At 40.5% G+C, this 144,179-nt stretch overlaps 5 protein-coding genes across 6 annotated transcripts in view; 3 read left to right on the top strand and 2 right to left on the bottom strand.

Moving 5' to 3' along the window:
• Nucleotides 1-28,113: 28,113 nt before the first annotated feature.
• Nucleotides 28,114-106,163, bottom strand: dntt (deoxynucleotidyltransferase, terminal). Its single transcript, XM_058064827.2, has 11 exons — nucleotides 105,967-106,163; nucleotides 100,994-101,168; nucleotides 97,268-97,378; nucleotides 89,006-89,176; nucleotides 85,364-85,435; nucleotides 85,037-85,160; nucleotides 82,851-82,983; nucleotides 71,363-71,465; nucleotides 60,316-60,564; nucleotides 59,992-60,075; nucleotides 28,114-28,551 (listed from the first exon to the last, which is right to left on the bottom strand). The coding sequence occupies exons 1-11, from the start codon at nucleotides 106,161-106,163 to the stop codon at nucleotides 28,465-28,467; spliced, it is 1,506 nt and encodes a 501-aa protein (XP_057920810.2). The 3' UTR covers nucleotides 28,114-28,464.
• Nucleotides 106,164-117,610: 11,447 nt separating this feature from the next.
• On the top strand, nucleotides 117,611-128,960 carry blnk (B cell linker). The gene is made up of 21 exons (XM_078794316.1): nucleotides 117,611-117,708; nucleotides 118,588-118,653; nucleotides 120,395-120,441; nucleotides 121,231-121,274; nucleotides 121,354-121,456; nucleotides 121,690-121,802; nucleotides 121,889-121,949; nucleotides 122,037-122,120; nucleotides 123,266-123,291; nucleotides 123,372-123,392; nucleotides 123,556-123,633; nucleotides 123,695-123,746; nucleotides 124,736-124,796; nucleotides 125,115-125,142; nucleotides 125,218-125,248; nucleotides 125,396-125,474; nucleotides 125,540-125,568; nucleotides 126,317-126,360; nucleotides 126,456-126,539; nucleotides 126,602-126,757; nucleotides 128,114-128,960. The coding sequence occupies exons 1-21, from the start codon at nucleotides 117,647-117,649 to the stop codon at nucleotides 128,228-128,230; spliced, it is 1,386 nt and encodes a 461-aa protein (XP_078650442.1). The 5' UTR covers nucleotides 117,611-117,646; the 3' UTR covers nucleotides 128,231-128,960.
• A 76-nt stretch (nucleotides 128,961-129,036) lies between these two features.
• On the bottom strand, nucleotides 129,037-134,357 carry znf518a (zinc finger protein 518A). Of its 2 annotated transcripts, XM_058064149.2 has the most exons (4): nucleotides 134,226-134,332; nucleotides 133,575-133,648; nucleotides 130,470-132,500; nucleotides 129,037-130,078 (listed from the first exon to the last, which is right to left on the bottom strand). In XM_058064149.2, exons 3-4 carry the CDS (start codon nucleotides 132,484-132,486, stop codon nucleotides 129,453-129,455), a joined length of 2,643 nt encoding a protein of 880 aa, XP_057920132.2. In that variant the 5' UTR covers nucleotides 132,487-132,500; nucleotides 133,575-133,648; nucleotides 134,226-134,332; the 3' UTR covers nucleotides 129,037-129,452. The 2 variants fall into 2 exon arrangements, with proteins under 2 accessions (XP_057920132.2, XP_057920133.2); XM_058064150.2 differs by lacking the exon at nucleotides 133,575-133,648 and having other exon boundaries at nucleotides 134,226-134,357.
• A 1,986-nt stretch (nucleotides 134,358-136,343) lies between these two features.
• ccnj (cyclin J) lies at nucleotides 136,344-140,493 on the top strand. The gene is made up of 6 exons (XM_058062636.2): nucleotides 136,344-136,517; nucleotides 136,735-136,827; nucleotides 137,835-138,045; nucleotides 138,178-138,477; nucleotides 139,291-139,450; nucleotides 139,623-140,493. Exons 2-6 carry the CDS (start codon nucleotides 136,759-136,761, stop codon nucleotides 139,930-139,932), a joined length of 1,050 nt encoding a protein of 349 aa, XP_057918619.2. The 5' UTR covers nucleotides 136,344-136,517; nucleotides 136,735-136,758; the 3' UTR covers nucleotides 139,933-140,493.
• A 1,919-nt stretch (nucleotides 140,494-142,412) lies between these two features.
• The window catches only part of btaf1 (BTAF1 RNA polymerase II, B-TFIID transcription factor-associated), a 15,761-nt gene continuing 13,994 nt past the window's right edge, over nucleotides 142,413-144,179 (top strand). The window contains exons 1-2 of the mRNA XM_058064935.2: nucleotides 142,413-142,825; nucleotides 143,612-143,735. Coding sequence (XP_057920918.2) covers nucleotides 142,812-142,825; nucleotides 143,612-143,735 — 138 coding nt within the window. The 5' untranslated portion in view covers nucleotides 142,413-142,811. The remainder of the gene's footprint in view (nucleotides 142,826-143,611; nucleotides 143,736-144,179) is intronic.

The following is a 144,179-nucleotide window of genomic DNA, read 5'->3' as shown; positions in this document are numbered from 1 at the left end:
ACTACTGGGCTGGAAGTACAGGTGTAAAAACAAGATCATTTAATTTCCATCACGTTACAGTCTTCTACACTCTGTGTGTAACAGCCCCGCCTCCGCCCACCAAGACAAAAAGACTGCTCAGTCCATTTATGCCGTTGTGTCAAGAGAGATTGATACTATTATTCTGCAAAACAAATTCTACTACTACTTTCTACTTTCTACTCTACTTTCTACTACTACTGGGCTGGAGGTACAGTTGTAAAAACAAGATCTAACAGTACCCTCAACCTAAATTTTAACCCAGGTCTACCAGGTTAAAAAAGATGTACACACTCTTTGACATCGTCAAATTCTATAAATAAAGCGTAGTGATTATACGCTTTCATTCGTTCCATCCTAATGTGTCCAGTACAGGACAACCTTGCTTAGCGTACGCCCTGGTTAGCATATTTTTTGGTTAACGTCTAAAATATATGCAATCGATGCTCCGGTTATCATACATTTACAATATGCACATCTTTCAACGTGTTCTTGATGTGTTTTTGTCACAGAAGTTCCTTGTTAGCAGTCTGTTTGTCTTTGCTATCAGTGGACTCTGTAGAATTCAAGAAATACCAAAACATGGAGGTGGTTTTCTTGTTGATCTTGTTGCCTGTCTTTGTCAACCATCAAGTATTCAGTGAAGGTAAAAGTAATTTAAATATAAGTAAAAACTAAGATAAATGTTCTATATTCCTTACATTCATTATTTTTCTGTTTTAGTCTGACCTTCTGGCCTGGAACGATGACGATAACTTGGCCTGTATTTGCATTGTGGGTTTGTCGGCTCATTAGTTGACTAGTTGGATTTACAGGTTGCTGCTAACTATTTGCCAAATGTAATCCAGAAGGGGCTAATATTATGAAAGGGATGAGCGATGAAGCATCAGGAGGTACAGATTGGTGCTAGATGCAAGGAATAGAAGAAATGTTATGATTTTGGTATTCCAGTTGATAGTTTAGTTTAGAAATGAAATATTCCCCCTGCAGCCTTGACACTGGTTGTGGTGTTGTGAAATTGGAAGGAGGGAGAAGTTAAAAATGAATTAGCTTCATGTCACCAGAACCTTCTTCTGTAACACGAGTCTGGCGAAGTTTCTTGTCAACATTCTTTAAGTTGCAATTATAAAATAAACCTTTTCCAATTTGGATATTCATTTAATTAATGTTTGCGGCAGACAGAACATTGTTAGGTAAGATAAGGTAATGTTAGGTAAGGTAATGTTATATATTTTTCAACAGTTTGAGGTCAAATACATTTAGTATGTGTCTGTTGTCACCATGTTCCAGGAATGTATGAGGTTCTTCTGAAGATGGTTCCACCAGCAACCTGAGCAGAAAAGAGAAGTGGCCCATATCAGTTGGGTTGCTTGGACATGACATTAATGCTGAATCCCAATTCTACCCCGAAGCCTTTCCCCTTCGTCTTACCCCTTAAAACCAAGAGCCAAGGGGTAGAAACCACAAAGAAATGGGACACCACTTGATTATCATGACATCATCACCCTTCACCGCTTGTTGGCTGTGACAAAGGCAGAAGATGAGATATACTGTAATTAAATTGTTCATAAAGTAAGGTAAAGTACCAGATAATACGATTACAAACACATTTTTTAATTAGCCGAACTCAAAGGTCAGCGTGTTCACTGTTCATGAAATGACACCTCAATTCTACCTTTTGACATTTATGAAGCTTTCAAAACTGTTTTTACGTTTATGTTGGTGAGTAGAGGACAAAAACACTCCAGCTCATTGATTATGTTCACGGGTATAGAATGGTGAGTATACGTATAATGTGTGAGCAGGAATGCATAACAAGGTTTTTTGTTGGAGAGGCTGTTCTTCCATTACTTGCATGCTGATGAAATACTATCAAGAGCTGTGACCTCCCGCTCTACGGCTCATTGACCCGACGCATGACTGAGATTGCAGTATGCTCAATTGATCCAATGAACAAAGTCCAATCATCGAGTCGACTTTTGACATGCGGTACGAGTTTGACTCCTGCTGGATGTTTCTCCGTGTCACACGGGCTTCAGAAAGGCTGTGAGGATGAGGTTTTTCTTCATATGAGTTACATCTGTATCTGGTACTTAAGCAATATCTAAGCAATGATGCAGTCCGTGTCTTTGCATTCAAAATGAGATGATGAGCAACCAAACTTATGTACAGCGGAGGCATACACATTCACGATTCAGTATTTGTGGACACACAAATTCAAAAAACTTTGGTCAGTTTTTACTCCACTTTTTTTTTTTCTTTAAAAATAGGTTGTATTTTCAACAGAAAACATATCGAATTCAGTATAATTTGGTGGTACAGTGACCCCTTGTTTGTTTTGATTACAGACCCGACTGTGATAAGTGAATTTCAGTGAAGTAGGATTCCTTTTTTATAAATGAAATATATATATGTGTATATATATGAAAATTTTCATAGCTAGAACATAAAAAACGACCATCTAAATATGTTTTTTTAACATTATTAGAGCCCTCTAGAGGGGAATCGAACACAGATCTCCTAACTTTGTGGCCTTTGCGTTAACCACTTTATCCCTGTGCAACCATCCTTGTTTTTAGTTTAGTCTAATGCGTCACTTTCTCTCATCTATCTATCTATCTATCTATCTATCTATCTATCTATCTATCTATCTATCTATCTATCTATCTATCTATCTATCTATCTATCTATCTATCTATCTATCTATCTATCTATCTATCTATCTATCTATCTATCTATCTATCTATCTATCTATCTATCTATCTATCTATCTATCTATCTATCTATCTATCTATCTATCTATCTAGCTAGCTAGCTAGCTAGCTAGCTAGCTAGCTAGCTACCTAGCTAGCTAGCTAGCTACTATTATCACTATTACTATTTTAAAAAGAAGAAATCTAAATGTTATGCCTAAAAAAATGGAAGTAGAAGAAATCCAAATATACTGTAAATGTTGCTTGTAAAATACACACAATACATGTAAGTATATCTATCTATCTATCTATCTATCTATCTATCTATCTATCTATCTATCTATCTATCTATCTATCTATCTATCTATCTATCTATCTAGCTAGCTAGCTAGCTAGCTAGCTAGCTAGCTAGCTACCTACCTAACTAGCTAGCTAGCTAGCTTGCTACCTAGCTACCTACCTAGCTAGCTAGCTAGCTAGCTTGCTACCTAGCTAGCTACCTATTATCACTATTACTATTTTAAAAAGAAGAAATCTAAATGTTATGCCTAAAAAAATGGAAGTAGAAGAAATCCAAATATACTGTAAATGTTGCTTGTAAAATACACACAATACATGCAAGTATATCTATCTATCTATCTATCTATCTATCTATCTATCTATCTATCTATCTATCTATCTATCTATCTATCTATCTATCTATCTATCTATCTATCTATCTATCTATCTATCTATCTATCTATCTATCTATCTATCTATCTATCTATCTATCTAGCTAGCTAGCTAGCTAGCTAGCTAGCTACCTAGCTAGCTAGCTAGCTAGCTTGCTACCTAGCTACCTACCTAGCTAGCTAGCTAGCTAGCTTGCTACCTAGCTAGCTACCTATTATCACTATTACTATTTTAAAAAGAAGAAATCTAAATGTTATGCCTAAAAAAATGGAAGTAGAAGAAATCCAAATATACTGTAAATGTTGCTTGTAAAATACACACAATACATGCAAGTATAGTAATGACATTTTAAAACCAGACAGAGTTACAGCGTGTTTCCAAACTGCACGACTGCATGGACTAACTGATTATTTTTTAAGGGTTATTTTTTTTCTCCAGTTTTTTTTTTTTTTTGTCTGTGTCCAGCGCTTTGGCTGCTTCTAATTTGGAGCAGGTGAAGTGACAAACTTATAATTGTGCTTTTGTTCACACATTCACAGCTGACAATGTACCACCTGCTGCAGTGTGACACTAGTGCAGATAATATGCTGCCTGTACTTGCCAGGTGTTTTTCACTGCAAAATTTATTTTGGTCTATTAATGTATCACGCTAATTACTAGATGCTGTGCAAATAGGGTTATTCAGTCATCCAGAATAAAGCGCTCTGATATTTTAATCTTAGCAAATACAGTTTAATACGTGTCAACAGGCTGTCTGGCATGTGAAAATGGAGGTTTCTCCGTCGAGGAGCATCTCACCTTATTGCAATGTGAAATGTGTCCTGGCTGCAGGAGTTCATTATCCCGCTCTCGGCCTGCTGCTGGCTGAGAGAGCAAACTACCGGGCAGGTTTCAGACACCATTCAGGAGCGTAAACGATGGATGGATGGATGGCTGTGCTATCAGATGGCCTCGGTTCAACCACCTATTTCTCACCTGCCGGTTAGAATCCTGCTCACACAAAGAAATATTCATTTTCATTCATGAAACAATTCCAAGATAATGTTTCTTTAAAAGCGGCCACTTTTGAGTTAGGTCGTAGATAATGTAATGGTTCATTCACACAGAGCCTGCTGGCTCATTAAGCAATATCGGAGAGTGTTAAGGGTATCTGGCCTCCATGGGGCGGCAAAAAAATCGTGGGGGGAAAAAAATATCACCTTTTTTTTTTCCACACTACAAGGCGCACATAAAAGCCTTGAATTTTTTCAAAATTCGACAATATGACTTATGTGTTTGTGTTAAGGGTATTTATGTTGTATATCATATTTTTCATTTTTATTCATAATTTTAAGATAAATTTTCAAACTACTATACTCAATACTCGGGGTGTTTCGAGGTATAGAATGGTACACAAGATTTGCTCTATGAGAACGATATGAGATGTGATTTTAAAATTACTTTGAAGAAAAGTATAGTAAAAAAAAATGGTGTATAGCATTCTACTCATTTAATTTCTATCAAGTTACAGTCTTCTGCACTCTGTGTGTATGCTAACAGCCCCGCCTCCGCCCACCAAGACAAAAAGACTGCTCAGTCCATTCATTCCGTTGTTGTATGGAACAAACGAGTGTACTCTCTCCCTGCTGTTTGGAGGCAAACGATGCGAAAAACAGACATATATGAATTATGAACTGAATTTGAAATTATTGTGTGATAATTCATTAATTTATTATCATCCCGGACCTTTTCGTGAGATCTTGTCACACAAGATAATCAATAATTAACAATTGAAATAAAAATAATTACACATAATTCTTCAATAGTTTTGTGCAGAACTTGGAGTACTTTGTCAGTCAAATAAGCTACGTAGCATTCATAATACGTACAGTTCATGTATTATGCCGGGTTAGCATTTGCTATCAAACATTTCAGATGTACTACAAGAAATGAAAATGATTACACAAAAGACAGTACAGTCGAGGTCAAGGCTACATTTTAAAAAGGGCATGTTTTTTAATTAATCATGAAATAATAGTTCATAAGCAAAGAATCAAAAAATGTATTTTCCATGGTGGAGTTCAGGACGCAAAGCAGAGCCATCAATCGACTGTGAACGGGTAACTTATGATCCTGATATAGGAATCCTACAGATGAGTTGGTTCATCCGTAGTCGGAATAATAAAGATGGAAGCATTTCCAGTTGTCGTTTTTCTGTTCACCACTTGCTTTGCCGCGTAGGCACAACAGCAAATCAGGAGGGCAGCTTGAGGTCAGCTGACTGATGCCATGCAACATCTGCAAAGTGACATTTACGACGTGGGTGACACTTGCGATGGACCCACTCTATTTTCCACGACCAACGTAATGGGTACCTTTGCAGCAGATGGACGGATTCAAATAATAATAACAAGGCTGACAGAAGCTTTTCCACTCAAAATGGACCTTTTATGACCAAGAAATGGCCATAAAGTGTTTTTGGAGCATCCTACATAGGAATATACTGAATTTAGAGAGTACAGACAGAGGTAATTAGTGATATGAATATTGATGATCAACGATTAATCCCCCAGGTTTGTTTAGATAATCCACAATCATACATGTAAATATTTGATAACCTGTGTCTTTTTCCGGGCAGGCTATTCATAGGTGCATGTGTTTGCATATTTATTAGCTTTTAAGGCTTAACAAATCCATGCATCCGCGTCTGACAGTGGATTCAGTCCAAGCTGTTATTATGGGAAGTACAGACTTCTGCAAATGGACTGGTACATTTATCAGCCATTTATGCGCCCTCTAGCCTGTAATTTAGTGCGGCAGCACAAAGCCCGTAATGCAACAGCAAACACACAGAGCGGGGGTCTTTGACAGATTTGTTTTATTACATGCCTACAAAAGTCCTAATTATTTTGGCTGCTGAAAGGCCAGGATTGCCAGCCAAAAGTGTTTTTGTAGTGGCGGTCCAGCATTGCCCCGGTAAACCCTTTTCTTTGCTCGTATTGTTCTCACGTTGGAGACATTAACTTTGATTCCCTTTATGCTCCCGTGCCAGCGTTACAGCTTTGTCCTGCGTTCACTTTGAAATAAAGAGAATGAGAAAAGTAGATATAGGCAAGAAACTTTCTTTTGCTTCTGTATTCTTCCTTTGCTCTGACAAATCTTTGAAGCTATTTGTGTCCCGAGGCAAAGCGAACCAGCTTAGTGTATTTTCTCTAAGACTTGATTTTTCTGCCTTTTTTTCTTCATCATTTTTTTTTCAATGCAGTATAGCAGAGCGTATATTACAACCACTGACGACAGACGAGCCTAAGGGAATTACAGCTAGTTTGGGTATCTTCTGGTGGAGGATCAAAATGACACCCCTGAACAGTAGAAAGCAACCGAGGAAGCAAAACAAAACCTTATCTTTTTGTGCGCCTTTTCTGATTTATTTCATACACGGGGCAGAGTTCATTACCATCTGATTTATGAAAAAAAACAAAATATTAAACTGTGCAACAAAATATTATAAAAGCGGCTCTTGTAGTAAAATGCGGCTGACATTTGCATGTAATAAGATGGACAAATGAGGAAAGTTGTTGATACACAGTCGATGATTATGGGTATTTATGGGTTTTTCTTCTAATGACCTGCAGATTTTGCCGATGTATATGCGGAAAAATGTGGCAAAATGCGGCAAAATCGGTTTCAGGAACGAGTAACCTAATTTATAATTACCATTACAATCATGACAAAGTCTTTAATGGAGTGAAATGTGGTGCGTTATTATGCATTTATATCTATATAAAAGATCTGAATATCACTTCAGTCACCATTGTTCATGACTACTACACAGGAAGCTAAATAGCCAGTCAACAAGGGTTATACTGTAGTTGCTCACACTTGGGAAAACAGCGCCCCCTCATGCCTTGGTAGAAAATTGCAAGGCACAAACTGAGCCCTCAATCCTAACCTCGAGAAACATTAAGATTAATCTGAATTAGTATAGATAAATTCAAGGGTTTTGAAAACCGGAACACAATAATTAGTTTCCATGGTAACTAATTACATTTATTACGGAGTAATTCCAACTGAACTGGGAACTTTTGAACTGGGTCGGCGTATTATAGGTAGTAAATGCAGCTATATCACTAGAGGTGTTAACATAAGGGTTTTACGATGCTGATTCCGATATCGGTCATCAATTGGTAATATCGTGACGGATTCAGTATAATGGGGAAATATTAAGAAATAAAAAAAATTATTTCAGTTTTGGGGGATATTTTTTTTTGCATCCTTGCTATTTACTGTATTGATTCATTCATTCATTTTTTTGCCGCTTGTCTTCACAAGGGTTGCAGGCGTGCTGGAGCCTGGAGTGCTGGAGTGAATTCAATTGTTTTGTGGTGTTTGCATGGCCTTCTGAGTGTCCCGCGTACGGGCATGTATGACGACATCGGCGGCCGCTTGGTGCTGCACCGCCAGCCTTGAATACTCACCATACCCAAATGCCATATTAAATTAAAGCTATTTTACATGCTATGCCCAGGAAATATTATTCATGACACGTGTTGAAGGATGCAAATTTGACATCACTCTCTCAAATCACATATGGGATCCAAATGGCAGACATGTTTGTTTTGGTTTGGCGCCATACACCAGCACATCTTTTTTTTGTGATTGGCATTTAAAGGCATTGATTGGAATATGCAAATCACATACTTTTTCACAGAATTCCCCCAACCCCTCCTTGTCCAAGTCCACCAAATAAAACATGGAAAATCTTGGAATGTGGAAAATGTCAGTCGTCACTTTGTCATCACATTTCATTATCAAGGTCTGTATACTTTTTTTTTTTTACAAAACTTGATGGAACTGGGTGAAAAAAATACAACTTGTGTGGATGAAATATTTATACTTGAACTCCTATGGAGCCATTTAGCTTCTCATGAGTTATTCATTCACAGTAATATGACATCTGTAATGGACCTGTCAGGGTCACTGTGTTGTCGCTGTGATTCAAGGCAGATGGTTACTGAAACGTGCGTGGAAAACTGGGACAAAGTTTATTTTTGGTTCGATTCAGTGACACATGGTCACGGGTGGCAGGTGAGACACAAACATAAAATAAATATCAATACTTGGCCATTGACTTGCATTAGAAATGTCATTTAAATGTAATCCTTTTCTTGAATTTGCACATTTACTGATCAAATATAATACAGAAACAAAAATGGCCGCTTCTCCTTCGCATTGAGAAGTGCCACTTGATGCGACTCAGGCATCTCGTGCTGATGCCTCCTGATGTTGGACATGCTGGCGAGGGTACATCTCACAGCAGGCCTTGGGACACCTCAGTGTCCCTACAATGGAACTGGAAGAAGTGGCCAGAGTCTGGAAAGTTGGGGATTCCCTACCAAGACTGCTGCCCCCGTGACGCAAACCCAGATAAGCAAAAGAAATCATGAAATCATGTGATCCAGTATCCCCCTGGAGGTTGTCACGGTCTGCTTCAGAATGTCTCATTCTTCTAATTACCGGAGGTGCAGGATCTCAAAGATCTGTTGAACGCTAATGAACCTGCAGAAGACTCCAAGGTCCACCAACTCATCTTGCTGCTTTGTGTCCGATTTATGATCTTGGAGAAAATTACTCCTAGCCACATCAACAGTTCCCATGGGAACGAGTGGATTTCTGCCGTGGTGGGTCACCCGAGGACTAACTAACACTACAAGCAGTCAATGAGAAAGCTGGGGTCTCATCTGTCACCATTCATTCATTCATTCATTCATTTTCTAGCGCTTATCCTCCAGCTGTCTTTGGGCGAGAGGCGGGTCCACCCTGGACTGGTGGCCAGCCAATCCCAGGGCACATATAGACAAACAACCATTCACACTCACATTCATACCTATGGACAATTTGGAGTGGTCAATGAAGCCTACTTAGTGGAAATTCATTATCGAGTCTGGAACCAATTAACCACAATAAACGAGAGATCCAATGGAAGTGTGAGTACCCTGAAATGATTGCATTTCTTTGCTTTAGCTCAAGCTATACTACCTTATATACTACGTACCTGGATGTACACCAGTGAACATCCAGGAACGGGGCATTGAGATGGTGACATTTTAGAAGTACCTACGCGTTCATCTGAACCATAAACCGGACTGGACGGACAACAGAACAGAACTTTACAAAAAAGATCAGAGCAGACCATATCTGCTCAGGAGGCTGCGGACCTATGGAGTGCAGGGGGCGCTACTGAAGACCCTTTATGACTCTGTGATGGCCTCTGCCATCTTCTATGGTGCGTGTTTGCTGAGGGAGCAGCATCACAGCAGTCCTGGGACGTCGTCTGGAACAGGAGGAGAAGGAGGGAGGCAAGATGAGAATGGCAGCCTACCTTTCCTCAATGACGACAAAGACTCCCGCCCCCGCCAACGCACACTCGCTGCACTTAGACGCTCCATCGGTGACAGGATGTGAAGGTGAGATATCGCAGGTCTTGTCACACTCCGTAATAGAAACGATGTAGCAATTGCTAATATTACTAATATAGCATAAACAACAGCTTGCTCAACACGTACACAGCTGTAATACTGTATATAACTTGATTTGTACTACCTTGATTTTACACTTTCTATGCTCTTGTGTGCTTTTTGTTGTCTGCTTTACTGCGTTTCCCGTGTGGAACTAATAAAGGCATACCTTATCTTATCCTTTTTCATCAAAGTGTTCTTCAGACATGACTAAAAATAGTTAGCATTCATGCCGCTGGGCATAACAATGTTCATGTGAACTTGCATACACAACATCAGGACCACAAAGGATGCGATCATGAAAGTACACCTGCGGGACTGTACCTTACGTTACAATTTACATTTCATGCAAATGTACCTCTTTGGCTTTATGTACTGTACGTGAAATATGTGGCATGAGCAAAGTGTTTATGAAATAAGTACACTATGTTAATCCAAGCAATACTGACTCACATGCAAAACACCCGCCCAGTCCCATTCAAATGAGGGGGTGCCTATCTGTGGAGGTTTCACCTGTGTGGATAAGTTCCAGTTTGTGACACTAACATATGCATGCCCATGTCTATACTGAATCATTCATGGGATGAACAAGGTTAAGCACAGTTCAGATGCACTTTGTTATTCTTTTTCACAGTTGTCAAATCATATTCCATTTGGACTGTATTGGCTACGTGGATGCAGAGTCAGTTATTAACAACAAAACTGTATTCATTTGTGTGACATCCAGATTGCTCAACTGGCATTGGAAAATCCTATTCATCATGTCTGAACACGTATAAACTTGTTTTAGTAACGACATTTCATGTTATTTACTTATTTACATAGATTTTATTACGGTGCCAGATTGTTGTCATTCATTTCAGTTTACAAATGTCCTTTTTTTTTATCTGTGATTTCATTTTGCGTCGTGAATATTCCTATTTCTTCATTCTAGTGTGCCATGACACGGACAGATTGGAACCGTGAAGATGGTAGACTGACACATTAAACCAGAAAACCCCTAAGAGCTAAATGTACATTTTTAACAACTTCATTTCAAATTCACCCGACCTTCCCCAACCGGGACCAAAGTCTAGGCGGCCTCCATTCATATCTTAACTCTGAAGAAAATGGAATTGAGGGTAAATCAATCTTTTTTACAGGTTCTTGTAAAAAAACAAAATAATAAAATAGAGCCCTATGATTTCCACGTTAACAAAATCACGGAATTGGGCAATAAAACCGAATCTACTATCAAAGGTGGAATAACGTGGAAATTGACAAAATGCTTTCACCGTAAGGTGAAGGCTATTTCCAGGGACCACTCATTTGTGGCGCTACCTCTGCACCTTCCGTGGCATTTCCTCACCCACCCTTGAACTAAACAAGTGAAAGCAGACGCTTGAAACACCGACTAAGTCTGTGAAGAAGCTAAGAAACTCAATACTTAGCCAAAATTCAGAGCCGAAAAGTCTCAAAATGATTTTTACGTCTCAGGGGATATGATTTTTTGCACTGATAACATAACAAACACGTGCGATGGTCTTCCTGATCGACGGTTTGTATGGACCAAACCCCTCCTGAAGAAGTGTGAAGTAGATGGAGCAGATGGTTTGAGGCTGTCAAGTATCATGCAGAGCATCTTCACCTGCACCACGAGTTCCCGTTGGCAGAGCAGTCAACTGCTTTGGCAGTCAAAAATGTCCTCAGCCAGTTGGAAACAGACAAGAAGGCACCGGCTCTTTCTCCCAAGCTTCCCTTCATCTCAGAGGCCTACTCTAAACTGATGAAAGGAACAAACTCGCATTCCCACAAAGTGTCTGCATTCAATATCATCGATGATCTTGGCTCTTACTTGGTGACTGGTACAGCAAAAGGATACGGTTTTGGTGAACTACTGAGGCGATGGGGGTTCAACACAAGAGGGAGGTGCTGGACAATCTCTGTGAAGCTTTTCATTTGCTTTTTACAACCTTTTCAAAGCCCTGGGATACACATTCAGCGTGTTCGGAGTGTTTCATCCCAGACATGCACTACAAGTGGAAAAGCAGAATGAAGCCTACTCACTTTGACGCCCATGGGAAACACCTTGCAGAGACCAGAAGCCCAAGGCTATGCATCTTCTAAATAAATAAAATTAAGGTAGCGATATTGAACACTTACCGTGTTTATTTGGATTTTTTCAGTCTTTTATTTGAGGTGGAAAATGTCAGAAATTAGATATGTTTATTTGTAGTGATCACCATTAGCAGTGTTCCTACCCCCCCCCCCCCCCCACGAATATTACTTTACTAGTCCACAACGGGCAAAACTTAACATTTCCAACATTTTATGCTTTTTATTTCCTCGTCTTTGTGACAAACGTTTGCATGACACGTCGCTGAAATTCACATCAGTTGTATTTTCATAAACAACAGATATGAACATGATATGTATTTAGCACTGTTTACAGCAAGCTGGCCAAGCCATTGGAAATTGTAGAAGGTCATTACCAAGAATAAAAGTCTCACTCACTGTGTCATCTTGCAAACATTAATCTCATCACACAGCAACTTAACACTCAAAAGGTACCTAGGAAATATACATTACATGTACCAATACCAGTGCGAAACAACAAATTTTAACAACTACCCATGATGCATTACCACCCGAAGAGCAGTTCATTGGAGGCCAAGCAACATACTGCGATGGATGGCATTGCAATGCTGACTCCTTCCACCAGAGGGATCCAGAGGAGCCTGAAGCACAGGGCTCAGAGGGAGGCTGACGTCATTGCTGCGCCACGATGAATGTGTTACTCAGACGCAATGCATTATGGGAATATAAAAGTAAAAACTAAAATGAGGAAAACCAATTTCTATTCCAAAGATTAGCCTTAAAGGGACCTATCATGCTCATTATTCTGCTCCTATGGAGCAGCTACACACAATAACCAGCATAGAAAGCTTTCTAAACCTTCCAAAATTTGCACCCATTCCAACTGTATTTCTGAGGATTTGGTGTGTGCAGCAATAACGGTCTGTTTTAATATATTCCACCCTCCAGGCATGCTTTGGTGCTGTGCCGCGAGCTGTCGAACCCAACTTTATAGGAGGTGATAATAAACAGAGATTTATCATTTTAAAATGTCTGCTTTTAACATACAGTCATATGTGTTGGATCCTGAATCCAAACAGGAAGTAGAGACTGGATAGTGCCAAGTTTCTCAAGAAAAGGGGTTACTTCTCAATGGTAAGTAGCTTTAGCATTTTAGCATTAGGTTTTCTACAGCATCTCTAATGTGTAACGTCGTTGACAGATTAAAATATTTTTGTTGCTGGTCGGGAATCAGGAACTCCAACCACTTGTGGCTGATGGTTCGGATTGGTGGCGGATCGTTAGGAATTTTAATCCATACATTCATACACCTTCTTCCGCTTAGCTGAAGAGCTGAGTCTTTTAACTCGCCTTCCATCACCTCACAAGGTGATCCAGGAGTCATCCTAACCAGATGCTCGATCTATGCGGATGCGATCTTGTGTTCCATCCTTCCCCCACTTATGAACAAAACCATAAGAAACGTGAACTTCAATGGGGACAGGATCTCATCCTTGATCCAGAGATGGAACTTCACCCTTTTTCCGAGTGACAACAATGGTTTCGGACTTGGACTGGGACCAAAACCACATACAGTGAAAATCAAGGCGTTGTTATTGATGCAGTAAATAAGCAGTTTTTAAAAGACACCCAATTAGCTACAACTCTACAATAGATCATTATCACAGCCAATTTCATCTCCACAGAGCATAAAGTCAGTGAATACAATCAGTGAGGGTGATTTTCTCTGCTCAGATTACTGATGCACGCTTGATTTGGTTGGAACAATGAGGATATTAATTAGGAGACGAGCTCATCCACCTGTTTGGACGCACCGTCAGCCGGAACCATCTGCAGGCTGAAGCAATCTCACAAATAGATCTTTGAGTGTGCCAAATCTTGGGCGTGGAAGTGTTGGAGTCACACCTCATTAAGCCCAATATTTATGCTCCAAATGAACACATAACATCTGGATCCTAGATGTACAGTACACGTAAATGACTGAGAAAGTAAACAACCTTTGGTCTCCATTTATTTTTTGGTATAAATTAGGTTCCTTGTTTCCTTGAGTTAATGAATGCATGAGGTTTTAATGACATTGCTATTGTGCGCTTTTTGTTCCCTGATTGCAAAACACTTTTTTTTTCCATTGGTATGCATCCTAACTCAGCTCAGAAAACGATGAAGCGTTTCTTTCGTTATGCTTTAGTGTGTAATCTGCACAAGAGTCTTGCTGCCGGAGCGCATCCTCAACCTGGTGCGTGTGCACCACTGTGGAAGCCTGCATCCAGCCTTCGCTTATGTTGGGGGTCACTTAGTGATAGTACAACAAAAACACACGATGGACACACTCATTTGTTAACACTCCCTCGTCTGGATTCAGCCCTGTGCATTCCAAGTTACAATACGGACACGGATACGTAATTTAGACGGGTGAACAGGTACAGGTAGTGTACTCATCGCTAATCTATACCTTTAGCCACTTTAAATCACCGCATCCTTGGAGACATCTCACTACACGGAGAACCTCTCAGGTTTACCTTGTTAGTCATGCACTCTCTTTGTCTCTGTGGGGGGGGGCGAGACCGCTAGCATACACTAGAAGAGCCTTATGTAGCCTCGTGAGGAGCAATGCAAGGGAATGAAGTAGAAATGAGAAATGAGTGTCTTGTGGCAGTTGACTGATAATATAAAATGATCAATAAAAAGATCAGAGTCACGGTGTCAAAGGTATCAATAAGTTTTACTTTTGCGTCCTAAAGCAACTCTGTTGTGTTTATGGATCTCCGAACAAAGTCGAAAATTCAGTGCTTGACAAAAATCCTTATCAGCGAAAAAGGAAGACAGTGGTATACCGCACATTTCACCTGTATTTATAAAGTTTATAAGTTTGTATTTATTGTATTGTATTTATATTTATTTATAAGTTTGAAAACCACTGCTATACTGGATCGTTGCGGGAAAGACTCTCCAGGAAAGACGAGGTAAACAAGGGTTGTCCAAAGTGTGGCCATTTGTGGACCATATTTTTATTAGCCTGTGTACTAAAAACGAGTCTGATACGCAGTATACATATGAATAATAATAAATATGGCCACTTCTCAGCAATTTCAGACTTAAAATAATGCACCGCTTTAAGCCACGCCTACTCCCGGATTACCACGCCCACTTCCAGCTCATGCCCCACCCGATTTCGAGACAATTACACCCACTTTTGCTGTACAAAATATCAAAGTGGCCCTGAGATCCTTTCATTTTTAGTATGTGGCCCTCAGTGGAAAAAGTTCGTACACCTTTGCTATTTGAATTTATGCCGCACCTTGAAAATAATTAATAATATATTAAAGGCAAATAGCTGTCTGAAAATATTAGCGAACAATGCAAAATGAATTTCATGCTGGTAAACATCCTTATAGGTGATTGACTTTGGGGGAATTGGTACAAGGGTAATTCAAGCAGCCTAAGTAAATCATGTCACATATTATGTACTAATAATTGTCCTCATCAGTTGATTTAAAAATCTCATTCTGGATAAGTTAGCAGATGATTGTTAACCAAGTGTTCATGTTATCATAATTTGATTTCCACAGCATTTGGGTGAGCCTTTTCCATGGTACATCAGATGGATTATGATGATATTAGCCCCATATCTTACACCGTTGCCCTTGACAAATGCTCCATATTATTTTCAGGAAGAGTTTTCCACTTTTGAAAGGCACTCTTCTTTATGCTTAAAGGTTAAAGCGAGTCATTTATTTTCTCACAATTTTTCAAACTTTAACGAATTCCACCGCGTTATGTGTTTATGCTATGTGTTAATATGTCAAAGTCTATGGTAGATGTTGATACCAAATAAGGATTTTCCTTCACCACAATTACGAATAATGATGAGCTGTAATCGTTTCATGCTCGTACTTGGCAAAAATGCATAATCCAGAATTTATTCAAACTCATTCGTAATAAAAATTATGCTAGGTGGTTTTCTTCCAATGCAAATGAATCGATTTCCGACACACCTGACAAAGCGACCTTTAGCACTCCGTATCTCTTGTCACATTTATCCAGAATTCCACACATTCCTTTCAGCAATGGTTTTGTCAACACGACAATGGTTCTGCTGAGATAGAACCACCCAGTTTCAGCTGGTTAATTGAATCAACCTGAAATAAAATCTTAAACGACTTTGCTCACCATGAAATAGATGAATTAAAGCCTTAAATGAAGGTGATGGAACGAGGGTGTATTCAGTGTGTGGGAAAGTAGTGTGGAATAGTGGCACCTTGTCTTGCATATGAAAAACAATGGATATTTTATCACATAAAATGATGTCATTCACACTTGAAATTGTCTGGTGAGTCAACAAACGCCTTTAGAGAATGTCGCTTGAAAAGATGTAAGGAATAATGGCATGTTTTTATGGTTCTCATAAACCACGCGTCCAGGCTGTTATCTGCTCTTGGACTTCTTATAGCTTTTGCTTGCTAATTATCCTACAATTTGATGACATCTCAGGGTGGCTCCTCCCAGGACTTGGTCCCTGTGGGCCTTTCATTGGTGATATTCGTTTTTTTTTTTTTAATTGCCAACCAGCATTTGCCTGGCGCTTGAGTGTTTCTGTTACCTTGCCTCTGGAAAGTGTCTGCTCTATTTTGGAGAGCTGACTTTGGTGTTTCTGAGTTTACTGAGCATTAAACGACTCTTGACACAAGCGATATATGTCTTCCTGGATATATGTCTTCCTGGTGTGTACCTTATTTTTACCAAACAAATGCAAAATATAAGAACACGAAACAAAGTTGACCTACTTATACTTAGTATAAAATGGTTCTAAAATTCAAACATAAGGCATTCAAACGGTGTCAGTGTAATACTGTACTGTAATGTTTGGTGAGACATTGCAGGCTTTTATTGCAAGTTTGAATGATTTCACAACGTACACAATGATCTGTAACACAAGCTACTGTTGCGGCCGTAATCCTAGCTAAAATTCAACTCCGCCATAACTTCCTGTTCCGCTTGTAATTCATTTTTGCATCAGAGGTAACATGGCTGCTTTTTTTATGACACCCCTCATAATTTGGCTAATGATTTCAAGTCAGTTGGAAAACTTGGATTATTGCCCTGTTTGCGTGAATCCCCAACTTCACACGGATCATTAAATAAATAATTAATAATGAAGTCTTACAGATTACTTACACATATACACAGTACACATAATAATAAATACTACAGCAATCTATGCCAATGTCTTAAAAATAAAAATAATAATAAAATAATGTACCAATGTCATTTCCGGTTTATTCCCAGCTCACCCTGAGTCCAGATGAAGATACAGATAATATAAATGGATAGCGATGTACTCACTCATCCCCAGTTAAAATCTCATCTCGTCTCGTCTCGTGGAACCAATCTTGTGTATCTTCTGGGATGGAAAACATACCGACATAGTTAGATAGATAAATACTTTATTCATCCCCAGGAGACATCCATGAACGTGGATGCTGGCAGTTTCACATAGTGATGCTTTTAGAAACGTTAAAAAGACAACTGCTGCTGGCGACGACAACTTCTAATCGCTCAGATAAACCTGCACACGATACGATACCGTGTCTCCAGAAGAGGACTAAATGGTGCGGAGAGTGACTGACTTAGCGGATCATATTAGAGTCACAAGTGTCAACATCATCTGCGCCACATTAACTGCCTGGAGACAGGCGCAGGTATCGGTGCTTCGGTGTCAATCATAAGAAAAAGAAAACAGAACAGGAAATTGACAACTCTTGTCGGTTGTTTTGTTCCATCAAAACCACCGAGTACTGAAAGTTTCAATGTGGAAATGTACGCTAAAACTATCCACTTCTTATTACAGTAAAGTCTCGTTATATCGATATCGGTTAAAACAAATTACTACTTATTACGATACTATTTTCATTTCCCGGCAAATTTCTAGTCTTTTATGATATAATTAGCTCCATTAGTACGATACCCGGTTATTATGATAATCCGGTTACTACGATGCCCTTTTCATCTCCCGCCAGCCAATTTGGTCTGCTTATATCGATACAAAAGCAGCTTAAATCAATCTTTGCTTAAGGATTTCAATACCAAAAAAGAACACGCGAACGGCTGCTTCCAGTCAACTTTATTTTTCACACTTCCACCACCAGAGTGCAGCACACACAGCCCCTCCGGGTGGCAACACCTTCCCTATCAATAGTTCCGGGGTGAATTATGTTCCGGGGTGAATTATGTCCCGGTAACCGGTAATCACTACAGCGTAAGTTTATTTTTATTTACTGTAGTACAAAATGTATTGTAGTACAAAAGCATGCTAGATACGCAATCCATGAACTCAAGGAGAAAATTACATGCCATATCAAAGATCCGCCCACTTTTAATGCAGTTCGGCGCAGGATCGGATATATGGATAGTCCGGTTATATCGGTATTTTTTCCGACTCCCGAGAATATCGATATAACGAGACTTTACTGTATATTTAAACTACACACCCTTGAGAAACAAGTGTGCTAAATTGGCAGAGAGCACACATCACAAAGCAAGGCCACTTTTCTCAGCAGCATGCTCCCATATAATAAGACTGTTATTCATTTGCTATTGACTGTGCCCTTTCTTCACACGTGATCAATAAAGATGTATTATGTCAGCGCTCCACCTATCTAATAATGAGCTCAGAATGCGGCCAAATTCCCACTTTGTTTGGCATTGAAAGAATAACAAGGTTGTTAGTTACAAAGGTTACATTGATTTATATCCCTTCTCCGCCATCAATAGGTGAGTAATTTCCACTAATGGAACATGCTTCTTGCAGAATCGATCAGGGTTCACGGAAGTGATGAATAACTATCTGGCTGATATCACAGAAATTAATCATGGGACAATCACGGCCGGGGTAACGAACTCCCGAACCTGAGCGACTTGATTTGATGAAAATAACACTAATTGGACTGGAACGCAATAGACGGGCAGTCGGTCTTAGTCAAGCTTAGACCAAACCGAATCTACACTCTCTTAACTTGTTGATCTCCATAAGAACGGCCAATGGTAGTCCACCATTGCTGCTGAGGTTGGACTCAGTAAGACTGACTTTATGTAACAAAAAAAGTCAAGTGATAGACCCCAAAAAAATGTCACCAGCCCTGAGATGCACGATCCGATTAGCTGTCTGTCAAAATGACCTCCACAACCAAACCCCCCCCCCCATATGTTGTGTTTGAATGTTTGAACGGGGGTGAAAAACACACATGGTTATTTTCTGGTTGACGTCCCGAATTCTCCCAGCCTGACAATCTTAGTGACGGAGGCACCAGATGGTGTGTGTTACACTTGCTGTCGCCCGACTTATTTATACGCTGCAGAGGCTGCAACTTCCCACCCCCCCACCCCCCCACAGACAACAGCTTTTTTTCCTGAGAGAAAGCAAGAAGGGAGCGAGGGATGAAAACAAATGTCCCTATTAGATTATCACCTCAGCTTCTGTGGAAGAACCCTCTCGTCTTGAGCGGCGAAGGCATTCGCCCATCGCCGCCAGTGACACAAAATGGCAAACTGATATCGGCGGGTTAAAGGACCATGGATCATTTTAATGACATCTTGTGTACAGGACGCCTCCAGCTACAGATCAATGATACATGTCCTCTATCCAGCCGTGCTCCCGCCCGACAAAAACAGATGTTAAAGTCCTTTTTGGACTCTGGCACTTAGACTACACACACAGACAATAACCTGTGCGGAAAAGCAATATCTGTATTGAAGGCAGTGGAATATGATGAAAGCTTTTGCACCGTCGTTATCATCCCATGAGCCATTAACAGCTAGCAAAGCGGAGCCAAGTGAATTACCTCCAGCTGCCTCGGTGTAGCCTGCAGACCTCAGGACAAGGGCCGTAATGTTCAGAGCAGAATCTAAAGAGAGCTCATCACGCTTTTGCAGAAGAAACATTATTATTGTTAATACGTATACAAACGGGCTGCACGGCCGCCGAGTGGTTAGCGCGCAGGCCTCACAGCTCGGAGACCCGAGTTCCCATTATGCCATTGTATGGTCATATCACCTCGTACTTCGGTACGGGACAAAAAATTATAAAAATTAAAAAAAAATGTAAATGTTAAAAATTTAAAAAGAAAAAAATTAAAATTAAAATTAAAATTAAAATTAAAATTAAAATTAAAATTAAAATTAAAATTAAAATTAAAGTTAAAATTAAAATTAAAATTAAAATTATAAAAAAACTTAAACTATATTAGGAAAGCAGGAAGTGAACAAATGTAACAGTTACTGATTGTAAAAGTACCAGATGGAGGGGTAGGATTTAATAAGCTTTGCTTCTTCCTACTCCTTTTGGACATGTGGAACTGGGAACTGATTATGGGATGCACTAATTTGGAATCTGATGCATGTTCAAATGAAATAAAACCATTACCATTATCATATTACACTTACTAATTATTACATTATTTTCAGACAAAGACTGTGACTATTTGTGTGTGTTGCGATTTACATTTGGTTATTTCCACTATGTAATTGCGTCACTTATTCGTAGCACATCTCAGTTATCTTGTTAGCTTAGGCACTGACAGGTAGTAAACAGTATCTTTAAGTAAAAGACATTCTGTGTAAATACCCTTCAGTGGTGGTGCCACTGCAGCTCTATTTATGCGGCAGGAAGCAGCGTGAACAGGAAACAAGGCCATTAGATGGAGGGAACCACCAGAAGAAAGTGTGGAAAATGTAGCAGAGGACTCCCTCCTCTCGTTGTTTGTTTGCAGCCTTGTCAGCGTGTCTTTTTTGAAATGACAGATAATGTATTGGTCTGTGTTCGGAAACATAGCATGCTATGGGAGAGGCATTTTGTCCAATTCTGCATTAAAATCGAATGCAAGTCCAAGCTCTCATATGTGGCTTTTGATAAATTAAGCATAAATAAAGTAGGGCAGGAACTCATTTTCTTTTTTTGAAAGATGGACAATTAAAGATGTGTTGGAATCAATGAGCGCTCAAAAAAAGATGACAAGACTCAACTAAACTGCGGCATCTTGTCGTCTAATCCTAATAGATTAGCATTCTATTAAAAGGTGTGGCTGGCTTTTTCTGTCTTCTTCTTGTTAAGTCGTGCCTTATGATTTCCATAAAGGCGTCAAACAACATTTTGGACGTGCGTAAGGTTCCATTCAAGCTTTCCCAACTTCCCACAATGAATTAAATTAAAACAATGTGTTGATCCTTCCGAGGTTGAGGCTGTGCTCACACTTGTTTTAGTTCAAACAAACTTAAGGTATTGCTCTGAATGTGTGATCGTTTTTTGCTCAAATGTGAACCCTCATCCAAAACCTGGTGCTCACCAAAGTGTGGACAAAATGCTCCGAAATATAAATGCATAATGGCTGCAATCACCGTAATATCCAGTGTTTAAGCTGCACCCTCTAAATTTCGAGATAAAACCAGATTTGTACCGCCACATATGTCCATAAAATGGACTACGCTGGTCTTTATTTGACAGGAGCCAATCATGAGCTTTGAGAAAGCTCACAACAAGCTCATCAACCCATTGGAAATGGCAGGATGTCATGACTCACAGTGTCATCTTGAAAAAAAAAAGCTAAAATCATCACACAGCGACTTAACACTCAAGAACTAAGTAAGAAATATATAAGCCGAATCACGAATACAAGTAAAAAACAGCTATTTTAACTTCATCCCATGATGTATTTTTGGTGACTGATGCTGGGGCACTGCAATGACGTCAGCCTCCTTCTGGTTCCCTCTAGTGGGCAGAGTCATGAAACTCTAGTCAGTCAAACACGAGTCTTCATTAAGCACCTGTGAGTCAGTGAATAGCCTGAGCAAGTGAAAGGTTAATTTCGATGAGTTAGTGATGCAACTCGGGTAGGAAGTTGAAAGCAGTGCTGATTTGAGGCAAAGAAGCAGATTTTTTCCCACGGAAATGCTAATACATTTAATAATACATGCTAATACATTTATACAAATGCAATATTTTGAGTAACAGTTGCACAATCAATGACATGTTAACTGGTTTCCTTTTTAATTTAGCTCGTGGAAAGTCGGAGGAAGTAAACCAATGAACACAGACTAGTAATTGAGAGTCCTGACTCTCAAAGTTCTCTGCCTCCACAAAAAGGTTTACTTCTTGTTTTCTTTTGGTTTCTATTCAGTGGCGTGGCATGGCCCCTTGACGTGGGTGTTCATTCAGCATGAAATGAGATGAAGTCTAAAAATACACTAGTATTGAGAAAGGTCTGTGGGCAGGGTTAAATGCTGCACTTTTATTTATTTATTTTCGCTGGCACAAAAAGCAGTTCACATACGTTCACACTGCATGTCAATTCGGTTTTTTTTGTTGTTTTTTTTTTGCTCCTATGCGACCTACTGTAAATCGGAATTTTTCAGGACAGTGTGATTTTTTTTCAAGTACGACTATGTAGATATAAATCCAATATAGAATAACCAGAATAAGAGATATAATCAAGAAGTGAAGGCATTTCCTAAGGAGGTTAACACATGCAGATATTAAACCAGACCCGATATGAACTACAAATACTGTATGGAAGAGATATCTTGGGTATCGCTTTGTGTCATGTTCAATTATTTATTATATTCACACAGATGAAGCTGAATTTGTATCAAAATAGGCAAATTCTAACAAAAACAAATCGGCACCCCCATGTAGTCAGAATTGCAGAATTGTCTTGATCACATGATATTTGATTGACACCTCCCAATCAAAATGTTTTCAAACATATGATGATGTTTTCAATATTCCCGACATAATACGAGCATATTTACCATTCACACTGTTGTCTCAGCCCGTGCGCTCGCTGCACTTTAAAAGTTATTGTCCGTGTTATTGCCTCGTGATTATAATTGCTGTCTCCCGATGCTCCAGGGTCTTCTCAAGCCTCCTTAAATGCCCACACAGCTGCTCCAGGCCCCTTCTCATCGAGTCTGGTTCCAGACCGCAAACCCCGTTCTGCTCCCTGCCGTTCCCTGACACACTTTTCTTGACAGATTCAATCTCAAAGCGGATGGCTTCCTTTTTGTTTGGCTCCTCAAAGTCTGAGTGACTTAGCTTTCTTTGTTCAGCATACAAGATCCTTCATTTAGAACATGGCAACTTTATTCATCACGACTGAGTCGCTTACAAAAATTATGACTGTAAAAATCCTTAATATTGGACAAGACATAGCCATCCATTTTCCAATTTAGGGGGGCATTGTGGGTTTGGTCCGATTCCAGCCGACTTGGGCGAATGTTGGACTGATCGTCAATCACAAAGCGACTGACAGAAGACCGACGCAAGAAAAGGTCTGAATGGGGTATTGATTGGCAATGAATCCACTTTGACATCAGCCAAGTCATTTATGTGAACCACTACATTACATCGACACGGACAGATGGAGCAAAGCCAAGGCCCATTTATAAAGGCCTACGACACATTACGACTTCATCGTGTTTCTCACATCCTTTCTCAAAATGCTGGCACTTGCAACTGTCTTTGGCTCCATTTGGGGTTAATTTGTCACTGGGATCAAAAGAAAAGTTCATGAAATTCAAGAAATAACTCACATCTCGACACAGCCAAGTGGCTGATGAAGTGAAAAAGGCTCTCCTCTCATTCTGTGTGGAAGTGGTACATTTTTTACGTCTTACTTTGTCTTTCTTCCACACTGTTTGAAAAACTGTACATTAGAAAGGCTAACTAGTTAGCCCCGTAGCTTGCTATGCTAGCGGTGGCCATGTCTTATGTGAATAGTATGAGTGTTATTTTACGTTATTTATTATTTTATTGCTATTTATAGTTATTTAGTTATATAGTTAGTTATATAGTTATTTTTAGTTATTTTATTTTACGTTTTACGTAGTGTTATTTTATGTCTACAGGGCTCCGATAATGTAAAAAAAAAAACGTACTTAACACATTTTCTATGTTGTAACTATAAAAACAAATATTTATATTTTTATTTTATATTTTTGTAATTCAATTTATTAATTTTGAATTCTACTTTGTGGAAATTCACTTATCGCTGCTGGGTCCAGAACCAGTTCGCGGTGATAAATGAGGGACCGTAGTTCAAATATAAATTTTTCTACTTTTATCTTTTAAAATATTACTTTTACGTAGTGTTATTTTATGTCTACAGAGCTCCGATAATGTTAAAAAAATATATATTAAACACATTTTCTATGTTGTAACTATGAAAACAAATATTTATATTTTTATTTTATATTTTTGTAATTCAATTTATTAATTTTGAATTCTACTTTGTGGAAATTCACTTATCGCTGCTGGGTCCAGAACCAGTTCGCCGTGATAAATGAGGGACCGTAGTTCAAATATACATTTTTCTACTTTTATCTTTTAAAATATTACTTTTACGTAGTGTTATTTTATGTCTACAGAGCTCCGATAATGTTAAAAATATATATATTAAACACATTTTCTATGTTGTAACTATGAAAACAAATATTTATATTTTTGTTTTATATTTTTGTAAAATATTCAACTTATTAATATTGAATTGTACTTTGTGGAAATTCACTTATTGCTGCTGGGTCCGGAACCATTCACCGTGATAAATGAGGGACCGTAGTTCAAATATAAATTTTTCTACTTTTATCTTTTATGAAATTCCTTTTACGTCCATATTTTGATCTATCTTTGTAACATTTAAAATAAAATAAGAAGTTGTTTCTCCAGAGCTAATAGGAGGTCGGCATCATGCCTGAGCTGTCTTCTCATCACTTCTTTGTTCTTTCTTTGCTGTCTCGGTCGGAGCTGGTCACAGCGCATCGCTTTCGCTTCACTCCGACTCAACTGACTTTGTGACGGGCCTTGAGAGGCAAGGATGCGCGGTGTCCTTATTCTGTCACCTTCCCTGTTGGCTTTGCTGGCCCAACATTGGCACTTGAAGCCCCAACAGCAGCAACCAATAAATCACTGTCTTCTCACACACAACAAAAGAAAGTTTGTTTGACGAGCTACAGTGTGTCTTGGCTTTCTGGAATGGATTCATTGGATTGACATTTGGAATTTTGTTATTTATTTTCTGAAATATTTATAAACAGGTACCCGTTATGGATAATGTATTTCTGAAGAGTACAAAATGAGTACAACTGTCAATTATCCATATCCATAAGAGAAATCCTAATTTGTTTGTATATGGTTCTGTATTTGTTAGGAATAAAGTTTCTTGGAAAAAAAACATAATTTGGTAACGTATTCACTTGAGGGTCCCAAGTCGTGACACTTCCAAAAACTTGCCAAAACATATGCAAAATTTGTGGATCCGTACACGGTGAGTGCCGCCACAGTGTGGATTTGGGCGAACACAGACACGATGTCACACTTTTAGTAAAGGATTGATACTGGATGGGTGCAGGAAAGACCCGACAGGAAGTGAATGTGATGTAAGTGCTGTCTTACTCATTTGCCAAAAAGACCTTTTTTTTTTCATTTGTATGCATCGTAACTTCGTTCTGAATTCGTGGTGTACTCGCTCATCCAAAGAGTGGGACACGTTTGAATACCTTTTCCAAGTCCACAAAGCACATTAAACCGGTTGGGCAAACTCCCATGGCTGTGTCTTCCAGCACAAGACAGTACTCGGGTAAAAATGCTGCAAAAGATGCAAACAAGCATCTTGTTGAGTCTTTGTGAGAGTTACGTATCCACTCTTCAGTTTGTGAATGAGAAGAGCGGTTAGCGGATAAATATAGTTTTTCATGTTAGCCGCTACAATAACAATGTAGCGGTAGCTGGGTTAATATACAAGTCAGTTATGTAAATGGAACACTGTTGCCGTTTTTTTGTGAGGTCTTTTGCATCAAAATGTATTTATTATCCCATGACATTCATTGTTAGCTAGCTGATATAACTTGTTTTCTTTGCGTTAGAATGCACAGAAAAGGGAAAGAAATATGTATATGTTCATGTTTCACATAAGGATTGTGAACGATTCCTCGAAAAGTGCAGTACTCCTTTAAATATTGATTTGTATTTCATTTTTGCTACCGTGACATGTTTGATGTGGATTCATATTAGATTTGACCTTTTGTCATATAACTTTATATGGAAAGCAAGACTAGACATCAAATCTTCAGGTTGTCTCTGGAGAGGTTTGGCGTTTGATGCATGTTCCCTCGAGTGTATGTGTCCTTCTCAAAGAGCAGCCCATTAATCTTTGAGCACTTTCCATCAATGCAAACTGTCAACATATCATCCTTGCTCTTGGTCAATCATATAACATCTGCGGTGAAAAATAGACAGAGCTGCGGTACGACCGTATGTCATTTTACACTGCAAAATAACAAAGTGTGCATGGTTATTAAAAGGTCATGAGCGAGAGTGAGGGAAGACTTTCTATCCGAGGTACCGCCAGCTAGCTCCCGTGCCGTCATGGATATGTCCAGCTTCAGGGCACGTTGGCGAGGGGATGTGAGCGAACAATGAAGCTTGAAAGTGATTGGACAAGTAGACATGTAAACCTGATTGGATAGCAAGAATATTCTTTACCTTTCATCTCTGGTCTGACCAGGTTCTCAAGGCTAACGTCCGGTTCTGGTCCTCATCCTTGGAATTGTTGTAATGGTAATGGTTTTTATTTCATTTGAAATAAAAATATAATATGAAATAATATAATAATATCTAATAATATAAATATAATAATATGAAATAGTCACAGTCTTTGTCTGAAAATAATGTAATAATTTATAAGTGTAATATGGTAATGGTAATGGTTTAATTTCTTTTGAACATGCATCAGATTCCAATTGAGTGCATCCCATAATCAGTTCCCAGTTCCACATGTCCAAAAGGAGTAGGAAGAAGCAAAGCTTATTAAATCCTACCCCTGCATCTGGTACTTTTACAATCAGTAACTGTTACATTTGTTCACTTCCTGCTTTCCATAATACAGTTAGTTTTTTTTAAGTTTTTTTTATTAAAATTTTATTTATATTTTTTTAAATTTTTAAATTTTTAAATTTTTAAATTTTTAAATTTTTAAATTTTTAAATTTTTAAATTTTTTAAATTTTTAAATTTTTAAATTTTTAAATTTTTTAATTTTTTGTCCCGTACCGAAGTATGAGGTGATATGACCATACAATGATACAAATGAATGAATTAATAAATGTTTTAATTATGGAGTTAAGATCTTATTTTAGGATGAATAAACTAACTTTATAGTCTCTGTACGTGGCTCATTAGTCCATGAATGTAAGAACGATGTGGATAATTTCTTATCTGTTTGTAATAATTGCTTAAGACATTATTAGTTATATAACCTGTCATAGTGACCATCCCAAGTGTTTGTCCTGTATATATTTTAATTAGTTCCAGAGTGACAACACACTCACTTGAGATTGTTTATCTCAGCTTGGTGTTAAGTCTCTTCGCTGACAAGGGGGGGTATCTCGCAAAAATGACACTACAAAGCCAAGCTTTGTGCTCAAGATGCTAAAAAAAACTAACATCCGCAATCAGACTTAATTGGTCCCCCCGACGGTGATTATCAACTTACTTTGTCAAGTCCGGTTTTCGGCTTTGTTTCGGAGTGTGCGTTCACATGAAGGGGGTTTTTGACCTCATATTATTCTACTTCCGCTCAATGTTTTTTTTTTTTTTTTACAGTAGTTGTCTCACAAGGGATGTTTGGTACCAGGCTAAGTCGAAGTCATTTCATTGGAATCGCATATCAAACCGCTTCAAAAGCCACCTGAGTACAGTCTGAATAGACATCAGGGATGGATTTGAGCGTGCCGTTGTGAATGATGTCTAATGGTTGAACACGGAACACTCCCCGCGCCTCAACTGCTTCAATCACCTCACATTTACATTTTTCATGGATTCACACTGCAGCTGATTGCCTCTAATTTTAGTCTGGAGTAGAAGTTCCATCGAAGACGTAGAGCTGTGAGTCTTTAGATAATCGAATGCCAGTTAAATGATCTGCGGTGGACGCCGACTGAAATGGAGGCTAAATGGCAACACAAAAGGCGCTTTATCTGAAGCTCATTACCCGCCACTCAATTCCCACCAGACCTTCTCGTGCTTCATGCTGAGCACTTTCCTGGCGGGAGAGTGATTGCAACATTTTGCTCGACATGCTCTCACCCCTCTTTTTCATTGTTTCCTGTCTCCTCCCAACCTCACACGCCATTTCTGCCTCCGCTCTCCCCCGGAATTCTTCCAGTCTCCTTTTCTGCGCCTTGCAGGCGTTCAATTGCCATTGTGTCGCATGCGTAACTACAACACTTGGACGGTAAAGAAGAGTGTTTATTCACATTCAAACAACAATGAATGATAGGAGAGGATACTTTATAGATCGCCAAGAGAAATTGACTGAATAAGCACCGTTATGAATCATACACAAGCATGTCATCCAGAAAAACAACAATCCAACAACACAAAAAAGTACGGAAATGAAAAGTGAATCAGAGCGGCAGCAGAAAGCAGTGATGTCGGATGTCGTTTGGCCAAGGAGAAGTGGATGCCTACGCGTTTCTCTGCCAAGGCTCGATGTACTCGAGACCCAGATGAGCAAATATGTCCTCTTCAGTCGTCGCTGCCAGGAACTCTCTCTACCAAGGAGACAAACAAGTACAAAGTCAGGAGCAAAAGCACAAATGTGTGAAATCTGACACACTTCCAGTATGCATGACCATGACTTGCACTCACACATCCACCCATTTTTTATATTGCTCGTCCCCATTGGTGTCATGGGTAAGCTGGAGCCTATCCCAGCTGCTTTTGGTCAAGATGTAGGATGTGGAAAAAAAAATAAATAAATATATATATATATATTTGAAAAATATAAAATATAAAAACAGCAAAAATGAAAGAAGTTCATTCTAATATTGCATCTATAATCACAAAAATGTATGCCATATTTTCTAGAATCAAAATTTTTTAAAAAGTCTTAATATTATGAGACAGAGACACAACAAAATGAAATTTGATTATTTTCAAAAATTAGGTTGGGGAAAAACTTACAATATTAAGGGAATAAAGCCAAACAATATTATGGGAGTAAAGTCAAAATATTATTAGACATTTACAAAGATTATTTAATATTTTAAAAATGAAATAAAAACAGCAAAAATGAAAAAAGGTCATACTACTATTGCATTTATATCACAAAAATATATGCAATTTTTTCTAAAATCTCATTTTTGAAAAAGTCTTCATAAGTATGAGAAAGAGATAAAAACAAAATAAAGTTTGATTTTTTTCAAAAATTAGGATGGGGAACAACTTATTAAATATTATTAATAAAGATTATTTATATTTGAAAAATGAAATAAAAACAGCAAAAATGAAAACAAAAGTGCATACTAATATTGCATCTATATCACTAAAATATATGCCATTTTTTCTTCAAATATGTATAATTTCTTATACAAAATATCCAAGAGAAGAAAAAGAAACAAAAACCAAAAAAAAACGGTCGCCAGCCGGTCGCAGAGCACAAGCGGAGAAGCAATGGGGAGCCATCAAGCGGATGGAGTTGTGGTTTACTTGTAGACCCGACACTACGCACCGAATCCTTAACAAAGAGCCACAAAATCATGGGTGACAAAGTTCAGCTCGTGGCTCATTTGTAATTGGCCTCAGGCGCACTGCAGAAACAAACAAAACTTTTCCAAAAATGGTAAAAATATAGAAAAATGCACAATGACAACTAAAGTGAAATGTTGACCTCAACAAGAAATAATACCAATCTTTCTTTAACAGTCCTTTCCATAAAATATAGACCAAATTATTGGAGAGAGGGGACAGATCTTGTCTTAGTTCATGGCCAACGCCAGTGATCTTGGGCTAAATCAAATTGATTTAGAATCTGCAATGCATATTTTTTTATTTAGTACGCCGAGACAACCGATGGACAAAGAAAACATGCAAACTTCACACAAAGATGCCCAAATAGAGATTTGAATCCTGACGACGAGACCCCCATGTGAACTTACATTTAAACAAATACATTACAGTAGAACCTATAAAGTCGGATGCAAATTACACAATTTTTGAAAAAATTCACACCACCAACATATTTGCGAGACCAATCAGAGCAGCAATCCATTAATTCTTTTGTTGTCTTTCTTTGGTTAGGACATTTTTGCAACCCTTCCTACACACCAGGCTCAACAAGCTGTGATAAAATAATAAAAAAAAGTGAGAAGTATAAGTAAAAAATGCCCCAGGAGTTATATTACGTAAAAAAACGTGCATTCAAAGCAGTAAGATGCAACATTTTTGTCCAGCTTCAGCGTTTGCATTTCAGGTTAGACACAGCATTTTGTTGTTTTTAGCTTCACACAGCACAAACTGTTTTCTTTTTACACAAAAATCATTTTCAAAAGTTCAACATTTGTCCAACACTGTTTGTCACATAGCTAACATGCACGATCGCATTTGAGCATCCAGCTTTCACCCCACCAACACCGCAACCTTGCTGCAAGTGATATCCCCACTCAACAGATGAGTATATTCCCTGACAAATCACCACCAGGCTATTAACTGCTGGCTGTCTACCAACGCCACGTTATGGAGGTTATGTCTCCAAAAGAGTGGTGACGAGGTCTGACTCACCTTGGGGAGTCAGACCGACCGCCTGCAGAGAGAACGAGCCGTGATTTTGACACATCCTGCCTTCAAGTGCTAAACTGGACCTGACATGTTGCAAAAAGATGGGAGGAAAAGCCAAACGAATGCCAGCCAACACTGTCAGCTGAAGGCAGGCTAACAGTAACTGGGAACAACGAGTCTTCAGCCAAGAGAGGAAGGATCACTACCAGGCATAGCAGCTTGTTACATATAATGCAAAGGACAGACTGGCCACCAGGCAGGGAAGTGTGAGTGCATCACCTCCTGTTTGGATTTATTTACAATTTTATTGGTCAAAAGTTGAAGCATCACCACAATGTGTATTTATGGAATTGTTTAAAAAATCATGCATGGATCAGAACATTTCTCTGAAATTTCTAGTTTTGAATGTTTATTATATGGACATCAGTCATGGTCATGGTGTTGGAATAAAATGTAGATAGAATGAATATAATGTTAGTTATCACCCTTATATCCATTTGCTTAGACAGTAGAAAGAGTGTTTGAATGTGTTGAAGAAGTTCCCATGTTCCCGTGACCCTGATCAGAGACCCCCAGCTACCCCCCAGGTCCTGGAGGTGCCTGGATGCGCCAACAGCGACCCTGCAGAAGTTCATGTTAATCCTGCAAGAATGTGTCAAGATAAGAAGTCATAAAACAATAAAAGTAATTACTCTCACATACATACACACACATAGACAACCAAATACAGCTCATGTAACTGACCCCCCCCTTAGAGTTGCACGACCATGTAGTAGGGACAACCAAAAGAGAATAAAAAGCGAGGAACGTGAACTACATCTATATATGTTGTTTCGCTCTCCTCGCTGCGAGTAACTTTGAATATTATTGTCTGTCTCTTTTGTATTTAAGTGTTTTTGCAAGTGTCACAGGAGTTTGAACCTGACACATGGTGTGTAATAAATGTTCCTGTGATGTTATATTATTGGTGACATGCTGACAAGTTGACATTGTGAAATTGACACCAAGCGGCAGGCACTATGATTCAACTGGGTGTGCAGTGTGATTGTAGGCAGGCATGATCCTGGCAGCCTCAGGATCGGGGAATTTTTATAAAAAATCTTAAAAATGATGAAAAATACATTTACAATACAGTTTCATGGACAAATGAATATTGCTTTTGTGTTATCACACACCACATTTTTATCCCAATTGTTTTCTACAGTAGATATATAATAGAAATAACAACAGAAATAGATTGAACATGATGACTTGCATGAAAGAAGTCATACAATCATCGTGTTTTTCATCATGTTACATTTCTGGATATCTTCCATCCCTAATCAACATCATCTTCAAGGAAGATTTTTCCGTTCTTTGGAGATTGTGTTTGATGTCTGTAGGTGTGATAGCATTGATGAAAAATGTATCAACTCATTTCAAAGGGTGAAACTTCTACAGTGATCTGACTTTTGATGATTGCAGCCCTGGCGGACTTGTAGGACACATTTATCTTTGCAGCAGTAAAACTTGGAGCCATAACTATAAAAAAAAGACCTCAGCTGTAATATATTTTCATTATCCTTAAAGGTCCACCTCTTAAAGCGAGTTTACGCTCACACTGTTTATGTTTATGTCATACTCTTTTTGCACAAAATATTCAATCAGTGCAGTTAGGAGAAATATAACATTTTTTGTTGTTTTAAGAAAACTGTGTTGTGGGGTTGAAAATGATATTACAGTTTACGGCCTTTAGCTTTCACCGAGCTCATCACCTTGGCCCCATTTATTGGTCTCGCTACTCAAATGATATCACACACATATCACAGCCGTACCGTATTAAATTCCCAAGTGATAAAAGGTTGAGGCTTTGAGAAGGAGGGGAAGGAAACTTGAAAAAGAAGAGCATGATGGGATTTTTAGTAAATCCACTTCTACTACAAAACACAGAAGTGCCAATTGTCCAGTGGAAACATGGGGCCGTTTGAGGAATAGGCGAACACACAAGATGAGATTTTTAGCATTCCCACTTTAGCCATTGTCATGGATCAGGACTAAAGGCCTTTCTTTGCCGGACTCTTCACTTTTTGCGATTCTTAAATTCCCTACTTACACCCTCAGGGATGTGCTAATTTATTTACTTCGAACAGCACTTTGTGTCCGGGAACCTTATGTGCCTCAGGATTCCTCACCTTGGGCAAACATCGGAACACTGCACTTGAAAATGCATCAAAGTTGTATTTTTTGTATGTGAGGAGAGAGCTTGGGAGGTTGAGGTTAGGCCAGGGGTGGGCAAACTTTTTGACTCACGGGCCGCATTGATATGACAAAATTTACAGGGGGGGGGGCAGACTATATATTTTACACGTAACAGTCCACCTGGTATTATTGTATCTGTAAAATTGTCATTATTTATTATTTTATATTTATATTTAAATATTTAAAAAATAATAAAATATTATAATAATTACAATAAAATTAAAATAATAATTATATTATTATTATGTAAAATATGCAAATATAACAATAATATTATATATAATTAATATAATAATTAGCATTAATATAATAATTATAATAATCATAATAGTTCTAATAATTATTATAATAATCTAATAATCCAATAATAATAATAATAATAATTATTATTATTATTATGTGCTTGTGTCCCTTTTTTCAGGAGCACTTTGTAAACAACAGACCATGTCAAAAAACGAAATTTATAAAACCATCAAAAGGTTGGCTCAGGCCATGATGCCAGGTTGTATGTTGAGTTTAAATGAAATACTTTGGAAAGATTGGGCGGGCCGTATTCAAACACTTGGCGGGCCGGATGTGGCCCCCGGGCTGTAGTTTGCCCACCCCTGGGTTAGGCACTAGCATCTTTCGGAGAGACAGAAGTATTATAACTTTACCTTCACTTACAGGCACAAGTCACAGTCGAGGCCGGTTGTACGGTCCTTGGGCCCACTTCACCACCAAAATCCACATCACCAAGATTTCAATCCCTGATAGCTTAAGAGTTGTGCTGCAAGACCATTTGACAGCCCAGGTTTTTAGATTGACCGCCTGGTGTTCTCGACTCTCTTTGGCTGAACCATATGAGTTACACGTGTACACGCATGCACAGAGCAGCTGTAGAGTAATTGCAATATTATTGCTCCACGTAAGTACTTAATGATGACCAACACTTGTCATAATAAGTACAATACAACAGACGGAACATTTGCTCATCCGTGACTCTGTTAGTGTGCATGACAAAGATGTCGAAATAGGACTGGAAATAGTCGACCAGGTCGGGCAAATTGCCGTAATACAACAGCAAATGGAGCGTAGCTTGAATGTTCAATGTGAGGACAGGAAAGCGAGTGGAATCTCGTCCAAGTCGAGCTAGCATGGTACAGATAGCCTGTAAAGTAATGCTAATTTTCAGAGATGGTTGAGTATTGACCGAGGTATTCAAAACTGAACCGGGCAGTGGTCGTACCAATTCTTGCCCAGGGTGGCGTTCTCAAAGGGGAACCATGGAGGGGAAAGAAAAATACATCGATTTTTTAAGGATCCACATTCAAAGATATCACTGCAACGGGCCAACCATGCTACTGAGGTGTTGGCTAAGTGTCTAAATAAATATCTGTGGGAGTCTGTCAGGTTTTTTTTTAGCACATGTGAAACCTGTGACACCCGACTGCAGTGAATCAAGTACTCGATTGACTCATAAAATCCGAGTTTACCATCAGTAACACACAGCTTTAAACTTGTTTTGGTCCCAAAAAGAGGACACGGTCATCTACTTGAATTTCATGCTGGCTAGTGAGTACTAATCATGTATCAAATACTTTATACATCAAAATTCACCGCCCTTACCTTGTCAATATATTAATAAATGGAGCTAAATACTGCATGTACGTACATGTATGTGTGAAATGAAAGCGTCGTGTGTCAGTGTCCTTGACTTAATAAGCTGTTAATCAGCTACATGTTTCTCTGTCCTCCGCATAATGACGTCCCTGGTGGGTGTGAACACGTTCGAGTCCCTGAAAAACATCTGCCTCCTCTCTGCCACCCGTCATCCTCTGTGTGCCACCCGGCCCAAAGCTTGATGGATGGGGCAGATGGACATGGCGGCTTGCCCGATGCACAACCGACACAACACAGATAGCCCGAAAGAAAGAGATGGAAGGAAAAAAATAGATTTCTGCTCAGCATGTCTATCGGGAAGACTTTGAGTGACAGCGTCATGTAGCAAACTGGCATTCTTTCAAAAAAAATACAGTAAGTTGGGGCTATCTTTGAAAAATATTGATTTTTAATAGTCAAATCTAATTTTTGTTGTTTATTTTTGCGTGACAAATAAACAGATCTCATTTGAAACTTTTTTCACCTCAAAAAAAGGGTCTAAAATTAGGGATGAGCCAGATACTCGTTATAAATAAGTATCCATTACAGATGGATTATTGACAGATACGGGTATGAAATGAGTACATTTCATAAATATAAGAAAATGTATTCACTCGTCACGCTCTGTGATTGGCAAGTCACACACAGCGACCGCCCATACCGAGACGGCGGCAGCCACAGAGGAGCGAAGCGGCGCCTCCTTCACGTACACGGTACAATTGGGAAGTTGAATTGTATTTGGTCTCATTGCATTAAGTCATCATAAAACAATTGTGCTATTTACAATATAAGAATTTTGCTAATTTTCAGTTGGCGGTACACAAGACAATGGTAACGACCGATTGACTGGCCACAACATTAGGTACACATACACGGTAGCTGCATCAAACACTACCTGTAAGGTTATGGTGAAATATTAAGTGTACTAATAAATACCTAATACATACATCCAGGATCCATCACGCCTTTTGTGTAGAAACCCGCACACACACAGGGAGAACAAGCGGAGATTCGAACCCAGGTATTCCCAATCTCCTGACTGTGTAGCCTACATGCTAACCACTAAACCACCGTGCAACCCGATTAAATCCTCATGAAATAAAAAAGTAATATAAACAGAATGTATTTTATTTGCTATTAATTTCTCACCCTGTCTTACAGGAGTCTCCAGTTCGAGTCTTGGAAGGGCTACACCCGCCAAGGACCTTCATGCCGACTCAGAGGAAAGTAAATATTAGCCATGAACGTAATGTGGCGGTAAAACAGGTCACTTGAAATGATGAACATCACCGCCACCATATAGTACCACAATGCAAGTGCTTACTTTGCAGGGATACTTTGAACTACATGCAGCCTAATTAACTTGATTTTTTTAGCAGTAAGGGAGTTTGTCTCAGTCTCGCTGCTCTCAAACAATCAATCATTCATGGGAAAACAGTCTGAGACCAGCAGTCATTTATTTCTCAAGAGACCTACCATGAAAAATTGTTTGGCCCCTTTCTCCTTTTGCATTTTTGTCTCACTTGAATGTTTCATATCATCAAACAAATTAAAATCTTAGTCAATGACAATACAAATGAACATAAAATGCATTATTTTCAATGAAAATGAAACTTTTTGTTAAAGGAGAACAACAACTTCCAAAGAACTACAGGCCTCACTTGCCTCAGTTAAGGTCAGTATTCCAGAAAACATTTTGATAATCATCAAGATCTTTGGGAAAAACACTTTTATCTGCTGAGACCATCATACCAGCAGTAAAATATGGTGGTGGTAGTGTGGCCTGAGGCTTGCTGTGGTAAATGCAGGGTCAGGCAAAATGATCTGACACATTTGTAGGTTAAATAAAAGGCAAATAAAGTAAAGAAACAAAAAAGTATGTTTTGGGAAAATACTTTTGTCTGCCGAGACCATCATACCATCAGTAAAATATGGTGGTGGTAGTGTGGCCTGAGGCTGGTTTGCTGCTTCAGGACCAGGAAGACTTGCTGTGATAAATAAAGAGTCAGGCAAACTGATCTGATACATTTGTAGGTTAAATAAAAGGCAAATAAAGTAAAACAAAAAAGCATTTTTATTTTGGAAAAGTACATATAATGCCATTTTCTCTGTTTCTTTATAATGCCATTGTTTTTGGTTTCTTTTTCAGTTGCTGCCATGAATTGGACTGGTGAGTATCGTGCGTTCATTGTGGAAGCATTTATCAAAACAAAAATCTGTAACTGCAACACAACCAGAGTTCCGTTTGCATTTCCATTTTGGTAGCCATGATCCTGTAGCAGCTCCAAACACCATCTTGTTATGGGTTACCAACTTCAGAGCTACTGGATCTGCACTGAAACCAAAATCAACCGACCGACCTCGTACCGCCAGAACTGATTTAATTTTGAAAAGACAATGAAACAGAACGGCATGATATGTACTTTTTTGTTTCTTTACTTACTTTATTTGCCTTTTATTTAACCTACAAATGTGTCAGATCATTTTGCCTGACCCTGTAGAACCATGAATTCTGCTGTCTACCAAAAAAAGACAATATCCGGCCATCTGTTTGTGACCTTAAACTGAAACCAACTTGGGTTCTGCAGCAGGACAATGATCCAAAACAATGTTATTCAAAATTATCCAAAATTCAATGTTATTCCAAAGCCAAGAAGGAATCTTTATACTCAGACTTCGGTGAAAGAGGATGTTATCGTTGATGTTATTGGGGTCCGCAGTGGCTGGATAGGTCGACCAAGTCATGTGGGTTAGCGATTCCAGCACTGCTTCCTTTTGTTGTGTCCCTGCAGAAGACATTTCACCCACGTTGCCTCCAGTGCTGCCCACACTGGTGTACGACAGTGAATGAATGTTTGATGGTGGTCGGAGAGGCCATGCTGACTCTGCAGTATACCCAAGGGGCAGGTGTGACTACAGACGTAGCTTGCCACAATAACCAGCGTGTGACTATAGAGTGAAAGAAAAATGGGTTTGGGCTACATGGGCCTCAAAAGGCGTCATGTAAATACAATCCATCATTATTTGGAGGACAAAAGCCAGATTGATCAAATAATGTTAGCTATGTTGTTTTGTTTGCTGCCCAACTCTGCTTTTTCTGTCTTGGTTGTTATCGTTCCACAGTGACAACAAAATCCTTCAGATCATCTCGAAATTGTTTCATGTGGACAGCGCCATATATTAAAAGGCTGTCACAGGCAGATAAAGTGCAAAGTCGATTTTTTTGCCCATGCTAGTAGTAGCCGCGCAATCGCCTTTCTCTTGTCTTCAACTCAGCAGGAGCTCGGTTCAAAGGACAGCCACAGCAACCAGAGAGGGCACACACACCTCACTAATCACACCAGCAATTAGTGTAAGCATCATAAAGCACGGCTGCTAATAAAGCAGCTATTGGCTTCCGCGCTATTGTCACTATCCAACCTTCCTTGGCTCGCTAATCAGCCTGTAAAGCAGGCAGGAGGCCAATAAATAATGAATTCTTCATCAGAAACATCTGAATTCCCACTACAAATATGCAAATGTGTCTCTCCGCTCCTGTGGAGGAGCAAACATTTGCAAATGAAAATTGTTTAGTGGATTTGGCTGCCCGAATGTAATAGCCAGCAATAACAATGACTATTAGAGAAACCAAAATGCCTAATGCTTTCAGTCTCCTGAAAATGGGAACAAAACACTGGCAATTGGGGACACGCTATTATCATAATATACTTGCAAAATATCCTGATAATTGTTCATAATCATAGTCATTCTTTACTTAAAGCCTACACTCCCCGTCAGGTGATGAATTAACTGGTGGCTGGTGATCGATTCAAATAATTAATCGTGATTAATTGCATCTGTGATTGGCTGGTGTACCCCGCCTCTCGCCCGGAGACAGCTGGGATAGAAAATGGATGGATTAATTGCATTTTGTCCATAGTTAACTCATATTTAATCACAGTTAATCCCAGATAGAAATAAGTTTTATCTATAAGTAGGGATGTAAATGTCTTGATATGCATCAAGATACACTGGTTGAGATATTAAAAATATTTTATAAAATAAAATAAAATAAAATAAAATAAAATAAAATAAAATAAAATAAAATAAAATAAATTAAATTAAATTAAATTAAATTAAATTAAATTAAATTAAATTAAATTAAATTAAATTAAATTGCTGTGTGGCATTCGTATGTTCTCCCTTTAAAACTGGTAAAACTTTGTTTGGCTTTGTTTGGTTTGAAATAAGCTATGAAAATAAATGTGGTAGCTCTTGGCGATTTTGTAAACATATCTCTCACAAGAAAAAACCTTGGTGGCCCCTAATCTACAGTAACCAGGAGTGCATGTAAACATTTGCAGTGCATGTACGTAAATGATTGGTATTGGTATCGGTATCGTCCGATTACACTCATGGATTAATGATGATCGGAACATCGCTATTATGTATGTTCATATGCATCCAACCATCCAGCAAACACCAATAGAGAAAAAAGTCAGTTTTTCCAATTGATTGTAGCGTATTTATCACTGTTTAATTCTGTGTAGTCGATCCAGGTTGTTTCACGTATTCAGCCAATGTAAACACATCGCTACTAAATCTGAATTGGCCACCGTAGATCTGCAGTGTAAAACATTTTGAAGCATCACGTAAAGGTTGAAGAACCGAGCTTTCAGTTGGATAGGGACTCTCCATCATTTGGACCGGCACAGAACCCCGCTCTAATGATAGCAGCAAATTAACTTTCTCCCTTGCACCAAGCCCCATGAATAATTAACTGGTTTGTTGAGCAGGGAGCAGGAGCTTTCATGACCATTATGGGTATTCACTGTGCCGAGGTTAAGCATTCCGGCTGCACGTTGCATACGAGGAAAATCTAAAGCCAAATGATCACCATTCATCCAGTAAGCACTTAAGTATGTTTGTTCTGCTCTTAGGGCGGACTCGTACTCGGCTGTCTGTACCATGGGTCTCTTTCCTGGCCCCTCCTGGCCGTTTGCCCGTCCCTTCACTTCCATACTGTAATTTCCTTGACTTTGTGGATAGTTACTTGAAGTCGTTGTGATTATGTCTACAGTGGAAGTTCATTACTTGCAACTGCATGAATTGAATGACTGGATGTACTGGTTAAAATGAAGAATTTGTGAGGAGCCAATACAGCCAAATACAGTTGCATGCACACGCGTGACCAATTACGTCATGCCCTAGTCCACCTCATCCAATTGTGCCTCATCCAATTGGGAGTGAATCAGTCCTGTGAAGTCGGCCCAAGCACGACACAAACGGCCTGAGTCATTTGAATGACTGTGCCTGAAGTGATCTGCATACTAGTACCAGATTTTCACAGACTATATGTCTCAGTTTTTTCATAATTTGGCATGTACTGCGACTTCGAGTCAGGGGCAATATTTGCTGTATAACTATATATTCTGCTCCTGTATGAGCCTCCGTCTTTGAGGAGTTGTTGATGGAGAATTCTATGAATTCAGTGATGTGGGATGAGATCGAGAGTTTGGTGAACTTAACTGTCACCGGTAACTTACTTGTTGGACTCAGTGGCTTATGTTAGTTCAGTGATGTGGGATGAGATCGGGAGCTTGGTGAAGTTAACGGTCACCGGTAACTTACTTGTTGGACTCAGTGGCTTATGTTAGTTCAGTGATGTAGAATGAGATCGGGAGCTTGGTGAACTTAACGGTCACCGGTAACTTACTTGTTGGACTTGCTGGCTTATGTTAGTTCAGTGATGTGGGATGAGATCGGGAGCTTGGTGAAGTTAACTGTCACCGGTAACTTACTTGTTGGACTCAGTGGCTTATGTTAGTTCAGTGATGTGGGATGAGATCGGGAGCTTGGTGAACTTAACGGTCACTGGTAACTTACTTGTTGGACTTGCTGGCTTATGTTAGTTCAGTGATGTAGAATGAGATCGGGAGCTTGGTGAAGTTAACGGTCACCGGTATCTTACTTGTTGGACTCGCTGGCTTATGTTAGTTCAGTGATGTAGAATGAGATCGGGAGCTTGGTGAAGTTAACGGTCGCCGGTAACTTACTTGTTGGACTCGCTGGCTTATGTTAGTTCAGTGATGTAGAATGAGATCGGGAGCTTGGTGAAGTTAACGGTCACCGGTATCTTACTTGTTGGACTCGCTGGCTTATGTTAGTTCAGTGATGTAGAATGAGATCGGGAGCTTGGTGAAGTTAACGGTCACCGGTAACTTACTTGTTGGACTCAGTGGCTTATGTTAGTTCAGTGATGTGGGATGAGATCGGGAGCTTGGTGAAGTTAACGGTCACCGGTAACTTACTTGTTGGACTCAGTGGCTTATGTTAGTTCAGTGATGTGGGATGAGATCGGGAGCTTGGTGAACTTAACGGTTGCCGGTAACTTACTTGTTGGACTCGCTGGCTTATGTTAGTTCAGTGATGTAGAATGAGATCGGGAGCTTGGTGAAGTTAACGGTCGCCGGTAACTTACTTGTTGGACTCGCTGGCTTATGTTAGTTCAGTGATGTGGGATGAGATCGGGAGCTTGGTGAACTTAACGGTCACCGGTAACTTACTTGTTGGACTTGCTGGCTTATGTTAGTTCAGTGATGTAGAATGAGATCGGGAGCTTGGTGAAGTTAACGGTCGCCGGTAACTTACTTGTTGGACTCGCTGGCTTATGTTAGTTCAGTGATGTAGAATGAGATCGGGAGCTTGGTGAAGTTAACGGTCACTGGTAACTTACTTGTTGGACTTGCTGGCTTATGTTAGTTCAGTGATGTAGAATGAGATCGGGAGCTTGGTGAAGTTAACGGTCACCGGTATCTTACTTGTTGGACTCGCTGGCTTATGTTAGTTCAGTGATGTGGGATGAGATCGGGAGCTTGGTGAACTTAACGGTCACCGGTAACTTACTTGTTGGACTTGCTGGCTTATGTTAGTTCAGTGATGTAGAATGAGATCGGGAGCTTGGTGAAGTTAACGGTCGCCGGTAACTTACTTGTTGGACTCGCTGGCTTATGTTAGTTCAGTGATGTAGAATGAGATCGGGAGCTTGGTGAAGTTAACGGTCACTGGTAACTTACTTGTTGGACTTGCTGGCTTATGTTAGTTCAGTGATGTAGAATGAGATCGGGAGCTTGGTGAAGTTAACGGTCACCGGTATCTTACTTGTTGGACTCGCTGGCTTATGTTAGTTCAGTGATGTAGAATGAGATCGGGAGCTTGGTGAAGTTAACGGTCGCCGGTAACTTACTTGTTGGACTCGCTGGCTTATGTTAGTTCAGTGATGTAGAATGAGATCGGGAGCTTGGTGAAGTTAACGGTCACCGGTATCTTACTTGTTGGACTCGCTGGCTTATGTTAGTTCAGTGATGTAGAATGAGATCGGGAGCTTGGTGAAGTTAACGGTCACCGGTAACTTACTTGTTGGACTCAGTGGCTTATGTTAGTTCAGTGATGTGGGATGAGATCGGGAGCTTGGTGAAGTTAACGGTCACCGGTAACTTACTTGTTGGACTCAGTGGCTTATGTTAGTTCAGTGATGTGGGATGAGATCGGGAGCTTGGTGAACTTAACGGTTGCCGGTAACTTACTTGTTGGACTCGCTGGCTTATGTTAGTTCAGTGATGTGGGATGAGATCGGGAGCTTGGTGAACTTAACGGTCACCGGTAACTTACTTGTTGGACTTGCTGGCTTATGTTAGTTCAGTGATGTAGAATGAGATCGGGAGCTTGGTGAAGTTAACGGTCGCCGGTAACTTACTTGTTGGACTCAGTGGCTTATGTTAGTTCAGTGATGTAGAATGAGATCGGGAGCTTGGTGAACTTAACGGTCACCGGTAACTTACTTGTTGGACTTGCTGGCTTATGTTAGTTCAGTGATGTAGAATGAGATCGGGAGCTTGGTGAAGTTAACGGTCACCGGTAACTTACTTGTTGGACTCAGTGGCTTATGTTAGTTCAGTGATGTGGGATGAGATCGGGAGCTTGGTGAAGTTAACGGTCACCGGTAACTTACTTGTTGGACTCAGTGGCTTATGTTAGTTCAGTGATGTGGGATGAGATCGGGAGCTTGGTGAACTTAACGGTTGCCGGTAACTTACTTGTTGGACTCGCTGGCTTATGTTAGTTCAGTGATGTAGAATGAGATCGGGAGCTTGGTGAAGTTAACGGTCGCCGGTAACTTACTTGTTGGACTCGCTGGCTTATGTTAGTTCAGTGATGTGGGATGAGATCGGGAGCTTGGTGAACTTAACGGTCACCGGTAACTTACTTGTTGGACTTGCTGGCTTATGTTAGTTCAGTGATGTAGAATGAGATCGGGAGCTTGGTGAAGTTAACGGTCGCCGGTAACTTACTTGTTGGACTCGCTGGCTTATGTTAGTTCAGTGATGTAGAATGAGATCGGGAGCTTGGTGAAGTTAACGGTCACTGGTAACTTACTTGTTGGACTTGCTGGCTTATGTTAGTTCAGTGATGTAGAATGAGATCGGGAGCTTGGTGAAGTTAACGGTCACCGGTATCTTACTTGTTGGACTCGCTGGCTTATGTTAGTTCAGTGATGTAGAATGAGATCGGGAGCTTGGTGAAGTTAACGGTCGCCGGTAACTTACTTGTTGGACTCGCTGGCTTATGTTAGTTCAGTGATGTAGAATGAGATCGGGAGCTTGGTGAAGTTAACGGTCACCGGTATCTTACTTGTTGGACTCGCTGGCTTATGTTAGTTCAGTGATGTAGAATGAGATCGGGAGCTTGGTGAAGTTAACGGTCACCGGTAACTTACTTGTTGGACTCAGTGGCTTATGTTAGTTCAGTGATGTGGGATGAGATCGGGAGCTTGGTGAAGTTAACGGTCACCGGTAACTTACTTGTTGGACTCAGTGGCTTATGTTAGTTCAGTGATGTGGGATGAGATCGGGAGCTTGGTGAACTTAACGGTTGCCGGTAACTTACTTGTTGGACTCGCTGGCTTATGTTAGTTCAGTGATGTGGGATGAGATCGGGAGCTTGGTGAACTTAACGGTCACCGGTAACTTACTTGTTGGACTTGCTGGCTTATGTTAGTTCAGTGATGTAGAATGAGATCGGGAGCTTGGTGAAGTTAACGGTCGCCGGTAACTTACTTGTTGGACTCAGTGGCTTATGTTAGTTCAGTGATGTAGAATGAGATCGGGAGCTTGGTGAACTTAACGGTCACCGGTAACTTACTTGTTGGACTTGCTGGCTTATGTTAGTTCAGTGATGTAGAATGAGATCGGGAGCTTGGTGAAGTTAACGGTCACCGGTAACTTACTTGTTGGACTCAGTGGCTTATGTTAGTTCAGTGATGTGGGATGAGATCGGGAGCTTGGTGAACTTAACGGTCACCGGTATCTTACTTGTTGGACTCGCTGGCGTATGTTAGTTCAATGATGTAGAATGAGATCGGGAGCTTGGTGAAGTTAACGGTCACCGGTAACTTACTTGTTGGACTCGCTGGCTTATGTTAGTTCAGTGATGTAGAATGAGATCAGGAGCTTGGTGAAGTTAACAGTCGCCGGTAACTTACTTGTTGGACTCGCTGGCTTATGTTAATTTTGTCTATTCAGCCTTCCATGTATGCGCTTTATGGTGTTGTGTAAGACTAAATTGTCTTGAATTATGTGAATATCTTCCATGTCTAGCGCGACTTATGTATATGTATGTTTTTTCATCTTCATGAGACATTTTTTGACTTGTGTGACTTATAGTCGGAACGATATGGTATAATACAAGCAGCAAAATAAAAGTGTGCAAGGTCCGTGAATGGCCTTAATGTTCATCGTTAAAATGTTGATACATTAGAAAAAAGTTCTCCTGCACTCCTGAAATGTTTCAACAAAATGTTAAAGCCCCTCTCATCAAAATTTAATTTAGATTATGATTTATTTAAGCATCCCTCAGGAAGCCGCTATTGTGGTAGAGGACAATAGTTAGGAGCAGTCACTTGGAGCAGACTCTTTCAAAAGGAGCAAAGAGAAGTCATCTCATTTGCCATAATCATCCTGATGCGGAGAGCATTTCAGTCGGAGACACTTGACGTTTTTAAACTGATTTATTTAAAGAGGTTAGACTGTGCTAAAACCTTGGATGAGGTATTTAAGACGAGACACGAGCATTTAATATAACAGCTCAAGGGATGACTGGGAGTAATGTTCCGCTAGAAGCTCCCTTGCAGATCTTTACATGGCACTTTGTTTGCTATAAAAGCATGCTACTATTTCTTAGCTATTAGTCATTTCAATGTAAATATCAATGAACTTGTCTCATAAGTACGTAACGTAAATTTACTGTACTTAACGTAAATAGTAGAGATATTTTAGGGTCGTTTCAGACAAAGTTGCCAGCCTAGAAACATTATTCAATAAATAACCACAGCAAAACATGAAGGTATAGTTTCTTCAAACGATCCCATCTTCACTGAAGGGAACCTTAAATGTTAATTCACCTCATCAATTGTCATTTATATTCATTTAGCATGAAAACTATAAACGTAGGGAAGTCCGATAAAAATTTAGATAGAGTTCCCTTCGCTGATCCCGTAGCCTCAGCGTGAGTGTTGCGCAATGTGGATGTAAACAAAGAATAACAGGAGGGTAAAGGTAACTCAGGGGTTGTTCTTTCATGTTTTAAGGGCTCTAATAATGGTTTAAAAAATTAAAACAACTATGAAAATACTCAGTTTATTAATTTTAAAACCTACTTTGCAGAAATTCACTTATTGCAGTTGAGTCTGGAACCATTTTCCCGCGATACCAAGGGACAAATCTAATTATTTGTAATTATTTACTTCTTCTGTCATACAGGGTTTATTATTTTGACCCGACATTGTTTGTGGGAAGATACCAATATTGGAAATGAAGTGCTGGATATTATCAGTATATTGGAAAGAAAGCCAATATGGAGCGTCTCCACTATTAGGTCAAAGGTGAGCACATGAAGTCAGTGATTACAACATAAAGTTTGAAATAATAAAGTGCAGTCTTAGGTCATGATATAAAATCTGAAGTGAGCACTCCACTTAGCAAGACGCACCCCCTCGCTTTCCCAGTAATGTCGAGTAAAATCACACACGGGCTGCACGGTGACCGCAAGATCAGCTTGAACCTGCCCAGTGATTGTTCATGGGAGTGTTCCTCTAAATAAATCATGGGCCACGCTGAAACAGGAGCCCAGAGTGGAAGCGGTCCTGCACCTCCGCCAGCTCGGTGTCAATTAATGCCATACGACAAGGCAAACACAGTCCGGCATCAGACCTTCCTGAAACCGTCTGCCTTTGAGTCCATCAATAATGGATGGCAATTTGCCCTCTTCAGCTGGGAACTTGATTCATGCTGATCCTGTACCTCGTCCTGTACCTCTCTCATTATATTTGCACCCGCTCATTGCATCTGGTGAATTCAAAGTAGCTGCTGGTATAATACGCTGATATTTCATTCGATTTTTAGTGATACAAAACGTGGCCTCAATAGAAATGATGTACAGTATATCTCCTATATTTGTCTAATTCCAAATTATTACAACATCCCACAGACAAAATCTAGTCTGCAGGTTGCATTATTTTCTTGGCGTGGCTAAGATCAAAGTCAAGCAGCTAGCAATGAAGTGGAGATTCAAGCCTTTGGGACCTTCTATGATCATGGGAAATATGATTTCACTATCGAACGAGAACTACGAGCTGGCAACAACGTCAAGACCTTCAAATTAGTGCTTTACTGAATGTTTAAGTGCTCCTGGACTGCCTCAGCAACAGACCCCAGAATGTCAGGATTAAGGACCACATCTCCTCCTGAACACTGGGACTCCACAGGGGTGTGTCCTCAGCCCACTGACACCATTGTCAAGCTGGCGGATGACATCGCCATCAGAGGCCTGATCAGCAATAACGATGGACCAGCCTACAGAGAGGAGGAGCAATCGGGTCACAACAGCAACCTAAACCTTAACACCAAGAAGACCAAGGATATGGTCTTGGACTTCAGGGGAACAAGGCAAACAGAGCACCCCTTCCCTCTACATTGACGTAGAGGAGGTATAGAGGGTGGAGCGCCTCAAGTTCCTTGGGGTCCACATCTCTAACAACAAACCCCTCACAACCTTTTTTTGTTTTTTTATATTTAAAATTGGGCTGCACGGCGGTCGAGTGGTTTGCGCGCAGACCTCACAGCTAGGAGACCCGAGTTCAATCGTACACTCGGCCATCTCTGTGTGGAGTTTGCATGTTCTCCCCGTGCATGCGTGGCTTTTCTCCGGGTACTCCGGTTTCCTCCCACATTCCAAAAACATGCTAGGTTAATTAGCCACTCCAAATTGTCCATAGGTATGAATGTGAGTGTGAATGGTTGTTTGTCTATATGTGCCCTGGGATTGGCTGGCCACCAGTCCAGGGTTGATCCCACCTCTCGCCTGAAGACAGCTGGGATAGGCTCCAGTAGAGGATAAGCGGTAGAAAATGAATAAATGAATATTTGTATTTTCATATTTCTAACAGCATGTTAAATTAAATTTTTATTTATGTTAAGTAATTATGCCGCAATGGAGAAGTGTCCAACAGGGTTTCATTGTACGACGCGACAGTGACAATAAAGTTTCTATCCTATTCTATTGTAATATCGCAAAATATCTAAAAAAAAAACACCCCTGTTCGATGTGAAGTTAGCATGTGTTTGAGTGTTTTTTCATCGAGTTCTCCATTTTCCTCCTCGTTTTGAAAAAAAAATGCATGTTCGGATAGCTGGAGAATCCAAATTGCCCATAGGCGTGAATGTGAGCATAAATGGTTGCTTTCTATATGTGCCCTGCCATTGGCTGTAATTGCAATCAGGATTGTATTGCACAGCAGAAGGTAAAATATCAGTCAGCATTGAAGCCGCCGAGCCTTGCAATTGGTGTCAAAGTATTTCTGCTGTCGTCTGATTAAAAACACTTTTCTCTTGGAGGTGAGCCGTCGCATAGTTGTTTTCTTTTCAGGTGTGGACATGCGGGTTTCATCCCCATATTGCTCTTGCAAGGATGTAAGTAAAAGCTACTTGATAAGCGTGATAAATGCAGACAAGTGAATCATTGCCTCTGATGGATTATATGCAGCGACTGTATGCGCTATAATGGCTGCAGCGGCAATGGGCAATTTCAAGGTTGTGACATCTACATGTGTTATTTTGTTTTCAAAAATTGCCTTTCTATAGTCAAATCTAGCACGGTTGAGTGTCATTGTTTATTACAATATGTTGTCAATCTAGATGCTCCATTCTTTATTCATATGTGCAAATGTATGAGCGACTCTTTTTTATCCTCACGCCCCTCCAAGGAGAAAATGCTTGTTCACGCCAGCCAATGACACTTATGACAGGCAGGGAACAATATGGATATTCATTTCAGGATACAGTGACTGCACGCAACATTGCTCATAGAGGTCACAGAAACAATTAAGGGACTTTAATGAGGATTATTGGACAATGTGAAAGAGGACGGCAGCTGCATTAATGGTGCAAAGTCATTTGCGAGATTGGAGAAAGCTCATTGTCCGACCATCTGATAACCAGTCAAATCATTTGTCATATAATTACTTATAATTACACCATATATACAGTAAGCATAGAACTATAAATGAGTGAAGACTATATAGTATATAAAATGATGCCTCGCTGCTTCGGGCTGCACGGTCAAGCCGATAAATGGCTAAATATACCAAAATATAAATACAGTAAAGTCTCGTTATATCGATATTCTCGGGAGTCGGAAAAAATACCGATATAACCGGACTATCCATATATCCGATCCTGCGCCGAACTGCATTAAAAGTGGGCGGATCTTTGATATGGCATGTAATTTTCTCCTTGAGTTCATGGATTGCGTATCTAGCATGCTTTTGTACTACAATACATTTTGTACTACAGTAAATGAAAATAAACTTACGCTGTAGTGATTACCGGTTACCGGGACATAATTCACCCCGGAACTATCGATAGGGAAGGTGTTGCCACCCGGAGGGGTAGGCGCGAGGGACGGGTGTTTTCCGCTGTGTGTGCTGCACTCTGGTGGTGGAAGTGTGAAAAATAAAGTTGACTGGAAGCAGCCGTTGGCCGTGTTCTTTTTTGGTATTGAAATCCTTAAGCAAAGATTGATTTAAGCTGCTTTTGTATCGATATAAGCAGACCAAATTGGCTGGCGGGAGATGAAAAGGGCATCGTAGTAACCGGATTATCATAATAACCGTGTATCGTACTAACGGAGCTAATTATATCATAAAAGACTAGAAATTTGCCGGGAAATGAAAATAGTATTGTAATAAGTAGTAATTCGTTTTAACCGATATCGATATAACGAGACTTTACTGTATAATGTCATTAATATGAACCCGATTCTTGCACACTGTATTTGCGTTCCATTCCCGAAAAATCGGTTCAAATAAACGATTAAGAGCCCGAGTAATTTAAGCCCATACACCTCTCTCCATGTATGTGCTTCTCCAGTTTCCTCAACATCTGAACCCCCCCTCACACCATCACGTCTGTCATCCTGGTGACTTTCTCACTTCAGTATGCCACAACCAATTAGAACTGCTGCTATATTTTGCTGCTGGCTGAGCTCCATGCGTATATGGCGTTTGTCACCACACATTGTCAGACTTAACGTTTGTCACATTTGAAACGCCCCCCCCCCTCCCCAAATCCTATTTACAAATCCCAATGAATGTTGTAATGTTGAATTTCACATTTTTATCTCCATCCATGAGTGGAGGCTACTCCTGGAATGCAACACAAGGTTTGATATGAGAACTCATGAGGAGGCAGCCTGGATGGATGAGATACGTCTGCATGCTTTAAGTCCGATTGACTGATCGTAGTTTATGAAAACATCTTCATCCAACTCTGTTCTACTCCAAAATATTCACATATGGTATCATTTTCCTTTGCTGTGTAAATCCTTCATTTGCAATGCGAGTCTGTTATAGATTTATACTGCATGTTTGTCACTGGCTGATATGATGACAAACACTAATTTAGCGTCTAATTAGATGATATTTGGATGATTTGCCGTATGGAAAAGTTCAATCACACTTTTTTAGACCTCACTTTTCTTACATTTAACATTTTAGGTAGAAACTAAATAGTGAATTATAATGTCAATTTCAAGGGGACCAATAATGCTCATTTTTCTGCCCTTTGTATTGAGTTGTGGACTCCTGTAGAGCAGCTACACACAATAACCTTGTGCTTATCAAAGCTTTACAGTTCTTCCAGAATCTGCACCTATTCAGCTGAACTTCTTTGTATTCTGTGCTTGCTGCCAAAACGGCTTGTTTTAATGTATTCCACCCCTGGCCCGCCTCCAGGCACACCCACTCTGCAGTGGTGGTCACCCTCTCATGTGCTTAGAAACACTTCCGGTTTGTGCCGCTAACTTCGCTAAACAGAGATTTATATGGCATACATGGCATGTCTGGTGTGACAGAGTGAAAAAAAGTTCTCCTCCGATCCTGTGTGGAAGTGGTAGGTTTTTGGCTTCTTAGGTTTTGAAAAATAGCTTACTTGCTAGCCTGTTAGTGTAAAGGTGATTATAGGTATGTTCATTTGTGTCTCTAGGGCTCTAATTATGTTAAAAAAAAACTATTTAGAAAGTCATAAACATGTTTCCCATGCTTGAACTATGAAAAAAATGAAATCAAAGATTACCTGCAGTGATAAACTAAAATAAAACACATCACATGAGCTCCATCAAATGGGTAATCTAGACTCTGCTGTAGCTGCATGAATTGAATAATAAAACATTAAAACATTATAATGATGTTAACTTTGTGTACCTAATTAAATGCAAACTACTGTTGGCACCCATGAGAGGCAACTACAAAAAAGCTCCCTATTTTCAGTATAATGAGGCCACAGAATAGAATTGGGTGCATGCCTTATTTTAGCATCGTGATTCCTGCGGCCCTTATGATTGACTGCTAGAAATATTAGTAACAAATAAGACAATTAATTTTAAGGTATATTTTAAGGTATATGATAGTCGGAATGAAATACAGATTTATTTTACTGTAATTCTCGGCATGATTTAGGTGGCTTGTTGATGTGCAGGTTAAGTGTTTTGTGTATGAGAGCGACTGCATGGTGTAGTGTTTTTTTTTTTTAAAGCTTTCCGCTTTCACCGACGTCGCTGCTGCAGACACAAATTGATTGAGTCTTGAAAGTCTGCACACACCGAGACCGACTGCTGCAGCAACTTCTGACCTTGAAACGGTACATCATAATGCTCCTCCAACGCACCTATGGCGGGTCTATTCATCTGCTTCTCTTAATTAAATAGTAATTAAAATTCATGTGAACAGACGGGGAGGAAAGAGCTTTGCCGGAGCGAAGCGTAAATGTGCAAGAAGCGCACGTTCATTTGTAAAAGTACGGCAGCTAATTTTCAAACTCCCCTCCCACGCTGCCACCTGGATGTTTAGAGGACACCTTCCACAGTTCACTTGTCTGTCACAACGTACACTCAGGTGTGCGTTTCTTACAATATCTGCGGCCCTGAGGGTCCATGTGCCACCATCCGCTAAATTAAACCTCCCCTCCCCTTTCCCTGCACACCTACGGTCCTCCTCGTGAGCAGCTCCCGGTCTGCAGCCGTATCACATAGCACATAGCATCGGCTTGGACGTGGGGGCGTTCCCAAAAGCCCAGTGCAATTGCCCTGTTATTGTCCAGTCATCCGCTGCTCACAAGGGGGGGTGAGGGGGGATCCAAAGAGCTGTGAGCACTCTACACCTTAGATGTTCTAATTTGACAGCACGCTTCATATTCATTTCTGCTTTCTTCACCTGGGGGGAGGGGGGCAGGGAACCATCTTCACTGACTGATCACTTTTTAAATTAAACATTTTTGTATTTGTCAGGAGGAAATATCTGCAACGTGTGTTGTATTTCAAAGGGCTTTTTACTTTTTTCCAGCATTGGTATATGATTAGATAAACATATTTTAAGTTCCCTCAAGGTCGTCTTTAGAAAAGAGGACAATTCCCGTAGATAAAGCCACTAAGGCTCATACAGCAATACTTGTGTCGCAGTCGCAGTAGCAGGATGTTCTACTGCGTGTATTTATTATTTTCATTTTTATGTTAGCTCTTTAGTATTGCTTTCATTTAAACATGGCTCTTCTTCTTATGAATAACATTGTATTTATATTTATAAAAAAATAGTACAGGTGAACATTAGCATCATCAATTTGTCCGATGTTAACTGAAACATACTCTAATTGAATGAATTTGTCATGTTTTGGTTTGCAGGGGGGCGGCACGGTGATCTAGTGGTTAGCGCACAGACCTCACAGCTTGGAGACCAGGGTTCAATTCCACCCTCGGCCATCTCTGTGCGGAGTTTGCATGTTCTCCCCGTGCATGCGTGGGTTTTCTCCGGGTACAAAAACAGACTCCAAATTGTCCATAGGTATGAATGTGAGTGTGAATGGTTGTTTGTCCATATGTGCCCTGTGATTGGCTGGTGTACCCCGCTTCTCACCCAAAGACAGCTGGGATAGGCTCCATCACCCTCCGCGACTCTCATGAGGAAAAGCGTTAGAAAATGAATGAATGGTTGGCAGGGTGCAAATGCAGCTAAGAGTATATTTTAGCAATAATGGCTGCACTGCAGCGGCATGGATACAGCAGTGAGCAGCAATGACAATGAGGAATGCTCCAACAAACAAAGAGCGCGCACCTGGACTAAAGACTAATGTTACCAGAAAGGTAACTTAAATAAGCAGCAGGAGCGAAAGATACGAGAAAAGCAAAGCAGTGAAACACAAATGGCCAGAAACAGAACTGATTCTAAAAAAAGAAGCATGAAACAAAAAAGACATAAAAGGGAAAGTGAACCAAACTGTCACACAGGTCAAGGAGTGTGGCCTGTATTGAGTTGTGGACTCCTATAGAGCAGCTGCACACAATAACCCATACAGAAGACTTTTTAAATCTTCCAGAATCTTCACCTATGACAGCTGTATTTCCTTGGCTTTCCAGAATGGTCTGTTTTTATTTATTCCACCAATGGCCTGCCTCCGGGCACGCCCACTCCACTGTGATTGGTCACCCCTCCGAGCACTCCTGAGGACTTTCAAACTACTGCCGTACTCCACTTTCTAATTTTGCTGGTATAAGAGTTGCTAATAAATGAATAAATTCTTTCTATGTATTAGCAACAAGGATGTTTTGTGATTAAAGTACATTAAGAACAGTTGCACTCATATCGTGTATTAATAACACGAGAAGACTTGCAACATATTATGTGGTAACCGAAAAATGTACGTAAACCGAAGGAAAGTTGGGCCATACGCTTTGGACATTAACTGAAAAACTTCCACTGTACAAAGACCATAAATCATAATCATAATGTACCGTAGCCTACTGTATAGTATCATATCATATATCACAAATAGAGCCGCGGAGTTCACCTATTCTAATTTTATCCCAAGTAAATCAAAATATTCCTGCAGGAATGACACTTGTTGTCAACAGTTTTTCAGCTTGTCCCCCCAGGACTGCCACAGCAAGTCACTTTTTACAGATTTACTTCGATTTTCCACGGATGGCCTTCCTGACACAACTCTCCCATTTATATAGACTTGGGACCAGCAGCTGTGGACCACTATGACTCGGTCTTGGGCAGGGGCTTCAGATTGGAATATGTTATAATATTCGATATGCCGTGAAGACGATGTACTTTAGGCCCAAGACAAATGTATTTCTCATATCAGTAACTGCTACTGGGCTGAGCCGGGACATCTATACTTGCAGCCTTTGACCAGGACTTCATTAATCACACGCCTACAGATGACATAGAGTAATTACCCTCGAAGAAAGACGGATAGTACGCACTTGAGCACATGTGCAAAGAAAACAATTAGTTACAGTACATATGTGTTTGTTGAACAAGTGTCAAGAAGGTACATCTGTGTAGCGTTCACACACACAACGACATCCAGCGAGAAAATGAGTTTCAAGGCAACATCACGCATACGGTGGTTTAGTGTGTTGGGAGGTGGACGGCAGGTCACGGTTCCCCCCCGTCTGTCATGGCATGATGAAATCCTCCACCTGTCCTCATTCATCAGACCCACTCCACATATTAATTATCACACACCTTCAGACTAACAGCAGAGGACACACGTGTGCTTCCACGGAACCAAGTCACTTGACAAGCAGCAGACACTACTTTCACACCAGACATATTTTGGAAAATCCATCCGTTCCCACTGATGCCGGTTCCAACTGCTTGGGGCACTACAAACTGTTGGCCTAGACATGTCAGTCGCTCAGTTTGAGTCAGGAATCTCGACTCCATTGCTGGTACAGTAAAGTCTCGTTATATCGATATCGGTTATAACAAATTACTGCTTATTACAATACTATTTTCATTTCCCGGCAAATTTCTAGTCTTTTATGATATAATTAGTTCCGTTAGTACGATACCCGGTTATTATGATAATCCGGTTACTACGATGCCCTTTTCATCTCCCGCCAGCCAATTTGGTCTGCTTATATCGATACAAAAGCAGCTTAAATCAATCTTTGCTTAAGGATTTCAATACCAAAAAAGAACACGGCCAACGGCTGCTTCCAGTCAACTTTATTTTTCACACTTCCACCACCAGAGCACAGCACACACACCGATTCCCGCACTTCCTGGTTCACAGGTCATGCTCAACCCGCCCCACGTAGCTGGCCAAACACATGCCTGCAAGAGAAGAACCAACTGACATAGCATACACACCTATTCCAACGAAGACACAAGCGTACAAATACATGTATTTAATTGTGTTGTATTCAGATATCTTTTTATCGCTTGCAATAATCACTGTTTTTCATATGTACATGCTGGCGTTCGTTGGTTCTTCTGTTGCAGGCATGTGTTTGGCCAGCTATGTGGGGCGGGTTGAGCATGACCTGTGAACCAGGAAGTGCGGGAATCGGTGTGTGTGTGCTGTGCTCTGGTGGTGGAAGTGTGAAAAATAAAGTTGACTGGAAGCAGCCGTTCGCCGTGTTCTTTTTTGGTATTGAAATCCTTAAGCAAAGATTGATTTAAGCTGCTCGACATTGTTCTATACTATAGAACAATGTCGAGTGCATTATTGCCCACTTTTAATGCAGTTCGGCGCAGGATCGGATATATCGACAGTCTGGTTATATCGATATTTTTTCCGACTCCTGACAATATACGAGATTTTACTGTATGTGTTTGAAGGGGTATTCCTCGAGAAGGTTGAACTCACTAATGTATTTCACCTGGGTTGGAGCTAGCAGGATACTGGTGGGACCAACTAGGAAAGAGTCTTCTGATTCAATAAAGAACTGTTCTGAACAGGGAGCATTCTCTTTCTAGGCTTTGATCTCTTGTGTTTGCAATTATTTCTATCTTATAGTGACAAACTATGAAATCAATATGTCGGGGTGCCCTGTGAATCTTGTAAAGCAAGCCATCAAAAAGTACGAGGCAAATTCGTCCAGCGCACCACTGTGCGCAGCCAGTTTGGTAATTTGGTAGACTGGGCTGTGCCGACATGGGCACACCAGTGGGCACCACATTTTCGGCTTGACGCAGTGACAATTTTGTGACAATACAGCGTGCCAGTGGTGCCCTACAAGCTCGCCAGCACTGACCTGGTCTATTTTGGGCGCAGGCAAAGCGCAGCCTGCACAGTGATAAATTGTCTGACATGCGCACAGTGCACACACATCACCAAAACCTCACAGGAAGATTTTTCAGCTCATTTCAAAGCAACAACCACAGCAACCATTTTAATGTCACCATCTGAACCCCATCAAATCCCATCAAAGACGGCAGCTGAAAGTATGATGCCAACCGGGGCGGCTCTACACTGGGCCAGGCGTTGTTTTGGGGGTGCAACAGCCCCCTAAATAAATGTCTTGTCCCGCCCAAATCAACACTTTAGAAGTGAAAACTCAGCCAGAAAAACAAGCACAAGACAGCTCATCTCCACGCTTGTGTTTCTTCACACGACAGCTCGCCCCTGAAACTGTCAGGAACAGATGACGTGTCCCCTGAGGTGGCGTACGCGGCGCATGACGTGCATTGCGGCCTCTGATGCGCATTTACAGGCAATGAGAGACTTTCATTTGATTCGTTAAGATTACACTCGGCTGTGTTGAACCCTGTCACGTCTGCTCTCCTCCCTCTTTGGGAGGGACGGAGGCGTGGGTGCGCAAAGTTAGCTCCCCTTTCTGGTCTACAAAATTAGAGCCCGTAGTCTCTTCAACGTGTCCTGGGTTTTCTTCGAGGCCGCCGATCCTAAGCACCTCCCCATGGAGGCGTCGGGGAGGCATCCTGACCAAATACCAAAACCACCTCATCTCAATGCAGAGGATTCTACTGCTGATTCTACTGTGAGAAGGTTCTACTCTCTTCTTTTCGCTTATGTCTACTAGATTGGCTAATACAATCGTACTATAAAGACTATAGTGGTGTTATTTCATATCTAAAATAATGTTACAAAACCTTATTTAGAAGGTTGTAATTATTATTAATATCAAGGTTCTAAATGCAATATATTAAGTTCTATGTGAAGTATTTCTATAATGCCTCATATTAACTCACCAGCAAGATCTCAGTGTATAGACTGGTCACAGTTTCATATTATCTGCATACTGTATTTGTATATAACTCTGGGTAAAACTGTTGATTTGGTTAATACTTGGGTTGTTTATATTGTTTATTTTTCTATATTGTGTATTTTGTACTGCTTAACTGATTCTGTACTCTTGCTGCTGTGCAATGCAAATTTCCCCACTGAGGGACGAATAAAGGCATATCTTATCTTAAAATATTTTTTTTTGTTAGAGCATAGGAAACCTGTTTAAGATAAGATATTTGTAAATTCACTTATCACAGTCTGGTCTGGGAGCAATTAATTGTGATAAATAAGGGATTACTGTATTATGAAATAATTCCCCTTGTTGTTGTGCAAATGGTACAAAGAACAGGTGGAAATTAAGCACTTAGTAAGGAATGGTTTTGCAAATGGTGGTTGCTCACCATTTTCCTTTGTGTTCCTCATTTTTGCATGTTTCTAGTACCATCGCCACTAGTCACAGCATAAGACGGTATCAGCAGCCCACAAAATTGCTGAAGTCGCGCTCATACAGTATGTACGCAACATGACCAGGGCCGCGGTATGCTCCTTTGTGTAAGGAGGAACTCTGACAGACTCCTACAAGAAGTTGCAACTCAGTGAGCACTTCTGACTGATCTGATTCCTGCCGCTGCTGATCTTGCCATTTCCTCCAATGAAAGCAATTTGGTTCCTGCAGCAAGATTTTGGTAACCTGTCAACCTGGGAGGAGTCTCAGAGAAGGAACTGGTAATGGCATAAGATATTTCTTCCCCCACAGAGCATTTCCATCACATAGTTTTGATTTTCAAGACTTTATGGAATTCCTGCATTTACAAAAATTGATGTGCTAAGGGATCACATTTGACAATTTACTCTGTTTCAGCTGCCATGGTGGTAACCTCTAGAAACAAACTGGATCATTCAAGTTTAAGCCGTATTTATGCGAACTCAGAGTTATTGTGCCTCAGCGTGCCAGTCGTCAAGGCTCCTCAAAGATTCCCCCTGAGCGAGCACTTAATTGGGAGGAGATCATTAGTTTCAGTACAGCACTGTTATCTCTTATCTTTTTTAAGCATTTTATAATAAGACAGAGGGCAGCTTGTGTCCACTGAGACCCTCTCTGAAGCCCACTAGATTAAAGTCCTCTAAATGACCGTCTTTGGTCCTTAGCTGAGTGGTCTCCCCTTTAATCAGACAACCATACTCATGGTTCCCATGTTTCTTTGACACCCAACTGCAAGACACTTTGAACTGATGGGAAAAAGTAGAAAGGGTCATTTTAGAACAATGATCTATTGGAGCAAAAAAAAGCCTGACTCCTCCTCTCTTATCCATAGTATAGAACAATATTTAAAAGTGTAAGGTCCGATATGCCAAGTCTTCTTGACTGTGGTGATGAAAGCTGCTTGGTTGTATGAAAGCGAGTGGAGTTCTAACTGAATGCATCTGTTCCGCTTTATGATTAGCTTGAAGTAGGAACTGGTGTGAAATACTGGCACGGCTTCAACATCCATCCATCCGTCCGTCCATCTGTCCATCCATCCATCCATCCGTCCGTCCGTCTGTCCATCCATCCGTCCGTCCGTCCGTCCGTCCATCCGTCTGTCTATCCATCCATCCAACCATCCGTCCATCCATGCATCTGTCCATCCATCCATCCATCCGTCCATGCATCCGTCCATCCATCAGTCCGTCATCCATCCGTCCATCCATCCATCCGTCCGTCCATCATCCGTCCGTTCATCCATCCATCTGTCCGTCAGTCTGTCCGTCCATCCATCCGTCTGTCTGTCCATCCATCCATCCATCCATCCATCCATCCATCCATCCATCCGTCCGTCCGTCCGTCCGTCCATCCGTCCGTCCGTCCATCCGTCTGTCTATCCATCCATCCATGCATCTGTCCATCCATCCATCCATCCGTCCATGCATCCGTCCATCCATCATCCGTCCGTTCATCCATCCATCCATCCATCCATCCATTCATCCATCCATCCGTTCGTCCATCCATCCATGCATCCATCCATCTGTCCGTCCATCCATCCATGCATCCATGCATCCATGCATCCATCCATCCATCCATCCATCCGTCCGTCTGTCCGTCCATCCATCCATCCATCTACCCATCCATCCATCCATCCATCCATCCAAACAGTGCTGTTTCCGACTGAGAACCATGACGAGACTGGCCTCAGATGTGTAGGTGTTGAGTCTCATCCCAGAAGCTTCACACTCAGCTGCAAACCGCCCGAGTAAACACTGAAGATCACAGCCTGATGAGGTCATCAGGACGACATCAGCCGCAAATAGCGGAGATGAGATCTTCAGACCCCTCGACACCTTGGCTCCACCTATTCTGCTCATAATGTCAGCTAGCCTGTCTTACTGGTTTGTTGTAGGAGAACATTTACCAGCATAGCGGATATGGGTAAGAAAGCCGACATGGAGCATGTCTAGAATTAACCAACACAGAGCCTTTCATGCCCTGTCATCCAACATCACTGACTTCTCACCTCCAAAATGTTCTTCCCAAGTATGGAACCTGTTAAAGGGCATCTATTATGCTAATTTCTCTTTGGAAAGCTAATTGAAAAGTGTTTAGGAGCTACTGGCAGCTCATGATCTCCTGGCTGGAGACCCCTGACTTACCGTGTATGAACTCAGAGTGATAATGTCGAAACACTGGAGCGGTGGAGCTCAGGAGAAGCCGGACGTGTGACGTGAGGAGGATCACTCATTGTCGGACACACTTTGTCAGAGTTGGCATGGAGCTTAGAAGCTATATAATATAAATGTCTAACTACATTTATGGGTCAGAAAAGTGGAAAAAGCATAATAGGTCCCCTTTAAAGCTGTAAAAGGGGTAGTGACTACAGATTGTCTTCCATACTTACTTTTGTAGTTCTAAAACTGAATCGTTGTGCTAAATTCGCCTAGTATCTGACCTCCAGCTAAGGAAATGTTTAAATATATGCGTATGTTTATGTGTGACTTCTCCTGTCCATTTCAGTGCACGGATGGCTGCACTGTCAGCAAGCCAAGGTTTGCCCCTGCATTTTAATAAACACCATCTGAGTTGCCGAGTTGTGTATAAAAACTGTCATAAAAGTGCCACACAGTGATCCTGAGGTCCTGACCTCTGTCCCCGGGGGGCCGCCGCAGTGACAGGGTGGCTTCCATGTCAATCTGCACACTGATACGCCTTCGTCGTCTCTCCCCCCTCCCAGCTCAAACAGCCCCATGCATTGGAAATGAGGTGAGATGCAATGAATGGATAAATACAAGCTTTGGAGAGAGCTGTCTCAGAGATTGATGGTCGCCACAATGTTTTGTTTTCTTGTCCTGGTAGTACAGCAATATAAAACTTTCCTGTTTTAATAATCTACACATCTTTTGGAAGAAAGTTTGGAAGTTATTTTTTAAGCTCAGGTTTACACTATCAAGCAGCGTGGACAAAAGAAGGCTAAATGTTGTATTTCAAGTCAAAATTCACCTCAGACTTCATCAACACAACACCGTGTGTAAAGTGTAAAGCCACCTTGGCATTTGCAGGGAATTTGTTCCCTGCAGTGGTATGCAATACTGGGAGTACATTTGTCATAAAGTGTGAAAACGGCAATGCTTTGTGCCACTGCACAAAAAATTAAAAGCAAAAAACATTTGTGCCGAAGTGCTTGAAATGTATCTTTTCACAAAAACATGGTTTTCTCCCTTTTTAGTTGGGAGCTGATATTTTCCTGAAACTTAATAAATGTTCTATTGATGATTACTAAATAAAGGAAAAGATTATAAACAGTTTTTTCTGATAAAAGACGGGAATCTAACCTTTCTTTTGGTAGGTTCCACATGTATATAGCCATAGAACACAATACATGTGCCTTGAAAAGTCCTGAAGGGGTTGTTGTTTGAAAAATGGCTGGGTTTGAAAGTGTTAATTAAAATCGACTGTACCTTAGTTTTGTCGTAAAGAGCATGATTGTCCAAAATCATCCTTTTCTCTAACCGAGCAAATCTCCTCAGATCTCTGTCAAACTGCTGCTGGGAAAGAAAAGAAAAAAAAAATAAATGATGGGCTATAACGTCTTTCTACGGTAACGGTAGCAATTATGGGTGCTCCTTTCTTTTTAATATAACAACTAAGATGTGTTTTTGACGATACATGTACTATCTATACTTAGCAGCATTTACATAAACCAATTTAGTCATAAATATGTCCAAGCTTATATACGGAGAAACCAATATTTTGTCTCATGCATGATTTCACCCCAGCCATACCGTGGAGCCAGTCCATCCCAGGAGAGCAAAGGCATAACGATCCATCGGTGGAGATACCAAGTCCAGACGTACTGCTTTCCAGCCCCTGTTGTCGTCCTCATCACAGCTGAGACCTCCATCCACCTGGCTGGCCTCCAGTCTCAGGATAAGGAAGCACTTAGCGAAGTAGTCCATTGCGTCATATTTCTGGCAAGGGAGCTTGGATATGTGAAAGGTGGAGGGCTGGTAATCACAGTAAAGAACAATTCCCTGGTGAGAGCAGAAAGGAGAAAAGTCTGCAGTGTAGGATATACCGTATATGAGAAAGTCAAAGTCTGGATAAATAATTTATCAGGAAATATATATATATATATATATATATATATTTGTAGAAGTCTTGACAAGTGACTTTAAAAAAGGACAGCCGGTCTATCTCACTCAAGTTGGCACCCAGGGGTCCTGACAGGGGAAAAAAAACGGTCAACCTTCATCTAAAGCCCATGAGTGTATATAACTGCCAAAAGCGACGCTATATGAGGATCCCAGTTTACACGCTGTAAGAAAGTTGGAGACAGACAGCTAGAAGTTGCTCAATATGTCATATTGTCGCACGTCATATACGAACATTTTGAAAAAAAAAATGCGTTCCAGGCGGCTGTTAGACCTCTAATAACATTGTATTTCAAAACATGTTTTTTTTTTTTCTCTCTTACCTATAAAATAAATTGAATTTATCCCAAGGTCAAACCATTGCATTCATAGCAAGATTACTGTGCCTGGTAAGTGAGTTTCCTTGCATTAATCTGCTTTCCCATTACAGCAGAATTATATTCAGATGCACACTGTGTCTCATTTGTAGGTATCTCTCCCCAAATGGAGTTTGACTCCTAACTGCACAACATGAGAATGAATCCACAGCATTAGGAAGGGTGGCTGTAGACTCAGCATCCATGCTTTCTAAGACATAAGTCAGGAACTTGGTTTTTGTTTTTGGAATGTGGGAGGAAACTGGAATACCCGGAGAAAACCCGTAAATCGAAAATCAAACCCAGATCTCTCCTGACTGTGTGGCCTACATGCTAACCACTCATCCACTGTGCGGCCTCTTCAAATGTAAACTCTGGCAATTTTTCAACAGGTCTTCAAATTTAAGTGTTTGAGAATTGTTTTTTTTGCTACCTGACCAAACTGTGACGGTATCCACACTTCCACACACTGGAGGGGTCATTATTGTGTGAGAGTGGGAATTTCCCCCCTTATTTTACAGTAAATTCCACTTATTTGCAAGTATGGATCTGTGACACAATTAGCCCGAATCCCTCTGTGACTCATGGAATTTGTTTAAAGCCAATATTGAGCACTGTGGTTATTGACATGTAAATCTAATAGCCTAAGACAGGGGTGGGCAAACTACGGCCCGGGGCCACATCCGGCCCGCCAAGTGTTTGAATGCGGCCCGCCCAATCTTTCCAAAGTATTTCATTTAAACTCAACATACAACCTGGCATCATGGCCTGAGCCAACCTTTTGATGGTTTTATCAATTTCGTTTTTTGACATGGTCTGTTGTTTAGTTGAGGGTTTTTCGTTTTTTTTTTCTTAATATTTTGACTTTATTCTTGTGATTTTTGTTGTTTTGTTTTGTTATATTTTTAAGATGTGCTGTGAAGCCAATAAAAACCAAACATTTGCAGGCCGTACTTTGGACACCCCTGGTGTAAAGGCTGTAAAACATTATTCATGGAAGTAGCGGGAGCATCTGGCTCTGTGGATCATTCCGTCTTAATATAAATTGTAGATTCTTTTCAGGTCATCCGTTGGCTTGTTTATCTAACGACCTCTCTAATAGGGTTCAGCATGTTAATTTAGACTTCCACTCCTCATACGTTCCCAAGGGTTCAATACTTGCTCCCACTTTCTTCTCCATTTTCCTTCCCTCTGTTGGTAATAATTCCTAAATTCATCTCTATGCAGATAATACTGTATAATCTTCTATGCTTCTGCTGTTTCTCCTTGAGCAGTGATTACATTTAAATGACTTCAGGATAGTTCTTCTTTAATTACGGTATGCTTACGTATGCCCAACTCAAGCGTTATCACTAAATGTTGCAAAGATTAGTGTAAGTGCTTTGGTGATAAAGGCACCATCGGTCTTTCACCTTCACCTTCACCTTCACCAAGTCATATTTTCACTCGATGCAACGCTGTTGTTTTTGCTCCCATCTTCCGTGAGCTGAACTCACAGCTAATCCATCCACCTAACGAGTGTGGCATAAAGTGCTGATTAGACAGCATCATTATTGCACAGGTGTGTCTTGGGCTGGCCACAATAAAAGGCCCTTGTCGTATAAGCGGTAGAAAATGAATGAATGTTTTACCATCTAATCTATGCTAATAACAAAACAATTCTGATGTTCTTTAAGTGTTTTTTTTTCTGCAGAAAAAATATTGAATACTACTTTGCGGAAATTCACTTCTGGAACCAATTAACTGACCTAGCTAGTTAGCTTCCAATTTATTGAATACTACATGTAAGAAAATGTTTGAAACTGAGTGGCTAAGATAAAGAAGCCCAAAACATACCACTTCCACACAGAATGGGGGGAGAACTATGCTTTATCAACTCACCTCCGGTAGATTTTCTTGACTTTTATTTCACACTTCAACTACTCCAATCTCATTGTACATCTTGTATAATGACAATAAAGGCCGTTCCATTCCATACAGGAGCACAGGCTAGGTTGATAACTGCTAGTCTCTCTGGTCCTTTCTTGTTAGAATCCTTTGAATAGTAGTCATCGTACTTTCTGTTGTCTACGTCCGTTACCACTTATGTACTTTGTACAACCTAATGCGTGTCATTGTTATGTCACATGGGTATTAAGTCATCATAATTGCCATCATAATTTGTACCAGGCGTTTAGAAGACACACATTTAGCATCTGGTCACACCAGCTTTTTGTGTGTTTCCAACCTTCAAATTTAAAATTGCCTGGCCTTCTCCTGGGTTGCCCTCGTAGAAGTTTGTTGGCACTGAAGTGGACCCGGTGGACCGGTGGAGAATGTGATTTCATTCTTTCTTCCTTGCCAGTCTGGTATTGTGGAACTTGTGTGGAGTTTGATTCATGCAAGCTTTACATATTCCTCAGTTTCTTTTTCCAAGGATGTTGCATCATGGGAGAACAAAGATTTTGTTAGCTGTTGAAGCTTTGGTGTAGCAGTTCCTCCCAGTCTTGAATGGTTTTGTCAAGTTCCCCTTGACCATTGGGCGAGGTTGGGTGAGTCAACTGAACAATGCAACCAGTTGGTCTGTCTTGAGTGCCCTTACGTTCTTGAAGATCTGGCGGTGGCTTCAGTTCTTCCTCCCCGACTCCCATCTCCTCACACCAATGTTTAAGCAGTTTCAGTTCCTCACTCAGGGACTTGTTGTGCTCCATTAGAATGGTTTGTTTTTCTTGAAGACCCTTTACACATGCCATCAGATCTGCAATCTCTGTTTCAACCTTCAAACTTGGGGTGTGATTTTGTTTGGTCAGACTGGATAGCTCAGAATCTTCTATCTGTTCTTGAAAGAGTTTCTCCTGAGTGTCCAGCTCCAATCCAACCATGGGCTCCCAATGGGCTCCCAAGTGACAGCTTCCTTCTGCAAACTCCTCCGTCTGCTCCAGCTGACTTTCAAGATCATATATTTTTTGTCTTTGGCCATTAATGAAAGCATGAAGCTCCTCTGTGACCTCCTGATGGTAATCCATCTTCCTTCTTTGCTTTTCTATCGCACCGTCTTTACTGCAGAGGAGGAACCGAACTTCCTCACTGGAGAGTTCATGATCTTTCAGAGTTGTCTTTAGGTGTGCAATCTGCTGACTCTGTTGATTCTGGACGGATTTGCTGTTTTCCAACTCCTCCCTAATCATCTCATTCTGCTTCTCCAGGACGACGTTGGCTCCCTCAAGGTCGTGTAGTTTGTTGTTTAAGTAAGTATGCTGGGCCCATCCCTTCTTCATGAGAATTTCAGCTTCATCGATACGCCTCGCTAGAGCATCTTGATCTTGTAGCCTTGATCTGACCGTCTGCAGCTCGGTTCTGAGATGATACATTTCTGTTTGGTTTTTGTCCTCCAGAGATTCAAGGCGATGCAATTCAGCAACTAGGTTCTCTTGGCTTTCCTTGATGATGGTCACATGTCTCCCCAGAACTTTTACCACAGCCAGCAGGTTTTCATTTTGTCTCCCAATCCTCAGAATCTCATTTTGCAAATGAGCCAGCTCACAATTTGCTTTCATCGGATTGTCCTCGTCTTCTTGAAGATACTTGTTATGGTCCCTTGCGTGGTGGAAACCAGCGAACACGGGGAGTAGACGAGTGGCTTTGATCTGGACGGCCTGGACAAAATGATCAGTTTCTGTGAACTTTGTGTTCATTTCTTCAACTTGGTCTTCCAAGTGCTCCTTTACCTCAGTTGTCTTCACCGCAAGGATTTTGGTCTTTTTTGCTTCCCTTACTTCACAACGATTTCCATAGAGTTGAGCAACCTCCCCAAGGAACTCGCTCTCCGTGACCTTAACCGCTCGTTTGGGGATAAGGTTAACTTTCCTGGTGAAGGAGCATTTCGCAGTGGTCCACTGCCACTTGAGCCTCTTTAGTTCTGAAAGTGGATCCTCCATTTTACTGAATCTTGGATCATCCAAAGTTTGGCTTGGAGCATTCGGATCTCTTCTCCATCCACCAACTGCTGCCATGGTTATCAAGTGAAGTTCTTTTGGACTTTACATCAGTTTGCACTTGGAAAGGCAGAGAAGATCTTCCAGGACGCTTTATCAACTCAACTCCAGTCGCTTTTCTCGAGGTTGGGTTGAAAACCAGTGGTCTCTGTGGTCTTCTGGTCTTTGTGTTGTCTAGGCTCTTTACCCATTATCTACTTTGTACAACCACCTAGTATCGTATAACACGCGTCATAGTGATGTCACATGGGTTTTAAGTCATCATATTTGCCATCATAATTTGTAACAGGGGGTTGAAAGACACACCTATTTAACATCCAAAGTGTCATTCCCTTTGATGAATACATGTACTGTCATTTTTAGCCGTGCTCCACTGTGCGATGACGACACACCCATCGAAACCGAGGCGTGCTCGGGCATCTCTGTGTGGACTTTGGCGATAGTGATGTTAAGTAATCATAATTACAAGGCCATATTTACAAGAACAGGTTTTCTATTTCTAAAAATATGTCATTTATAAATAAGGAATCCTACTTTACAAACAATTCACTTATCACTGTGATAAACGAGGGATTACTGTTTATGGAGGTTTTCTTTTCTTCTCTACATTTTCATTAAAAAGTATACAATCTAGGGCTGCATGGTGACTGAGTGGTTAGCGCGCAGGCCACTCAGCTAGGAGACCCGGGTTTGATTCCCCGCTCGGGCATCTCTGTGTGGACTTTGGCGATAGTGATGTTAAGTAATCATATTTACAAGGCCGTGAACAGGTTTTCTATTTCTAAAAATATGTCATTTATAAATAAAGAATCCTACTTTACAAACAATTCACTTATCACTGTGATAAACGAGGGATTACTGTTTATGGAGGTCTTCTTTTCTTCTCTACATTTTCATTAAAAAGTACATAATCTAGGGCTGCACGGTGACTGAGTGGTAAGCGTGCAGGCCACTCAGCTAGGAGACCCGGGTTTGATTCCCCGCTCGGGCATCTCTGTATGGAGTTTGGGGATAGTAATGTTAAGTAATCATAATTACAAGGCCGTGAACAGGTTTTCTATTTCTAAAAATATGTCATTTATAAATAAGGAATCCTACTTTACAAACAATTCACTTATCACTATGATAAACGAGGGATTACTGTTTATGGAGGTTTTCTTTTCTTCTCTACATTTTAATTAAAAAGTATACAATCTAGGGCTGCATGGTGGATGAGTGGTTAGCGCGCAGGCCACTCAGCTAGGAGACCCGGGTTTGATTCCCCGCTCGGGCATTTCTGTGTGGACTTTGGTGATAGTGAAAACCAGTGGTCTCTGTGGTCTTCTGGTCTTTGTGTTGTCTAGGCCCTTTACCCATTATTTACTTTGTACAACCACCTAGTATCGTATAACACGCATCATAGTGATGTCACATGGGTTTTAAGTCATCATATCATAATTTGTAACAGGGGGTTGAAAGACACACCTATTTAACATCCAAAGTGTCATTCCCTTTGATGAATACATGTACTGTCATTTTTAGCCGTGCTCCACTGTGCGATGACGACACACCCATCGAAACCGAGGCGTGCTTGCTCTAGTGCACATGCGTTAAATACGCCAGAAAATGTTATGTAATTAATTAAATAACACAATTTTATGAGCATTTTTCAGACACGGCAACTTCCCAGATGCACTGGATTTTCAAAATAGTGTGAAAATTCAAGATGTTCGAACATTTAGCAAAAACACCGACATGCAAAGTACCGTCATTATTGAACTCGCTCGTTATCCACAGTGAAACCCATCGCTTGCGCTGCCACGGGCCAATTCTTGAAATGTCATCCTTGACTGCACCCGTGGATTGCTTTCACTTTCTTTCTGCAATTCCAGATTCATTCACTGAAACCATTCACCATCCAATAATAGCAAGGTAAACTGATCCTTTAAGTTGACTTCATGCTGAGCAGACTAGCAGAGTAGGGTTGGTGACAGTTGGTTAGATGGTGAGGTTCATAAGGGCAGCATTAAAGCTCATGAAAATGAAAGCTAGTTGTGTGAGAAGAACACTATGGCTTTTTCCACCATGTTTTTCACTCCCTCTGCGGGAACATTGCATTTGGCCTTGAATTAAATTGATGGCTTCAGAGAAAAAAAACTAATGGTTCTGGTGACAGCTGCGTGGACCATTAAGTACCTGAATACATTGAATACATACACTCGGGTTGCAGACCCCTCCAGCGTACATCAAGTGTAGCTTCTCCATGCCTAAGTCTTTCTGTCTGACACACACAGACTCACAAATCTACAATAAATAAAAAAAGAAAACAGGATGTCATGAAGTTCCCGTCTCAGTATCGCGGGGGACTGTTTAGCCCGATGGCGCTCTTTAATCATCTCCCAAGCAGCAGGTAATGTCAGCAAACATCTGAGAGTAAGCTCATTCCGGAGTTTACAGAAGGAATTACAGAGAAGGAGAGCAGGCGGGATGATAATCTTTCCCCAAAAGCTTTTTGCCTTTGAGGACTGAAAAAACACTCCATGATTAGGATCTGTATGTTTTTTTCTGTAATCTACTACTTGTGGCTTGTTTCTTGAGATAGCGATGAGTGGTCGTCATTGCCCAGCAGCCAACATCCAAAGGACAAATAAAGCAAGGAACCGGGATCTCATCTTGTCATTTGCCTGACTTGCGAAGTCACAGAAAGAAAACTTGGAAAAATGTGCTTCCAAGTTGCAGATTAGCGCGTCTCAGCCAGAAGGCTTTGAACGGCGCCTTGACTTTGATTCCGAGTCGGAAATGAAGTAGGTGTGTGTGCCCTAAATGCCAGTCAAAGTGGTTAGATTTGATTTAGATGTAAGGGTGAAATTTAATCTCAGCTGTGTGGGCAGCACCGCCTGAATCACTTATCCAAGCGGCGGGGAAAAAAAAAACACTTGAATCTCTAACTGCATTGACCCGACTCAAATGCAGAACAATAAAACTGAATTGCGTTACGACGGCGAGCGACGCACACCGAGCTCGGCCTTTGGAGAACAACATGATGTGGTATTCAGAGACTCGGATGATAAACGAATAAAAGCAATAAAAGCATAACCCTGAATCCGGTGCTGACCTTGCCTCTGACCTTAAGTGATGCTTTAAAAATCGGCACTAAAACGACAATGGCGTTTGTTTTGCAAGGACATTTCTAACTTCCTACAAGCTGAACAAGATGGGTAGAGGAAGTCGAAAAGAACTGCCCCTAATATTAGCCGAGTGAAGGCTTGTGGGCCCTCTGGGACCTGATTGCCGATGACAAGGTCGCACGGCTTAGAGCCAACCTTTGTTACATCATTTAATCACCGTCTCGTGTCCCGGTCCCTGCTGACTTGTCCCACTCCGCCTCTTCCTCTATCCCGCCTGCTGGATAGAGGAACGCCTCCTTAAAGATTCCCAACACCTGTTCTATCTGCTCAAGTCACCCTCCGCTCACAGTCGGCCGTTCTCACGGCGTGTGAGTACGCTCTAACTTCCATTTTAGATATTTATTACCGCCACATGTCCACACGCTGTTCACACCTTCCGTTCGCCAGCTCGGCCTGCGGTGGACAAGTGGCAGCAAATGGCGAGAGCGCCGTTATAATGTGAAGCAAGTAGGAGGTAATGATTGTCCTGCACCTTTGAAGGACATGAGGGGCGTGTAGGTGTGGACACAAAAAGGGATGGAGGTTAGAACGCTGACAAGAGTTACTCTGAACGACTCAGTCCTGCAGGATGTTGGGCTCTTTATCAACAAATACGTGTTTGCGTGCGTAGATGCGGTAATCCCTCGCCACCTTGTGCTTTCAATTTTATGGTTTTATCATTTTTTTCCAAAATATATGAATTAATTAATTACTGTAATTAATTACAAGCACCGGACTTGATCGCCAGAACAACAGGCTTTAAATGTCCTTTCTTATTATGTTTATAATATTTGTAATATGAGTGTGCAATGTTATCTCCTTTCTAGATGGCGATAGTGATGTTAAGTAATCATATTTACAAGGCCGCGAACAGGTTTCTAAACGTTTCCGAACATTTCTAAAAATATTTCATTTACGAACAACTCACTTATCACTGTGATAAACGAGGGATTACTGTTTATGGAGGTTTTCTTTTCTTTTCTACATTTTCATTAAAAAGTACCTAATCCAGGGCTGCGCGGTGACCTAGTGTTAATCGCGCAGGCCACTCAGCTAGGAGACCCGGGTTTGATTCCCCGCTCGGGCATCTCTGTATGGAGTTTGGGGATAGTGATGTTAAGTAATCATATTTACAAGGCCGTGAACAGGTTTTCTATTTCTAAAAATATGTAATTTATAAATAAGGAATCCTACTTTACAAACAATTCACTTATCACTGTGATAAACGAGGGATTGCTGTTTATGGAGGTCTTCTTTTCTTTTCTACATTTTCATTAAAAAGTACCTAATCCAGGGCTGCACGGTGACCTAGTGTTAATCGCGCAGGCCACTCAGCTAGGAGACCCGGGTTTGATTCCCCGCTCGGGCATCTCTGTATGGAGTTTGGCGATAGTGATGTTAAGTAATCATATTTACAAGGCCGTGAACAGGTTTTCTATTTCTAAAAATATGTCATTTATAAATAAGGAATCCTACTTTATGAAGAATTCACTTATCACTGTGATAAACGAGGGATTACTGTTTATGGAGGTTTTCTTTTCTTTTCTACATTTTCATTAAAAAGTACATAATCTAGGATTGTGTTGATGGATGGAATGGAAGTACATAATCTATTTCCGTCAAACTACAGCTGCAGATCCAGGAAATGTACTTTATTTCCCATGAATATGAACAGCAAAATTGAGTGTTGTATCGGTTGCTTCCACACTTTTTTTCCCCCCTGTACAGTTAAACTGTATATATTGCAGTGGCCTTTTACTGTGGCCAACCTAAGCCACACCCGTGCAATAGTGATTCTGTCTAATCAGCATCTTGATGTGCCACACCTGTGAGGTGGAGGAATCAGTCGTTCTGAATACTCTTGCTTTTCGTGTAAATAAAAAAGAAATTCCGTTGGCTAAATGTGCCTTTTCGCATGAAGTTTGTTAAATGTACAAAAGTGCAAAAGGGCAGAGAAGTTTAAAGTGTGTTATTCCCGACTCTGCCAGTTTCCTCCAATGCATCATTTTGCTACAGGTGAGATGTGTGTAGAATATGCAAGTGTTTGCCCTGAGCGGGCTCACAGCATTGCACCTCCTTCCAGCTTTGACCAAGAGCCTTCAGACGCGTTATGCTGAATCATGAATGTGTGGGGATCCACTGTACTACACAACTCCACTATCACAGTGGAGTGCTGGTCATGCTGGATGCTAATCCCTCGTTTATCACGATTTATTGGTTCCAGACCCAACTGTGATAAGTGAATTTCCGCAGTGTAGAATTCCTTATTTATAAATGGAATATTTTCATAGAGCAATGACTGAATACAGTTAGAGCCCTGTAGACATGAAATAACACCCCTATATTTACCTTTACGTTTGTATTACCGGATATAGTAGACATAATAACAAAAAATAAGACTGGGGCCGCATGGTGGACGGGTGGTTAGCGTGCAGGCCACACAGCCGGCCATGTTTGTGTGGAGTTTCCATGTTCTCCCCGTGCATGCGTGGGTTTTCTCTGGGTACTCCGGTTTCCTCCCACATTCCAAAAACATGCTAGGCTAATTGGTCAATCCAAATTGTCCATAGGTATGAATGTGAGTGTGAATGGTTGTTTGTCTATATGTGTCCTGCGATTGGCTGGCCACCAGTCCAGGGTGGACCCCGCCTTTTGCCCGAAAACAGCTGGGATAGGCTCCAGCACGCCCGCGACCCTCGTGAGAATAAGCGGTAGAAAATGATTGAATGAATGAAGTCATCAACTCGTGCTTGTGTTGCAGTGAATATGTTCCGGTGTTGGACAGGAAGTGATGTCAGAGGTTCAATGTTTGGCCAGAGCAGAAGCTCCTGTTCGGGATTATTGTGCTTGTTGTGCTGTAATCCAAACCTGCAATAAAAGCCTGTTGTTCCAGTCAGCAAGTCTGGTGCTTGTGTGTCTCAGACAATGTTACAGTAGCATTACTGACACCTAGTGGCCAGTATAGAATATTACATATCATCACACCATCTTTAAATGCATCTTTGAATGCCAAAAAGGTAACATATGTTTCAATGTGCATATTTTTGACTAATAGGCGGGATTCAGACACAAAAAAAGCTAAATTTATTCCGATATTTTTTGAAAATCTGTGATCAAGTGAAACTAAGAACTAAGATTATAAAGTAATGCTCATAGGCCACTCAGATAGTTATGCGGAAAAAATAAGATGGTCTACACTTACTTGCTTTTTAAAGCAATCAATGACGTGGATCAGCACACATTCCTCCTTGCCCACCTCGGGCGTGGTGACAATATAGTCCACATCGTGGCCGATCTCTTTCCCCCTGCAGACAAAAACAGCAAATTCTATTTCCAGCAGAAAAAAAAATGCAGATTCTGTACTTCTCAAAGAAATGTGTTATCTTTTGAAGCTAAATTTTGTTATTCCTGTAGCTAAAACTTTCATAGAAGTGTTTTTCTAAGCTTAATGTCACCAAAGAGGCAAATACATCCTGACAGGCCGTACGTACTGCATTCTTGCTGTCAGCACAACTGCAGGCGCAGAATTTACTGAGCAAAAAACGGATCCATCAAAAAGCTACCAGCACAAGACGCTTCTTCAGAAAGCAAATATAAAAGCCGCCAGGGATCCGCCCACTGAATTAGTTACCACTTAAAACTTTTCTCCACAGTCTTGCCACCTTTTTGAGATCCATTTATTCGTTCCTCGATGAAAGTCATTGTGCATAGTCAATGCAATGTTGCAGGAAACTGTTAAAGGAATAGAAATGAGGAAAGGGCATTATGCCAGACATATTATGTGGTTATTATTATTATGTTGAATTGGTGTTAAAACTGCTAATTGCAGCAGTTAATATATACAGTGAAGAAAATAAGTATTTGAACACCCTGCTATTTTGCTATTTCTCCCACTTAGAAATCATGGAGGGGTCTGAAATTTTCATCGTAGGTGCATGTCCACTGTGAGAGAGATAAACTAAAAAGAAAAATCCAGAAATCACAATGCATGATTTTTTAACAATTTATTTGTGTGATACAGCTGCAAATAAGTATTTGAACACCTGTGTATCATCTAGAATTCTGACCCTGAAAGACCTGTTAGTCTGCCCATTAGAAGTCCACCTGCACTCCATGTATCATCCTGAATCAGATGCACCTGTTTGAGGTCGTTAGCTGCATAAAGACACCTGTCCACCCCATACAATCAGTAAGACTTTAACTTGTAACATGGCGAAGACCAAAGAGCTGTCCAAAGACACCAGAGACAAAATTGTACACCTCCACAAGGCTGGAAAGGGCTACGGAGCAATTACCAAGCAGCTTGGTGAAAAAAGGTCCACTGTTGGAGCTATCATTAGAAAATGGAAGAAGCTAAACATGACGGTCAATCTCAATCGGAGTGGAGCCCCATGCAAGATATCACCTCGTGGGGTCTCAATGATTCTAAGAAAGGTGAGGAATCAGCCCAGAACTACACGACAGGACTTGGTCAATGACCTGAAAAGAGCTGGGACCACCGTTTCCAAGGTTACTGTAGGTAATACACTAAGACGTCATGATGTGAAATCATGCATGGCACGAAAGGTTCCCCTGCTTAAACCAGCACATGTCAAGGCCCGTCTTAAGTTTGCATATGACCATTTGGATGATACAGAGGAGTCATGGGAGAAAGTTTTATGGTCAGATGAGACCAAAATAGAACTTTTTGGTCATAATTCCAATAAGCGTGTTTGGAGGAAGAAGAATGAAGAGTACAATCCGAAGAACACCATCCCTACTGTGAAGCATGGGGGTGGTAGCATCATGCTTTGGGGGTGTTTTTCTGCACATGGGACAGGACGAGTGCACTGCATTAAAGAGAGGATGACTGGGGCCGTGTATTGTGAGATTTTGGGGAACAACCTCCTTCCCTCTGTCAGAGCATTGAAGATGGGTCGTGGCTGGGTCTTCCAACACGACAACGACCCGAAGCACACAGCCAGGAAAACCAAGGAGTGGCTCCGTAAGAAGCATATCAAGGTTCTAGCATGGCCCAGCCAGTCTCCAGACCTGAACCCAATCGAAAATCTTTGGAGGGAGCTCAAACTCCGTGTTTCTCAGCGACAGCCCAGAAACCTGACTGATCTAGAGAAGATCTGTGTGGAGGAGTGGGCCAAGATCCCTCCTGCAGTGTGTGCAAACCTGGTGAAAAACTACAGGAAACGTTTGACCTCTGTAATAGCAAACAAAGGCTACTGTACCAAATATTAACATTCATTTTCTCAGGTGTTCAAATACTTATTTGCAGCTGTATCACACAAATAAATTGTTAAAAAATCATGCATTGTGATTTCTGGATTTTTCTTTTTAGTTTATCTCTCTCACAGTGGACATGCACCTACGATGAAAATTTCAGACCCCTCCATGATTTCTAAGTGGGAGAAATAGCAAAATAGCAGGGTGTTCAAATACTTATTTTCTTCACTGTATGAAACATAATCATTTCACCTTGTATGCCAGGAATTAAATGAACATTTGTGTAGACAATTGGACATCATGCATTTATTCACTTTTTCAGAACTCGCTTGCTGACTTAGTGCTAAAATTACGTAGAAGTAATATGCAGAAATAATTTCATTGAACTAAATAAAATGTAAATAAATGTACATACCACCATCAAGAGCCATGCCGGTTTAATCCCGTATGAATAGATTAGCCCAGAGCAATAGAAGCCACAGAGAAATGTTAGTAAACACAAGTTAGCCATAAGGACGATACACTAAGACTACAAAGTGTGTACATTTGTTTTGCAACCTAAAAAAAAATGCAAGTACCCGGACAAAGTACATGACAAAGAACCGGTCTTTGGACATTTTTTTGCACGTAGATAAGATTTAAATTATTAAAGCCATTTCTACCTGAATGACAAAAGTGTACAAGCTTCAAGCTAGCATTAGGCAGGTGTAAACAGACCCATAAGTTTTATTAAAATTTCCATAAAATTCATTCATTCATTCATTTTGTACCGCTTATCCTCACAAGGGTTGAGGGGGTGCTGGAGCCTATCCCAGCTGTCTTCGAGCGAGAGGCGGGGTACACCCTGGACTGGTGGCCAGCCAATCCCAGGGCACGTATAGACAAACAACCATTCACACTCACAATTAGGAGTGGCCAATGAACCTAGCATGTTTTTGGAATGTGGGAGGAAACCGGAGTATCGGCCAAGTGAGTATGGACAGGACGGGATATAAAGATAGTCTCAGTAGAGTGAAGAATCCATGTTGCCTGAAATAACGAGCATGGACGTTTTCTGTAGGTCCAAAGAAGAGGACATGTCAGGGGAATAGAGGACGTCTGGTTGCCGGCTTTGTTTTTTTGTTTTGACGTTGAATTGTGTTTATTTGTAGTTTTGTCTGCATTGTATAAAATATCAGAAAAATGTTAGTAAAAAATCCACTGCACCACCGGAGCAAAGTGTCTGAGTGACTTGCAGCAGGAACATTATCCGAGCCCTGAGACGGCACGATGAAAGAAAACATTGCATTCTTGTGATCACGGTGACCTGCTAAAACGGCCGCGTGTGCAGTTTGTCATCATGGAGCACAGAGCTGACGCAAACGCAGCAAAACAAAGTCCACGAGCGAATGACAAGACGTTTGGCTGCGCCAGGCTGTGATCTGTCAAAGTCGGCCTCCGTTTCAGTTCTATGCTTTGCCAAATAGACCAGGCTCCATTTCAAGCCCATCATTATGCACTGACTTCCACGCACACACGAACCCTTTGTACGTATAAGCGCCACTGTCACGGCTCACAACAAAGTGACCCCAACAGGAGAAGCCTCGGAAAACCAATGATGACAACATAAGAGCCCAACATTACAGACGGGCAGCAGATGCCTTTATCCAAGGGCTTAGAATTAGCTAAGGCTATTCCACGGAGCAACCAAGTATTCCATAACAGCCGTTAGTGCTCCACAAGGTATGCGAACGTTAACGTTCAGGGTTAGTGGCGGGATCGTGGACCCCTCTCTTCAGCTTTCGTCTCATCCGTTTTAATTTGCTCTCTGACTTTCATTTATTCACTTGCCATTAAAACCGATGACTGACTTTAGGCTTGGGTTTAGTCCAAGGGAGTCCAAAGTGCGACCCTGGCCGCGGCACATTGAAAAAGTATAGTACATGCGTACAAGTACAAGTACATTCTTCAGGTACTTCCAAAAACATGTTAGGTTAATTAATTATCCAAATTGTCCATAGGTATGAATGTGAGTGTGAATGGTTGTTTGTCTATATGTGCCCTGGGATTGGCTGGCCACCAGTGCAGAGTGTACCCCGCCTCTAATTGGCGACTCCAAATTGTCCATAGGTATGAAAAGTATTTCACAACCGAGGTGGCAAAAAAAGTTATGTTACAAGAATAAAGTCCAAAAATATGGGAGTAAAATCATCATTACGGGAAGAAACTTTACAAAAATAAAGTCAAAATATTACATGAAAAAAGTCATTCTGAGTTTGAATTTAAATTTTACAAGAACTAAGTGGTAACGTTATGAGATAGATAGCGTAATGTTAGTAATAATAATAATAATACATTTTATTTCAAAGCGCCTTTCAGGACACCCAAGGTTGATGTACAAAAGATATAAAAACATCAATATAAAATAAGATAAAAGAGAACATACAATAAATGGGGGGGTCATGTGAAGCAGTTAAAGAGAATAAGCAAGTTTGAGCAGATGAGTTTTGAGTTTGGATTTGAAGATGGGGAAGGGTGGCAGAGTTGGTTAGTGGCATAGAATCGGAATATTCAATATTTTTTTTACATTGAAATATTGTGAAATACACAACAAAATTAAGTTTTTAAATTTTTTACAATTAGTTGGGAGAAAAACTCCAATCATGGGAATAAAATAAACAATATTACCAGAAAAAAATGTACCAATATTATTTAAGAAGAAAGTTGAAATATTTTGAAAACCCCCAAAAAACATATTGGCAAAAACCAACCCACACGGCATGTGAGGAGCATCCATGCGTGAATGACGAGCAGGAGTGGAGGGTACAAGCACCGTCTCCCAGATGGATGCCGTCAGCCTATCTAACGCTTGGTTTGGACATCCCTGCCTTGGACCGTGTGGTATTTACTTCTCTAATGAGTCAACCTGTAGGACACTCAGATTCCTATCTACTGAACATGCAACTTTCCATTTCACGCAGGATGTTAAAACTGTCAAGAGAACCTCGGCAGCTTAGCAACAACCTCTGCAAAACTCGCTTAAGTATGCTGCATAAATGTACCGTACCAGGCTGAGATCATCAGCATGCATTCATTCCCCTGCAGGACCTCCACTACCTGTGTTCAGCGCGTGTGAGTACATGCGTTGCATAGAAACCGGTTTTTTAGCACATACATGTTACACTTTTCAGCCATGTAGCGAGCAGCAGGACTTCTAATACAGCCTTCTTCGGAAGTAAAACTAACTCCTTCAAGAGTGGTTTCTTCACCATCTCTATTGTGCATCGATTTATGATCAAGTGCTGCCGGGACTGGGAGCGCTCATCTTAAAAATAACGTACTGTGCAATGTGACTATACCCCAAAATGGAGGCAGTGTAAATGTATCTGGTCTACACTTATATTGCGTGAGGAAAAAATATAAATTATTAAGTGTTTCAGCACAAAGCGCATGAAATATGAATGGTTATTTACAAATTTGTGTGGCTGACAGGGTGACATGTATGAATAATACAGACGTGGGAAGTGTTGCTGCTCCAAATGTCAAAGAATGCGAGGAAGGAAAAGTTCAGGCTCAGTTAAAAGTGGCTGGGCGCGGAATAGAAATAGATTGGTGTCGCTTCACTCGCCGCTTTGCCTCACCGCCATAAATGAGAAGTGATAATCGAAAGAACTGGAGAAATCATTAATTATGAAGAATTTTACAGCTCGTGACTGACAATCTGTTTTTTCCACTTCAAATTCTGTGAAATGCATGAAATCACGGTGATGGTTTTTTTTTTTGCCTTTAGTAGTCTATAACAGCGATGAACCAAACGGGACGCCATCACGCTAGGTTAGTATTAGCGCTGTTCAGACTCGTGGGCAGTTCCTCGTTCCAAAATGATCGGACAATATGGTTGTTTTCTAGTCAAGTTAACTTGCCAACTAAGCTGAGCGTCAAGGAATTGGTTTTCATTCTGGGCTCTTCCTCTTATCTTCCTCATTGATGTCTGTACCCAAAAACAACGCTCTTGATATGAATTAACATTTTACATTTTTGGATTATTATACATATACATATATATACATATATATATATATATATATATACATATATATATATATATATATACTTCTCCGATATCAACACAGTCCAAAGAACCAGGACAGTCCAACCCCAAACAAACAACAAAGCTAGCCAGTTCTGGGGTTGTTAGGGAGTTTTATTCGGCATTTAGGGACTCAAAAGTGAAAGCACATATTTTGTGTTGTCACTGAGCAACAGCGGGTGCTGTTGACAGGTCCGCCCCGCCCAAATACAGTCACAAGTCAGCGGTTTATGTAATGGTAATGGTAATGGTAATGGTAATGGTAATGGTGATGGTAATGGTAATGGTAATGGTAATGGTAATGGTGATGGTAATGGTAATGTAATGGTAAAAGTGATGGTAATGGTAATGGTAATGGTGATGGTAATGGTAATGGTAATGGTAATGGTAATGGTAATGGTAATGGTAATGGTAAAAGTAATGGTAATGGTAATGGTAATGGTAATGGTAAAAGTGATGGTAATGGTAATGGTAATGGTGATGGTAATGGTAATGGTAATGGTAATGGTAATGGTAATGGTAATGGTAATGGTAATGGTAATGGTAATGGTAATGGTAATGGTAAAAGTAATGGTAATGGTAATGGTAATGGTAAAAGTAATGGTAATGGTAATGGTAATGGTAATGGTAAAAGTGATGGTAATGGTAATGGTAATGGTAATGGTAATGGTTTTATTTCATTTGAACATGCATCAGATTCCAATTGAGTGCATCCCATAATCAGTTCCCAGTTCCACATGTCCAAAAGGAGTAGGAAGAAGCAAAGCTTATTAAATCCTACCCCTCCATCTGGTACTTTTACAATCACTAACTGTTACATTTGTTCACTTCCTGCTTTCCTAATATAGTTTAAGGTTTTTTTCATAGGCTAATGATATGCAAATTAGATCATGACATCACTAGTGACTTCTGGCAACAGCTACTTAGCGACAGTGCATTGTAGATGTCATACATTATGAATCATATTAGATTAAGCCCACCCCTGATTGGAAAGTCCACGTCCCGTGCAGCCCAGGACCCCAGCTTCAAAAAATCCTAGGGGGACCCTGTTGCGGTTTTAAGAATTTGAAAAATAATCATTAGCCACGTATACATGGACCCAAATATTCCAATTCCATTCGGGTTATTTGCTGAAACGGAAAGAATGTAACCTTTGTATACACCTCATTCCCAAAGAAAAGTGCCAATCCCAATGGATATATAATGGGATTCCCAGGGGTGGAATATTCCTTTCCCCAATCCGATTGAGGTATTGTTGTCAGACTGCGTTCTTCTTCCTGGTGTTTTTCTTCTTCTGTTGTTTATTGGCGGTTGGCAAGCAGCTTTGGTGTGCATTAGCGCCATCTGTGGAACAGAATCTAAACACTTCCATACGCCATTCATAATTATAAAATATTAGCAAGATTGAACTTTATCTTTTCCTGTTCCCGGGTGCGTTCTTTGAGCGAATGCTGAGATATGACGTAACACACAGCTCGAGACGTTCTTCGATTTAAAAAAAAATGGACGAATGAAAAAAACAAAATACGGAGTTATTCCAACAAGTGAAAGAAAAACTGGAGGAAGTCGGTATCACGTGATGTTGGTGTTTACGTTTTACTGGGCATGCCCCATTGACTATTCTGGTTGATTATAGCGGCGCATGTAGACAGGAGATTGGAATATTCCTTTCCATGAATACCATTGCTTTCGGAAAGGTCATTCAGAAAGATTCCATTCGGAAAGAGAAAAACTCGTGGCTATTGTCTCATTGAGTGTTAGTCCTGACGATCCGATTTGGAATTAGGTCCACAGTGACGACTCGCAGGTACCACGTGAGAGTACGTCGCCTAAGTCTAACCTATTTTTAATCCTCCTCAACAGCATCACTTTAAGACCTGTCACCCTTCCTCGGCAGCCGCCCTTTCCATCAGGCTAATGTCAGCGGCGTCAACCAAGTCTTGTCGCGCGACTTCGACAGAATGACAGCTCGACTTACTGCAGTGTGTCTGTGTGTGATTTCTACGCTCTTATGTCTTCTCATTTTTGGGGGGTCGACTCACTCTTTAGTCTATGTTATTCAGAGCTGAGTGCGTCTATTTATAGATTTCCACAAAGAAAAAATCTGTGATTAAGAGACTGTAAAGTATAGGTAATTAAATCGATTGGAATTGTAGCGGGGAGAGCTTTGAGCAACGCCACAATGAGGAGAATCAGCGGCGTATTAGTGCTGATGCGCTGATTTAAATGAACACTTCAGCTATTTTGCTGTAATGGAGCCTGAACCAGCAACCACCATTTTTTGCCGCTTTTCGAGACGATTAAGGTAAATTATTCACTTACCGACTGATATTGTGCAAGTCGTTGTTCTGCAATTACAGCTCTGTAGGATTCCAATTAGGTTTGAAAGAATCCTCTCCGAGCCGGCGCCAAATATGAGAAGGATTTAATGTGTGCTTCATCTTGCCGAGTCTGAAGTCATAAAAGCTCTCTCGCAGGCCCCGTTAGGCTTTTCAGCAGGCTCCTGTCCCATAAATCGTGTACTGTTGCTCCCCATCATCTTGATGTTAACTATCCGTGATGCTCTAATCTTTTTTCCTCATCTCTTTTACCACATTTTCCCTCGAGGAGCGCTTATTTACATAATCAGACATCATTCTAGCCGTCACTCAGCTCTTTGAAGTGAAGAGTTACTGCGCTATCTGGGATGATGCCATCATGGATGTGTCTCTCAAGTCATGACAACCACCGGATATTTTCACCAGTTACTGCACCACGTTTTATTTGCCTGGTAGCTTTTCACGGATAATTATTAATTATTCTTCAGAAAAAACACACGCAACACATATTGGTCATAATTAATAACCTTGATAACCTTGTTACACCCGTAAACGTAATAACTGCCCACAAACGTAATACAAATCTGCAGCTTTGAATGTAATAATCCCGCAAATGTTATACATTTCCCACAAATGTAATAAAATTTGCCTACTGCAAACGTAATACTGAATTTCCTGCCAATGTAAAAAACTATTACGTTTGCAGTGGGCAAATTTTATTTACGTTTGTGGGATTATTACATTCAAAGCTGCAGATTTCTATTACGTTTGTGGTTTGTAATAACTATTACATTTGCAGGAAATTATTGAAAATCTGTAAATGTAATAACTTCCCACAAATGTAATAAGACAAAATAATGATCTTTGTGGTTGTTGTTGTTATTTGTTCTTTCTTCTTTTAATGAGGGAGAAGGTGTAGATGTCATTTTCAGGATTTTAACAAGATAATTATTATTTTTCCTTTTTGTGGAAAAAATATTATTCAAAGAGTATAATTTGAATACATTAACTGAATCTTAAATTATTACATTATAATTGATTTTAAATTAAAAAAGATAACATAATTGTGTTATTACGTTATTACGTTTGCGGGTGTAACAAACCTTAATAACCTTTGCGTCGCCTGTCCAATCTTAAGGAAGGTGACCTTTGTGAAGTCTGATTTTTTCGAGGAGGTATTTTTATATGTGACACTTGGATGGATGGATAAAATGCAGTTGGCTAATCCTGCAACTCAAGTCACAATGCAATAAATATCTTTCCACAAACTTCCGTTTCTCCGTCACATGATTGTTTTATGTTTATTGTTTAATATTAAGTGAAGAGTAAACGCTTTAAACCACTTATCTTCGGCTCCTGTCTCATTTGGAATACCATCAAGACGTTTGGTGAATCCCGACTGACAACTGTATGTGGCCATACCAGCGGCGCTCAATGCTAACGAGGCAGCTAATTCCGGTGCTATTTCTGCCCATTTTTGCCAACGCAGCACAAATCAGTGATTTTAAGAGCCCAGTTTCGACTTTGAGGAATAACGCAAGACGTGACAAAGTATTTCCACATGATGGCAGTGTTGGACCTCCACTTTCTCTCAAAGGAAAATATTCCATTCCGAATAACAGAGTTAATACAGAATGTTCAGTGAACTAGCTTTCTTTGTTACGATACTTTGTTTTTCTATTGAACCAACCTGCCAATATGTCCTTGCATTCTGGGGTAACGCAACGTGAAATCATACAGTAGCTGAATGTGGCTTTTCTTGGACACAAATACCACATAATACAATGCAAAAAAAAAAATACAATAGAAATGAAATACATAAAGTGCACATGTAAGGAATAGAGCCAACACAAAGAGGCTAAGGCTCCGAGGAAGCATGGAACGTGTGTTTGTCGCCCAAGCTCTATTAGAGACAAACAATCAAGCAGCGGCAGCGCTGTCACCCCTGTTGACTTAAGTGCCTCTTCTCGCTGCTCCTGTACTGCCGTTTTTCAATTATTTACCACAAACACTATTGGTTATGACTGGATTTTTACAACACCGCAGATCAGAGTGCTTCCAAATGTACTCGGGCAAAAAGCAGCACATGTGACCAAAAGAGCAAAGCAAAGACAGAGGGCGCAAATAGCTGCACTCAGAGGGTAAGAGCACTCACTCTGATGTTTATGATGACATAGAACCCAAAAAGTCATATGGTCCTTAACCTCAGGTTTGGGAAGTATTTTTAAATTTATTTGTTTCAATTTTCAAAGCAATCTTTTAATTATTGAAAAAATAAAATTTAATAAAAAATAAAAAATAAATTGAAATTCATAACCAATATGACGAACAACAAGGTGTTTAAAATTAAACAAAATTTCACTTTGGGGACATGCAATTGTGTATATTTATTGTTTTGTGCGAGATGCAAAAAAAAAAAAAATATGTAGTCGAAAACAAAAATTCTATTAGGACCAGAATGTGGCAACATAGATATAATATTAAAAACAAAAAAGCGATGGATAAGCCATTGGTTTGCCATTTTATATGACATGTGTTAAGGGAAATCCAAGTTGCAAGGTTACAAAGTAATTCGGGATGGGAAGATGGGGATAGAAAAAAGGCGGAAAGGAATTGGATTCATAATTTGGGGACTAAAATGCCGGGGGGACTAAACAAGGCTTAAAAGGGAGAAAGGGAGGGGAGGAAGGTTGGAAAACCAGAAGAGGAAGGCTGGCCCTAGCCCCAACCCCTAACCCCCAACCCCTAACCCTAGCCCCAGCCCTAACCCTAACCCTAACCCTAACCCTAACCCCATTCTTGACCCACCTACCAAGTGGGGGGGTTGGCTTATTTTCTCTTTCCTAACCCTAACCCTAAATTCCGAGCCTTACCCCCAATACTCCCCAGGTAAATTGAGTTTGAGACCCCTGCCTTGCATTATTGTAGCAGCACTTAGCAATGAGATGTATCCCTGCCAGACTTAAGGCCTTTTCCATTCCCGCGTGCATAACCTAAGCCAATAGAATATTAGCACCAACCAAACGGGAAAAGTTGTCTCCTTTCAAGTAGCACCGAACACAAAGAGAAGGAGACAAGTGTTTTACCTGCGGAAGCCGCCTGTCAGGGCTATTATGCCATCTGATGTGATCAAATGGACAGCCTTGTCAATAATGTTCCCCAGGGCTCGAGCCTCCGCTTTAGTGACAGCCCTGGAGATATCTCCATAATGCAGAAAACCTGCAGGGGAAAAGTACATGTGGGTATTGGTCCGGGAGCCAGCCATCAATCACAGACGTTTGCTCGGGGGAAGCGGAGAGTCGGGGTGAATTAAAAGTGAGATACAATGTGATATGTTCTGCTGGATGCTAGGAGGCAACAACTGGTGCACGTCAGTCTCAGCCACTGTGGACTGTGACTGATGGGCGGGTGTCGTTACTGTTGCATACGAAACACAACTTATTGTTATTACTCATTTATTTCATTTCTTTGTATTTATTTATTTACGGGGACGAACATTTCTGTCAACATGCCAAAATTATCCTTCATCCTCATCATTACAAAAAAAAACCTTGAACTGTATTATGGAAAGCAGGAAGTGAACAAATGTAACAGTTACTGATTGTAAAAGTACCAGATGGAGGGGTAGGATTTAATAAGCTTTGCTTCTTCTTCTTTTGGACATGTGGAACTGGGAACTGATTATGGGATGCACTCAATTGGAATCTGATGCATGTTTAAATGAAATAAAACCATTACCATTACCATTACCATTTCCATTACCATTACTGTTGAAGAGGAGTTGATGATAACCCGTAATAATTTTATACTGTAAATATAACCAAAATGTTGTCATTGTTGTCACCATGTTTTCCCATCTGAGTCGCTTATGTAATATCCAACAATGGTAATAAATGTATGATTTCTTATCCAACATTTTTATAGTACATTTGTGAAGTGACCACAGGGGTTGGAGTTATGTAATGCTAGTAATGGTAAGCTAGAAATGATAAGTACATTTTTGTTGCCCGTGTGGACATTTGATGGCGGATGTGTCTAAATTTTCTACAGAACAATAATAGAGTCTATCTTACGGTACGGGATCACCAGTTGGTTTGGGAATCTCAACGTCAAATCAAAAACCCGGATTCTCAACCTGGTCCGAGTAGCAGGTAAGAATAAACTCAACCCTCAGGAGCCGTTCAATCAGGCCGCCACTGAACTGAACTGAACTGAACTGAACTGAACCCAACTGAACTCAACTCAAGTCAACTGATGTCAACTTGATGACTGTATCTGGCTCTCAAGCATTTCTTACCACAATAAAAATGTATTTTTGCTAACATTTTAAAGTAAACCCTCACAGAAATGACTGTTAAAAATAATATTCAAAATCAACAACTTTCTTATGCATTTTAATTTGTCCATCTGTTTTCTGCTGCAATACGGCCAACCATATCTATCTTTCTTGATGATATTTTCCAGGTCAAACACCAAAACTTGATTATTACTGGGTAATGCTGTAGTCTACCTCGGTCATTGAGATGTCAAAAAAACATGTAAATGTAAACTTTCCTCCTTTAGTCAAATAGCTGAAGCTGCAGAACCAAGCCTTCTGACGAAGATGGCCAAAAGAATGAAATACGTCTACGGAGTACGGTGCAAAACTATGCAGCAGCAGAAGTTGTATTAATGGCAACAAGTATTTGATTTATTATTAGACACTGCGCTGCTCACGAAAGTGTGCTGGCCACACCCCATTGGCGTGGGGTAGTGTGCCTGGTCTACGTAATTAGAGCCCATTATCTAAAACTGTTGGTCTTACATAAAAATGCACACATTTTATTGCATTCAATGTTTAAAAAAATGTATATGGCTCTCACAGATACACATTTTAAAATATCTGGCCTTCATGGCTCTCGTAGCCAAAAAGGTTCCCGACCCCTGCTATAGAACAATGTCGAGTGCATTATTGCCCACTTTTAATGCAGTTCAGCGCAGGATCGGATATATCGACAGTCCGGTTATATCGATATTTTTTCCAACTCCCGACAATATCGATATAACGAGACTTTACTGTATATATATATATATATATATATATATATATATATATATATATATGACAACCCCATAGACTGTAAAATGAGCCTCCCGGTGGTGAAAAGCACCATAAATGGAGAAGTTGAAGGATTCCGTATCTGGAAGTTTTTCTCGGCCGTGAACTCCAGGTGGATTTCTCCACCTCCAATCAGTGGAATGTAAAAGTGGAGATGATGAGATGTTGACGTACCACTTTGCTGCATCCGATTGAGTTGAATGCCGGGCTCTGCCAGAATGTCGCTGAACGAGCGGAGCCCCATGCGGTACCATCTCTCCGCCGTCTTCGGTCCTACCCCAAACACACTCGTGAACAGCTGTCAGGAAACGAGGAAAGGGCGTAATTAAAAAGCTGTGATGTGACAGCTCGTCTCAGAAGGGGTTAGCAGTCATCGTTTTGAAGAGCTGCATGGAAGTCCTTAAGAGGAGGCAAAAATGCAAATCATGTTCACGGCAATTCCAAAGCATCTACGTTGAGAAAGCAAAGACAGGGAAATAGATGTGATTTTCATCCGCTGACCTTCAGGGTTTGATACCGCTCACTCGACAGAATTTTCTGAACTTGAAATGAATGACCACTTTGAAGGATCTCCTGCAAAGCGGTGAGAGAGTTCCATGTTATTTCAGTCATCAAGTAATTGCGTACTTAAACGTTTGTCCTTTGTTCCCCATCATTCCATCATTTCATAACTTCATTGTCTCAGCAGAGCAGCAGTTGACTTTTACCAAGCAGTACGGTTCTGTACTGTTCAGTGGGAAATGTTATACACACTGTCAACATTATGTCGTTACTGCAGACTAATTCATCATATCTAATGATGATTTTATTGGAAGATGCTGCCATACAAATCATCAAAATTTATCTGTATTTTTTTACACTGAGTTTGTAAATACGCAATTTTCATGAATGTAAATTCTTGTGTTATGCTCTTTGTGCATCATGATTATTATGGAAAAGGTACCCCCAGCAACTGCAAACAGAAAACCAAAGACCAAAATAACGGCACAAAACAGGAAAATTCGGAAAACTAGTCCAAGCGCTCATGCGGCGTTTGCTGATTCGGCCTATTGTTTTAATGTTGCTGTTTGATGCTTTTGTATTGTATGTATTATACAGTAAACCTCGGATATATCGGACTCGGATATATCGGAAATTCGCTCACGACGGACAGATAAAAAAGAACCAATTTTTCTGTAATGCATTTCCAATAAAAATTCATTGCATATATCAGATTTTTTATAACGGATTTCGCCTATTTCGGACAAAATCTCCAGTCCCGTTCCAATTTCCCTCGCATATATCGGATGGCCGCATCGTGTCTTTCTCCTGGCTCCAGATTTAGGACAAAAATAAAAGTGAGTGACGTCAATAATACTAGCGATCTTAACCTCACTATTGGAAATAACGTAGGCCTGCCTAACGTAGGGCGTAACAGGGCCTAGCTTAATTAACAATTTGTTATGCTCAGAGTCCAATAAAGGTAAATTCTCATTACCTTACGTCTCTTTTCATTGCCCAGTCCAGGTACATTGGAAACATAGTCAAGGAAGTGCCTTTTTATAACGGATAAAATCCGATTTACGCATATACCAGATATAAATCCGATATCCGGGGGGGGGCAGACTATATATTTTACACGTAACAGTCCACCTGGTATTATTGTATCTGTAAAATTATCATGCAATCTGTTATTATTATTTATTATTTTATATTTATATTTAAATATTTTAAAAATAATAAAATATTATAATAATTACAATAAAATTAAAATAATAATCATTATATTATTACTATGTAAAATATGCAAATATAACAATAATATTATATATAATTAATATAATAATTAGCATTAATATAATAATTATAATAATCATAATAGTTTTAATAATAATTATAATAATCTAATAATAATTATTATTTTTATTATTATTATTATAATGTGCTTGTGTCCCTTTTTTCAGGAGCACTTTGTAAACAACAGACCATGTCAAAAAATGAAATTGATAAAACCATCAAAAGGTTGGCTCAGGCCATGATGCCAGGTTGGATGTTGAGTTTAAATGAAATACTTTGGAAAGATTGGGCGGGCCGTATTCAAACACTTGGCGGGCCGGATGTGGCCCCCGGGCCGTAGTTTGCCCACCCCTGAGCTAAACCATCCAGCTAAACCAAAACCACGGCAACGCTGATAACGGCTCAGTCGTGCAGCACTCATATAGCTTTTTAAGCCTCGAGCTAAGAATGCTACACACACACACACACACACACACACACACACACACACACTGCATATGCACACCATACACCTCCTGTCTACGCATCCCAACCTCTGCCTCAATGGCCAGGACCTTCATGTCAGCTTTTTCTTGTTCCTTGCACTTGTGATGTTCATTCGCTCCTGTCTGTCACTCAAAATGTTCACAAGCCTTTTGCTTTGACCTAGTATCTCCTCTGCTTCACTTTTTTGCATCTTGTCTTCTCCTGATCCAAGTTTCTAACAAGGCAGAGAAAAGCAAGAAAAAAGCGTGACTAGCGGTGATTGTCTGACTGCTGTAAAAACAACACGAGCAAGAGGTCGTTCATTGGCAGGCTAATTTGGTCTTGGTGAGAAATGCATGTTATTTTCTTTTATGATTCCACCGTCGAGCTGACAGACTTGACAGATTTTCAAACATGCACCAAGAGAGTCTGTATTTTATCAGCTGAATGCTTCAGCTAACCTTGCATTCCCAGACAGGGCCTCTCTTCAATATTTCGCTGACAACCTGCCATTTTCTGCTCGAGTACGACGGCGGAGCGATGGCCAAGTAACCCAGTAAGACGCTTTTTTTTTCATCAACGATCAAAATGTGTGTGATGCTTGTATATTTGTATGAATGACTTGTTTCATGAATGTACCCTTTTTTATGTTTGACCGCCAATATCTCGTAGGAAATGTGCTTTGACAGATGAACGCCAACTTTGGTGTCAACCCCGGAATGTTTTGTGGTTCACGTGGTTCAGATTCAGATAGAAGAGGATAACTGTTAAATGTGTAATATTATTGTAGAATATTATTCCACCTTGTTACAGCCGCAAACGTAATAACTGCCCACAAACGTAATACAAATCTGCAGCTTTGAATGTAATAATCCCGCATATGTCATATATTTCCCACAAACGTAGTAAAATTTGCCCACTGCAAATGAAATATTGAATTTCCTGCAAATGTTATAACTATTACATTTGCAGGAAATTATTACATATGTGGGAAAGTGAATATCTGTAAATGTAATAATTTTTCCAAAAATGTAATATGAGACAAAATAATGATCTTTGTGGTTGTTGTTTGTTCTTTGTTCTTATAATGAGGGAGAAGATGTACATGTCATTTTGAGGATTTTAACAAGATAATTCTTTTTTTTTTTTTTGTGGAAAAAAATAATATTCAAAGACTATCATTTTAATACATTAAAAGAATATTCAATTAATAAATTATAATTTATTTTAAATTTAAAAAGATAACATAGTTGTGATAATTGCAATTGTTTTAATAAAATCATTATTGCTATTATTTTGATTATTTCTTCCCCATATACACACAAAATCACACATACAATAATATACTGTAACTAAAACGCACATGTGTGCCCACAAACAAAATGTAATAATTTCCTGCAAATGTAATAGTTATTACATTTGCGGGATTATTACATTCAAAATTGCAGATTTGTATTTTGTTTGTGGTTTATTACGTTTGTGGGTGTGGGGGGGGTGTGCAGCAATATCACCAATGTTAAGAATAATCATATCAAGAATCAAGAATAGTACTTACATAGTAAAAGAAGATCAACACAGACACCACCCTTTGTGTTTTTTCTTGAATTTGTGTTTCCAACTTCATGTATCTGCTTTTATTTTCATTGCAGATGCAAAATAACTCAAACTAAAGAGTCAACTAGAAAATGTACTTAAACTGAGGCAAAAGTCGCTAACCAAAAAAACCTATTAACCGGGGCGTACGCTAACCAAGACTCGACTGTATAACCAGGCAAACACATGAGCGCTTCAATTCAAGAGAAATATTCAAGTACGTAGTAATTGAATGGGTAAAAATACGTGCAAGTAGACTTTAAACAAAAGCGGTGGGATCTGTCTATATTGGCTGAATGAGCGCTTTACCTCCATGACGGCTTTGGTGGGCTCCCCCAGGCACGGCAGGCCTTGAGTGGCTGCCATGCACTTCACAGCCCACGACAGACTCTTCAGGACTGATGCAGCTCTTCTGAAAGTCAGGCATGAACTCTTCAGCTGACTCCATTCATAGTTCTCCGCCAGCACTTCAAAAGCATCCTGGGGGGGGGGCAAATGGGAGCCCTTTTGTTAAATGGCAGATAGAACATAATCCAGACTTGGGGTTTTTAAATGGATCTCTAACTAATAATCATAAGCTTTTATGCATTTTCTATTTTGAATTGTTCCCATCGGAAAATCTTTTTCCCACCAGTTTTTGCCACAACCAGCCTAGTACATAATTACTTCAAAGTATAAAGTAGCTGTTCATACAACAGAAATTATGGTATTTTGGGGGGGATTTAATAACTTTCACCTCTATTACCCAATAGCACTAAAGAAATGGAAAAACTGCCAGTTCATCCATGTGATGGATGTCATTATCAATATCAAAATCAGCAGCATAAATCCATGATTGGATCTGTCTATGACTTTAAAGACCACACTTCTTTTTCAACAAATGCAGTAAAGCCGCTTTTGGTTTGCTAAGCTGGCAGACGTTCTTGGTTGGTTGTTGACGGGGGACCTGATTGCTGCTGACATGCTGCTTTTTATTATGCCACACAACAGAGTACACAGAGTACAGAGTACAGAGTACACCATGCTCTCTAAGATCAATTTTCTTCTCAGTGATTCAGTTGATTCGATATTAATAAAAATAAAATAAAAACAAAACCAAAAAAAATACAATTAAAATTAAAATTAAAATTAAAATTAAAATTAAAATTAAAATTAAAATTAAAATTAAAATTAAAATTAAAATTAAAATTAAAATTAAAATTAAAATTAAAATTACAATTACAATTAAAATCCTTAAACTATATTATGAAAGCAGGAAGTGAACAAATGTAACAGTTACTGATTGTAAAAGTACCAGATGGCGGGGTAGGATTTAATAAGCTTTGCTTCTTCCTACTCCTTTTGGACATGTGGAACTGGGAACTGATTATGGGATGCACTCAATTGGAATCTGATGCATGTTCAAATGAAATAAAACCATTACCATTACCATTACCATTACCATTACCATTGCCATTACCATTGCCATTGCCATTACCATTGCCATTACCATTACCATTACCATTACCATTACCATTGCCATTGCCATTGCCATTGCCATTGCCATTACCATTACCATTACCATTACCATTGCCATTGCCATTGCCATTGCCATTGCCATTGCCATTTCCATTACCATTACCATTACCATTGCCATTGCCATTGCCATTGCCATTGCCATTGCCATTACCATTACCATTGCCATTGCCATTGCCATTGCCATTGCCATTACCATTACCATTACCATTACCATTACCATTACCATTGCCATTGCCATTACCATTACCATTACCATTACCATTACCATTACCATTACCATTACCATTACCATTACCATTACCTTTACCATAAAGAAGCTCAATTGTTTAGTGAGGAAATGTGGCGGGATGGGGGAACTAAAAGACACAGGACCAAACGACTCACTCCGAGTTAAAAGCCAGAGAATAAAAGTAGGTTTCAATTTCAATTATCCTTTCAATTTCATCGCATACGTTCTCGACTAAAGGAGTTTCTAGTAAGGTTCATACGTCCACCCTGATTGGACCACAAACCAGAGAAGACTCAGCCACACTTTTGCCTGAAGCCAAGCCCCCGTCTGAGGCCGCTGCACCCCCCGCTGTCTCGTGCAGACATGCAGCCTCGGGTCAATAAGCAGCGCACCATCTCACCCAGGAGACGCACTGACCCGCTTAGCGCACCACGTGGAGATGGAGCGAGCCTATGCACACACACACACACACACACACACACAGCAGGCAGCAAACAGGAGATGCAAGCTGGGCTTGTAATGGAGCGATGAGAGTCCATGTTTGTGTACGAGATCCGTTACAAGTCGCGACGCGTCTACATCGGAGTTATATGTCTTCTGATCTCACCGTCATTCTGGAAATTAACATCGTATCGGCTGAAAGGAGTTAGCAGTGAGCTAACGGAACAAACTGCGGTGCTTCCCTAATTAGAGATGTTATACTTGGCGGGGGGGGGCACAAAATTAGTGAGGACATTGATGCAGCATGACGAGTTACCTCCCACCAGCACATATGGGCATGCCTGCGAGTCACGTTCTCACAGCAACCCGCCTCACTGGGTGAGCACAAAGAAATCACGAAAGCGGGTCAGAAACCCCGTTGAGGAGAGGTTCAACGCAATTAGCTGCTCCAGTCATTTTCATTGATCTTTATCACATCTGCTAATCACTTACTTACCAAAAAATATGCTTCAGCTTTCTAAGATTTATTTCTAGCAGGAAATACAATACAAAAATATTATTTTTATCAAACGTTTATTTTTATCAACCTTTGTCAGTCGACTGCTGAAATATTGGGAAAGATAAATGCACTTTCATATCAGTCTCCCCCCCTCCCCCCCACACCCCCTCAGTCTCCAGAGCCTGGCCGGAGGTGGCAACGCACACCACGCCGGCACGCCGCTCCCCGCAAGCAACATGAACCTCCGCAAAAATATTTCAGCTGCAGCGTCGCAGATCGTTAAGGCTGACTTTTGTAACACATCAATCAGCTCCAGACACAAAAATTCCCCCTCTCCTTTCGCTTTCGCTTTCGCTTTCGCTTTCGCTCGCAGTGAGCCATCAAGCCATACCAAGCCTGAGGCATACTGCAGAAATGGAAAAAAAATACAAATAAAAACAAAAATGGCAAAAATGAGAACAATCAGAAACACAAAAAAGAAACTATTTCTTACAGGAAAAAGTTTTTACGCTCCAAATTCAATGTCAGGCTACGATTGGCTGGTGGCCAGTCCAGGGTGTACCCCGCCTTACCCCGCCTCCCATCCAAAGTCAGCTGGGATAGGCTCCAGCATACGCCCGCAACCCTCGCGAGGATAAGCGACATAGCAAAATTGGCAAAAATGGTTGTCATTGTAACTTTTACTCTAACTTGACTGATTATTTGAAACATATCTAAGTTACTTTTGAAAGCAGTAATCAGATTACTTTGTGTAGCAACAGGATTTTATTGTAGACTGGATCACAATAATCCCATTAAAAAAGCTACTGTTGTGTATTCAATCCAGACTATATTGGATAATACCGGTGTAAATGTGACTATAGGGGTGTTATTTCATGTCTAGAGGGCTCCAATCATGTTAAAAGTGTATTAAGAATGTCATAAATGGGTTTTATATGATGAAATTATGAAAAAATTCTATTTATAAATGACCGTAACTTGCAGAAATTCACTTGTAAGTAAGTAACCGTAAGGGCTTACTGTACTGTACTATTTAAAATGTGTATTCATTGTCATGTATAATACTTTTATAATACTTTGTAAAACTTTTGTTAGGCTGTGGCAATGGAGGTTTAATCTCCGTTTGGAGAATATTATTTGTCAGACAGTAGACGTAATGTGTGCCGTGGTTAAAAAGTACGGGTGTTAACGATCCATAATTCCATTGCTGCATCGTTTTGGGTTTGTTTTTTAGCACTTTTATTGATATCGACATTAAACTCGTGTAACAGTTCGATTTGGCGCAGGTTGATTATTTATGCCTATCAATCACGTCATGTAAAAGCGACTGTTACAAGTGACCAAGTGTGGTTGGTTGGAGCCAACACGTCCCCTCTAATGAGCATACGTTCGTGAAAACTGTAAAACGTGACTCGAGACGCCCTACGCTTCGGACGCTACGCTCAAGTCAGTCTGATGTCATCAGCAGGATTCCTACTGGAGATACTTTATCTTACGTAGTGTTGAAGGTTCATGGCTCAGTGCAAGGTGGCACACCCCGTCCGGTGGTAATTCCGTTTGTTAATCTGGTAGACTGAGCTGCTAAGATGGGCATGGTGGCGCACCACGGGGGGGGCGTCCACATGGATCGATACCAATGTAAAAAGATCAATACTTAAGCTTCAGTTGGTTTCCTGTCCGACTGCAGCCGTTTCTTGTGTATCGCTTGTGTATCGGCGATACTAGGCATGTATTTACTTGGTATCGGATCAATATCAAATACTTCAATTTTAAATTCTACATAAAGATGGAGGAAATCTATTGAATTACATTGAGGATTCAACTTAGCCTATGCTAATACGTACATGCATAAACCTCCGCATAAGTCACACACCACTTCCCTGACTTCTGTTGAAGTGTGTGTGTGTGTGTGTGTGTGTGTACATTTTGCCATTAGAGAAAAAAAGCCATTGGATGCAGCCTGTCAATCAACGCGAGACACAATGTCAATTTTTGTGTCTGTGTGCGTCTGACTTGTGTTGAAATGATAACAGAGAAGGCCCGGGGGTGCCGAGACGACAAGAGAGCAGCCTTCACTTTTGCCTGAGCCGTATAGATTTCCAAACCAAATCAAGAGCAAGACCAGGATTATGAAAGAAAAAAATGAAGAGCGGTTGGACATAACAATACATCAGAGAGAAGTGATGCAAGAAAGGAAAAGTACCAAGCGGAGAAAGTACGGCATCATGATGTGTAGCCTACTTTCTGTTTCGCACCATCTACTTCCTCTTCCTCCCTCAACAGATCCTGGCTGATGATCCACCCATGAGCTCAAGTCAAAGATCTAAATGTTTACTACGTACACAAAAGATCATTTCCTGCAAATGTATTAACTATTACATTTGCAGGAAATTATTACATATGTGGGAAAGTGAAAATCTGTAAATGTAATAACTTCCCACAAATGTAATATGAGACAAAATAATGATCTTTGTGGTTGTTGTTGTTATTTGTTCTTTCTTCTGTAGATGTCATTTTGAGGATTTTAACAAGATAATTCTTTTTTTTCTTTTTTTGTGGAATAAATATTATTCAAAGAGTATCATTTGAATACATTAAAGGAATATTTAATTATTAAATTATAATTTATTTTAAATTTAAAAAAGATAACATAATCATTGTCACGATGTGGGCGTCACCCTCTCGTGACAGCTTTCCTTCCTTGCCTCTGTTCATGCCCTTATTTTGGTACTTCCTTTCTTGTTCCCTTCTGCTTTCTCTGACTCATTTCAAACACCTGTCTCTAATTTCCACTCTCCTTATTTAGTTCAGGTGTGTGCTCTTTCGTTTGTGGCTTCATCGTCTTTGTGTTTGGTTTGCCCGTAGTTGCTGTCTACGTTGCTTAAACGCCATTAAACTACCTTTTATTTGCACTTTTGGTCCGGCTCTCTGCATCCTGGGGTCGTATCGCAACACCGCCAAGCGCAACCGTGACAATCATGATAATTGCAATTGTTTTAATAGAATGTTATTACTGTTATTATTATATTTCATTATTTCTTTTGATTGTTTATTCCCCATATACACACAAAATCACACACACAATAATATACTGTAACTAAAACGCACATGTACGCCCACAAACAAAATGTAATAATTTCCCGCAAATGTAATAGTTATTACATTTGCAAGAAATTCTGTATTACGTTTGCAGTGGGCAAATTTTATTACGTTTGTGGGAAATGTATTACATTTGCGGGATTATTACGTTTGTGGTTTATTACGTTGGTGGGCAGTTATTACGTTTGCGGGTGTAACAAGGCAACCCATCGAAAATTACGGGAGGTCATTATTTAATATAACAGTCTGACTGTCATCTTAGGGGAAAAAAAAAAACGCAAAAATCATCACACAGCAACTTAACACTCAAAATGTAGATAAGAAATATACAATACATATCCTAGCTGTGGGGCCTGCGGGCTAACCACTAGTCCACCCTACATATCTATAATGTATATCAATCAATATCTTTTCCAATGTTAAGACATGGATTGATGGATCTTTTTCAATGAATAATGCGAATGTCGATTTGAAGAAACAGCTTATGTCTCTTCACCCCGAGGCTGGTGGCTGAAGATGAGGTTAATGACTTCATCACGGAGCTGAGAAACTGGGTGGGATTGCTAATTGTGGAGTTCATGGAGAACGAGAACAGGAGATGAAAAGCTGGGCAGCACCCATTAATGCGAGGCATGAAAAGGATCTGTTCATGCGTGCATGTTGCATGGAGATATGTACACGTATGTGCATGACATTTTTAATGTCAATCATTATCCATAAATGTTATTCCGTATGAATAAATCGCTGACATGAAGACTACCTTGTCCTTTTTTTTTTCATTTCACTGCCTTATTTAAGGAATCTTTGGGCCTGGTTTTCACACCTCCAGCACTTTCCATGACAACTCAGGAACACATCCATCATTTTTTTGTGACGACTGTCATGTTTGTCACCCACCTCGGCCAAGAATATACGGCCTGCGGGGTATGCATGTACTATGTACTACGTAGTATACGCCAGTTCTGTGCCACGCATTGTGAGCACGTCAACTGGTGTGCTTGCAATGTGTCACAGCAGCACGAGTATCTCATTTGCAGTGGAGTGTATTTGTGGTGTGTGTCTGTGTGGTGTGTGGTAGTGACACACAGTCAGGGAAAAGCGATAACACGATTGGAACGCCTCAGTATTACCCCGACTGGAAATGAAAGTGGACCAACTCGTGGATTTGGATCTAATCTTGTCGGCTATATGAGCTTTTATTCCCTGGTTATTAGTTTATTAGTTTATTAGTTTATTGATGGGCTGGAGGTCAGGAGTTTCTGCGGTTCTACACCAAACTGGACTAAGTTCATTCTAGAACATCACAGAATGATGCAATCAAATTCAGGAATAGTCTTTGTGATAAAGACATCGATTAAGAAGTTTGTCCAAATAGTCAGTGATAACTGAAATTTGGTCTTTTGTACATCACTTTCTTCTCAAATAACCATTTTTTGGCTTTATTCATATAAAATAACTTTTTTTTTCAACTTTATTATCTTTTGCTGCTCTAACATATCAAAATGTTTCTTTAATATTTCAATTGTATTTCTGAAATTACGTTACATAGAGCGGTAAAGAATACTCACCCTGCACCCCCAAACCAGCATGTTCTAGTACTTTTTTTAACCTTTTGTTTCACTCTACTTCAAGCTTGTGTATATTACACTTAAGTATTTTACACTGGAATTTCGCCCATCATCCACAATCTCGATGTGAGACTTCCACTTGGGTGTGTTCTTGATAGCTGTCTCAGTTTTTTGCTAACAACGCAGATAATGGGGACTTACTTATATCAAAATCTTCAACAATGCTCCAAAAACAATGACACAAAAAAAAAAGCTTCTAGTACCGCAGTCTTTGTTTTTGAGAACAATTCTTCATTGGTTTTGATACAACGATACACAAAGCCTTTCCATCGACGGTAACGCCGTTCCACATTTACACTCCCAAATCCCAAATCGGTCCCGACTTTCTCTGCCCCCGTCTGGACCGACGTTTTACTCCCTGGTGAGCTTCTTAAACCTGTAGCTCATCCTCCGTATACGCAGCTTCAAGAACATAAGGTTCTGGATCCTCGATTGTCCCAAAGTACTCACAAAGTGTGCCGGGATTTGGGATTTTTGGCTTTTGTTGTTGCAGTAGGATAAGTTGGTATGCGCTATGTGAAAACAATACGCCGTAAACGATATCGTTGGAGGGTTTGGTTTGTTTTTTAGAGGGCTTTATCGGCCAAATAGATGAAAATCCTCAGTGTATTTTTAGCTAAAAATGGCTAGGACGTGGCGTCTAGAAAAAACATGTTCGGGATTGGTGACTCCAATCGGGATTGTGGATGATGGGCAAATATTTTGCGTCCCCAAAGGTGTAAAACCATCAAGCGCTATGCTTGTCGATGTAAAACCGATTTGTGCAAATGAAATGACACTTCTGCACGGTGGACTGAGTGGTTAACGCTCGGGCCACACAGCTTGGAGACCTGGGATCGATTCCCCGCTTGGGCATCTCTGTGTGGAGTTTGCATGTTTTCTCCGGGTACTTTCCTCCCACATTCCAAAAACATGCTAGGTTAATTAGCCACTCCAAGTTGTCCATAGGTATGAATGTGAGTGTGAATGGTTGTTTGTCTATATGCGCCCTGGGATTGGCTGGCCACCAGTCCAGGGTGGACCCCGCCTCTCACCCGAAAACAGCTGGGATAGGCTCCAGCACACCCGAGACCGTCATGAGGAGAAGCGGTAGAAAACGTATGAATGGAAATGACACTTCAAAATAAAAGACTATGTAGCGTGGTGAGGTAACTTACTGTGAAAATCTTGTTTTTGTTGTCAGTGCTCGTACGTCTCTGGCAGGCATATTGAGAAACCGCTGCCACAGGGGCGAGTGTAGAACCCTGTGGAACCGCAGGCAAGGCGTCCTGTGTAGAAAAAGACAAATAAAGAAATAAATGCATCATTTTGTATTGTTGTCATCTTTGAAGTTGTTTAGCCCCCGCCTGGCTAGACGTCTCCTCGGCTGATATTCCCGACCATAAGAGGCAGGAGCTCAAGCTGAATTACATAAAAAAAAAAGCGTTATAACCGTGTGTCTCCGGGGCAACAGGCTAACGACACTCATCTCACAGTCTGGTGGCATCCAAATCCATTACGGCACTGAACCCGTGGCATTACAAATCTGCTCGCTATCATCCAATTCACCTTCTGTAAATTGCCTTTTTCATTCTACGTAGGAACGCTTTCACATTTGCAAAGTATATGTCAAGGGTAGAATCAAATATTTGACCATAATTAGACGTCACACGGGGAACATTGTGTCCATTCAATTAGTCGTGCTTTTAGTGGGAGAACTTTTCAGATGATCTGAGGACTATTGCTATTGTCATATATGTTGCATAACAATTATACATTTATCAAAAAGACCATTAAAAGAGTTATTCCATTGTTACGCAGGTTAGCATGTTAGCCGACTCCAAATTGGCCATAGGTATGAATGTGAGTGTGAATGGTTGTTTGTCTATATGTGCCCTGGGATTGGCTGGCCACCCCGCCTCTTGCCCTAAGACAGCTGGGATAGGCTCCAGCACCCCCTGCTATCCATATAGAAAATGGATGGATGGACTTTTCAGTTGACTTGGAGTCGTTCATACAAGCAAATATATATAATCCCGTTCTGTCATTTAGACTTCTGTTTATTGAATACAGCAAAAAATGGCTGGTTAATCATAGTTAATTAATTTAAGAAGTGGGATTAATCTGATTTTTGACATTTTTGAATAATTTGACAGCCCCAGTTATGTTACATGATTATGTCTTATGCATCCTAATATGTGTCTTATACAGCTGGGCAGGCTGCCTACATCCTACATCCTACATCCTACATCCTACATCCTACATCCTACATCCTACATCCTACATCCTACATCCTACATCCTACATCTTACATCTTACATCCTACATCCTACATCCTACATCCTACATCCTACATCCTAAATCCTAAATCCTACATCCTACATCCTTCATCCTGCATCCTACATCCTACATCCTACATCCTACATCCTACATCCTACATCCTACATCCTTCATCCTACATCCTAAATCCTAAATCCTACATCCTTCATCCTTCATCCTGCATCCTACATCCTACATCCTACATCCTACATCCTACATCCTACATCCTACATCCTACATCCTTCATCCTACATCCTTCATCCTTCATCCTTCATCCTTCATCCTTCATCCTTCATCCTTCATCCTGCATCCTACATCCTACATCCTACATCCTACATCCTACATCTTTCATCCTGCATCCTGCATCCTGCACCCTGCATCCTACATCTTACATCCTACATCCTACATCCTACATCCTACATCCTACATCCTACATCCTACATCCCACATTCCACATTCCACATCCCACATCCTTCATCCTACATCCCACATCCTTCATCCTACCTCCTACATCTTACATCCTACACCCTTCATCCTACATCCTACATCTTACATCCTACCTCCTACATCCTTCATCCTACATCTTACATCCTACACCCTTCATCCTACATCCTACATCTTACATCCTACATCCTACAGCTTACATCCTTCATCCTACATCCTTCATCCTACATCTTACATCCTACACCCTTCATCCTACATCCTACATCCTACATCCTACATCCTACATCTTACATCCTACATCCTACAGCTTACATCCTTCATCCTACATCCTACATCCTACATCCTTCATCTTACGTCCTACATCCTACATCCTACATCCTACATCTTACATCTTACATCCTACATCTTACATCTTACATCCTACATCCTACATCCTTCATCCTTCATCCTACATCTTACATCCTACATCCTGCATCCTACATCCTTCATCCTACATCCTGCATCCTTCATCCTTCATCCTACATCCTACATCTTACATCCTACATCCTACATCCTACATCCTACATCCTTCATCCTACATCCTGCATCCTTCATCCTTCATCCTACATCCTACATCTTACATCCTACATCCTGCATCCTTCATCCTTCATCCTACATCCTACATCTTACATCCTACATCCTACATCCTTCATCCTTCATCCTTCATCCTACATCCTACATCCTACATCCTACATCCTTCATCCTACATCCTTCATCCTACATCCTTCATCCTACATCCTTCATCCTTCATCCTACATCCTGCATCCTACATCCTTCATCCTACATCCTTCATCCTACATCCTTCATCCTACATCCTTCATCCTACATCCTTCATCCTACATCCTTCATCCTACATCCATAATATACACAAAGAGAGATGCTGACACCCCATAAAGCAGAAGGGTTCCAGTTATTATGAAATATTGCATATGAGTTATATTAACGTGTTCAAACGTAGACAAGCGTGCTTCGTTTCCACACGTCAAAAGGATCCATAGGCCAACATCCCTCCGAGAAAGAGTCTATTTGTGGAATATTATATGGCTACATGATAGCTGCTGGAATGGTTTTATCACTCATAAATAATCTATTTAAAGCGCCGCACACACGGAGTTGCCTCGCTCAGTTTGCAGGGGACACGCGTCACCAAACAAAAAGAGGCTCACCGAGGGAGACGCATCAATAAAAGTCAGCATGGCGTCATTAACGCTGTCATTTCATGACGGGCTTGCTGCAGGAAAGCCACTCATGAGTCTCACAGAAGACGTAGGAACATTCCGTCGTAGGGAAGCAGAATTGGGAAAGTTTACACTGGCTTTGGGGGAAATAAAAATGAAAACAAACATTGTCTTTGACTCTTTTTTTTTTTTTTTTTTTTGCTTCGATATGCTTTTTGGGCTTCCCAAAAGCCCGGCAGTGCCATCTTTTGGGGGCATATGTGCATGAACGTGTTGTGATGTATTTATATACGTAATAAAATAGATGAATTCCTTGTTGCATGTGCGCGTCCAGTTTTGTAGCTTCACTGTTTTTCAAAAATTTAATTAAAAAAATGCATATTTAAGCAAATTGTACAAATGTTTTGCCAAACTTATTCTTTTTTCCAGCATAAAAATGGCTGAATGAACTAAAATACAGATGTAAGGCATTCAGATGATGCATTCAAAGACGTGAGGATAGCTTGTATCCACCCTGGTATCCACTAGGTGTCAGTAAAGTTACTTTATTGTTGAGTGAAATACACAAGCACCAGACTTGCTTTTATCTACAGGCTTTTATTGCAGGTTTGAGCCATCCCTTAACACATATTTATGAAAAACTATGATACAGTGAAGCCACAAACGTACCGTACATAGAAGGAACTTTAGAAGTCCTACCTGTCAGCCCTTTCCTTTTCCCCAAGAAACTTCCCCCTTTTTTCCCCGTCTCCCTCAAATATAAAACATTCCCAGAAAAAAACCTAAACCTCTGTGGTACCGCCAGTGATTGCAAACGTTGACAGGTATGTCTTGATCCTGTTTCCGCTAACCGTTGGCTACGGAGCGCCGGGTGGTATTCCCAAACCTTGGCCTATGTGATTCCGTGTGGATCCTAAATCAAACCTGGATGAGATGTCTGCTCTCCACCGCTGCAGGCCTCCCGGCTCTCATGCTGTCGGTGAACCAGCTGATATGCAATACTTGCATGTTGGAGAGATTGTTCAGGCCACGCCCCTTCAGCCACGCCCACAAGGATGCTGCCCCGCTGTCCTCGGACACCACGTGAGTGATGTCGTCACTGTGAATGAAGAGGAATCACATCAACGTTGTGTTCTGGCAGCTAAACTAAAGGAATGACAACACACTCTGAGCTAAAATTAATTCATATTTTCAAATATTAGCGATAATAGATAACACGTGCAGTGGATTCTTGCACATTATTATGCATAAATTAGCTTCTAAACGTTGACACAGTAGGTGACTCCAATTCCATCTGTTCATGAATCATCATATACCCATCATATATTCGTTTTATTACGTTTATATATTTATTAAGTGTGTTTAATAAAAGGGAATATTGAAGACAAATATGAATCTAATAGAATAATTCTACAGCTGTCAGGTTTGGTCTGAGTGATGTGGATTGATCCCGGGATGCAGACAAGCATAAAAAAAAACAGGAACTGAGGGTGATGGTGCAAAAAAAGAGTTGAGCGGAATAATCAGAATAATATCAGAATATCAGAATAATAAATATAAAGGGCAGAAGGATAAACGAGACAAAAAAATCAGGAATAGAACCAACCCCGGGTCACCACGGAGCGTGACAATACTTTCATTGCAAAGGTTGATCCAAAATCAAGCTAGCAGGAAGGTTTTTGCTTGCGTGACAGTTCTTGTTTTCACCTGGTCAGCCTTAGTTCCTGTTCTCACGCTCTTATTTTGTAGTGTTTCCTGTGTTCCGTCACTTTCTCTCCTTCACGCACCTGTTAGCAATTTGTTGATTGTATTTAGCTCAGCCGTCGCGTCTTCCTTTTGTCGCTTCGTTGTCATTGTTTGAGTCGGACTTGCTAGTGCGTCGTTCTGCTGCATAGCATAAATAAATCTATTTTTACCTGCTTTTGGGTCCTTATCTCTGCATCCTGGGGTCCAAGCGTAAAACTCACAAGCCGGAACGTGAGTGAGCAATTTGTCAAAATGATTATTTATTTGGCACACGGGTCTCGCCGCCAATCTATTCCCAAAGACTTTGGGCGCTAACCTTGAGAAGCTAATGCAGTGAAAAGTCTAAGGACTGGCTAATGACATACAGTTACAGTGTAATGCTAAGGCTTGATTTTTCACTCCAACGGAAAAGCTTTTTATAATTAGGATTGATGATCATTGGAGATAAATAACATTTTTGCCCCCTTTTTTTGGAGCACCACGACCCCCTACAAGCGAAATAAACGTGCAAATGAGCAAGAATGTGAGCTCAATGCCAGATTGTACTTTGGTGAATGAGTGGGACCGTGAGCCCTGACACAAGGACACGCTAAAGTCAAAGAGCTCGGGCACGGTGAGGTCTCTGAGGCTTAGACGCCGCCGTGTTCATTTCAGCCAATCGCCTCCAATTCCGTCAAAATAAAAAACAGGCACATCGGAGTGGAATGAATGTAACGCCATGATGAATGCAATTTCATTTAAAAGCTCTTCTCAAGAGTTTCACATCGAGAATGATCCGTAACTTCGTCATCGTCTTAATTCATTCAATCCCAGACGTTTTCAAAACTTTCACTTTAACAAAAATATTGTTTTGCTTTATCTAAAAAACACAACACTAATACAAACAATAAAAAATACATCCTCCCGTTTTCTATGCCGCTTACACTCACTAGGGCTACGGGTATGCTGGAACCTATCCCAGCTATCCCTTCTAAATGTGGCCTATTAACATTATTAGAGCCCTTTAGACATGAAATAACACCCCTATAGTGACATTTCCACTCGTATTATCCAATATCGTAATCAGCCACCCATCCATTTTCTATGCCGCTTATACTCAGTAGGGTCATGGGTATGCTGAAGCCTATCCCAGCTATCCCTTCTAAATGTGGTAGTATTAACATTATTAGAGCTCTTTAGACATGAAATAACACCCCTATAGTGACATTTCCACTCATATTATCCAATATCGTAATCAGCCACACATCCATTTTCTATGCCGCTTATACTCAGTAGGGTCATGGGTATGCTGAAGCCTATCCCAGCTATCCCTTCTAAATGTGGTAGTATTAACATTATTAGAGCTCTTTAGACATGAAATAACACCCCTATAGTGACATTTCCACTCGTATTATCCAATATCGTAATCAGCCACACATCCATTTCCTCACTAGGGTCACGGGTATGCTGGAGCCTACCCCAGCTATCCCTTCTAAATGTGGCCTATTAACATTATTAGAGCCCTTTAGACATGAAATAACACCCCTATAGTGATATTTCCACTCGTATTATCCAATATCGTAATCAGCCACCCATCCATTTTCTATGCCGCTTATACTCACTAGGGTCATGGGTATGCTGGAACCTATCCCAACTATCCCTTCTAAATGTGGCCTATTAACATTATTAGAGCCCTTTAGACATGAAATAACACCCCTATAGTGACATTTCCACTCGTATTATCCAATATCGTAATCAGCCACCCATCCATTTCCTCACTAGGGTCACGGGTATGCTGGAGCCTATCCCAGCTATCCCTTCTAAATGTGGTCTATTAACATTATTAGAGCTCTTTAGACATGAAATAACACCCCTATAGCGACATTTCCACTCATATTATCCAATATCGTAATCAGCCATCTATCCATTTCCTCACCAGGGTCACGGGTATGCTGGAGCCTATGCCAGCTATCACTGCTAAATGTGGTCTATTAACATTATTAGAGCTCTTTAGACATGAAATAACACCCCTATAGTGACATTTCCACTCATATTATCCAATATCGTAATCAGCCATCTATTTATTTCCTCACCAGGGTCACGGGTATGCTGGAGCCTATGCCAGCTATCACTGCTAAATGTGGTCTATTAACATTATTAGAGCTCTTTAGACATGAAATAACACCCCTATAGTGACATTTCCACTCGTATTATCCAAAATAGTAATCAGCCACCCATCCATTTCCTCACCAGGGTCACGGTATGCTGGAACCTATCCCAGCTATCACTGCTAAATGTGGTCTATTAACATTATTAGAGCTCTTTAGACATGAAATAACACCCCTATAGTGACATTTCCACTCGTATTATCCAATATCCATCCATTTCCTCACTAGGGTCATTTTTTTAGCCTTGTTTAGTTTTCTTTATTTTTGTATTGTTTGTACTTTACCCTACTGTGGACACTTACTACTGTGTGCCCTGCGTGTCACCTGAATTCAACTGGGATAGGCTCCAGCATTCCCCTGGAAGTCAAGTGGGGACAAGCGACATAGAGAATGAATGAAAGCCGTAGGACGTGTTTTATTTATTTACTCTGTTATAACTCAATAGTTTATTCTTAGTTGTTTCCATGAGTCTATAGAATATCGTGTAGGATGGAATGATTCCTACTTGAAACATATTCCTGAACATCTTGGAACAAAGTCACCCACGGAGGGCTTCGCGCGGCACATCCAGCCATATGTTGGGTGCGGCGTTAAAACCCGGACGGTTTGCTGTTTGGGTCAAACTGCAGCTGATATCAGTTTTGTCAGCTTGCCGCATTAACGTCGGTTTGAGGCGGGCACGCTCTACTTCCTGCCGTTGGTTTCAAACTATTGTACCAAGCCGAGTGCAACTGAAGCGGCACTCAAGCTGCGTTTCTGGGAATGCTGCCATGAGGCCGCCAGGCACACAAACACACACAAACACACACAAACACACACAAACACACACAAACACTCACCAGGACCCTGGATAACAGCATACACGACACGGGGCCTGAATCAATAACTGCAGCATAACATGGAGACGCTTATCAAGACTAGCGTGGCTAAGACGTTCTGTAAGTCATTAAAGAGGTTCAAACACCCGAGTGGAACGTGCGCTTTGTCGTTTCACTTTGTCGTTTCATCGCTGACTCTGATGCTTTCTTTTAGATCACACAGAAGAATGTGCACAATTTAGCATGTAAGAGCACTTTCAACTAGCGACAAAGGAACAATGAAGGCCTGAGGCGTCCTCAGGTAGCTCACAAAAATATTTACAGTATATATATATATATATTTTTTTTTGTTTTGTTTTGTGCACCTCGGTGGAAACATTTCAACAAACTCATGAAATAAAAGCTTCTGTGTGCAGTTTCTTCTAAGGTTTCGGCTAAGTTGAGAGAACATTTCCAAAATGTCTCTGTTCCGTTTTCTATTTATGGGAGAAGAGTAGCCGTTAGAACCACCAACGTGATCGCTTCCTTCCACCCGACATTAACCATACGGTGACCAAACATCCTGTTTTCTCAGGACAGGACCTGTTTACATCCTTTTCCCGTTATGATTTTTTTAATGAAACTATCAGGGTTTTCATTGCGCCATTAAATGAAAATATAGCTAAAATTATTTCTTTTTTTTATATTTATCCAATAAAACTTGAAATGAATTTCTGACAGGACAATTTTTTAAATTTTTTTTTTTTTTTTTTTTAGACATTATATTATAATTTAATTCCAGAGATGTTCAATTTATTTTTGCACCCATTAATGTTATCAGTAAATATTATTTAATGCAGAATATTATTATATTATATTATATTATATTATATTATATTATATTATATTATATTATATTATATTATATTATATTATATTATATTATATTATATTATATTATATTATATTATATTATATTATATTATATTATATTATATTATATTATATTATATTATATTATATTATGCAATGCTGAGGAACCTGTGAGGTGATCAGAATTTGTACATAATAAATATTACGTCCAAGCAGTAGCCAGTCACATGACCCCATCTCCAGTACTTCAGGTAGCCTCTTGTGTCACAAAGGTGGAGGACCCAGGCCCCCGGAGAATGTACAGTAACAAATCCACATTTAAAGGGTATCAAACCTGAGGATGTCATCCACTATGAAGCCTTTTGACCTGGCCAGTTGTGTCAAAAAGCGTCTCCTGCTGGAGCCCATCTTCTTCTCCACCAGGAACAGTCTGACCTCCTTGAACTTCACCTCGTGCCTGGCGACAGTCACGCTGGCTGCTTTTGGTTTGGTTTTCTTCCTCAAACAAGGCACAACGGCAGCGTGGAACATCTTGTCAGGAATATCTTCTTGTGACTTCCATCCGAGATAAACAACGTGCATCTAAGTAACGTTGTTTTCCCTTGCGGTGCGACAGTTGCTGGTAGACAGGAAAAGCTTCCTGGCAGCAGATGTTAAAGTTTTGGTGCTAAGCACCTGCAGTGTTTGGTGGTGGGGTGTTATTGTTCAAACATTTGGCACGGCCTTGTTTTACTAAAAGATGTTCCATATCCAAGAAGAAGAACCATGCCTGATTCAGTGCTGCCCTAAAAATCCACTTAAAGTTTTACTTCCAGGTGGTGGACTTTGAAGAAGGGGGTGAAGCTTCTCACGTGGGAGTTGTCTGAATTGTGGTCACCTCGCACATCTGTCCTACCATGTCCACTCCCTCACTCACTCACAATATGCCCGGACCAAGTCTGGACCATCTGCTCCACCACTTTAATGAGCTTAGTCCCCACAATGAGAGGACTTGGTGGAATTTCCCAAGATCAGACGTGGCCAAACATCGGCCCACGGGCCATACGTATCTGGAGGTGCTCTGTCATTATAGCTTCAGCATGCCAGTATTGCAAAGCAACTTCCACATGTTCTCCTGTGACTCCTAAAAAAAGGGAATCAGACAAATAACTCTATGGACTATTATAATTCTATGAGTTCAATTATATACCATAGTTCATTCAATCTACACCCGGCCATGGGAAGTGAATATCCATGAAGTAGGATTACTTTTTTTATACAGAAAATCAGTTTAGGACATTCTAACTGTGGTCTAATAACCTAATTAGAGCCTTGTAGACATGAAATAACACCCCTATAGTGACATTTGCACTTGGATTATCCAATATACGGAGTAATAATCTATTTTCTATGCCGCTTTTCCTCACTATGGTTGTGGCTATGGTGGCTGGAGCCTATCCCAGGTCCCCTACACCCTGGACTGGTGGCCAGCCAATCACAGGGCACATATAGACAAACAACCATTCACACTCACATTCATACCTATGGACAATTTGGAAATGTTTTTGGAATGCGGGAGGGAACCGGAGTACCCGGAGAAATCCTGACTGTGTGGCCAACATGCTAACCACTCGTCCACCATGCGGCCCTATAGTAATTATAATAACAGAAAATATTAAATAGTTTTTGCTTGGCGTAGGCCGCGCCTTATGTGAGATCATTCAAACCTGCAATAAAAATCGGTTGTTGAGGTGATCAAGTCTGATGTGTGCCTAACCAAACATGACAGTAAAATTACTGCCCCCTAGTGACCAGTGTGGAATACTACATCTCATAGTTAAATCTTTGAATGTGTCTTCCGATTGCCTTATATTTATATGTTACGTCATGTAGCCATTTTGTGCCATTAATTTAGGCAAAAAAGTACAGTTTGCTTAAATATGATTTTTTTCAACTTTTTCAACCATCCAGGTTTTATGAAAAACCGTGAATGAAGCCGTGAAATGCGAAGTGGCCAGAGACGATTCCACAGTGGATTGGTTTTGGTCTTTAATTTGCCTTTCAAAAAGCCCAGCAAAAACCGAAATGAAAAATCATGCCAGACCTTGATTCTGATTCTTGATTCAATTGATCCACCAAAAACCTTAAACTGTCTTATGGAAAGCAGGAAGTGAACAAATGTAACAGTTAGTGATTGTAAAAGTACCAGATGAAGGGGTAGGATTTAATAAGCTTTGCTTCTTCCTACTCCTTTTGGACATGTGGAACTGGGAACTGATTATGGGATGCACTCAATTGGAATCTGATGCATGTTCAACCATTACCATTACCATTACCATTACCATTACCATTACCATTACCATTACCATTACCATTACCACTTTTACATGCACATCTTGCCTCTGCTAGCTTGACAGAATGCATTAGTCTGCTCTCATTAGCATGGCCTTTTAAGGGTTAAAGGGTGTCACAGTGCACAGTTGGCTAATTTGACGCTTTAACCACCCCCCCCCCCCATCCAATCACTCAGCAGGGGATGAAGGTGCCTCAAAATTGAGAGCGATGAAATTTCAACATCATAAAGATAAATGGGTTCTATGCTCCCCGCAGCTATGCCTGAATTTGAAATGGACCCAATTTCTCTAATGCCTTGCTCAGTGGCCAGTGGCATTGTCCAAGCTTTGCCGAGATGCTAAAGGAAATAAGACTCAATAGGTTTTGTGTATTATATTAAAAGCATTCAAATGTGTCACAATGGCAAAATTGTTTTCATTGGACAGAATTCAACTGATGGTATTTAATGTAACAGTAAGCACAAGCACACAATCGCCTCCCGTGATGTATTTATTAACACCAACACCCCCATCCATTGTCCTCCGAATGGACAAATTGGAATGGCTGACGTTCCAAGGAAATGTTTTCAGCGAAGAAAATACATGAAAATGTCAAATGTTACGTCAGTGAAATAATGCGTTTAAAAAAATCAAATTAGTTCCAGTTTTAGAATTATAGCTTCCATGCAGAGATCCGTCTAAATGAGGAAAGAAAGTGGCAGTTATGTGTTGAATTCAATAAAGTTTCCCACCTCACGTCTCGCTTTTCTTACGGTCACGGCTGCAAAGTAACACAAAGTAACGCAAAATGGAGGCAAAATAAATTGCAAGTGCCAGCCTTTTGATAAAGAATTTGAGAAACGCGATTGAATGGAAGAAATAACACAAAGGTGGTGTTTGAATTGATGTCGCTGCCACATCGTGTCTTCGTCTCGTGTCTGCAGTGAAGGTAAAAATAATCTTAAAAGTATCCCTTTCATTTGTCATTTATACTCATTTAAATGTGTTTTCTGCATGTAAAACTGCAGTTGTAAATGTACAAAAACATGGTTTGTGTTAAAAACTGCATTGGTTAGCACAGAACTCCCGCTGACTTCCGCTTCCTGTTTTCATGTGTTAGCAAGCTGCTAACTAGGACATTCAGTTAAAAAACATTAAAAACAGTTTGTCTCAGGCAGTATAGAAATATCACAACAAGATGCGTGCCATAATGTTTGCTGCCTGGAAAATGTACCCAAAATTTTGGTGTCCATTTTTGACAAATTTTTTTTAAACCAAAAAACATGCTAACTGGGCTGTACACTAACCAAGGTTCCACTGTACATGAGCTACAGGAGTTTTCCCAGTGGGCTGACCAAAAATGGGCAGAGTTGGTACAAGGATTGTAGTGCGTCGGTCTGGACCAAATTTTGGTCACAGTCCAACCCCGGTTTTGGTGGAGGTCTTGCAAGCCCAAAGATTTTGTTGGAAATCGAATTATTCACTGATGATTATATCATGACAGTGAAAAATGGTAATAACTACATCACTCATATAATAAAAGCATTACGGTTCTGTAATCATGATCAGAATCAGAATCAGAAATGGTTTTATTGCCAGGTATGATCAAACACATACTAGGAATTTGTTTTGGTGAAGTAGATGCAAAAAATTAAAATACAAAATATACAGAATACAGTATAAATATATGTACACAGTCTGTTTTTTGTTTGTTATGTAATATCATTACTGACACCTAGTGGCCAGAACACTACATATACTTTGCATTTCAATATTTTTGGACTAATAACGGACTATAGTAAACAACGAAACAGCGATCATTAATGAATTCATTTTTGAAAAACCACAAAAGAGTGAGGAAGTGATATTCCAAGTACGGCTTCCCGTTTCCAGTGCTTGGATGCATCAGTGCAAACTCGCCATCTGCATTTTTTTTCATTTTGAAATCCCATACATGGCTGTGTTAGTTAGGGATATGCCATGTGTAATAATGAGGTGACCTCCCACGGTGCGCTTCCCTGTAATGAAGCAGAGTAGCGGAGCTGCAGGATGTGACAGGTCAGTCTATTACTGTACGTTCACAGGCGCACACTCCAGCTTAGCGCATCCCCGCCGTGATGGAAATGAACCCGCCGTCCAGAGAGGACTGTGAGGGGCGGGACCAGAGCCAAGTGGCCTGCAAGGTGAGTGCGATAAAAATAAACCCACCCTATGAAGCATGGTGAGAGTGCTAATGGAAGGGTTGGGGAAGTGTTGACATGCAGTGCTAGAAATCGGCCCGAGCATATCAACGTAAAAACGTTCAGTAAATAGAAATAATGCGGACTGTGGAGCGTGTTGTTGTGTAACTTGAATATAATTGATGCATTATTTGCTTAACGTGCTAATCTTTTCAAGGTCATATTTGGGCTGAGGCTATTCAGTTTGTCATTCTAATTACCCCCGAATGGACAAATCCCGCCAAGCAGTCGTGATTATGCCGTTACAACAGCGCAGTGATTACATTTACACAGGCTGTTTGTCAAAAATAATTAGCAGATTCCGACATGCTGTACATTCTGAGCAACAGTCTGCTCTTTTCTTCTTCTGTTTTTCTTCCAATTTAAAGCCTTCGTTTGGGAAAGTTACTTGTAGCGGCGTACTGCAACAGAAAATTACGATTAGAGCAACAGACAATTCGAAAGCTTTTTAATGACTTCTCCTTTTTACCGCTGTCTATCGACTTTTTTACTGGAACTTCTGCTTCCGCTTTACCTTAAAAAAGTATCTCACTACTACTGTATTTAACCTCTCGTGCTGTAAAAGGATGTTTACATTATTTAACTGCAGACATGGTTCATAATGTGATGCAGTATAAACGTGGTGATCAACAGTAATATGACGCAGTATAAACGTGGTGATCAACAGTAATAGGATGCAGTATAAACGTGGTGATCAACAGTAATATGATGCAGTATAAACGTGGTGATCAACAGTAATGTGATGCAGTATAAACGTGGTGATCAACAGTAATAGGATGCAGTATAAACGTGGTGATCAACAGTAATATGATGCAGTATAAACGTGGTGATCAACAGTAATACTTTGGTGAGTGTCACCATCATACAGACTGTATAGTAATCCTTCAATCTAGCACGTTTTTCTAAAATATAATTCATCAGTCATGCTGTTTTGTGGTGAAATACTGCCTATTATTTGTACAAAAATATGCTGATTTTAGCAAATTGTACACATTTTTTGCCTATATATTTTTTTTTTGCACCATTGCTTGTGTGATAGTTTTTGTTTTCACTTTGTCAACCTTAGTTCCTACTCTCATGCTCTTATTTTGTATTATTTCCTGTGTTCCGTCACTTGCTACGTTACAGTTACTATGGTACCCATTATGTTATTCTATGGACATATCATCTCGTACTTCGGTACGAGGTGCATTATTGCCTATATTAAGCAGAAAATAACTAAAATACCAATACTGTATACGGCATTCAAAGATGTGAAGATATGTAGTATTGTAGATTTGTAGTGTCCGTAATGTTACTGTAATGTTCAGTGAGACACACAAGCACCAGACTTGATTTATTGCATGTTCGAATGATATTAAAACAGCCACCATCATCCCTAAAAGTTCTCCAAAACTCAACTCAGCTCAGCAGCTCACTTCCCGTCTACCTGTCACTCAGCATTTCCGACTATTGTTGGCCACGCAGTCAGGAGATCTGGGTTCAAACCTCCTCCCACATTCCAAAAACATGCACGTTGGGTTCATTGGTGACTAAATAATTCATTGGTATGAATATGAGTGTGAATGATTCTTTGTCGAAATGTAGCCTGTGAATGACTGGCAACCACTCCAGGGTGTACGCCACCTCTTGCCCAAAGTCAGCTGGGGTAGGCTCCAGCATGTCCTCACAAACATAGTGAGGAAAAGCAGCATAGAAGATGGACAGATGCATATGTCTAATATATTGGGTAATATGATTAAAAAGGTGATTATAGGGGTGTTATTTCATGCCAGGAGGGCTCTAATCATGTATTTATAAGGTCCTTAACAGGTTTTATAAGTTCTAACTACAGATATACAGTGTTCAGGTATAGAGGTTCACAGGTTGACAGGTGCAATTTTGCATATTTTTGAACAGCATAGGCACGTGCATTGTGTTCCGTGTCCTTGTGGTGTATTAGAGTGATCTATCAGTGCTCTGTTTTACGTCAGGCATTGTATTCACTGCTGCAACCAGTAACAAGAAATATTCCCTCACATTCACACGTGGACAATTTAGTGTTTTTAGGATGTGGGAGAAAATTTGTGTGAGAAAACCAAGTGAAAGACGTGGAGGACATGCAAACTCCACAAAGAGACATCCGAGCCAGATTCAAATAGCAGAGGGAAACGTGCTAAACACTACGCCGCTTCTTCTTCTGGTGTCGGCCAATGGAACCATCGCTTCCTCATTTTTTGACTGTTTTTCCACCTTGCATATGATGCTTTAAAACCATATTCAGAAGCTTATAAACATGGTTATTGATGCCAAAACTACAAATTTTTAATATTGAATTATACTTCACAGAAATTCACTTATCACTGACAGATCTGGAACCAATTAACCGCAATAAACTGTTTATTGTTTTTCTTTCTTCAGTTGATGCAACTTGAGGCTTGTTAAGACAATATTATACAGTCTGTATGTAATTACATGCACGCATGGAAATCTACAGTACAGTACATGGCCGTTTTGTTTTCCGTTATATTTATTTTCTCTTGGACTTCAAGGTCGAGGGATGCAGAACCGTGCATGTGTTTTTGCATGTCCTTCCTCCTTTGACTCGGTTTGCATATTCATATTAATGTTTATACATTAGATGCATCAAACATGAACAAGAATTAAGCAGGCAGACAGAAAATGCAAACAAGTCAACAACTAACATTATTTTGCTTTACAATTTCAACGCAATAATTACTTCAATAAATAATTACCATTAAAACGTGGCTGGCTTTTTACTTAGCCCGCTGCGCGTTGCAGGAATAAAATGAAACAGAAACATCAAAAAAGGTGGTACTCGTCCCCAAATAGGGATTTGAACATCGTCTGTTGGTGGAAGCAGAAAAGAGGCAGACGCTTTCTTGTTCTCCCTTCTCATATTGTCCAGTTTTACGTGAATCAATCACACTGTGAAATGAATCCAAGAATCTGTTTGTGTGTTGCTGTAAAGGTGTTTCCAGGTGACAGGTGGACAGGAAGTAACATGGGGGTGTCAGAGTGGAGTTTCAGATTGGAGTGGATTAGGCCGCAATAGTAGTCTTTGTTTTTATGAGGATTTTATAGGGATTGTGTCTGTTGAAAGATAATTTAAACCTGCAATAATATCCTGTTGTTCTGGCGATCAAGTCTGGTGCTTGTGTGTCTCACCCGACATTACAGTAACATTATTGACACCTAGTGACCGGTGTAGAATAATACACATCATCACAACGTCTTTGCATTTGATTTCACGTCATCATTTACTGCCTAAGTTTAATTTAACCAGGCTTAATTTAATAATAATAATTATTTTTATTTTTATTTTTATTTTTATTTTTATTTTTATTTTTATTTTTATTTTTATTTTTATTTTTATTTTTATTTTTATTTTTATTTTTATTATTTAATAATAATAATAATTTTTGAAAAAACCATAATAGAATGAAGCAATGAAATTTGTGGCGTGAAGTGGCGAATTTGTAGACACCGTGCACTTTCCAAGATGTTCCATTCCCAAAAACCGTAAGACATATTGATTTGTAATTGCTTATTAGGGCGATAATAGTTTTATTCACCTTGAAGCAGATTGTGTGTTTTCACACACACACACACACACACACACACACGCGCGTCATGTAAAGCGAGAAGTGAAGCATAAAAGAATGAGACCATGAAATAAGAGTTTTTGTTCCCTTCCGCCAATCGAACGCCATCGGAACAGCTGGCGAGTCATTAAGATGGGAAAGTGGCGTCACACCAGACTTCCTGTGTCGACACAAAGGAGAGGGAAGCTGCAGCTTGGAGAGAAGTTGTGTCTCATTTGAACAAGCGCAGACATTCCTATAAATAATTCAACGTGGAACGCTGCCGGAATATCCACTAGGGTGAATGATTTGATATTTTATACCGTGTCATAAGGCTAAGTAGGATTTTATACTCATAACTTTTTTGGTCTCGAGAAGATGACTGTGGTGATCAAGTGTGGGGTCAAGGGTCACGCCTTTTAAAGGGGGTTGAAGCTTCTCCTGTTAATCAATCTCCATGATGCATGCAAGTTAGAGTCCAAATGATGACATCACAAGCTTCTGCGGGGAAGCTAGGATCTATCTTTCTAGATGGATGGATGGATGGACGGATGGATGGATGGACGGACAGATGTTGGATGGACAGACGGACGGACGGACGGATGGATGGATGCATGCATGGATGGATGGATGGACGGATGGATGGATGGATGGATGGATGGAAGATGGACAGATGCATGCATGGATGGATGGACGGACGGATGGATGGATGGACGGATGCATGGATGGATGCATGGATGGATGGATGGACGGACAGATGTTGGATGGACGGACAGACGGATGGATGGATGGATGCATGGATGGACACATGGGTGGATGGATGGATGGATGGAGGATGGACAGATGCATGCATGGATGGATGGACGGACGGATGGATGGACGGATGCATGGATGGATGGATGGATGGATGGAGGATGGACAGATGCATGCATGGATGGATGGACGGACGGATGGATGGATGGACGGATGCATGGATGGATGCATGGATGGATGCATGGATGGATGGATGGACGGACAGATGTTGGATGGACGGACAGACGGATGGATGGATGGATGCATGGATGGACACATGGGTGGATGGATGGACGGGTGGATGGATGGATGGAGGATGGACAGATGCATGCATGGATGGATGGACGGACGGATGGATGGACGGATGCATGGATGGATGGATGGATGGATGGACGGACAAATGATGGATGGACGGATGCATGGATGGATGGACGGATGGATGGACGGAAGGATGGACGAATGGACAGACGGATGGATGAATACTGTTTTGTGTTAACATTTTTTGGTTTTCTATAAGGAATTAATTAGATATGTATTATTTCTTATGGAAAAATGTATTTGGTTAGCATATGTTTTGGTTAGAGTCCAACCTTGACATCCAAGATGAACAACAATGTACAGCATAAACAGTACATTGCACAAATGTCAATCATTTTGAATAAAGGATGCAAGGGCCAGCAACACGTGTAGATATGCTCAGAAGCTACAGTTTGGGCACCCCTGATCATTTTCAAGAGTTTTCTTTATAAATCCCTCAATTTTAGTGAAATACATCAGCGGATTTCATAGGATATCGAGAGCGTGTGCAGTAATTATTTCAACAAAAGTACACAGGTGCCTAAATTTGGGCACCCTTGTTGTTTTATTGATTTCAATACCTTTTAATTAATTTTAATTATTGGTAAGCTCACTGACCCTTGACCTGCATACACAAGTAAAGGCAATCATGAGAAAGGGTGGCCAAGATAGAAACATTTGGGGGCGGTTCCATCATGCTGTGGGGGTGCCCAAATTTAGGCACCTGCCTACTTGTTTAAATAATTATTGCACAAAACTTCATTTCACTTCTCATCGATCACTGTGGTCATCTGCTAGTGTGCTCGTGTTTGAAAATGTTTTGTGTTAGCGGGCTGATAAAATGGACCGCAAATGGACCCTAGGCCACACTTTGGACTCCCCTTTTTTAGACCCTGTGGAAGTACATAGCTTTTTCCGAACAGAACATCACTCCTTTTATTTTCAGTAAGACCCACCATTTACATGAAATACACGAAGCAGCGTACGTATAAAACGTTTGTGTTTGTTGATGTGACATTTCCCTGTCCGAGGGTTCCATAACATTAGAGCAAATTTAAAACAGAGAGTGAGAGAGTTGGAGCAAGGAATGACCTGGAGCCATGAATTATGAATGAAGAAGGAAATACATAATTTATTTGGGTTTGTTGCATATTTTATGGTAATAATTTCCCTTTCATTTACAGTTGCCTGGCTGCTCAACAGAAATGAAATACATTTTTAAAAATACAATTAAGAATTGTTTTCCACGTGGAATTTCAGATGAAGTTTTGCATGTTAAATGAATACATAGCAGCCATGTAACAACATGGCTCTTTCTGTTCCGTGTACTTGGTGATGTTTTGTAAATCTCGTGATTTATAATTTCACCGTTTATTGACTCAATTTCGGTGTCAGGGGGCTTTTTCTGCTGGCTGCTGCTCATAATTTGACTGCCGTGTCGTGTTTGACCCCAAGTATCGCCTCCTCAATTTGGTTTAGGGAGACAAAAAAATAAAATAAAAAATCAGTGAGGATTCAGAAAGGGAAATGCTGCCATCTCCTGCCTGTTAGGAGGCTGACGTGTTTGTGCTTCAGATCATCATACTTCAGATCATACTTATCTTTACTCATTTTGGCAACTGATGTTGTGTGTTGACAACTGCTATCTTTTGTTTGAACAGAACCGGTCAGACGGCAGCGAGTGCAGTCCTCTTCATCCGTGGTAGGTTCACACCGAGGATGGATGAATTTATCGTCCTCTCCTTATGTCTGGGGCACAAGTTCTTGTGTGCACTTGGGAGTGTGACCAATCACAGCGGAGTGGTTGCACCCAGAGGCGGGACATGGGTGGAGTAAATTAAACAAACCATTTGGGTCAAAAGCAGGAAGTCCATGGAAAGAGGTCCAGAATCTGGAAGATGTGTGTAGCTGCTCTATAGGAGTCCACAACTCAATACATATAGATATATCAGGTCCCTTCTAATTGTTGAATAAATGCATGACGCATAGTAAGTAAGTAAGTAAGTAAGTAAGTTTTATTTATATAGCACCTTTCTCAGACAAAAGTCACAAAGTGCTTCACAAAAGGCAAAACACAGGGTTAAAATACACATAAAAATACAATAAAACAATAAAACAATGACGCATGACACAAAAAACTGTCTTTCACTTTTCATGCACAACCTGCTCGCTAAATATAGCGTTCATATCGCTAAACTGTCAAACACTGTCAATATTAATTCGGCTGTTCAACTCCGATGGAAAAAACAGCCACATGTCTCTCTTTGACACCGGCCCATCACCAAACCTGGGTGCATTGCAAGGTTAATGTGTAATTTGAACCCTTAATATGGAGTTCCAATAATGCATTGTGTACTGCCACGTCCATATTATTATATTATTAGTCAAAGTCGTAATGCTGTAGTTCACAGTCTGATTGGCTTCTGGCTAACCTGTTCTTGCGAAACATAAATCATATTTTAGTATCGTGATATCTCAAGACACGTCTACGGATAACGATATCAATAATCTCAATGTTGCTTCAGTCGCCATTGTTCAATTCCACTTCACATTTTGGGAAAGTAAGAGTGAAAAAGTGAAATGTTGGTTCAAAAAAATTGGTGATGCAAGAGGATCCCCCCCCCCCCCCCCCCCCCCCCGATCATTGCCGTTAGTGTAGCTGTGTGAGTGACAGATGCAGAAACGGGAAGTGATCCTTTTTTGGGGGGGGGGGTGGTCACACACAACGACACCCCGCCACTTGGGGATAAAGATGTGACTTAGAAGAGCATGGAAAGAATGAACGCTTGATGTTGGGTCCAACAATGGATAAAGTCGCTAAACTGACAAGTTGTGCTTCGGCAAAGATTCGGTAAGATCTGTGACGTTTTGGATGATTTTTTTTTTGCACGGGAATGTTGACACGACTTGTTTTGTTCTAATTGGAATGCAAAGAGGGACATGTTAGCTTTTTTGTGGGTGTTAAAGTCCAGGGTGAAAAACTGCAAGTACAGTAATCCCTATACATAATACTTAGTGTCTCAAAGTTCCGGCTTCAATCCATTGCAGTTTTTCAAAAATCTAAGAATTGATAAATCATGCTACGTATGTCGTGGTTGAAAACGGCCTGTATTTAGTCAAAGATATACCTGAAGCAAATTGTATCCACTTTGTTGCCCAAATGAAGCATTCAGAAGATGCATTTAAAAACAGTAGCAGTACTCTACATTGGTCACTTGGTGTCAGTAATGTTGATTTCCTTTCTTATTGTTAGTTTGAATGATCTCACAACAGGCACAATAATCCCTAAAACAGCTACACCGAATTAAAACCCAACTCTGAATAGCAAAACACACACAATCGAGTCTTATTTGTGATTTAAACGTCTTATATTCTCATATTACGTTGACTATATTTGGGTAGTTTGAGTATAAAGGTGACTGTAGGGGTGTTATTTCTATCTATGTTGTGCAAAAACTGTATTTGGAAGGTTTTAGACAGGTTTTCTATGCTCTATTTACAAAATCATTTAATTTTTTTAAAATAAACTCTATTTATTCACTTATTACGGCCTGGTCTAGAATTAGTACCAACTTAGTGTGAATGGGATGTTTTTGTTTGCAAATAAACAGCCTATTTGTGGAGAAAAAATTAATAAATACAATGTCTTGTTTTTACAAAAACCACAAATGTTCCTTTACCATCCCAGAAAATGTATACACTGCTTGTTCTCACTCATCTTTTCCTCCAGGCAGTTTCAGAAGATCGCTCAGGACATCAAAAAAAATGATGGCAGTTTCCTGAACAAATTAAAAAGGTACATGCAGTTTTTTTTATGTGTGTTGTAATTTTGAGGCCACTGGCTTTAGCATTTAAAACCGAATCTGAAGATGTCGGTTCCACATTCACAACTATTAAAATAGGAAATGTAAAAATATCTCCCACAGGTGGCTTCGGCACTTTCCTTTCTTCAAATGAATCCTAGCGTAGAAGCAGTTACACCGAAAACCTGTATCGCATTGAGTGGTTGTTGGTTCAACTCTCCATCATCAGGTGTGGATCAGGTTGGACTTTTGCCATTGTGCAAATCTCCAACCTTACCCTAACCCTTGTTAGTCAGAATGAACTCCCAATGCACTCCAAAGTCGTACTTTGTCACTAGCTGTGTTCGTTGTCGCTACACACCAAATGTCAAAGTGCAGCTAGCTAAGCATAGACACACTCGAAAAGTGTCTCAAAGGTTGGATAAGTTAGCAAACAGGAGCAGTGATGATGCTGATTTTAAGATAATAGTGATCAATGTTCGTGGTTCTTAACCCAGAAAAGGGTGGGGTGTCATCTCAGGGATCAGATCTTGTCCGAACGGATGGATGGACGGACGGATGGATGGATGAAAACATTTTTTGGTTTTCTAGAAGGAATCAATTAGAAATGTATTATTTAGTATGGGAAAATGTATTTGGTTAGCATGTTTTGGTTAGAGTCCAACCTTCTGGAAAGGATTAGTGATGCTAACCAAGGTTCCATTGTATTTATAAATGATTACTGACTTACTTGGCACTGCAGATCTGTGACTTGGTACAATATATATACATATATATACATATATATAACATATATCTGTGAAAATGAACATATAGGATGGTTAAACATTGTCAAATGTCTTTTCAATGATTGATACGCTACTTACAGTAAAGTCTCGTTATATCGATATCGGTTATAACGAATTACTACTTATTACGATACTATTTTCATTTCCCAGCAAATTTCTAGTCTTTTATGATATAATTAGTTCCGTTAGTACGATACCCGGTTATTATGATAATCCGGTTACTATGCCCTTTTCATCTCCCGCCAGCCAATTTGGTCTGCTTATATCGATACAAAAGCAGCTTAAATCAATCTTTGCTTAAGGATTTCAATACCAAAAAAGAACACGGCCAACGGCTGCTTCCAGTCAACTTTATTTTTCACACTTCCACCACCAGAGCACAGCACACACACCGATTCCCGCACTTCCTGGTTCACAGGTCATGCTCAACCGCCCCACGTAGCTGGCCAAACACATGCCTGCAACAGAAGAACCAACTGACATAGCATACACACCTATTCCAACGAAGACACAAGCGTACAAATACATGTATTTAATTGTGTTGTATTCAGATATCTTTTTATCGCTTGCAATAATCACTGTTTTTCATATGTACATGCTGGCGTTCGTGGTGTCTGTTGCAGGCATGTGTTTGGCCAGCTATGTGGGGCGGGTTGAGCATGACCTGTGAACCAGGAAGTGCGGGAATCGGTGTGTGTGCTGCGCTCTGGTGGTGGAAGTGTGAAAAATAAAGTTGACTGGAAGCAGCCGTTCGCCGTGTTCTTTTTTGGTATTGAAATCCTTAAGCAAAGATTGATTTAAGCTGCATTATTGCCCACTTTTAATGCAGTTCGGCGCAGGATCGGATATATGGATAGTCCGGTTATATCGGTATTTTTTCCAACTCCCGAGAATATCGATATAACGAGACTTTACTGTATATTGTCAACATCTTTCTCCATGGCAGACTGAAAAACAAAGCAGCTCCAGAGATACCTGTGAGAGACTACAGCGGTAAGACGTCTTTCTTCAATGAAAACAGACAGTTTTCCTTTCGGAAAATGATGGAATTTTCCCAGCCATTCAATCCCAGTCATTTTTCAAAAGGCAACCCCTTCAATGCCGGCCATTTTAGACTGATCTTCCAGGGCACACAGTGTTCTACGGCTATATAAACATGGAACCTACCAAAAAGAAACATTAGACTTCCATCTTTTATCTACAAAAAAAGTTTGTTCCTACCTTTTTCCCTTCTTCAGTAGAACATACGTTTCAGGCAAATATCGGTTGCCGACTAGAAAAGGAAGAAAACCATCTTAAGCAGATACATTGCAAGCATAACGTTCACTTTCACGCAAAAAAACAACTCTACCACAATATAAACAATATAAATGTACTTATTTAAAATAAGTTACTTCAAATCAATATTACAATTCATTTTCAAATATGACACCATGAACTGTTTACAAACTTCACAAGTGAACTATGCGATGGATGCTTCCTCTTCTTGTTGTGCCCCCCAGTGGTTGTTTTTATGCCATTAAAATTGCTCTCCAGCCTAATCCATTGGTGAGGAGTGACATCATCACCTCCTTTAGCCTGCTAAACATAAAAGATGTAGAAATACTACGTTGTTGGGATGGGATGGTGTTTCTAAAAACGCATAATTGTTATTGAATGAGTTTGTGTTTCCTGAGGAAAAAAAACCCAAAAGATTTTGAACCAAGAATCAGAAAATTTGTGGGTCTGATATGATGTAGTACAGTCTACAGTCCACAAAATGTACAGTCAATGTTTTTCCAGATGAAGACATGGTGGGTGCTGAAGATCTGACTGAAACCGATTATGTAAGTTGGAAAAAAACAGTTTCTGTAATCTATCATTTTTGCCAGTGACATGAATGTCTATGATACATATTGTCTCCAGGATAATGACGGTCCACAGCAGGACGTCAAATATGAGCCGCCTCCTGGTCACAAAGTCTTTTCCAGAAGTTGTTCTTCATCCTTTCAGAGGGGAGAATATATTGGTCAGTATTGTCCAGTCCGCTGACACGTACCTGGTATTTTCCTCTCAAATGTACTAATAATCATAATCTCGGGTGTTTGTGCTGGTTCATTCAAAATGAGCTTTTCTATAACTTTCCTATCATTCTAACCGGAAGTTTAGCATTTTTTGTAATAGAAACCCTGCAAAGCAGCACCACAGGGGGCTTCGGAAGGCTGCATTATGCAAATGTTGACTCTTGTTTCTCCTTTCCAGACAGCTGCTGTAACGGACCCCAAGTGAAACCCAGAAATGCCTTCAAGAATTCCAATAACTGTTTTGGATTCAAACGACTGACGCCTGAACAAAACCATGAGGAAAATAACGAAGCAAGTTTCATTTCAAAACACAAACTCTCTATGGGAGACCACGCCGAGCATTACAGCTTTACATGTGTTGTCTTTGTGATGTACAGGAGAACTACATCAATCCTGACAATGATGACTACGTGGAACCAGCAGAGAACCTCCCAACTTGTAAAATACATTTCATAATATAATAACATAAGAAAAGCTTCATATAATAATAATAATAATAATAATAATGCTTTTCTGTGTCATTAGATTCGAAGATGTCGAATGCAAACAGGATTTTGAGGGGCGACTCCATGTTATATCGAACTTTACCAAAACGTCAACCCAGCCCAGGTAGGTGAAACAATCTGTGTTCGAGATCCAGATTAGGTCAAGCATATTAATATATCCCAAGGGTTTATGGCCAATGGGAAATTACAGTTCCAACGGCATATGCATGGGTTTAACTCCGGACCCATCCGCGATTGGTGAAAACAGTATTGAATTCAAGAACTAACTCATAGCAAAACAGGAAGGTGGTGTCTGCGTTGATCTCGCTGCCACATTAGTAAATGTAACCTTAAATGATCATTCATCCCTTTCTTTTCAAATTATTTTCTGATTGTAAAAATAACTCTAAAACTTTTAAAATGTGTTTTGTGTTAACATGTTTGGCTTTCTGGCACTAATTAACCAATGACATTATTTCTTAAGGCAAATTTGTATTTGGTTAGAACAGGTTAATGAGGTATAAAAGATTCACTTCACAAGTGTGGTGCGTTCAAGGATGCAACATGTAATGTGCAACATCTCACCGCTTGACTTGTGAATAAAAATCATTTTTGACAAAATGTGGGGATTCACTGTGTACAGGACAATAGTATAATTAATCATAGTATAATTATACAATAGTATAATAGCACAGCACATAAAGTAAAACACATACAGAATAACTACAATAGAATACAGAAGTAAAAGGTTTTTTTTTAAATACAGTCATAACTTTGTTTTTGTTCTTAATTCATTCCTAAAGGTTCAACAAAAAATGAGTTTTTCCCATAAGAAAATCCATTCCAGATACCTGGAATATTACCAAAAAAAACATTTTACAGAGAATAATGATCAAAAATCATATTAAATAGGAATTATTCCTGACAAATGGATGGAACTTTTTAATACAGACTTCCAGTCCATCCTGGTGGGGTGGAATTCAAGTCGTGGGTTACTTACCAGTCGCACACAATAAACAATGCAGTGAGTCCGAACCACGAAAGGTGCTTGGTTTGGGCACACTTAGTCCACTTAGTGGACACGATACCGTGCGGAGCAAACAGTTTGTTACATGCAATACCATATGTTAACCGAGAAAAGACAAAGAGCCAACATACAATAACTGGAGCGTACGGACTGTACACGATGTTGTGAAGAGCGACTTAGCGATGCATCTAAGTTGGCAAACAATATTCTCAGATTAGTCACAAATATGACTTTTTTTTCAGATTTTTATGAAGTCCCAGACAAAGAGGTAGGATTTTTCATTTCCTGTCACCAGCAACTAAAGCTGATGCTCTTAAAGGGATTTTTCGTTTTCTGGCGTCTTTTCAGGATAGCGTGTTGATTGTTCCAGTAAACAGGTAAAGCCCAGACTTCTTATGCTCTTCCATGATCATCATTATCATCATCATCAGCTAATTGCAACTGAATCATTCCCATACTGCTATCCTGCCGACGGTGAACAATATTAGCTCTATTAGACATTGAATATCCAATCTTTACAAACACAATAAAGGCCCAAATAAGAGCACATACGTACACATTCATTATTTTCCTATTTTTCAGAGTTCATCCGAAGCTATCACCCTCTATGGTAAGTATTAACAACAAAGCAAAGTATCAAATGAAGACTAAACATTTTCGTGATTATGCAGGATCAGCAGGCCACAAATGACACGGAATATGAAGTGTGTGATCAAGATGACAGTGGGTATCCAATCGTTTGTGTTCTTTGGAATTGTAGCAAAATATACAGTACAGTACAGTAGGGGTGTAGTACACCAGGGGTGTCTCAACTTTGTTTTACATACTAAAAAATGAAAGGATGCAAGGGCCACCTGGGTACTTTGTAAACCAATGTGGAATAGAAATGTAAATAATGTATGGAATATTGTATAGATAAGAATATATATACATCGGTATATGTACTATACATGATGAACTTTTTTTCTTAATGTTTTAACCTCATTCTTGTAAAAGTAGTTTAGTAGTACCAAGTTTTTTTTTTTTGGCTAATGGCACATTCTAAAAATACTTACATACAATACCGCTCACAAGTTTGGTGATCACTTGCACATTTTTTTGCTTTCCAGAGAAAAACATTTTTTCATGCATTTCACGAACAATTTTTTTCAATTTCACAAACATTTTTATCCATTTCACAAACAATGATGTCAGTCCTCTGCATCAATTTCCTGGTATGGCTGGTATTTCCTGCTAATCCAAGTTCATCATTTTATAAAGCTAATAGATTATTAGAAAACCCATCTAAAAAAATGTCTTACCATGCTGTTAACTACTCCGTTCAGACAGCAGCACAAACTGGGTCTAACAAGGACAGAAAAACGATGCAACTGTGCAAGAAGACAAATATCTGAGAGTGTGTAGTTTATAACAAAGACGCCTCACAGGTCGTCACCCCCTAAATAGGAACCGTTAAACATCAATGTCAGTATCAACTTTGAAGCGGGGCCACTTCAGGACTTCAGACTTCATGGCAGGATTGCCAAGAAAAAGCCAAATCTCAGACTGGCCAAAAACATTTCCGAGTGATCCCAAACTTTTGAGCGGTAGTGTATATTGGTACTATGAATTTTTCAGTGTGCTGCCCTTGGTGGAAAAAGTTTGGACAAACACAATGGTCATGTAAAAATATCATACAGTACATTTTATACTTATTATTGTGCTTCCTTTAGTCCAGACTGAAGAACCTGCAGCCCAACATCCTGCAGTCCCGCCTCAACCTTTGCAAAGACAGTAAGTAATAAATAGCACATGTCCGCTCACCCAGTTAGCTTTATGTACAATATTTTAGCCCCCAAGCGTTCCTGCTTTGGCATTCATTCTGTGCGGCCATGTTGGTGACCCCGACATGATCCACTGTGGCAGTTCCAAGGGGCGCCCAGTGGTTGGTCTCAGGCAGGAATTGATTCCACTGCCCACCACAGATTGAAAGCCAAAGCAGAGACTTGCAACCCGATTTGCTGAGTGGGTGAGAGGTACCCCCAGTGCCCCCAGTGTCCGCCCCACGACTACGCTTTTAAGGCTTTAATGATTCTCTTGGTTTTCTTTCAGCAAGTTACTAAAAGCACCTGGAAAGCTGGTGAGCTCAATCACTGCATACTTCATTTTACACTTGAAAATCATATTTTCATCTTGTATCGGACTCATATTCCAGGCACAAGACGTGAAGCTGAGGGACTTTGAGCGTAAGTTTGGCATGCAATTGGACTTATGGACCACTTGAAATCGATTCAAAGCAAATGTGGGAGTAGAATGTTGCAGACTGAAGAAGTACTTATCACAGATATATCTAAAAAGTAGAAATGTACTGCTAAGTGTGTGGATTGTTCCAGGACAAACTCTGCCAAGAATGAACACAGGCGGTGAACCTCCGCCTCCAAAATCTTTAACTCTGGACATGAAACGACGAAAGTAAGAGAAAAAGTACCGTCCCAATTATTCTCCGTTTAGTCGCTGTAATTTGCTTTTTCTTCCAGGGTTCCTCTCCCACACGTTGCCTTTCCCGGTGAGTACTTTATCAGAATGCACAAACTTTGAGTAAGTCCAGAACTCTGCGGCACGGCTTTTAATAGGAACCAAAAAGGGGGAGCACATGACCCCAATTCTGGCCTCCCCGCATTGGTTGCCTGTTGGCTTTAGGATTGATTTTAAGATTTGATTGTTTGTTTTTAAGGCGTTGAATGGGCTGCCCCCCCCCCAAAAAATCTTGGACCTCATCCAAATTTATTCTCCAGCTCGGTCACTGAGGTCCGAGGGCCAGCTCCGACTAGTGGTGCCCAAGATGAGACTTAAGACCAGGGGGGACCGAGCCTTTTCTGTGGTTGGCCCCCAAGGCCCCCAACATCGAAAGATTTAAGTCTCGTCTTAAAAGCCACTTTTATTTTCTGGCATTTAACTCGGAGTGAGTCTTTTAGTTCTTTCTTTTTAATTTTAATTGGTTTTATTTTTTTATACTTTTATTGCTTTGCTTGGTTTTTAATATTTTAATATCTATTTTACTATTTCATTTCTTATTTGATCTTTTAATTTTGGATTAAATTCAATTTGTACCTTTATTTAATGTCTTTTATTTTTACTTTTTATTTTACTAAATAATTTTACAAATTTTACTATTTTATTAAAATGTGCTATAAAACTAAAGTGGATTGGATACATTTGGCTGTAAACAACCCCACCAGAAGAGGGCGTGAAAGAGCTCCAACTGCAGAGGCGATGCTAGCATTTCAAGACATGTATTTTCTTTATTTCCGCAGAGCAAACCGATTGTGGTGAAAGCGGGGCAACACCCCACGACAAGGTTCAAGTACCTCACAATAAATATTTTTCACATAGACGTTGACGATTTCATGGCGGTTTTAAGTTCTGCTTTCCTTTCTTCCTTTCACACGGCAGGACACGGACGTCTACGCTAAGCCGTGGTTTGCTGGGGAATGCGACCGCAAAACTGCTGACCAACTGCTTTGTCACGCAAATAAAGTATGACTTTCTGTTTGATGCTCATTGACATTTCCTTGACCATATGCTGGATTGTGCTCCAGGACGGGGCCTTCACAGTGAGGAAGAGTTCCGGACAGGACACGCACCAACCCTACACCTTGGTGGTGTTTTATAAGGGCAGAGTGTACAACGTTCCCATTCGGTTTATCCACACCAGTAAGAAGTACGCACTGGGAAAGGAGAAGAAAGGAGAAGAGGTACAATGTCCGTCCATTCATTGTTATACTTTAAGCCCTCATTTATCACGGTTAATTACTTCCAGACCAGACTATGATAAGTGAATTTCTGCACAGTAGGATAAATGAATTCATTGAATAGTATAAAAAACTGCTTTTTTTAACATTATTACAATCCTCTTGTCATGAAATAACACGGAATAGTCAATTTTACACATCTATTTACCGATATAGTAGACATAATAACAGGAAATAAGCCATTGAAGATATAAATAAGACTTGTGTGTTGCTGTAAATGTGTTCGGGGAACTGAATGGGGGGCGGACAGGAAGTGATGAAGGGCGTTCAGACTTGACTTTTAGCTTGGTTTGGGTTATGGCTGCAACAGTAGGCAGTGACACAAGAAGCCTGTCATAATTAAAGCATACAAAAGCACTGACTTCCTAAATATGGTTTTGGAAATTATTAGAGCCCACTAGACATGGTATAACACCCCTATAGGAACCATTACACTCCTATGCGGCAGGTTTGAATGATCTCACAACGTGTACATTAATCCCTAATAAAAACACAGGATGCGTAACCCACAGCAAGCTGAAACTCAACTCTGAACTCTGAACTTCCTGTCTGTCACTTACTCGGCTCCCTGTGGGAACACTTTTATAGAAATACACACAAACAGGAGTCATGTTTTTTAATGTTTTAAATGTAATCTTATTGTGTCTACTATGTTGGGTAAAAGCCTTATTAAGGTGACTATAGGGGTGTTATATCATGTCTAGAGGGGTCTCATAATATTTAAAAGCCTGAAAACATATTTTCTGTGTTTTGACTACGAAAATTCACTTATCAGGGTGAGGTTCAGAACCAATTCACCGCAATAAACGAGAGATTATTGTATCATTTTTTTATGAGTGTTTCATGCAACATTTACAAAATCAGCACAGTCGGTACTGAAGAAAACGTACCGTAAATTCCGGCGTATGAGCTGCAACCACTAAATTTAAAGGAAAAAATAGATTTGTGCATAGAAAATGAGACATAGCCGCACATGTATATCTATCTATATCACAAAATGGCAATGTGGCGGCCATATTGGAGGACAAGAAAATGGATGGATGGTGCCTCCGTCCACCAGAGAAAGCCAGAGGACCCCAGAGCCCAGAGGAAGAACTGGTTTAGGTCTGCAGTACCCCTGCAGACCTAAACCAGTTCTAAACATGTATTAGTACATGTTTGTATATTTCTCAGGCAAGACCTCCTGCGACATTAAGGTGGTCTTGAGTGCACTCAGGCAAGACCTCCTGCGACTTTAAGCTGGTCTTGAGTGCACTGACAGGTCATGATTTTGATGAGTAACTAATTATTCCCTTCTAGTATTTCCACAGCGTCCCTCACATCATCGAGACCCACCAGACCAACGCTCTGGTCTTGATTGACAGCAAGAGCAACACCAAGGATGCTGCCAGGCTGCGTTTTCCCATCAAGCCTTAGTTGAACCTCAGCAGTGGACAACAAGCAAACGTTGGCTTCTCACAAGTTTTCTTTCAATAAAACAAATATCAGCTTTTAAGTTCACATCTTTAATTATGTTAACAGAAACACACAATTGCATTTATTCCGTGATCAAAAAATAATGCTCATGCAGATTGATTGCATAACAAAAGAAAATTGAAGGCACTTTATGGAAAATTTCAGATATATGTTACAGTACCGCTACAGTTCTTTGTACAAACGTTTGTCTAATTTGTAGGAGCATTAATATCTACAGAGGTGGTCCTTAAATGACAAACACACACACACCCCAGTTCCTGCTGTCAATACTGAGAGCTCATGGCCGCTTTAGGAAATGTTTCGCCACAGGAAACCAGTTGAGATTGTCGTCATCTTGGGACTGATGCGGTGAGGTAAAGGAAATAGAAATTCCTTTTCATAGTGCAAGTAAGAAACTACATGATCAATTTCAAGTCAAACCAAAGTAAACTCTTTAAAAAAAAAAAACACCACGTCCAGTCTAGGCCAGATTTCCAAAAGAGATGTTTTCCCCATTCGTAGACGTCACAAAACACCACTTTAGCTAGGAAAAATGTAGCGTATTTTTAGGAATATCTGCTCCTGTTAAATACACGCATGAAAATATAGCAATAATACAAGCTTAGCACATGATTTGGAATTGACACAATATTTACAATATTTCATTGGCCCAAAAAAATGCATATACATGCATAGAAAGTCTACACACAAGAGCCATAAATAAATGTTGAATAAAACAGCTTATTGTCTTTTTTGTTTTGTTTATATATATATATATATATATTTACACAATACAGGATTTTGGTATATCTGAGTAATATGTGGGTCTCAGCATCCCATTCCAAAAACATAAATATTTTACATACCACATTGTGTAGCCTTACCCGTACATCGACTCTGATTGTGTGGCAATTTATAAACATTAACAGTGTTTTCTAAAAAGGTGACAGTGTATTTAAATAAGCAAACACCAAGACCTCGATGAAATATCACGTTCTCGTGACATCACAAATGAATCCATCCACAAGAGAGATGACGCTACTCCAACTGGGCGAGACAAAAGGTAAAACGTTACCCTGAGAATGTCCAGGCTGTGAGACCGCGGTTAATTAAGACGTGAGAGGCTGATTGTCATCCATTGTATTGCAAAGTCGTCCTTTGTTTTCCAGTGTGCGAGACGTTATTAAACGTTTTCACAGTTTGGCCTTTTCCAGTCCATCAAGTGTCGCTGCCGATGGACCATCCACACCTCTTGCTTCTCAAAGATCCTGCCGCAAAACCAGCAACTGAATTTCTTTGCCACGTCCCTGCCGGGAGAAACTGGATCCAGCACCTCGTACTTCTTCCTGCCGAGTCTCCGCAGTCGCAGTTTGAGAGTAAATCTCTCCTGGATTAAGTTCTCCCCGTGCCAGGGTGGTCGGGTGTGAGTGTTTCCGGGGTCATTTGTCACAGAGAGAGCGTTTAGGGTGCTACGAGACAGGATGACTTTCCGCACCTCTCCTTTGTACCGGTTGACCACCTCCATGATCTTGGCCACCTCGGGGATGTCAGCATCCGGGTGATTGAGCACCACAACGGGCTGGTCTCTCAGCGGGCGCCTTATCAGCTGAGAGGGGCTTATGGCTACCAACTTCAGGGTCCTTTCCAGGTTTTTTGGGACGGGCCGGCTGCATCCATTGGCCGGCCACGGGTCCCGTTGGATGGCTTTCTCCATTGGAGGGTCTGCATTGCTGAGGAGGTTCGGGCAGGAGTCTGGAGGCACTTCTCTAACATGGTCGGCGAGCCTTACTTCTCCGGGGTTTATCATACCTGAGAGATTACATTTGGAAACAGAAAGTTAATCAATAAGTAATAAAGAAATAACTTTATACTATATGTATCTCTGTGTCCAAACTTTTTCCACCCAAGGCCCCATCGTGGAAAATGAAAGGCTGCAAGGGCCACTTTGGTATTTTGTAAATGTTCTTCTATGACTTTAACCTCTTCTTATATTTCTTATATTAAGACTTCAAAAACACTTTTTCATATTTAAAGTCTATGCTACAAAAATAGCAAAATAGCTTTGCTCTTGTCAAATTGCTGCAGGTTTTTCCATTTTTGCTGCTGTTTTTTTTTTTTCCTTGTCAAATGCTATTTTTAGAATGCCCCTCGGGCCGCACTTTGCACACCCCTGCTCTATAGAAATCGTTTGCAAGCTTACCCTGTTGCGTAATCGTCGGTTGTGAAGGAGGGGGAGACTTGCTGTAGCGGCCGTGAGTGGCTCCATCATCGGCTGACACACGGCTGTCCGGGACGCCACTCGAGGGGGGGTGCTGCGAGCCGTCGGGACACGCCTCTACAGAAGTGGCTGTTGGATTTGACGGCCTGATCTTGTCAAGATGTGCTTCCGAGATGTGTAGCGATTCCTTTGCGTCATCCCACTTCCCTGCATGCGGCAAGAAGGAATCCTTAGCAGCACAAAGTGGAGGCCGCCCGGTCCCTGGTGGGGCACGTGCTGAGGTGATGGCTTCACTGGTGGCTTGCTGATCAGTCTTGTGTGTTGCGTCCTGTACTGGTTTGGTGTGCTGGTCCTGCATTGGACTGGCGTCCGATGGGCTTTGTGACACCCACTGCCTCCCTTTTACAGGATTCTTCTTCAACACGATCTTTAAGGCTAATCCTGAGGTTCCTTTCGTCGTCTTCTTCTTAGATTTGGACTTCCTTTTCCTTCTCTTGTTTTTTGGTCTCTCTTTATCAGCGCATTTCTCCTCTTGGCTCTCCTTTACGATCAGCGGCTCATCGGGTAAACCATTTCCCTCCACATGGGGTTGTTTATGTTTATCCAAGTCGGCCTTTAATTCCTGATTCTCTCGGTTTTCCAGAATCTGGATGCACTTGGGTGGGTCACTGTGGGTCAAAATTAATGCGTCTTCACTTAGTTTTGTTTCACCCTGCAGGCAACGTGGATCATCATTCAGAATGACTTGACCTCCATTTTGACCAGCAGCAGCAGCAGCAGCAGCGCCTTCGGGGAAATGGCATTCTTTTTCCGTTTCCTCCATCATCTTCAGTCTTTTGGCATAGGTGGCACCGTTCTGGGCCACTGTTATCTTGTTCTGCACCGTGAGGACCGTGAGGTCGGCCGAGTCTGACATGATGCCATTCTCTGATTTGGAATGGATGCTAATGTCTTGGGGGACATTAGACAGAACCGATTTCAGAGCCTTGGTCCATTTCTGGTCACCCTTGTCTCCGGCGACAGATTTCATTAAAAATTGCTGGGTCTCCTCTAGTGTATTTTGGGGGTCAGACAAATGGCAGTATTTATCCAAAAAGTCTCTCCCTGGCAGAGAAAGGCAGTCCTGTCTTAACCAGCACATGTCCCTCACGGCGCTCCTTGTCAACCTCTGCTTCGCTTGCAGGTCCTTGGATTTTCTTGCTATGGAACGGACTTCCTCCTTTCTCTGGTTGCCATTCTGGCGGTGATTTGCATTAACGTGCTTAGCGAGCTTCCACTTCTGAGATGCTTCATAGTTGCAGTGTGGACAACATAAAGTTTGAGTCGTCGTTATGGACCCTAACTGAACGTTGTCCTTCTTGTGCAGATCAATCTCGTTGACTCTTTGAAGGCCAAAATGCTGGACGCACAGATGCTCTAAAAATCCAGTCACGTCACCGGTGGTGAATCTGTGACACAGTTCACATGAATATTTGCCATTTTGGCAGTGACGCGTAGTGAGGTGTGTGCACAGCTCGGACCACGTGCGTTTCACGTTGTCATTACAAATGCTGCAGCTGGAAAAGGTGTCCTTGTGGCTTAACAGATGAACCTGAAGGTAGGAGAACTTGTGTGTGTTAAAAGAGCACATGTGACAAGAAAAAACAGGAGGGCTTCCTCTGTGGTTTTCCTCAAAGTGCCTTACTAAGTCTTTGGGAACGTATTCCAAGTTGCTCTTGCATTGTGTGCACGTAAACCTGAGTGCATTTATACTATTGTTTGTCCAGCATTCACTCTGCGGCGCCTCGAGGGCGGGCTTCTTGGACGAAGGCCACTCTGTGCTTTGCTCACATTTCTCCGGTATCTTCTTTGGTCCATTTTGAGCTTCACGTTGCATAGTTGGGATCTGAGGTGCACGCTTCTTGCGGCGGAACCTTTTGCGCCAAACTCTATTCCTCTTGCGTGCACACCTCTTTTTATTTGACGCAGGGGTAGCCGGGCGAACATCCATCAAATCCATTTGTTTAGAGTTTTCTGAAAACGCACACAAAATCTATTACATTTCAAAGAAATATTGCATTGTGTCACATTTATCACAGTTTAGACCTCACCGTGATTAGTCTGGTGCTTGTGTGTCTCAACAAACATTCCAGTTGCATTACTGACACTTGGTGACCAGTGTTGTTGTTACGTTTACATGCACTACTTACTCTGATGAAAAGGTGCTACTCTCTTAGCTCCAAATAACCCAATAAAAGTTTCAGAGAACAGAACAGAATCGCAGAATTGGATGAATAAAAACCAAATTTATTGGTAATCTTGGAATCGCACAGAACCTGACATCATATGAATAAAATGCTGTGGCGAGAGGAAGAGAACAGGTTTTATGTTATGTACTGCTGTTATTGATGTTGCCGTCTACCTAGCATGAGTGACCAACAAAATCCAGGCATGCGTGATCTTCATAGTAATTTAAAGGTGAATACAAAAACAGGTTTGGTCGGCAGTAAACTGCGGTTGCACCACAGCAGGCGTGATGGGAAGGGGAGGCTGGTGGAAATTCTTGTGGAAGGACATAATTTCCCTCATTTTCTCAGAACACGTCACTTTATTGTATAATTTTTACATTGCAAATGCTGACAGGTATGTGCATGATTTAAATGCCATGTCTTTATTACAAACACAGATGTCTGTTTTACTTCTGTTATTAACTGACAAATCTGTATTCTGTGTTGCCTTTTACACAAAGTTAGACGTTTTTGGAGATGCATGTTAGGGTTCAGCGCCAGCCGGGCCCGCTTACGCAGAAGCGTGAAAGTGATGCCATAACATCTTTGCCACTTATATCACTGGCATATTTAACCCTGTCCGTGCAGATAACATCCGCTACACTGTCTGGGTTCAAATGCTGCACGCCTGTGCACTAAGACACGCAATAAAGTTAGGCGGAATGGTGGAGATTCACACAACATTTGATAGTTGCTGCTGAGGTATGAAAAAACAATAGTTTTTGGCCTGACAATAAATTGTTGTTGAGACATAAGTGTCATACAACAAAGAGGGGGTGTCTAGACATTCAGGCACCCCATATTTCTGCTCCATGCCCACCTGTTGCTGGCCGTAGTTCAACTCGCTCTGCGTGGATTTATAATTATTTCTCAGACGGCAAAAAGACGGAACTCCTACAAGATAAGTTGCAGGACACTGCAGTTACGCAGACCTGCTTTGAATGAATATGAATTCTACTTGACCACTATATACAGTTGATACAGTACGGCGCAATTAAATGTGTAAAAAAAACCGCAAATGCACGCATTTTTTAAGCAACACAAGTCGCCAAAGTTGTCTAGTCCAAGCAGCCTCATCGTAGAGTGGGGCGGCCATTGTAGTTTAACTTAACCACAACAAAGTGACGAGACTGTAAGCGGCAGACGCTTAGGGAATTGGCGAGTGACGACAAAATACCCTCCAGTAAAAGACCTAACACGGTTTCACTTCACATGAACACCCGTTCTGCGGGTCTACTGTCGAGCTAACGTTGGAAATGTTTGGAGTTGTAGCGTTTTGTTGATGTGAAATAACGTGACGCACCAATCGCTAACACAGCCGAAATAACTTGAGGAATATGGAGCGTAACGACAAAGTTACGATACATCCACATTTTAACTCCGCGTTGCCGTAATGCTGTACACAAAGCGACCACAATGTGCACACGTAAATCAAAGCAGCCGTTATTAATATAATTATCTCGGTTTTTACCTTTTCTTTTGTGGAGAGCTTGACAGCTCAGCGAGTGGCAGCCATGATGCTTTCATCCGGGGATTACAGCCTCAGTCTGAGCCCCCTTAGCCTTTAGCCTTTAGCCTTTAGCCTTTAGCCTGATGCCACCGACTGGATGGAAGCTAATTAACGCGGAATGTTATCAATTTATCATTTATCGGCAATATAACAACCACAATCCTATCCCACAACTCTCTTTGGCGCACACAAAATATAATATTCGCTGATTAATGTAATATTTAGCAGACTTTCCAAGTATACTGTGTAGAATTGTGAAAGTGTAGCCATAAAATGCTACTTATTGTAGTTATGTTAAGCAATTTCAAAATAAATCAAATAGTTGATTATGTTTGCATATGACGCTTAGTGATATATGCGAAAAATCATATTACTTTGGTCACTTTGGTCTTTGCTCTTTTTTGCCCATTTTTGCTGCTTTTTATTGTTCCAAATATTTAAACATTTAGATATTTTGTAATAACATTAGTCACATAATATTATAACGTTCCCGCAACCAAATTGTTCAAAATTTTAAATTTTTATTTTATTTTATGAGCTACACGGTGGTCGAGTGGTTTGCACGCAGGCCTCAAAGCTAGGAGACCTGAGTTCAATTCCACCCTTGGCCGTGTCTCTGGAGTTTGCATGTTCTCCCCGTGCATGCGTGGCTTTTCTCCGGGTACTCCGGTTTCCTCCCACATTCCAAAAACATGCTAGGTTAATTGGCCATTCCAAATTGTCCATAGGTATGAATGTGAGTGTGAATGGTTGTTTGTCTATATGTGCCCTGGGATTGGCTGGCCACCAGTACAGGGTGGACCCCACCTCTCGCCTGAAGACAGCTGGGATAGGCTCCAGCACCCCCGTGAAATGATTTATTAATATATTTGTGAAATACTGTGACAGAGTGAAGCCGTAAAATAATATTACTGATTTAGTTTTATGCATGAAAACAATGAGAGAAAAAATGAAGTGTTGTGAAAGCTGAATGGCGAATATGCAGGAGTGGATTGTACTGTTTGCGTTGTGTAGCTAATGACATCGTGCTACTCCTAAACAATGCCTCTTCCCATTTACATCTGTTTTCCTTTACCATGCTAACAAAACAAGAAATAACATGCCAGCTCTCTGAATTATTTGACCAAACCTTTTCTCCCAAGAACGCATACCCACACTTACTACCCAGTTATGCTAACTAGCAACAACTGTAAATTGATTTTCAGTGTGACTTGAGAAAAGAAGAAAAAAAAACACTTATGCTCGTCTCATCAGTCTGAGTTCTATAACAGTAATGGTTTCATAAGGTAACAACTTGCTAAAGTAGAACCCCCCCCCTCTCAAATGACCACCCGGGAGACAACAATGTCCCTCAGGGCGGTATTGTTTCTGTTCCCTTTGTCAGTATTAAAATGAGTGAAATTGGAGCCTGTATGTAGATAATCTCTAAATCAGCTGCAGGGGAAGAAACAGACATAAAGTTGAGAAATTCACTTGAACGAAATTGAAGTATTAGCATGAAAGGTGAGAAGAAATTTCCCCACTGAGGGACGAATAAAGGCATATCTTAATCTTAAGAAAGTTAGCTTGTGTGACGTACACTGACTGGCCTTGAGCCAAGTTGCCAGTCACTACAAAACATTTTTTTATTATGCTCCAGTTCTCTGTGATATATATTAATGAAATATCTGTATTTTAAAGCAATGACAAAATATTTCTGTTGACTTCCAAGTTGCAATAACTCGAATTGTCACACACTTCCGGTGTATAATGCATCATTATTGCTAGGAGTTGTCAATGCTAGCCAGTGATTGAATGATAACATCCCTTGCTGACTTTTCATTGGCTGAGCTGGTAGTACCCGACATTGTGCTGCTTTCAAGGACAAACTGAAATTGAGTAAAATCGAAAAAGTAAAGTTAAACAGATTTTGGTAAAATCAAATCAAACATGTGCAAGCTTTAAATGTATTTTGGAGAGGTCAAAATGACGTAAAAGTACTTACACATTAGCAATGTAATATTTTAGAAATTTTGACTCACATTTGAGTATAGTCAGACGCGTTTCTCTATGTTATTGATGTGGTCTCACCTTGATGTCGGTATTTCCGGTGGCCGCGAAGGCCACAGCTGTGTTTGCTGTGCTCATGCAAAGTCACGAAGCGTCACTGACTGATTACAACAACGAGCGCAGCGAACGAGCATGTTCGTCGAGTATAAATTGGAGTTTACTCCGGCGAAACGAGCCGCTACATTCTCTACATGTGCTCACTAGGTGAGTTAGCTTTTCAACCACTCCCTATTTCATACTTTAACACAAATGAATGAGCAAATGAATGAGCCGCCGTTGCTGCTAGCGTGAACAGTCACGGCTATTGCCTGGCACGCCATAAAGTTTTTTTGTTCCACAAGCAGAGGCGTCGTTTCCCCACGAAGTGTGCTTTAACCCCACCGTGAATGACTCTTAGCACATTTTACGCTTGGCTTTACAGAGGTTTCCAAAGCCCCTGTGTTAAATGGAGCTAGAGGACCATTGGTGGAAAGGACAACTGGCTGCAGATATTTACCAGGCGCTGCGTTACAAAGTGAGTGGTCATACTTGTTGAATTCCTAGAAGGAGCCATCAATCAAGCTGCTTTTTTTCGTTTATGATCATGATGAGTGTGTTTCAAAGGATGTTCTGATTAATGTCCACACATTGTTGACAACCCCTGAGCTTTGTAACGGTCAACAAAACATCTCTGGAATGTGCTATCCAATTTAAACAAATATTTGTTCCCAGGGTCAGATCTCTCATTGTTGTCAAGTTTCCTCCAATGACCTTGGAATTTGGCAAGGATCTTAATGCTGAATGAAATGGAGCTGTTGAGATGGGATGGTCCGCTTTATTAAATATTAGAGATGTCCAAAGTGTGACCTGTGGGGGCACAACAAACCGAATCGGCTATAATTGTACAAGAATAGAGTGGAAAATCTGAGGAGAAAAAGTTGTGATTTTCCAAAAATAATGTCATATTATGAGGAAAGATTTTAGTAGCATGAAGGTGAAATATTAAAGAAAAAAGACGACATAATTTTTCAAAGGTATAATATGAGAAATAAACAGAACAAAAATATGTAATATTAGAATAAAGTTATAATAGAAGAAAATATACAAAAAATAAGTTCAAATAGTTGTGAATTATTGTAATGTGAAAAAAGTTGAATAGCATACATTTGAAGTATTAAAGACAAAATTAAGTCGCAATATTAAGCTCAACAAAATAAAGTTGTTTTTGGGAAAAGTTGTAATATGGGAATAAAGTCCAAATATTGAATACAATTTACAAATATTTTTGAAGAAGACAGTTGAAATATTTGGAAAATGTAACAAAAATACAACAGCAGGATTGGGGGGAGGGGCGGGGTAACAGCACAAACTTTTTAAGCCCTGGCATTATCACGGCCGTGTTATGGAGCGCCAAGAGACTGTTAGGATTCCCTACGTTTTCATATGGCATGAGTGTGCATAGCTGTATGACAGAATGAGGCTAGTGTGGATTTACAGCGTGGAAGCTGCGTATTCTCAAAACCGCATTATGTCGTCAAGCAGGAGCTCAAGCTGCCCACCTTCAAAGGCCAGTCTCCCCAGCTCAACCTGAGGCGATACTTTGCAGACCTCATCGCCATTGTCAGCAACCACTTCCGGTTGTGTCCTGCAGCCAGACACCTGGCCGTCTACCTGCTGGACCTCTTTATGGACCGCTATGACGTCACGGTGCAGCAGCTTCACATGGTCTCACTCTCTTGTCTTCTTTTGGCCAGTAAGTGTGCGACTGAGACTGAGGCTGTGTCTCAATTTCACGCTCAAGTGTGTTGGAAATGAGACACAGCCGACGTTCGGTGACGGAGACCCGCGTTTTCATTCATCGTAACGCACTGATCTCTTCCTACAGGTAAATTTGAGGAAAGGGAGGACAGGGTACCCAAGCTGGAGACCCTAAACAGCCTGGGCTGCATGAGCTCCATGAACCTGGTCTTGACCAAGCAAGCTTTACTCCATATGGAGCTTTTCCTACTGGAATCCTTCCAGTGGAACTTGTACCTTCCCACGGCGGCCCATTTCATCGACTACTACCTCTCTATTGCAGTCCATGAGGGAGATCTCCACGACGGCTGGCCGATGACCTGTTTGGAGAAGACTAAACTCTACATGGCTAAATATGCTGATTACTTTCTGGAGGTTTCCTTACAAGGTAAATTACAGTTATGCTCTTTTACTTTACTCTTATTTGGGAAAAAGTGATTATTGAAGGAGCTCTGCGGTTCTGAAAGTGAGGCAACCCTGATGAGGATAAGCGGTAGATGGATGTAGATCTATTCTATGGAAAAGGTATCCTTAAATTACAGTAATCCCTTGTTGCTTGGAATGTCATGGCTTCACACAATTACGTTTTTTTAAATATATTCATTCATAAATCTTGCAGTTTTATGGTTGCATAATTAAGCATCTTTTTTGTTAAATAAATTAGCCATTTTAAAATGGCAAAATGACATGTAATACACAATCTGAGGGATAATAATAAGAAGTTGAATTGAATTTTAGCTTGGTGCAGAGCGTTGTCAGGGATAGAACATGCAAACTTCATAGTCACGCTGCTAGCGATGGAACTTTTATGTAAAACGGAGGAGATTGATTGTCAGGTCCACAGTCCCGTAGCAGGACACGCAACACAATGAATGGGTTCTCCTCAACACAATACAAGTTCATATACTGTAAAGAGAAAAAAAAGCTGCTTCTGGTAGTCCCTTGTACGTAACCCTCTTGTGGGTATCTACTGTATTGGAAAATTTAACGCACTAATTATCAAGCAGTGGAATCGTGCTGTTTTTTTTTTCCCTCTGGACACAAAGTTGATCTTTGTCCGTTTTGACATGTTTCCCATTTGTCGCATAATAACAAAGAAATTGTGGAAAAATGGACTTCAATTAAATATGATATGCACTTTATTGCACTGTGTTTATTAACATGATTTTTTTTTAATCTGATAATTTGTCTTGTTCCCTAGATCATGTGTTTTTGTGTTTTGCACCCTCTCTGGTTGCTGCTGCCTGCGTTTCCGCCTCCCGCCTCATCCTGCACTTGTCCCCGACATGGCCCCCCCGACTGCAGTGCCTCACAAGTTATACCTGGGACAACTTGGTCCCATGTGCTGAGAAACTCCTCATGTGGGTATCTTGGATTGCTGGAGCTCAGATGACGTATTGAACGTATGAACGTGTATTCTATGCTTTTATGATAAATATCTGCTGCCAGGACCATGTTTAGCGTGTCGCCATTGTCATCGCGCAGAATGCTTTAACTAGCCAACGTTTCACTCTTTGTCCTTGTTTTGTTCAGCGCACACGACAGCGACGTCAAAGAGGCCAACAAACAGAAGTGCCAGCCGCAACAGCCGGGTCAGTCGGTGTACCGTAGTTCAGGCCAGGCAGCCACCGTGGCTCAGTACCTGCACCGGCCCGGCATGCAGTACCCGCAGCGAGCTACACAGCCAGCCGTAGCGCCAAACCACAGAGCCGCCTCCTATCTAGGCCACACCAATAGCCTGCATGCCCCCAACGCCGCCTCGCTGGAACCAAAGTCTAACATTCCCAACGGGGCTTACCAAGTCGGCATGCATTATGCTTGTGCACCATGCTTTGAGAGATGAGTTACTCATTACTGTAGGATGATAAGGTCTCCTTCTTGGTACGAGGCAGCATTACACCGAACGAAAAGGCGTGTTTTAATTTGAAGGGACCCGTTGTGCTCGGTGTGACGCTTTGCAGCACACGGTGTAAGCTACGTGCAATACGCAGGCTCGCTTGCATGCTCTGTAGGCGTTTCCTGTGGAGAGCCAGTATTAGATTTTTGTTCAAGGTAATTGATGACTGTTACGAGCGCTGTGATTGGAGTAGCACTGGAGACTTTGCACAGCTCTAGTATTTATTTAAGCCAAAATACCTCCGAAGTATCTAGCAGCCCACCTTGTTGCTAAAATGAGGCCAGGAGCAGCGCAGATTTCATGCCTGTTTGTGTTGAGCGGCATTTCTTGAGCATAGATTGTGTACGTTTTCTGTACCTCTAACTTTTTCTTTTTTTTTTTTTTTTTGACTTGTGAACTGTAGAAAAAATCTTGACAGTTATTTTGCAGAGAAATGTGCTGCTCTTCTGTACACAGATTATTTCAGTGCTGTGCACTAACGATAGTTTTAATAAAATATAAATCTCTTGGTTGAACTGGAAGTCTGTTTCTTGAATGCTTAAAATCACCCAAGAAATGTGAATACAGTGCTCATACACTAAGGGAATCGAACTAACAATACAATGAAATCCCAATTGACCCTTGAGGTTTTCAGTTTGCTGGAATAATACAGTTGGACAACTCTCCAACTTGGTTTTGTACGCAGTGGTTTCACATATTTTCTTAATTTTTTCCAGGTTGATTTGTCTTCTCATAGTGTTGCATCCCTTCCAATACATTTGTTGCATTACAAGATGCTTTGCTGACATTTGCATTGATCCCAGACAAGAACAGAGTCAAAGGTAAAAAAAAAAATAGTAACCTTGGTTAGTGTCTCCATACAGCGAGATCCATTCAGACCTTCATGTTTTGCCGTGAGTTATTTATTGAATTCAATCATGTTTCTCGACTCAAGTCACGAGCCAAAATGAAGCCCATGAAAGTTGCCAATAGTGTTTTGATAGCCGGCCAGAAACGCTGTTGTGTCTTTGTCTCATATCTTCAATGAAGGTAATCCCTTTCATTCGGCATTTATTTGCAATTGGAATTGCTTTAAACGTGTAAAACTATAAAAACTTGTTTTGTGTTAACATTTTGGAGACTTGTGTAGTAGCTGTGTTAGTCAGCCAAGAACTGGAGGCAACCGCTGAGTACTGGCACGATGCTGACCGCCGGTTCCTGTTTCCAAGGTTCATTTATTTTCTACTGCTTATCCTCATGAGGGGGGGCTGGAGCCTATCCCAGTCTTGAGGCAAGAGTGGCCAGCCAATCACAGGGCACATATAGACAAACAACCATTCCCACCCACAGACAATTTGGAGCCCTGTGTGTACCCCGCCTCTCGCCTGAATACAGCTGGGATAGGCTCCAGCACCCCCGCGACCCCCGTGAGGATAAGCAGTAGAAAATGGATGAATGACTGAATGAATCCTACTTAACAAAAATTCCCTTATCACAGTCTGGTCTGGAACCAATTAACCACAATAAACGTGGGGTTGCTTTGTTTCCACTTGTGTTCCAGAAGTTTGCACCATTTTTCACACCATTGTGTGTGTGTGAACACACAAAGTTGGTCTTTGATTTGGATTAAAAAAAAGATTGGCTGGGGTTCACTTTCATCTAAATAGGAACTGATAGTACTCCAAACTGCACTGCACTGTGCTTATTTTAGCGATTGCATAACCATGTTTCATAACCAAAATGCTAAAACAGACTGGATGCTCATTATGTGACACTGCCCACAACCTCTCAGATTTTCTTTCTACATTTGTGTTTGTGTTAGCACATCTGCCTCACAGGTGCTTCTGGCTTCAAATATGTTTCTGTGTGGAGTTTGCATGTTCTCCTGGTGCTTGTGTGGGTTTTCTTTGCAGGATACACATTTCTTCCCACAGTCCGGAAACATACATGTCAGGTTCATTGGAAACTAGAAATGGTTTTGTCTTGTGCCGTGATTGACGTTTTAATACAAAATGTCCTATTTAATTCACTGGTCAACAGTTGCAGAGGTGGGTTCAGCACCATGGTCAGCTCTACGCCCCATTTGCAATTTATTTAATGTAAACTAAAAATATCTAAATTCAAGCATGAAAAATAGAAAGGAAAACATCGGAACAGTTGTGAATATTTCAAATAATAACGTTTGGAAACAAAGCTGCATGTCCAAAAAACTGTGCAAACTACGTTTTTATTTGTTTCTTTGTGCACACACGAAAATACGTCAATTTGTTAACGTGGTCTCTTTTTTTACATCGACGATATGAAATAATAGATTACGCTTCAAAGATTAAAAAAAATAAACTGTTCCGTCACCATTTTTTTATTCGTTTCTCCCTTTTGACGTGCTTGTTGATTGGTTCCCTCTGATGTTTGTAGCCAATCAGCGGTCGCCTACTACAGAGGAAGGAATAAATGCAAGATGGCTCCTCATATAAAAACAGTCTACTCGGTCGCCCTCATACCGCAGCAAAATAAGTCTTTATACTTAATTAGATTGAAATGTTTATCCGCTAAGAGCTCCGAAGGGTAACGCGAGCTGTAGATTGATATGTTTACCGTACTTGGTAAAATTTCGTGCCAGAAGATAACACGGAGGCAAGGGAGACAAGTTTGAAGCCATGAATTGGCTGTGAACTCCGCGTCTTGGTGAGACTCACTTGGGGCGGTCAGGAGCACATCGGCTGGGCCTTTACCAGCTAAAGCTAGCTGCTAACTAGCTAATGACTTCGCGAACCACATTTGAAAAACCGACGAGTTACTAGTTACATGTTGAATGCGGGACGTGAAGAGCGAAGCATCGGCTGAACATGGCTCTATCGAGGTAAGTCCCAGCTTCGTGTGCTAATACGGAGGTTTTGTATGTTGGACTTTACTTAGCTGTTAGCCAGCTAGCTTACATGGAGATTATGTTGATTTGTGGAAAGAGCACATGAACTACACAATCGGTAAGCGAACACAATATAACGTTCGGGTAAACCTTAAATCGATCGCCATTCTGCATATTTACTAGTCTATTTACTAGCATATTCGCTAGTCACCATTTGACAGCACTTTTTTAATCCTATGGTGGAGCAGCACCACTACTACTACTTGTCGTATACTTAGCAATAGATGCAGAATAACTGATGGCAGAATAAGAATAAGTGTGACGGTAGGACTTTGGGGTTAACAAACTATACCTCTATACTGTATTTGGTTTTTGTTATTGGAATTTACCACTATATCTCAATTTGCTTGGATGTGTACAAGTAGTTTCAGCTTTTGTTTTTATTTCTCTTGTTGCCAGTGGTGCTCATTTGCATGACAAACTAGACCTCTGTGTGAGTTCCTAGATTTAGTTCTACGTAGGGTCAAAACCTCTACACCTCTAATCCTTCCACTGTATTAATAGGCTTCTTATGTAAAGCAATGGTAAACTTCTGATCAATAAGCAGATTCCCCAGACAAGACAACTAAGGTGAACACCTTAACCATGGTGTACTGTCAATCAGGTGTACCGGACCTGTAATTTGTATCGGAATTTATGGGAGATAAATACACATCAGTATGTTGCCTGCCCCGTTTCTTATATGTCATTTATAATAATTAACTCATGCATTTTTTTCAGACTTGATCGGTTATTCATCCTACTTGACACTGGGACTACTCCGGTAACCAGGAAAGCTGCCGCCCAGCAACTTGGGGAAGTGGTTAAACTCCACCCGCATGAGCTCAATAGTCTTCTATCAAAGGTATACCGGATTGCCTTACCCAGACGGTTTAACCATGCTACCAACCGGTTAGCGCATTCATCAACTATGAAATGCAGCGCTGCTTTAATGTTCAACCACCTTTGATCTGGTCTTTTTCCCAAAGTTATTCAGGTAACTGTAACCTAAACAACAAATAGTTTACTAGCATCTTGTAATCTGCGGAATATGATTTTTTTGGAGAAACATTTGTGTTCTGTTTTTCTCAGTTGCAATTATAAGTTTGTTTTAAATAGTCAGTGACCCTCTGCTCCGGTCCGACTCTTGGAGGCACAGCAGCAAGCGTCCGTCCGCTCTGCCTGCGGAAACGGTACTCGCGAGATCAGATATTCACGCTATAACTCGCCTTGTACACAGGAAGTTGTAAACAATAGCCGTATTTGCATGCACAGCTGCAGTGTCATGTATAGTGTTGATCGATATTGT

The sequence above is a fragment of the Doryrhamphus excisus genome, linkage group LG10 (assembly GCF_037039965.1).
Source record: "Doryrhamphus excisus strain RoL-2023G ecotype Guam linkage group LG10, RoL_Dexc_Guam_v1.1, whole genome shotgun sequence".
NCBI lineage: Eukaryota > Metazoa > Chordata > Actinopteri > Syngnathiformes > Syngnathidae > Doryrhamphus > Doryrhamphus excisus.
This window is presented reverse-complemented; position numbering and strand designations above follow the sequence as displayed.

Excerpts from the sequence above, each read along its gene's own strand:
- ccnj (XM_058062636.2), top strand. The coding sequence starts at position 136,759 with ATGGAGCTAGAGGACCATTGGTGGAAAGGACAACTGGCTGCAGATATT. Across the intron at positions 138,046-138,177 it reads CTCTTGTCTTCTTTTGGCCA|GTAAATTTGAGGAAAGGGAG; the intron begins GTAAGTGTGCGA and ends CTCTTCCTACAG. Across the intron at positions 139,451-139,622 it reads TGTGCTGAGAAACTCCTCAT|CGCACACGACAGCGACGTCA; the intron begins GTGGGTATCTTG and ends TGTTTTGTTCAG.
- dntt (XM_058064827.2), bottom strand. The coding sequence starts at position 106,163 with ATGTTCCACGCTGCCGTTGTGCCTTGTTTGAGGAAGAAAACCAAACCA. Across the intron at positions 89,177-97,267 it reads ACAAAAACAAGATTTTCACA|GATGCTTTTGAAGTGCTGGC; the intron begins GTAAGTTACCTC and ends CCCCCCCCCCAG. Across the intron at positions 28,552-59,991 it reads CTCTTTACGACAAAACTAAG|AGAGAGTTCCTGGCAGCGAC; the intron begins GTACAGTCGATT and ends TCTCCTTGGTAG.
- blnk (XM_078794316.1), top strand. The coding sequence starts at position 117,647 with ATGTTGGGTCCAACAATGGATAAAGTCGCTAAACTGACAAGTTGTGCT. Across the intron at positions 121,803-121,888 it reads ACCATGAGGAAAATAACGAA|GAGAACTACATCAATCCTGA; the intron begins GCAAGTTTCATT and ends TGTGATGTACAG. Across the intron at positions 126,758-128,113 it reads AGGAGAAGAAAGGAGAAGAG|TATTTCCACAGCGTCCCTCA; the intron begins GTACAATGTCCG and ends ATTCCCTTCTAG.
- znf518a (XM_058064150.2), bottom strand. The coding sequence starts at position 132,486 with ATGGATTTGATGGATGTTCGCCCGGCTACCCCTGCGTCAAATAAAAAG. Across the intron at positions 130,079-130,469 it reads ACCGACGATTACGCAACAGG|GTATGATAAACCCCGGAGAA; the intron begins GTAAGCTTGCAA and ends GTAATCTCTCAG.